Consider the following 144,179-nt stretch of genomic DNA (forward strand, 5'->3'; position numbering starts at 1 on the left):
TATTTGTAGACTGAACCACTTTTGAGTGTTTTTTTTAGAAGTAGTTTTCTAAATGTTGTCTTAAGTCAGGGTGTGTCATTTGTTTTTATTCTGTTTGTTTGGGTTTCTGCTGGAGTACACAAGACCAACCTTGCTGGATTTAAGTGTTGTTAGGAGGTGCAGCCAAAGAGTGTGGTAAATTACTTCAGGATTACATTTTACAGTATAGTTTTAGTAATTTTGTGCTTAGTGTTCGTCGTTTTATGTCTAAAATTTTTGACATGGTCCAATTTGTTCCTGTTGTGTTGTATTGGTTGATTTATTTTGTTTTAACCAGCTTGTGTTATTTTTGTGATGATTTTCTTGTTTTGTTCAATGTTCAATATGGATATTTGTAGTAATAGTTGTTGTTTTGTTTTTTTCTTTTTTTCATTTTATTTGATGGAAAAGACATTTGACGCTGAAGGACTTGTTGAGTTCTCAACTTTGTAAAATTGTATGGCTAAACAATTTTTAAAAAATGTAATCAAGCAGTTACTTTCATTTACTGTGAAAGTCTTAGCTCAGGAAGTCAATGGGAAACTTTATTTAATTTGATTGTGTGTTAATATTTAAGAAATGGCAAAAATAAGATAAGAAGTGTTCAGTGGAGAAAAAAATCTATCATATTGCTTATATGGTAATTAAGATGTTTTTAACTATTTACTTTAAAAATATAATAAAAGGCTGAAAACAAAAACTGTGGCCAATTAGTCTAAGTGTAGATTAGCTAACATTTAAAACCTGTTTGAACACATTTTTAAACATGGTTGACAGCTAAACACATGGTAAACTAATATGGGAGACAAAGAATGCTTTTGATATGAAACATGTTATTTTTTATTTTGAATATAAAACATACATAAAAACTTATACACATATTAAGATTTAATTTAAGGTTATTAACTCAGATTGAGGCAGGAAAACATTTCTGTCATACACAAGGCAAAATACAGTAAGATAAAGGCACCAAATCTTGAACTTTTCAGTCCCAAAGGCAAGGCTGGCTTATCCTATGGGAATTATGGGCACAGGCCCAGGGGCCCAAGCATACCTGGGGCCCATATGGGGCAAACACCAGCAGTTTGGACATGAAACAAAATGTACAGAAAAGCCTAATAGTTACACCACAACCAATAGTGTGTTACTATTGGTACCCAAGAGATGTTAGAAATGTCGTTTTACACTGTATCATTCACAATTTTCACAATGTTGCGCTGCAGAAGGGGGCCCCTGGAACGGTCTGGGCCCAGGGGCCTGTGCACTTTTAATCCAGGCCTGCCCAAAGGGTTACCAATAATAATTACAGATATTAGGCACAGTGAAATCTATATAGACCTGAAAAGAAAGAAAAGAATAAACAATAACATCAATAAATTAATATAAAAAAAAGGGCATTAAAAAACAACAACAACAACAATCATAACGGCCGTTGATTGTTTCAGTCAATTCAGTCACTTCCGGCTTCTGGAAACGCCCGATTTGCTCATTGGTTCCCACCCAAACAAACAAAGCTTAGCTCCTGCTCTGTTCCTACAGAAACGTTGTAATAAGGTGTCTCTTGGCAGCAGGTTCCTGATAACAAACCAGACGTGTTTGTCCAGAGGACTGAGCTTTCTGAGAGTTACCCACCGTGTCAGTAATGGTCGCTGGCTGATGACTTGCTTGTAATTTCAGCCATTGCGCAACAGCAGCACGTCTAGCAGCCAAACACCACCCGGCTCCTCCACACGGCGGGGCGGAGATGACGAGAGAGTGTTCCCCAGAACGAGCTCTTTAAGGCGGGTATCAGCGCCGGTTTGGCCCCCGTTTGGAGCGGATCAGATGTTGAGAGATTTGTTGAGTCAAGCTAGCTACCAGGTGAGTTTCCAGTGTTTATTACGGGTTCTGAAGTTAGCAGGGCTAGCTGGGATCCCAAACCCTGATTGCTTTATCTTAATATGCTGTTTTTTGGCTGTGTCATGTTTGTCCCACAGAGTAAACTGCGTGTCATTTAATCAAACTTCACATTTACAAGTTTATTCAGAAAAAAATCCAACACAGTTATAGCTTAAATAAAGTCTAACGCGGTGTTCACACATTGTATAAGCTGGAAAAACCCAACCAATATTTCAGAGTTATTTTTGCACACAAAATTACTGTAATGTAGTGAGAACTACTGTTTTATACAAATGTCATAAATGCCATGAAGAGGTGAGGGAGACTTGACCCGTTAATGGTAATTAGTAGGGGTTTCCCCCCCCCAGTATATAAATGCAGCCATTCTCCTCCAGTTGTGTGTTACATCAAATTCTTTCAGTTTCTTTTGCTGTTTACTGACTACAATGAATGCACATATTACCTGATGGTACAACCAGGGCCGGATTAAAAGTGCACAGGTCCCTGGGCCCAGAGTGTTCCACGGGCCCCCCTTCCCAGCGCAAAATTGTGAATGATACAGTGTAAAACAACATTTCTAACACCTCTCAGCCAACCTCTAGGAATACACTAGACACTGTGATGTAACTATCTTTTTATGTACATTTCATTTTATTTTATTTCATGTCCAAACTGCTGGTGTTTGGCCTATGTGGGCCCCACTAGTCTCCAAATGGGCCCCAAATGGGTGTGGGCCCCTGGGCCTGTGCCAATAATGTCCATTGGATAATCCAGCCTTTTGTACAACTATCTGGCTGCAAAGTCTAAAGACACAGAAACAGACATTCAAATATAAGAGGAAGTACAAAGATTAGGGTTTTGTAAGAATTGAGAACATTTCTGCAATTATCCTAATCACACTTACTGTTTCTAATGAAATACAGTCATAGATGTGTGCATCCTGTTTTTCCATCATGCAGCACACTAAGCAGCCCGTGGCTGCCCTGTAAATTAGTTCCCTAGCCCGCTTCTGCTCGTGGCCTGGCCGTCTCATCCTGGACTTTTCCAGACGCCGTCACTATGAGTGCCATGCGTGTGGATGCCAAAGTGGTGATGCTGGGAAAGGAGAGTGTGGGCAAGACGAGCCTGGTGGAGAGATATGTTCATCATCGCTTCTTGGTCGGCCCGTACCAGAATGTGAGTGTCAGCTGCTCCTCTCTCTGCTGCCTTTTTTAAAAGTCAGTATTTTCATTTGTCGCCCCGAGGAGATTTTAATTTCACAGGCTTAAGATACTGGTTATTTCTATCACAATGAAGGCTTTGATTGAAAGACGAAGTGCAGTAATACCTCCAGTGTGTTTGCATTAGATGAGCATTTTAGTTTTGATTTTCACACAGAGCCTCTTCCTGATTGCTGACTTGTCTTCCGATTTAAGGTGAAAACCTTTAGACACTGAGCCATTGTGTTAAAAGCTCAGAAAGCTGGGCTTTTTGCAGTTTTCCTTACAAAACTAAGCTCATTTTAACCGTTGGTGACGAAAGCTGAATTTAAATACCTTCATGTTTAGTATGTGATGGTACATTTACCCTTTAAAACCTTTAAACATATAAATCAATTGCAGGTTTTAATCATGTCATACCAAAGCATTGTGAGCTAATTCTGTTAAGAATTTCACGCACAGACATCTGACCCTCCGTATCTGAGCTGCTTTTAGTGTCATCTTCGTGAACGTCCAGACTAAGAGCTGTCTCAGACAAACATTTCTCATCAGTGAGGCTTCGATGTTTAACTGTTTTTTCTCCTCTTGACAGACCATCGGTGCTGCCTTTGTTGCAAAACCAATCCAGGTGGGAGAGAAAGTGATTACGCTGGGAATATGGGTAAGTTGGTTGGAATATGAAATGTGTTGATGAGGTTTCATTTAGACGGACTGCTAAAGGGCGAAACACCATTGCTGTTAAGGGTTGTATATACTGGAATAGTTAAATATATATATACGAGAGAGTTCCACCCTAATGGTGTTTAAAAAAGAGCTTAAAAGATGGCTTAAAACCAATCAAGTCCGTCAACATAGATGGGTTAATATGTTTAATAGGTAATATGTGCAGTATATTGTATGTGGATTTTTTTCTGTGTGTATATAGTAATTTGATATGTTTTATATGTCTTGTCTGTAAATGTCTGAGGACTACGGATGGAAAGTAGTTTCTAGCTAAATCTGGCATATTTACACATTGTATTGAATGTGTACAAAGTGTTCATTAGTGTGCATTGTCCTCATTCAATAAATAATTAAGTCAGAACAGGTAAATTGTTCCAAAAAGCATTTTAAAATGGGAAATAATTATATCTGTAATTAATTTGACCTAAATAAACTACTTAAATGTAATTAATTTAATATGTTGTTATCTGAAGAGCAAACTGTGGATCTTTGTGAAGCTCAGAGAGTTTTCCCCAAAATACTTCGACTTGTTGGGAATCAAACTGGCAACTTTTCTGTTGCTTTTTAGTGCTGCTTTGACATTGGAGCCATGACTGTTCGTCTAAGAAAAATCTCGTTCATTAGTGTATTTTAAGTTTTGTTTTTGAATATCAGTGAATTAAAAGGTTTTGTTTGTACTTCTAGTCCTGCACAGTGGCTGTAAAGTTTTTCCTGATGCCGCATTATGAATAACATCTGTTACAGCTGTTGGGATCACATAAGATGTAACGCTCATCAGGTTTTTTAAGCTGTGTGACATGTTGTGAGAGCTTCAGATGCCCTCCCACAGGCTTCACGCCTAAAGCCTGGTTGCCATGTATGTCGGTTGTATGTGTGCTATCGTTCTTCCTAACCATGTTAAAACGTTTACAGCAGGGATAAACACAACTTGTACCAAACATACCAGCTACCAAAAACAATTTTGGGGTACTTTGCTAACTTCCTTGTTTCAGAAAATTTTAACAAGTTAGATTTTTACTCGCCTCTTAAACCCATAAGAACCCCAGCTGACGTGTGTAATACACACAGTTTTTGAGACATTTTGCATCACTTTATGGTACAAACTTTGTTCAAAATCCTGTGGAAAACAACACTTTTGTCTTCTGCCCCTTAATGAACACCAGAAAGCTGAAGGTTACACTAAAAAAAGTGCTGACTCATCACATGGTATTAAATGGTAAATATACCTAAAAAATATTGGTACATTTTTACTTTACATTTTGTTAAAGGGACAAATAAAAACTTCATATTCAAAGAACTGGACATATTTTTTTATGGGTTGTGTCTTTATGAGTTAAACTGTATTTTGCTTGATAGATATTTTGACAGAGCACAAAACCATTGTTGTGACAGTAATGTCAACTTTACATTGTTTTATACGCAGCCAATTAAAAATTATGTCGGTGGATTCATGTTGAATCCTGGAAGGCAAGATATGAGAAAATCTGAATGTTAGACGACTACTTCCTCATAGCTACTGAGAATAAAAAGTGAATAAAATTTAAGCCCATGTTGCTTATTTGTTAGACGTCTAACTGGGGTTTACATGGTATTTAGTACCTGGACTGTACTTCATTCTCATATCAGATATCAGTCAGACGAAGGTAATGACATAAAAAAAATTACACATAACTATGTACAAGTGAAGTTAACTTGAAGTAGATATCAGTAAGATAATTTCAGTTTTTTCTTATATGTTGTCATCTTTTCCGTGTCTCATTCAGGACACAGCGGGATCGGAGCGCTATGAAGCTATGAGTCGGATCTACTACAGAGGAGCTCGAGCGGCCATAGTGTGCTATGGTAAATCTACATGATTATGATGTGTCTTGAAAGCCGCTGGAGGCATTTATTAACGAACTACTTCACAACCAACATGACTGAACTCGTATGTGTAACAACCAACAAAAGTTCACATGAATTTATTTATTTATTTTCAGCCAGACAACCCAGTTTGTCTTCAGGAGCAAAATACCATCAGACAAATGTAGGGATGGGAATTTAGATGTAATTGTTTTTTATGCTAATAATCAGTTCTGTCCAACAATCTGGTTTAATGCCGTATTGATTCTTGACCCAGTTTTCTAGAAGGAAACAAGTCTACAAGACAGGTGTACATTTCAAACCAAAGTTGACAAAGACATTAAAAGTACCTGTTAATCTTTATAATTTTGTTTGTGTGGAGTTGACAAAGACAAAGACATTTTGATATCCTGAATAAAGTACTTTTAATGTCTTTGTCAACTCCACACAAACAAAATTATAAAGATTGACAATAATGTCAAACATACACAATTAAACCCCCCCCCCCCCCCAGCCGCCACTAAAGGTGCTCTCTGAAAATCTAAATGACTTTCTGTACCATTTGTAGATGTTTCCATGCATTAATTCTACCAATAATGATGCAGACGTTAGTTGCATAGAGAGCAATTCTACTGCTTGTTTTGAGACTTTGACCACATCAGCTCAGCGGTCTGTTCCAGAAAGGAGGTTCAACACACTCGGTCTGCTCAGAAACTCTGGGTTAACTCAGACCATGTACACATATAACCGGGTTTCTGTCAAACCGAACATCTTCCCCCCCCTTCAACCAATGAGGGAAAAAAAAAGTCAACATGGCCTTTTTTGATGACCTCTACATGATGTCACTTCCACTAAACACAGAACATGCCTCTAACATGATCTGGTTAGGTGGCGGAAAATAACTGTCCTTAATCTCGCCCTTCGCCTTTGGTCGTCTATGTGGAGCGGCTGTGACGGCAGTGTAAAAACAAACACAATGGATAACACCAACACAGTTTTGAGGACGTCTATGCTGTTGTAAACAAAGGTCGCACATGTGACGTCGTGCTAATTTTTGTCGCAGACAATGGCGTTTCTAAACCTAAAACCCCGGTTATACACGTCCACGTGCAGACGTGCAAATCTTCACTATGGTCGGAGGTTTTTAAAAGAATAATTTTTTTATTTAAAAAATCTGCGTTTTTTTTTGTGGATGCCAAATAGGAGAAAAATATCTTTGTTTTGTGAGATACCTGCTACGTGTGGACAAGGCCTCTCTCTGAGCTGAGCAACTCTGAGTTTTCAGTTCCTGATCAGCTGATTTAAGTTGCTTCAATCAACTCTGATTATCATTACCCAGAGTTAAGAACCACAGCAAAAAGCCATGATCAATGGAACTCAGATACCTGGATTCACCATGGCAACCACTGATAAAAAGCCAGTCATTTTACCCAACAGATGGGGGAAGTTTTTATGTCAGCAGGAAGCGACATAAAGAGGTGTTTAGTAAGAAAGAGAAACCACTGCTGCTAAGTAGAAGCATCATGGAAGTAAACTGCTGAGTCAAAGTGGAAGTTTGAATCCACTTTTCCACTGATCAGATATTTAACTTTATTAAAAGTGAAACATGTGGGTTGAAACATTGGTGGACTGAATAAAATCTTGATTTAATCTGGAATCATTCCCACAGGGAAAAGCGTCCATGCAGGAAACTAAGAGTTAAGAAATAAATCTTTTAGTAAAGTCATATATGGTACTCGATCATGACTGGACATCTTCTACTTTTATTTCACACTGGTTCATAAATCAAGTATTCAGTGGTAATTTATACAAATCGTATTTTTCTGCCATTCAGTACTAGGGGTGTGTATTGTATCTGGCGATATAATATGTATCACAATATGGGCCAGCAGTACGATATATTGTGATATATCATGATATATCATGATACTATAAGTGAGACGCTATATTGCAATTTTTCTTTACCAGCAGTAAACACTGAACACTGTTCCATGCTTGACATCTTACTGAATAAGAACATAGGATCTACATTTCACTGCAGAGTAATAAAAACACTGATCTTTATGTACAAGATGAAAGAAATGAAAATCTGCCTCATCAGTAATGATTGGTTGTTTGATAAAATTGATAGTGATTTTGTTTTACCTCTGGCGGTTAAAAGTGAAGCCTATGCGGAAGTGCATAAAACTGCAGTTTCCCCTTCATCCGCTAGGGGCTCCAAAAAGAGCAAATTCCCATAGACCCCCATGTTAAAAGACCAACTTCACAGCAGAAAAATAAACATGTTTACAGCCTAGTTCAAAAATCCATTTTCGGTTTAATAGGTCAGGTTTACCTTCATGACAGCTGTGGGGGGGGGAGTGATTTTTTTTCTAACTTACCCGTTTAAAAGTAATTTAATCCCAAAATTTGGCATATTTAGGGGCGTGTCCTTTTGATTGACAGGTACCCGATCTCCCGCTTCAAGTCAGAAGAACGCAGAAAAACGGCGGTTTTTAGCTGGTTAACAACATGACTTAGCTTTAGCCCGCTTACCTCCGTTAGCTGGTTAATTCCTGTTATCTCCGGGTTAGCTCAGTTAGCTCTTAGCCACAGGCTAAGTTCCCTTGATGTCAATCATCCACCGTGACACTCACAGACCCCCTCTCAGCTCCACGCATGCCCCTGCCTAGAGGGCGATGGAACTGCCCCCCGAGCTTCACTTTAGCTCGTCAGAAACCTATGGGTGACGTCACGGAGGCTACGTCCATCTTTTTATATACAGTCTATGGGTAAGATGGTATCTCGCCCTCTGGAACAGAAAAACCCCAGTAAGTTTACCCCAGTAAGAGTTAAAATAACCCGCTTTCTGGAGCAGACCCTCGGTCGTGCTCAAAAACCATAAACGTAGATTCTCTGAATCTGGATTTTTACAGCAAGTCGATTAGTTAAAGTATGGATTGTAGTTTGTAACCTGTCATACATTTTCAAAAACACTGAAGGTTTCACACATCATATATGTTTTAATGAATATCTATTGATTAGAATAGTGAGTTCCATGATGTCTGCTTGATGCAGTAAGCACACACGATGCCCAGAGGCGTATCAGCTGCAGATCAACTTACATTTCCACTGCTGTACTTTCGTAAGAATGTGCAACGAAGGCGTATAGGTCCTGCTTATAAGGGTCAAATGTAAAAGAGGCCACAGTGTCCTTCATTTAAAGTAGTTTCAGGCGTTAAACTGACACAGGACATAATTTGTAGGAAAATGTGTGTGTTTCTAGAAAGAAAAAATGAGCTGTGCCTCCTGTTGTAGCGCAGAACATAGACCCCCTCATTGAAGTGTTGCGACAGCTGGGGAGACTCTTAACTAATCGGATGCCAAAGACGTCTTTTGATGTCTTTTGCGGTTTCTGTATATGGAAAGCCGATTTTGGCCAACCTCCCTTTGCGCACCCCGAAGACGCCCCAACGCACCCACCTGGCCAAATCGGCCCCCCTGCGGTCAGACATGATACTAATTATTCTGAGCGAGGATGAGATAAAGACTTCTGCTGCTTCCAGGATGAGTTTTTTTTTTTACTTCTTTAACACATTTATTCCTCATTGGGGAACTTTTGATCTTGGAAAAAGCAAGTGGCATTTCCCAGTGGATTAGTCACACTCCAGTCATGTTTTATTTAACATCTGTTGCTCATCTTTAACTTCCACCTCTGCAGATTATTCACCTTCGTTGCCAAGCAAGAAAGCTTCAGGTTGTTTGTTTACTGTAAGTAAGTCGGGATGAAAGGTTCTGGTCATGTCTGCTTTTCAGATCTGACTGACAGCAGCAGCTTCCAGCGAGCTCGCTTCTGGGTAAAAGAGCTGCAGAACTGTGAGGAGGTAAGATTTTGTTTGTCTTTATTTCTGACAATTAAGATACTTATAAGTTCATCAGGTACAAAATTCAACTTTTTATTTTTTAAATTTTCTTTTTATACTTTTTCCCAAATAAACTAACGGTGTGTTCAGACCAAACGCGTTTTGAGCGTTTTCGACCCTCAAAACGCTGAACGCTCGACACTGGTCACTAAACTGCCCCTTTTGTGTCCAACGCCCAAAACGCTCCTGCTGCGTCTGCTACTTGTGTCTGGAGCGAGCGGCAAACGGAAAAGAGGGGGGGGAAATGCAGCGCTTTTCTTCCGGTCAGTCTGAATGATGGCAGATTCAGTAGAGAGATGGTATGGTTTTATTTAATAAATAAAGCTAGAGAACGTTGTCGTAGGGCAGTGATAGTCAGTGTTAATGTAACAAGAGCCGCACTCAGCAGAGAGCCACCGCCCCCAAAAAAAGCGTTGCTAGGCAACGTATCCTGCTACGTTGCCAAATCAGAAACATTCAGCTTTTTAGCAAGGAATGGTTATCCTAAATATTGCACGGAGTAATGGCATCTCAGCCCCGTGTCTGGGTTCACCACAGGAATCCTCCAGGAGCTGCGAGCTGATCGCTCTGATTGGTTGACGCCCTGCGTTAAACGGCCAAAATTTAGCTTTGCCCATCTCTGGCTTTTGATGCGCTTTCCGCGCGGAACGCGCGTCGAGCTTAAAACACTTCTTAAATTTTCGGCGCGTTCTGCGCGGAACAGAACACCAACGCCCAAAACGCGACATGAGAAAGCTTGACGCCCCCTTGCCGCGCCTCCCCATAGACATTACATGGAAACCTGCCGCTCTAGACGCTCAAAACGCGTTTGGTCTGAACACACCGTAAAAGGAAAATATCAGATAAAGTGACCTACCAGAATTTGACCAGACACCTCGGACCAAAAGAAAGATGCTTTAAGACTTTACCTTGTTGGGCGATAAATGTTTTTATGTGTTAGTTTTATTATTGTCTGTAAAGCAAACTGAACAGTGAGACAGAGTGTGTTGATCTGCATTGTGTCCTGCAGCACTGTAAGATCTACCTGTGTGGCACGAAGAATGACCTGATTGTAGCCAACCGCAGCCTGCGCCAAATAGACTACCATGATGCTCAGGACTTTGCTGATGGTAACTACAGTACTGCTATTAGCAAGCTGCTATAATGTGTGTGTGTGTGTGTGTGTGTGTGTGTGTGTGTGTGTGTGTGTGTGTGTGTGTGTGTGTGTGTGTGTGTGTGTGTGTGTGTGTGTGTGTGTGTGGAGTACAGAAAGGGTTACAGTTCATATAAACTAAACAATGAGCTGGTGTTTTCTTGCTGATGGAATCGTTTGTTTCATTTACAGTACTGATAAAAGACCATTTGTGTAAATCAAATGATAAACATTTGGCTGGTACTGTGGAAATCAAAAGGAAATTAATTTTTTTTAAAGAAAAGAAAAAACTAAACAAATCAGCAGCTAACAGTGTCATTTTTCCACTTGCACAGTTGGATGTGAAAATCAGTATTAGGAAATCTTCCGCTGCTACCCGTTTGTGTGTGTTTGTGTTAAAATCAGGTATTACAACAAAAACAAAAACCGCTCTTACACAAGCCTGGGTCTGACTTATCTCTACAAACATCCTGTTCGTTTCCGCAGAGATTGGCGCGGAGCATTTTGAGACTTCCAGTAAAACAGGAAACAATGTGGGTAAGTTCCTCCTTCCGCCGTCGCCACATTAAGCCACCGCTGGTTGGCTCTGATTGCAGCTGGATTTATTTAGAGTCTGTTGATGACGGAAATGAACTGTTAGATAGAAAGCCAGACAAGACCAAATGGAAAAGGTTCAGAACATGGAGCTAGTGTTGTATCTAGGGTGGTCAGATGTCACGCTTTGTGCCGGATAGTCCCGAATTTCAATTACTTTTCACACGTCCCACAAAACGGGGCACTGTCCCGCATTGTTACGACCAGTCTTCACTTTTGTGAAAAAACAAAAAAACAAAACAGAACTGGCTTTTACTAATTGTATGTGGCAAAATATCACACCGCCTGCTGATTTGAGTTACACTCATGTCAATCAAACTAGGAGGCGGGACTTAATGCACATCTAGGATGCACCGGTTCACCCACTAACGAAATTAAATAAATACACCGATTGATCATGGAGGACAGGGAGACGACCGCAGTGAAGAAGAAAAGAAAGTGTTGTTACAGCACAGACTGGGAAAGCATATATTCCTGGGTCAAACCTGTTTGAGGAGGCTGTGAGAGGGGCGGCGGGGAATATGACGTGAAATGTCACAAAAAACGCGCTACTCAGAGGGAGGCTTCATAATAACAGATTTGTTATGTTTGGTTAGTAATTTTATTACCAAAGAGCAGAATAGAAAGTTTTTTTTTTTTAAACTTTGTCATGGCAGAGTGGAATCTCACATTGTCCCACATTTTCAGTCTTTGTCCCACATTTGGTGAGAGAAGATCTGGTCACCCTAGTTGTATCAGTTCGGCAAACCGACTGCCAAACCGACTGAACCCCCATCCCATTCAATATTACAAATCGTAAATCTGCCTTAAGAGATGTCTTTCCAGAAGGATTCCCTCCTTCTCAGGGGGCTTTAAAGGAGCTGATATGAAATGCCTGTCGGGTTGGGAGGAATCTGCCATCCCACAGCTCAGCCGAGTTAACACAAAATAGTTCACATGGGTTAGTTGGCAGCATATTGTAATAGCAGAGCGGAATAAAAACAGATGATGGCACATCATGTTCGGTTAAGGAATGGTGGTGTCAAGTCGTTGCCCTCTGGCAGCATTCTTGTGTATCAGAGTGTGAGACGGTTCGAGTTGAGACAGATGGAAACATCACGTTCAGGAAGCAGAAGGATGAAGCGAGAGAGTGATTACTGAAGGCAGCAGGTCAGAAGTTTGGACTTTTTATGTTCTGAGTCGCGTCGTCTTCTTCTTCTTCTTCTTCTGCCACTTGATTCCTTGTTGAACATCAGGCCACAACAACACTCCTCCATCGCACTCGGTTCTGGCTGGTCCTCCTTAGACAGGACCCTTCCTGAAGCAAGAAGGTTTTAGGTTCTGTCGTTGCGGTTTCTGTAACAGGCTTTGTTTTGCAGAATTGGGTTGTTAGTCCTGTTAAAACCCCCAACCTGGAGAACCAGTGAGAGCTCTTAGTCTGGCCTCTACTCTTCAACTGTCTGGCATGGGTGGCCCTACCAGGAGACGAATCTCCAGCCAGCATACCTCTCGGGGTCACTGAGACGCGCAACAAGGTGGCACTCGCTAGGGAGGGTGGCGTCTCAGTTGAGTAAAGTAAAGGGCTTGACAGATAATCAGGTTGTGTACTAAAAGCAGGATGTCCAGCTCCAGTCCTCGAGTGTCACGGTCCTGCAGGGTTTTATACAACCCTGCTCAGACACACCTGACTCAAATTAATTTATCATTGTGCAGAACGTCATAAGCTGTTGGATCTGTAGTGGAAATCAGGCACACAGCATATATTTAATGTGTTACTCCTTCATTAAAGTTCTTTTATGTAGTGCAAAATATACTCTGCATAGTTTAAAGTAGTTCAGAAAGCTTGCCTGAGTAAGTTCATGCAAAAACTGAATGGTCTGTTTCAGTTGTGTCTGTTATCATCCTCTGCTGGTGGTTGTTTTGACTCGTGCTGCCAGGCGAAGGTTATTTGTGTACGCTTAAAGAACACCCGGAGCGCGAGGCAGAGCTCTCGTAGCAACCGTGGGTTGTCAATAAACTGGACTTAACGCGGCTTATTTCTAGATTTATTTTTCATCAGATAAATTCCACGACAGATCCATTTAACTTGAGTCAGGTGCGTTGATCCAGTGGCCCTCGAGGACCAACTTCTGGAACCCCTGCATGAAAGCGACCTTTGCCGTTCCTCAGGTTAAACTTCCTGGGCGAAATGAGCTGCGATTAGCATCAGCACTGGAAGTGTGTTAAGAATGTCACCCTGACTTGTTTAAACTGATGAAAACCAGCGCGCTTCATGCGTCTCTTCTTTCTAGATGAGCTGTTCCAGAAAGTTGCTGAGGATTACAGCAATACTGCTTTCCAGTACTTGACAGGTGAGACTTTAAAAGCCTTGTGTGAACACTCTTTGTAGTTATAAGGAGATTTTATGTTGTGTTGGATTTAATAGACAGCCAGAAGTATTTCGGACCAAAGCCTGGTATCCCTGGGCGACAAAGGCGTTACATTAATATGTGTTTTGTCCCACCAGAGGAAACGGGTGTCGACCTTGGTCAGAAGAAAGACTCTTACTTGTACTCCTGTTGCCATAACAACTGATGCTGAGCACAAAAATCTGAAGGGAAACAGAAACGCCACTTTTCCTGGGCTGGAGTCGAACCTTTCTGTGCTGGAAAAAAGGAATCAAACAATCCTGTTTGTAACCTGTAATATATGTTTATTTCTTTTGTGCCATAAAGAGCTGAGGCCTGGAGGAGGATCTGCTACTCTGAAACTGATGCGAGGGATTTAAAGACTTCACTCATGTTTTTTATTCCAGCTTGGAGTGGTCACTTTGCTGTAGGTCACAGAGAGCAAACCTCCTAAAAACTGCTGAGTTAAGCAGTGTGAAGCTGAAAGCTGCAGCAGTGGGGATGCTGGAACGCTGCTGGGACGACACGTAACTGTCAGAAATCCTGATGGATGCAGATAATTGTTGGACTGAGCACAGCGCGTTCAGGAAGCTGAAAGCTTTGTTTACATTTGTTCATTTTGTTTACCTCTAGTTTTTAATCATATTGGGAAAGTTTGTCTTTGCACATGTTCGAAGGAGGCTGTGCAAGTGAGATGTGGCGTCTTCAACAAACTAAAACACTCTAAAATAACTCTAAAAAAACCACATAAAGCTTGTTTAACACCATGAATGAATCGGTACTAATATCTTAACAGAGGCCTTTATGAGACCAGTACAAATGGTAGGTTTACGAGTGTTAACATTCAGGAGCTGCAACTTTTTGCCACAAGACAGCGGTGGATGTATAACGAGAGCTGATATGTGAATCAGCCATTTTAACAGTCACTAAACTTTTCCACCAAAGACAGAACAACTGGAACTGCAAACAAAATCCTTTTTTTAAATTTTATTAAAAGCATGTTTTCAGATCAGTTTTTCTGTCGGCACAAATGCAAACCAGAGTTTCATGCTGCCTGGGGAAGAGATGGCAGGAGGAGGAGCCCATTAAATTCTGTCATAAGACGATGGAAACGTAAATGTTTAATAGTTTCCATAACCCAAAAACGCCATTTTTAGATGCTTGCCGTCATCCCAGTTTAAACAAGGCAGCACCGCAGGAAAACACTAAGTCGTATTGTGTTGCACAACTAAAGGTAGCACGTTTAATGCATTTTTGATGCATTAACTTTTCCAAAAGGAGCTGAAATTCTTTGAAAAGAAAAAACAGGCTGGTTTTAAGGTGATGGTTACTAAAATCACCTAGATCTCTGTACAGTTACATTGCATGGCCTCAGCTGCCTGATAGAAAACGTGGCTGAAAGTTACTTTTCTCCATTTGATTCTTTTTTTGTAAGTTTTAAATGTGTTCTCCAGAGAATAAAATATGACTCAAGTTCTTTTTGTAATCATTTCGAAGAGGTTTTTAGGAAACATTCAGCTTTACAGACGGATGATCAAATTTTTCCATCCACTGTGAAAAACCCCAACAGGGGTGAATGTTGCGATGTTGTACAAACTGTCATTGTTTGGTGTCTTCAGACCAACATTTACATCGATATTTAACACTTGAGTTGCTATTTTAATGTATTTCAAGTTGTGCTGTGAGATGGACATGAGGGGAAATAAATGGATGTATCAGATTCCTCCTTAATGTTTTGATGTCTTGATGTTCCACATGGTAACATTGTGATGCAGAATACTTTTAATTAAGGCTGTGAAACAGAGACTGATGTCCAGATGTGCAAAATAAAAATGCTTCTTGGATGTTTTGACAAATTAAATAAGACTTTATTGATTGATTGACATTTTCTGCAATATTTTATCATTTTGAGCTTTAAAAATATGAAAGTTGCATTTTAAAAGGGTCCATGCATGATATATGTCTGTAAAAGCTGAATGTAAAACACACCTTTGAATTAAGGCGTCATGACATAATTTTTCCATATGATTTTAATATTAATTTCCAGTTTCAGGTGTCTCCTCTCAACCCACTCAGAAAATAGAAACTTAGCAAAAGAAGCATTTGTCTTGCAAGTGAATGTCACCTAAAGCCTAAAAAATATGCTTCAGATCATAGAAAACTGCTTAAATAAAATAAACTAACCAGTGGTTCCCAAACAGGGGGCCAGGCGACAAGGCTAAATAAAACTTGGGAGATTTTACACTTGATGAATTTATAAAATTACTCATTTGAAAGGATGATAAATGTACAAGAGAGACCTCAAGTAATAAAAAAAAAGAGAACAAACGATGATGGAGCATATCTGTCCCTGCTTGACCAGTAATAGTAATAACCATTGGTGGGTAATAATGAGACCACAGTCTTTTGCATGAACCAAAATATTATCGTGTATCATGAAGTATGAAACCAAACAATTGACAACACCACTTGGGGACTTTTCATCCTGAACACAAAGAAAAGCCTGTGGGTTACTCCAGAAATAAACTATCCAACTTTCATTTATAGCAAAGTTGTTTTACTAAAGCAGCTTCATCTCATAGAAAACTCCACCCATCTAAAGTTGTTTCCAGAGATTCCTGGTTTAAAATGTTTCACACTAAAGCAGAAGAATGGATAATAATACTGACACGGGTTTAATTATAGTTACAGGGACAGCCACTAAAACTAAAGATGCATTTCTTAGTATGTTTCTGTGGTTCATGTGACGGGAAGGGGGGCTGGACATTATTGTCGTCAATGAAAAGAGGGAGAAAAAGTTTGGAAACAACTAACCTAATTTATACGACGGAGTGTTAGGGCCACAATGAGAAAAAAGATTATCAATTTTCCTCTACTTCACTAAAGAATACAGTTGAAATGACAAAAATAAAGTCGAAATACAGTCGAGTCTTTAATATGACTTTGAATAGCTTTACTCTATAAAACACAATGCCTTGTCAATGAGCGAGTGACCTTTTAGCAACAAGGTGATTCTTTCCCTTTTAGCACACAAACAGAGCATTATAATAAGTGTGTGTACTTTGAAGGGACAGTGTCAGAAACTGCAACTTTTCAGGAGGAGAAACCACACCTTTCACTTCAATAAGTTGCACACATGTTTTACCTGGCATGATGCGGTCGCCCTGTCTTTCTTTTTTTCTTTTTCTTTTCATTTATTTTCATTTCGGCTTTACTCTCGAAATTTCAACTGCATTTCCACTTTATTCTTGTCGTTTCAACTTGATTCTCTAGTGAAGAAGAGGGGAAAAAAAATGATATGACATAATTTTCTTTTCTCATTTTGGCCTGAATACTCTGTCGTAAATTTAAGAGGTAAAACATGTAAAGTTATTTAGTTGGAGTAAATCAGTTGAATCTTTCTTGCATTTAGCATGCTAAGCTAACCCAAAATTTCAAATTCCCCATATCTAGATAGTCAAAAACCGTCATCAATAAATGTAACCTGAAACTGAAACATACTGAGGAAGACATGGGTCAACATAAAACTAATGTAATACCTCGACACAAACGTTTGTTTATGTTGTGAGCATCAGATGTAAATTTCTTCACTTTTGTCAGTTGGTGTTTAGAAACATGCTCACCTTTCTGGAAATGAGGTAAGGAAACATAAGGGCTTAATTCAGGGTCTAGAAGATCTTGTGGTTACAAATATAAGCAACAAATGATGATAAAATTATTTTTTTTTAAAGAAATTATTATTAAAAAAAACAGCTTGAGAAATTAAAGTTAGCGAAGATTGAACATCCTGTTCACAGATGCAAAGCAAAATACTCCTACTACTACTATTGTTACTACCACTACCGCTACTACTACGACTACTAATAATAAATGGTGCACATTTGCTCATTGTGACCCTGTCTTCACAGATGCATCTGATTAGATAGTGAAAAATAATCCGTCCAATCAAATAACAGCTTCTTGGTCGTCTTCAGCACAAATGGGGGGGGGGGGGCTTCATAAACATAGACATCATATACATAGACACCGCATCGTAATTTGATACTAACATGTTTGGTTTTTTTTATGCATTTGGATTTATCTATTTATATCTAGTTAAATAAATTATTTTTCAAACTTGTGAGATGTAATTCCACACAATCTGCTTTCAATATTTCGCTGGTTATTGCAACCATATGCTGAACAAAATACGAGAATAGTTGCTGGCTTTCTCTTGACTACGGTTGACTCTTTCTTTTATTTACATTTATTAATCTATGAATACAGAGATACAGTTGTACAAAATCTGAAAATAAAGTATTCTATCAAAACTGTGCAATTCAGAAGTTACCCAGAAAAAGACTCGCAGAGCGTAAACCTCCGCCACGGCCTTTAAAAAGTTCCTGGATCCAAACGGTGAGCCAGACCACAAATAAATAAGTTCTTCCTTTTCACATTTCCAACAAATCCTGAAAATTTAATGAAAATTCGTCCGTAACTTTTTAAGTTATCTTGAACACAAACAGACAAACAGATAAAGCCGGTAAAAACATAACCTCCTTGGCGGTGGTAATTATGCTACAATCTTAAACTTTCATTGTGAAACATCAATATCATATTTTTCCATAAACACATCATTGATGTAATATTTAGAAAATATTACATCATTGATAGAATATGTAGAAAAGTGTTTTGTTTGTGTGTAATATTTATGTATTGTTCCACAGAAAACAGTGTTGTGGGGAAACTACGTTGATTCTAATGTGGAGACCGAGACCCATCCAATACGGCGGCGACGCTGGTTCCCTCTCCAGCGCTCAATGCGGCGTCTATGTATTTACGTCTATGTTCATAAAGGGAAGCAGATCTGCAACATGGATGACAGCCCTTCTTCGTCTGCAGCCCGGGTGCGTTACAGTTCTTGACATAGTGGAAATAAAAGTTCACTTTTAATGTCACGAGTGTATGGAAGCGTTACGCTACTTTACAATAACTTTAACGAAGATGTCGGTGTGGAGCTTGAGGACCTGAGTCGCTGATCTCTGTTGCAGTTTAGTGTCACGTTGATAGATGTCATAATTTAGGAAATGTTTACATGTCTGCTTATTGTTGGGCTTAATATGAGACTTTAAGCCAGATCAAGATGCTGTTTTTCCCTCTAACATGAGTTGGAGTCCATTGACTTCTTGGTGTGTTAATTAGCTTTTTGCTGGTTTGGTTGATTATTTAATCTTTCTGTAACCAGTACACTGGATTAAGGCTGTCAGTTGCACTGACTAGTGCATAAATTCATTATTAATTTAAAAAATATTGATTTGGCTACTTTTTTCAGCTGCTTTATAGTAATTTTTCAGTAAAACATCACATTCTTTCTTTTCCCACCTTCTTAAATGATCATTTTGTTTCAACTAATAGCTGTATCATATTTTTAGATGTATTTAATGGCACGTTCAAGCTGCATGTTGTGTAACTTATGTAATATAAGCAGTTTAATAAACCTGTTTTCTAACTTTTAGGTGGATTTAGGAAAACATGTCCTACAACAACTGCAGAACAGACTGGAACGGGCATGCAAGCAGCAGCCATTGGACCTTGGCCATTTGCAGTTCGTCACCACCAGCACAATGGCTCTAATCACTTCCCTTTCATCTCACGTAAACTTTCCACAATCGGTGGGTTAATTTCTGTCAAGTCTGACATCCCCTGAATATCACAATACATGTATTTCTCTATCAAAATATCAATGTGTGTAAAATTGATATTCCTCCTATTTGTATATAAATGTTTTTTCTAGGTACGAGATGGTCTGGATGAGCTTATCGCCCTGATACAATCTGAAATGGATAAGAGAAAGCCAGCCGTTATAATCGACAGAATAAATGGTGAAGTGGGGCGCCCCAAGTTGAGCATTTGTAAAAACCGCCTTCAAGACCTAATTGACATGGACCTTTCTGTGACCTGTATCTCGAAGATTCTCGGTGTTTCAGTCCAAACAATCAACCGTAGAAAGAGAGAATGGGGCCTGTCAATAAAAGATACCTACACCTCGCTGTCAGACGATCAGCTTGACAGCTTGGTATCAACAATCAAGCAAGAGTCAAGAGATCTGGGTCAGTTTGACTATTCAAGATGTGACTGGTTTTCTTTTCTTTTTTTTTGGAGTCATTGAGTTTAATACAGATTACATTGTATTTATTTATTAATGGGTGAACATGACTGAGGTCTATACTAATCCACTGAAGCTGCAGAAGCAAGTAGATCATTTGATGGGTAACAACAAGATGTTTTTCTCCAAATAGAAGTCAAAGGACTTTTAGATTTAATCTTAAAGTCATTAGATGGACTAACTTAATAGTGAAGTTTCTTCCCACAACAAAGAATTAAGCAGAGTTAACTTTCTAATTTGGCGTAATATGCTTAAATTGGTATTTATACGGTGACAGAGAAGCACTGATCTCAGCATGTCTAGAGCACTGCAGTGTCCGTCAGAGTCTGGGACATCATGCTGAAACAGATCTCTTCCTGTAGGTCACAGACTGGTGAGGGGACGTCTGAGGGAACTGGGCCACAGAGTGCAGTGGAGCAGAGTACGGGACTCCATGCACCGTGTTGACAGAGGAGGATTACTGAAGAGGATGGTAAATCTAGGCTGTGCTATCAGGAGAGCGCACAGTGTTCCTGGTCCTCTGTCGCTCGTACATATCCACACCAGCCGCAAGTTAAACAGGTGAGTTTAACGTAGAGGAGAGGTCAGGAGTTTGAACGCCCCCGCTAGAGCTGCACAATATATTTAAGCATTGCCGTATCGTGGCACATGTGTGCAATAGTCACATTGTATGTCCTGCAAGGTAGGAGTAAATCAAATCAAACTTTATTTCTTGAGCACTTTTCATGCCATGGGCAACACAAAGTGCTTTACAAGATGAAATCAAGTTATAAGGACTAAAACAAACAGTAGATAACAAGACATTTAAAAACAACTGAACGCAGGTTAATAAAACAAATGAAACATTCATTAAGTGATAAAAATTCTGACTTGGTGCTGATGTGAGGAAACGATACCTCAGGATCCATCCACACCTGGAGCAAGCGAATGAACTCAGCCTGTTCATTTGTCCATCTTGACCTGCAGATGGAGGTGGGGAGCCCAACTATATTTTCATTTACAGCTGCTCCAACGCACATGCACAAGAAGAAAGATCCGTGCGGGTTAATTGTCAACAAGATGACAGTCTGCAGCATAACTTAAAGTGCCATTTTATTGAAAAATACTGTATTTTTCCCTGTCACAATATATTTAGCAGAATAACGAAAAACAATTTATGTTTTTTTTTCCACAATATTGTGCAGCCCAACCCCCATGCAGTCCTGTATGACTGTGTGTATGTACTTGATGCATTACAATGGTAGCAGTGCTCTGTGTGTACGTGCTTGTTTCTGTGTCTATTACAGATACGGAATTGTGATGTTTGGTAGTATTGATGTCTTTTCCCGAAAGGTTTGTGTTTCCTATCATTTCTTTGTTCAGAAGTTTCTGTTCAAGTCACTGAAATTTGCAGAAGCAGAAAATTGTTGCACAAGTTAGCTTGTAAACAACTTATCTGACTGGCTGTCTGTGTATATTCATAATGTGCTCTCATAGATCCTGTACCTGAAAGCAGCGAACAACAACAGGGCGTCCACTGCTCTGGACTTCTTCCTAAAAGCTGTAAAGAAATACGGCTGTCCATCTAGGTATGATGCGTTTTTTTTTTAGTTTGTTTTTTTGTTTATTTTGGTTTTTATATTAAAACCAATGAATAAATTAAAGTAAAATGTTAAACATCTTCAGCGTATTCAGCACTTAGATAATTTTTACTCATCTATATTGCTTTCAGGCTCGATGTGTTTTCGGGTCACTTCAGGTGTGCGTGTACCAAACCCACCTGAAGCCCAAAAATTCTTTTTAGGCTTAATATGTCATGTTTACCTTCATGACAACTGTTAGGGAAGGATTTTTTTTATGTAACGGAGTAATTTAATTTCAAAATTTGGCATAATTATGGGCGTGTCGTTTTGATTGACAGGTAGCCGATATCCCACTGCAAGAAGGCAAAATGTGGCATGACCGCTGTTTTTAGCTGGTTAACAGCGTGATTTAGCTTCAGCCCGCCAACCTTTGTTAGCAGGTCTGGTCCCGTTACATCCAGGTTGGCTCAGTTAACTTTTAGCTACAAACAGGTTGTAATTCAATAGACACAACCCCCCTTTCAGCTTTACCTCTTTGCCCATTTTTTTTTTTTATTTCTGGGAGCGATGGCACGGACCTGCCAAAATGGCAATAGTAGGGACAGCCCAATGAGCTTCACTTCAGCTTTTCAAAGACCTACAGGTGACTTCACAGAGGCCCTGTCCATCCTTTATACACAGACTATGACGGGTTTACTCACTTTGATCCTACAAGGTCTGCAATCAAGCAGGTTTTCCGTGTATTCCTCCTGCAACACACCTGAATCAGAGTAAATGGATCTAACAGCTTTTAAGGTTTTGGACAATTACTCAATAATTTGAGTTAGTTGTGTTGGAGCAGGGAGACATGGAAAAACCTGCTGGATTGCAGACCTTGTAGGACCGAATTAAATACCCCCAGTCTACAGTAAAACCTCGTGCGTGCTGGGAAAACATCTTTATGGAGGAAGATGTGTGGGGTTGTTATTGCTCGGACACTCAACCCTTCCGCCTGTTAAACTGTTGTCTCTTAGTCAGGTAGTGAAAACCCATCAGGTTGTAGAGACACCCACCTGTATCTTTGGGAGCTTCTCATGCAGCAGTACAAGCTGAAATGTGTTAAACTACAAGAGCTGAGATCTAAATATCCATTACTTAAGGGCCATTGTCCTGCAGAGTTTTGGTGTTTCCCTGCTCCAACACACCTGAAACGAATAGATGGACCCAACAGCGTGCACAATGACCCATTTCTGGTGCCTAAAATGTCAACCCATATGGCATTAAAGCATGATTAACACATGATAATTCATCATAGCGTGTTTCATAAACTCTCAGATCTCCTTTAAAGCAGGTTTAAATGTTGGTAAAATACTTGCTCAGGTGGACAGACGGTTTTTGCAGGGACTTTTCTACATTTCAGTGTTTTTACTTGAGTTTTTTAGTTAGTTACAGGAGAAGCTCTGCAGGAAATGTCATTGACCTCATTCTGCGGTGCAACACACGTCTACAGCCGCATGCGAAACCTTTTTGTAACACTTTATAATTATGGTACAAATCATAAACGTAAGTAATGTGTAACTCCTGATGAAGTAATGCATTTATTTATGAAGATTTTATCATGAATTCCTGTTGCTCATCATGAACTAATGTCTCAACGTTGATTCATGTGATTACTGCACCTCTAATTAATCATCAGTTAATGAACATTAGTTCACTGTTAATTCATCAATATGTCAACAAATTTGCTGGTTTAGATACAAGTATATCATTTAATTTCCTGCTACTTTTTCATCTATTTTTATTTAAAGCAAGACACACTCAAAGATGTTCACTTAGGTGAACATGGAAATGTAAAAGCACTTAGAGTGATTATTAGGGTTTAAAAATGACTGTATTAATGCGATACATTTAACAAAGATATGACACTGGTATGTATGGAAATGCTTTATATTAAATAGATAGCTGCTTTAGAAACAACAAAACAAAAAATAAATAAACCTACCACCAACCTTGATTAGGAGTCGCCCAAAGTGCTTTTATATCCATGTTCACACAAATGAACTTCTTTGAGTGAGTCTTGAATTAATAAAAATGAAAAGTAAATCAGTAGCAGGGCATCAAATATGTTTCTATTCTATTTGGCAAATATGTCAACATATTGATGAATTAACAGTGAACTAATGTTCCTTAAGTGATGATCAATAAAGAATCAAGTGAACACATGAATCAAGATTGAGCTCATCATTAGTTCATGATGAGCAACAGGAACTTCATTAATAAATGCATTAGTTCATCATGAGTTACATTTTACCTAAGTATATGATTCGTACCATTATTGTAAAGTGTTACCAAACCTTTTCATAAATGTACAAAGGATTAGATTAAAAACAAAAGATATCGTGGATTCTTGGGTTAGAAGAGTTTTCTGTGATGAGTTTTTAAAGATCATTTGTGTTTTTTTCTCTTTTTACTTGTTTCTAGTGTGAGAGGAGACCGAAGACTAGAGAATGTGGACATAGCTCGATACATGTTTGGTGTTCGAGGCGGTAAAAAAGAAAGCTTCATGTCTGGGAAGAGTATCCACAAACGGAGGTAACGCCTCTAAGATGAAGTGAAATGTTTCATCTGCTGCATTTGTTTGTAACAGTGGATTGATCTGAAACTGCATTATTCTTGTAATTCCTTGTTTGAATGAATCAAATATTTACAAATGCTTCAGCTTCCACTGTTTTTCTATCAAATGTAAATTCTTGCTTAAAGAGGCTCTATGATACTGTTTCTAGTTTTCTGAGCGTTCCACGGTGTTATAGTGTTGAATACTCATCAGACATATGAGCTGCACTGGTTTTTATCACGTAAACGCATGTTTGATTTTTCCAGCACTTTTAAATTTTGTTTTCCATGGCGACAGAAATGATTAATGGTTTTAGAGGGTTTTTTTCTCCTTTAAAATTTTAGTGACTGGTCATCTTCTCAAGAAGAAAGCCACGCCCTCCTTCACTGCTCAGTAAAACTACTCCCAGCAGTTGACCAATCAGACGCAGCCGCAGGCAGGACAGAGGGCGGAGCTTTCTCTGTTCGCTTGTTTCTGGCAAAGGCTGACCTGAGAGGATCAATACATAACAAATGAAGGGATCTGTGAGAAATTCTTGATTATTTCTTGCCCTTCTGGACTTACATATTAAAATAAATTAGACTGAAATGTGCATCATAGAGCCACTTTAAATGGTCACGTAAACCAGGTGTGCCCAAGTCCAGTCCTCGAGATCTACCATCCTGCAACCTTTAGATGCAACCCCTGTCCAGCACAGCTGAGTCTAACAGCTGAATTCCTCTTCTGCATGTCATTCATCTTTGCAGAGGCCTGCTAATGAGCCACTTATTTGATTCAGGTGTGTTGGAGAAGGGTTGCACCTAAAAACAGCAGGATGGTAGATCTGGAGGACCGGACTTGGGCACCCCTGACGTAAACGATTTCTTTGTGATTTTCTCGTGTTTTCTGATGACATTGTCTTTCCATGTCCTTCCTTTGTTTTACCTTTAATTGCATTCTTCTTTAAATGTTATTTAATTAACGTAGGCTTGTGTAAAATATCTCAAATTTGGTCTTTATTCTCAGGGTAGAGCAGCTTTGGCGTGATGTGTGGGGTGTCGTTTCAAACATCTACAGCGACGTCCTCCACGCCCTTGAGGAGAACAGACTGCTGGATACATCAAACTGCACAAACCTTTTTTGTGCACAGTATGTGTTTTTACCCCGCATCCAAGCAGATTTGAATGTTTTCACAGAGAACTGGAACAACAATTCGCTACAGACTGAGCAGAACAGCAGCCCAAACCAGCTGTTTGAGACGGAGAAGACTCAGACTCCAGTCGGCCCTCCAGAAAAGCTCAATGTGAGTTTGAATTGTCTCATCTTTGTACAAATGCATTATTGCCATCTTTCTGCTGTAGTTTTTAAATTTTAGTCAAAGCTTTTCACACAGCGTTTTATTTCAGGGTAAGTTTCCGGACGCAGAGTTTGCGGATATGGAACAAGCTGGAATACACATCCCGGAACTGATACCTTCACTGAACAGCGAGGAGTTGGAGATGCTGAGCCGGCTTTTCAATCCCATGGCTCCCTCGTCTTCTTTTGGGGCTGATATTTACAGCTCTGCTGTTCTGTATGTAGAAAATATTGTATCACAAAATTCTTAAGGCATTATAATAAAAACAAAGTACGGTTATGTTGCTCGTATTTTTAGGGTATCGTGAATGAAAGGGGGACAAACGTAAGACAGTCTGTAGTTGTAAATGGTTTAATGTAATAATTTGTCTGCCTGCTGTTTTGCTACTTATAAAATGTTTATAAAATGTATGACTTATTGGCTAGTGTTGCCTTGGTTACCTGCCAACAAAGCAGCAAAGAAAAATGTAAATACTGATCAAATATGTTGATGTATCCCGCCGCAGGGCCGGATTAAAAGTGCACAGGCCACTGGGCACAGAGTGTCCCACAGGCCCCCCTTCCCTAGCGCAACTTTGTGAAAATTGTGAATGATGCACTGTGAAACAACATTTCTAATATCTCTAAGCCGGTGGTACCAATAGCAATACACCAGACACTGTGGTGTAACTAGCTTTTATTTACATTTTGTTTCATGTCCAAACTGCTGGTGTATAGTCTGTGGGCCCACTAGTCTCCAAATGGGCCCTAAGTGGGCGTGGACCCGTGCCCATAATGCCCATTGGGTAATCCAGTCTTGTGTAGCAGACAGAATAATGTGGAGACAGCCGATATTCTCATTGTGTGTGATGAAACCTTCATATCTAGAGCTATAAATGATGTGAAGATTTTTTGAGTCCATGATCTGTTTTATAATAAAACCCATTAAGACACCTGTTAGACTTCAAGGATTGACGAAAGCTTCACTTGGTAAATAATTTCCTCCACATTAGTTATTTTAACATGTCCTTTATTTAATATGCACGATCCAATTGAAATCCAAGATCCCTTCCTCTGGGAGTGCTGGTCATGAACTGCATGGTACAGATGTGTTGCCATCAAACTTTGTGGCCTCGGTTTTTCTCTGTCCACAGCTTTCGGTGTGACCAACAAGTATCTGAAGAGGCATATTCAGTCCGCAACTTATGCAAATGGATTTTGGCATTTGGCTGGACTCTGCAGCATCAAGAGGAAGAGGTGAAGAATCCATTTCTTCATGGAGAGGAACAATGTAAAGTCTGTGCCTCCCATTGCTGGTGGCCATCTTCAGCATCTTAGACGTGTAGCCTTGTGTTCCCTGAGCTACGACTGATAGGTTTCTCTGTCCTTTACCACCTGGGATGTTGGAAAGAGACCCAAGACGTTGTAGAGCATGGTACCCGTAACACATTAAAGCAATAAGTTTGCACTTAATTTCACTTAAAATGTACATCTGAGTAGGAAAACTGAGAATTTCAGTACAATCTACAAAGAATTTGGCTGTTTACCAATGATTACTATGATAGAGCTGTTACCTGCAGCTTTATACAAAAGCCATCCCCCACTTAGGGTCTTCATTTTAGGATATTTCTCATGAAGCACTCTTGTGATCTAGATCAAGATAAAAGAAAAGAATTTGGAAAGACAAATGTGAAATACCAAAGATCTTTCTGCTAAAACTCCAAGAACCAACAGAGGTTAACCAGAGATGAAACTGCCAATAATAAATGAAGAAAATGACCTCTTCATGGTCAGCATCGTCAGCTATGCAAACCGTCCGCCTTGCCAGTCCAGCTGGAAGGAGCTTCAGTTCATCCTTGTGAGTTTTTGTTGTTGAAGCAGGTAGAAGACAGAAACTGAGCCTTATGCGGCGAGCAGCAGGTACGCCAAACTTTGCTGGATAACGCCACTTTCTTCTCTTCTGTCTTCTCTGAAACACTGCTGAAAATGACCTGCCACTTAAAACAAAGAAATCCATCTCATGAGGAATTACAGCAGCCAACAGAGAAACAATTCAGATTCAGAAACTTTATTGTCATTGAACCAGTCGGCACAATAAAATTAATTCCAGTACATCCCGTCCAAGACTTAAACATACAACATACATGTGACATAAACAGGATCAGGCAGGCTGAGGCGCAGCCACGAAAGCGGTGCACATTTCTAATGCAGAATGAGGAAAAGATAACATGAGGAAGGATGGGTGGGTGTTGGAAAAAAAGAAGTACCTCTACACTTTACCTAAAAGGGGAAGGATAAAGATGCAAAAAAAAACTAAATATGAGCACAAATTCAGACAATAGACAACACACAAAAACAAGCCAAACTCATGAAATAAAATTAAAATTCAACATCTACCTTTGTTCTCCCCTGTGTGTGTTCTCGCTGGTGGTCTGCCGGCAGGCGGGTGGATGACACTGTACAGCTGTAGCACCAGTTTCACTCCCCATTTCTAACTGGGCATTTGACAGAACCTTAATAAAGTTACGAATAGCTCTCTCTAAATCAGATTTTGGTTCCTGTGGAAGAAAAACATACATTTTTTAAAAATTAAATTGTGGTATAAAAATACAATGAAACAAAACTTTAAAGAAACAAACTATCTTGGGTAAGGGGAAAGACCCAAACCGGTAAAATCCATAAATCCTGCGTTTATTAAAAGTCCATCTTATTCATTAGTTCAGACTAATATTTGACCTTTTCATGTAGTCGTGTGCTCAGCTCAGCAGCAGTTTCCTGATCAAAACTTAACAGATTTTTATAATCTGTCTTGCAGACAGTGCAGTGATAAACACATCCAGAAAAAAACAGACTTTATTTGAGCAGAAGTAAAAATACTTTGTCTTTACAAAGCGTCAGCTAAAAGGATGGGATGTTAATTAAACAGGTGAGGTGATCCAACCCGAGCATACACGTAGAAAGAGTTACTGGCTGCATATGAAACAAGTACAGCATTAAATGAATTGTGACCAATCTGGAAAATACTTCTGGGGAGAAAATCACTTTCATTGACCAGATTGTTGGGTTGAAATTAACTTCTGCCAGACGTTCAATCACAGCAGTTTTCAGCCAGTCATATTCTTGTAATAAATAAATCTACTTCCACATATTTTTTTTCTTGTTTTAATGCTCAGTTTTCATTATGCTTCAACAAGATGTATTAAATTAATTATTTAATCTTGTACTTTTAAACAATTTTGGCTTCAATAAATACCAAAACACATTTATTTGACATATATATTTATACAAGCAGATAAAAAGATCATATGTTTAGAGTGGAATATTAGGAGAAAATATTTAATTAGCATACAGTTGTGCTCATATTTATTCATACCCTTTCATTAAAGAAGGAAAAAAACACCTGCCTGTAAAATAAACTGAAATTGACTAAAGTAATAGTAAATAAAAATTTTATGAAAATCATTTCCTTTTTTAAAAAAATTCTGGTTCAATAGAAATATTTTTTAAAAAGCAAAGAAATAAGATAATTTATTATATATGACATCACTCATAAACTAATATTTAGTTGAACAATCCTTTAATGTTTCCACTCCAGTCAGGTGTTTTCTGTTCCTCTCAGTCAGACTTCTGCACCTGTTGACAGGTATTTTGTCCCACTGTTCAACAGAAAAGTGCTCTAACTTGTCCAGGACCAATTTGTTTGTTTGTTTGTTTTTTTTTTTCTTTCTTCAACTCAATTAAATAAATGAAAAAAACAGTGTCTTATATTACTAAATTATTATTATTTTTATTTTTTTTTTATAGCAAATTTTTAGTTATTGTTCCTTTTTTAAGTCTCCAGTTATTTGAGTGACTGTTGTAAATTCAGCCTTTAGGGGATGAATACATATGAGCACAACTGTACATTCATTAACATAATATAAACTTACAGATCTCCATTAATGGGTTCATACAGTGGTTTCATGCACAGTCAATGATTAGTAGCTTTTAAATCCATGACAGATTGAGGATCTTGGACCAAACAGGATAAACATCCATGTCTGATACTAAAACAGGCAGAAAGAGCTAAACCTGAACTTTATTCGTGATTCAGCAGTTTACCAGCCTGTGTTATCAATTAAAGCCGTTTCACACTCTTCTCTTGGTAAGGATGTTTATTTCTAGCGTGTTTCCAGACATGTTTTTTAAAATATAGTTTAGGTGAGAGACCTGGAAGTGCAGATGTAAACATCTCTGTTCGGCGACTTTATTTTGCGCGACTGAACATATTAGATACACAGGAACAACTTAAAATAATAACAACAATAATAAGAAAAAGTAAAATAATGGAACGCTCCTATATAGTCTTGACATAAGATGTAATTTCCACAATTTCATAAATTATTACCCACCCCAGATGAGCTGTCGCCATCATCCATGTTGGAAATCTACTTCCTTTAAAGAAGCTGAATGAGCGCTGATTGGAGGAAACCAAGAATATGTCCTCTGATTGGACAGTTTGATTTATCACCAACCAATCAGATGGAGATGTGAATATGGGGCAACTTGCCTGCAGTTTTTTTTAAATTTTTAAAAAATTTTTTTTTTAAATTTTATTTTTTATTAAGTTTTCAAAAAGTTATTGCATGGGTTAGTATTTACAAAGTGTAATAATGAAGATGACCATTAAAAGTAACAACAACAAAGAAATTAAACAGTATAATACAAGGCGAATCAACCAGTGGGGCAGTTTGCACAGATGTACGGTTTTCATATGTTTTAGGTTTGTACAGTTCAATTTTTGATCACATGAAAATAAGTACATAGATCACATTGTTTTGAAGAGAGAAAAAGAGGGCATTTTTTTCAAGTATTTCATTTTATGTATGTGAAACTTTGCTAAAATAATCAGCAAATTGATGATATATGACTCATTTTTTGGTGGAGTTTTAACCTCCTGACTACCAGTAGTTCAAATTTGTCCTCTGTGGAGGACAAAAATGGCCTCCATTGCAACAAGCATGTTTTATGGGAAGAGCAAAAGTGCATAATACTTTTCTTTGTGCTGATTTTTACTTGAAATTTTGTAGCTATATTTTCATTGAATATCTTATAAACACATTAAATCATTTCTTAGATAAATATAACTATATTTTACCACAATATTTAAAAGTTTAAGCAATGTCCTCTGTAGTGAACATTTGTAATTACACATTTTTTTCCTGGTAGTCAGGAGGATACGTAGCAGGTCAGACTCGTTTAAAAGGAAATCCTTACCTAAATATTTCTTAAGATCTAATTGAAAGTCAGACCAGACATTAGATGCAACTTGCCTGCAGTTTTAGAGAGTCAAGTTTTGACTTTGAATTCCTTATTGGAATAATTTTGTGAATCATCTACCATGGAAAAGGGTCTGGCTTTTACCAAACTAGTTTTTGATCATAAATAAAATGAAAGAGATTTCCTTTCAAATTATCCACAGATTTTACCCTGCAAAAAATTTATAAAATGTAGATTTAAGAAAGACATGGACATAAACTGTAGTTTTTGTGACAGCTACCCAGAAACCACTATTCATTTTTTAGATTTGCTCCGTTGTTGTACAGTTTTGGATAAATGTATGTAGATTTATTTCTTGTCATATTGATTCGAACAACGAATTATCCTGGAGGAATGTGTTGTTTGGGTTCCTAGAGAATGACAAAATGTTTGATAATCCTAAAAGATATATTATTATCTTTTTATCATTATGGCAAAATTTCAGATTCATAAAAGTCAATTTGCTGGCAGAAAACCCTCATTTAACGTGTTCCAAAGTGAACTTATTCAATATTTTTGCTCTATTAAACATTCTTTGAACAAAAAAGCTACTAAAACTGTAACTGCTTTATCTATGATCTTCATTGTTTCTTTTATTTGAAAAAGGAATTGCTTTGATGTGTTTACACCCTGTAGTAGTTTTTTTTTCTCTATTATTGTATCATTATCTGTATTATTTAGTTTTGTATTGGCACTCTAAGACCAGAAATGAAAAGAAACGGCATGCTCTTTCGTCTATGGTGTTTTTTTTTTTTTTTTTAAACATTAACAGATTTGTTTCTGTAGTAACTAAAGTTAAATAGTTAGCGGCAAATGGTTGATTCAACATTCAAACATAACCATCTTTAGTTCTTCGTAGCATTATAGTCAAATATGCAATATTTTTCCACAATATCTATGTGCACTAATATAGAATGAATCCTATTCTCAACAGAAGAGTTTTATCTTTTTCCCATTCATATGTGCATGTTATAGGAGGTGGCCTAGTGTTAATGGGACAGGACTATGGCTTTGGAAGTCATAGGTTCAAACTCCACAAGTGACATTTACCCAATATGTCTGCTCGATACAACTTCCCACCTCCTTTCTATTTTTAATATTTAATAAAGCATTCTTCCCTCTGCATTTTTTTCACTTAATGTTTTCATTCTTTTGAGTTATTTTATACTTTTTCATATTGGAAATAATACCTCACATCTGCTAGCTGCTAGAATGGGCAGCTGCAGAGTCCTCTGTCAGAAGGAGACACATCCAGAGATGCTTAATGTATAAGGTGGTTTATTCGCCATGCAATGGTGGTGATAATAAGATTATGCTGAGCTTTCTACATAGCAAAACAATCATATTATAATGAAATTACAATTCTATACCATACCATACCATACCATACCATACCATACCATACCATACCATAGTTTCAATAATGCTCTATGAGCAGTTAAAAAAAAAAAATTAAAAGTGTTCCCTTAAATTGTCACTGGATCAACCTAATACTATCACAACATCATGCCTCTCACTAATCCATGACAAATTCATCTTTGTTTTCACCGCTTAAAAATTACCAGGTTTTTTCACTAACTTCAGTGACATTGTCGGCTTTTTTGCATTTTATGTCAGTAATTAAACATTATCGCATTCACACTAGAATTGTACTGGTATTACATAACAGCACAATTCTAGTTCCCATTGTCCTACATAACTCACTCCTGCCAGATTTCTTCCTGTGCTGCAACATTCTGTTAACTTCACTGGTTTTAATACTGAAAACTGTGACATGCTGCAGTTCCACAAGTGAAAACTCTAGTAGTAGTAAGGATTTTGGTCTTCATAACCAATTTGTAAAATTTGCCTTGTCAATTGTAAAATGGTAAAGTGCAAGAAAGCTCAGGAGCACATCAGGTAGCACCAAGAGGTGTAATTGGAATCTGGCCAAAGTGTATTTATTGTCTGAAATTCTAACATATCGACAACAGTGTAAGACTGCATATTATCCAAACCCTAAACTGATAAATACATGTTGATAAACTGAAATACTTAAAAAAGTTTTAAGTAAAAGGAGATAAAACTTAAAAACTTCAAAAGTGAACCGACAGCTATTTTACTTTAAACAATAAGATGAGGATTGTTTGAAAATCGGTGCAGAAATATTTGTCCAAAACAGACGTAATTAAAAAGATGGTGTACAAGAATTACTGTCATCTAGTGGTAAAGATGGGCATGCCAAGTCCGATTGTGAATGGACAGTGGTCATCAGTGGCCAAACTTCAAGACATAAACATCTGTGAGGGAATCCAACGGTGTCGATTGCAGTGATGACCCACGACAGGTACTTACTTAAAAAACAAGCCAGATTTTTGTCCATGAAGGTTCTTCTTCATTCAGATCATGGTTGAATCAAGTCAGTCAGACTACATCTGGTCTCCTGAGGACATTTCACACTACAGGAACAGTTCTGATGGGGTGTTTTAGAGGGAAACTTCAGGTAAGAAGCAAATAAAAACCACTGATATTTTCAGCCTTCTACCTTTGTTGAGGGTTGTGACGCACCTGAAGTTCTCGTTATTGACAGTGGTTCATAACTTTACTTGGGGACAAATGTGAAAGGTGTTGTCATCCGAATTCACACATCCATTATTTTAACTATCTCCATTTGATAAAATAATGTATTGTAGGTGGATAGACTCTGCCTTAACTCAAACTACATTTTCTGATGTCATAGTGAAATGTCTGGGATCTTGTTTTTTTCTCTTCATTACAAGGCTGACTTTGGACACTACTAGGTAGTGTGTGTCCCATGATAGTCTGAAACAACGTCTCCCATCTGCTCCAGTTTAGGATGAAAATATCTATTTGGATTACAGCGTCATGCTCCAACATCTTCAGTCTTCAGTTTTTATTAACAGTCAATGTTCCTGATAACAATACAAACCATTAAAATGGGGTTTCAGAGTTTTGTCAACCATTTGCTGGTGATATTCTTATCCACCTTTTTTTTATTTTAAAAAGGCCACCAAAACAGAAAAACTACATTTTATTTCTCAACCAGGTTGTTGAACATGAATTATTAGGGAATCTTTACGTACGTTTATATTTATTTAAATAAAATTGCAGTTATTAGTCCGACAAATATGGTATTTGTCTCATTTTATGTTAACCAGCCTGAACATTTAAGCCATGCCAATATTATATATTTTATGTTCACCTTTTTAATTCAGCTTCCTGACTCATTTGACTGGTGGGAAATTCTCCTCAGTAAGTGGTAAAAATAATTGTCTTCCTGACTGATGAATTGGGATTTCCATCCATTTTCTTAACCGCTTGTTCCAATTAAAGGTTGTGGGGAAGCTGGAGCCTATCCCAGTAATCACTGGGTAATGGTACAGTCTGGACAGGTCACCAGTCCATCACAGAACCACACAGAGACAAAAACCCGTTCACTCACTCTTACAGACAATTCAGTGCAGGGGTGCCAAAAGTGGGGCCCGTGGGCCAAAATCGGCCCTCCAGCACTTTGTTTTTGGCCTGCTAGTCATTGTTTATATACCCTATAGAGCTTGAAGAAAAGAAAATACTTTCAGTGTCATGAAATTCAATAAGACCAGACTCAGAGGGACCCTGACTGACTCGCCTCAATGACATCCTCACGTTGTCAGTGAGCCAGGTGCAACCTGACATGGAGAGACTGGCAATGTCCAAAGATCAACTTCATGTGTCCCACTAAGTATCAGCAACTTGCCTTGTTCAACATGCACTGTTTCTTGTTGTTGCTGTTTAGTGGCTATAATTATTGTTTCTTGCCCTTTTAACTATGGCTGTATTGTTCCATTGCTACATTGATTATTTATGCAACATTTTATTTGCCCAGATCTTAAGGAATACACTTTCAGTTATTGGACAATAATTAAAATAACTCCATACATTTACTTGTGTTTCATCCTTAAAGCTGCAGCGTTTGGCTCGTGGCTCACTGGATCATTTTCAGTTTGGCTCTTGGAGGCAAAAAGTTTGGGCATCCCTGATTTAGAGGAACCAATTACTTGTAGATGCGGGTTTGTAGTCTACCTGCTGCCTGACGCACCTCCGCCGGTGCCTTGAGGCAAGTCTGATCCAAACACCTACTTAGGCATACATGGGTCATCAGCTAGGGACCACCAGTCATGGATATTTCTCCTTTAAACCCCAGTAAATCTCCTGGTGGCGGAGCAATGGCAGAAATCTCTCCCTGCCACCCATCTTGATGCCGTAGGTGTTATTTAACCCAACATGTACGTCTTTGGACGGTGGGAGGAAGCCAGAGTACCTCGCCGAGGCTCAAACCAGCGACCTTCTTGCTGTGAGGCCACCTTGCTCCCCGATTTAGTTTCTTCTAACTAAGTATCCACATTGCAGGACTTCTTCTTTGTCTCACTGGTTTTAAATGTAGCTTTATTGTTAGACATGCACATGTGAAAAAGAAGATGCCAGTACAAGGTGCTTATTTATTTCATAACTTCCTCTTCTCATATATTTATATAGCAGTTGATTTAACAGGTCAGTGGTTGAGATCTAACAGGTCATAATTACACTGGAATGAAACTTTGCTTGTAGGGAAACTTTAAAAAAAAAAAAAAAAAAAAAGGCATTTGTAGGGAAATGTGGCTCTCACGCACGAAACCATTCCTTAAAAACGTCTCAGAAGAAGACAGTACAGTCTAAGGCATTGGCAGATAACACACAGACAATATTAAGCTTTCAGACGAAGCGAAACACGTGGCAAGAATGCAAACTGAAGTGCAAGCGTCACAGCAAGAGTCCATCGTTTCAAGCACTGATTTCAAAGACTTTTAGTTTCCCCCTCGACAAGAGGGAGCGTCGACACTTCAGTTCCACCCTGTTGATATTTGTGCGTCACAGAACAGCATATAAGTAATGACCAATAAAGCGCTGCTAACACACTGGAGCCATCTACCCGGTCCTTACACGTTGCCTTTGAGTACATGAAGAGGTTCAAAGTCAAATGTAGAGTTCACAGCCCGACTCGTTGGGGCGGATGAATAATCCATGTGACTGTCCGGCTTGAAATAAACACAACATGTTGCAGTTGCAACTTTAACAAAGAAAAAAAAAATGGATTTGGTGGATGACTTTAACAGTCAAGGCCGACAACGATAATTTCCAGGCAGCCAATCATCTGGCTGGTTTTCACTGATGGTCATAAACTTGAAGCACCAACTGACCACGTGAAGCATCAGGAACAGGTGGAAAGTTTATGGAAACAACAACAACAACAATTCAAGTCCTGGGTGGAAGTAGTGAGTCTGAGCTAAATGGCATTTAGCTTGCAGAACTGTGGAGGGACATTAGAGATTAAACTTTTATGAAGGAAAACAGAAAATCCCAAATGGTTTAATATGACGGACAGATAAAATATCTCTTCACATCCGGCCTCGGTCTGAGCCGATGAGCTGAAGATGGTCAACAAATATGATAAAATGAAATATGTTAAAAGTTTTCAGGGCAGTTTTACATCAGATCTCCCCTGTGAAGGTGCAAATGTGTCATGAGGTCAGGAAGTGATTATTAGGACAAAGAAAAAACTACAAAAGCATAAATAAACTGTGAAATGTTTGGATACACAGTCTGCCAGAGTATTTATAAATCTATATATTATTAATGTTCACAACTTTATTTATAACCTTCACAATTTATTTATGTTTATATGATTTAATGTGCTCCTAAAACCCCTCCATACATCCAACTGATGATTAAATACAAACAGTGACGGACTGTGACTCATTCATCCCTAAGTGCTGTCCCACTGTAGTGACTCTGAGTTGCTTTTCTATATAATAATACTTCTGTGCATCACTCCTCATCGTCTTCCTCCTCTTCATCTTTGAGTTCAAGGTATTCCAGGCTCATGTCCTCCATCACTGCCTCCACATCTTCATCATGAGAGTCTGATTTCTGCCGACTTACGTCACCCACTTCCACCAGGTCATCGTCCCCATCCGCAAGCAGCTCCTCTTCGTCCTCCCCTAAAACGTCTCTCTCATCCTCGTATGAGGAGATGGGGGAATAGTGAGGGAGGTCGAACACGTGTGGGCTGCTGGGAGCGTCGGAGCTGCTGTGGGTAGGTGAGGTGGCAGGAGCAGCAACAGGGATGGTGATGGGTACCGGGATGGAAAAAGAAGGAAATGACTCGGAAGCACACATCCTGCTGCTGTTGCCGACGCTCCTGCTGGTTGGGTTGACGGCGCTGGTAGCGCTGGAGGTAGTGGACGGGATGACGGCCATGCCAAGTCCAGAGGTGAGGGTTCTGCTTTCAGGTGCATACTCCCGGATCTCTCCCGGTTCCAGTGGCTCCAGCCCACAGGGGTCATGCTCACTGCAGGCCAGCTTGCCGTCCAGTTTGGAGACAAAGAGCAGACCCTCACGATGCTGGCGGCAGTAGGAACTGGGACACATCTCGCAGAAGGACGCCGCCTCCTTACCGCATACGTCGCACTGATGCCACGGACATTCCCAGCGACCTGCAAAGGGATAAAACGGCAAACCTTCAAAGTAATAAAACCTTTTTTTTCTAATACAATTCCATGAATAAATAATAAAAAGACACAGATAATGACTGCAACGAAGAGAAACAAAAGCTCAAAGGCAACTGGATTAAATTCAGAAAACACCTTTTACTACCCAGCTGCACATCAACTGTTCCTGTTTCCTGACAAGATGCTGAAGACAGAGATGAAGTATTTAACACAAAATGTAATAATTAAAAAGTTTTACTTATTTATGTTCACATATTCTTGTGGGAAGCCCATTAATCCCACAACTGCTCACCAGGCACTGCAACGTGGCCGTCCACTGCCTTCTAGTAAATGTACTAGAGATGGGGAAAATACAGAGCCCAACCGGGATGAATAATACAAAAAAAAAAAAAAAATTCTATTTTACCTGCTTTATTTCTCCAAATAGCTCAGAGCAGATGAGAGACAGCTGAGCTCCAATACGTTGATCTTTCATAGAAACACTTAAAGACACCTGAGCCTCAAACTTTAGGTGTTCTTGGTTTGAACCACGAGAATTTTGTAAATATATACCTCATTTAGCAATGTCTTCTCATGAATCTTCATAAAGTCTTAAGTTGTTTCTTTGAGTTTGTTTTTAGGAAAACTCTTCACAAGAATCTTTAATGTATTTGTAGAGCATAAAATTGTGTCTTTGCATCTAAGATTTCTGAACACCAGTGTCTTCATAAGCTGAAAGGATGTGACAACTGGCTCGAAATTACACCCAAAAAAGCAGGTAAAACTGAAGAGCACGTGCAGATGCAGAGTTCAGACAGAGATAAGATAAACTAACAAACAAACTACCAAAAGAATGAATTAAAATAAAAAATCATAAAAAAAAAAGTGTAAAGTGACAAAGTGGATATAAATATTTCCACGGCAAAATGCAAACCATATAAAAACAGCTTTCTGAGCAAATGGGCCATTAATTATTCCTGAACTTGGAGTAATTAACTTCTGTATGTAGTCTTGGAGTGAATCAGGATGCACAACCTCGTGGTGTTAACATATCTCTGTCCATGTCTCTTCATGCAGTCCAGATTATTTCATGCACATTTTCAGCTGTATATCTATGCAAACTAAAGTCATCTGATGCCTTTTCAACTTGCAGAAAGATTTGTATTCAACATAGATACGAAAAATTCCACAGTCCATGAACATGTCTCTGAGTCTGATGGAGTGTGACAGAGTGTTTTTGTGAAAAAAAACTCTTCAGTGAAACTTAAGAAGAAATATAAGTGGATTAGTTAGAAGATATTGCTGGACGAAGCCTGAAAATCTCAAACATAGTAGAAAAACTGCAACATAATGACTGAAGAGAAAGAATTATGTTGCAAATGTCTTTTCAAAGACTGAAATCCTCTGGTGGGAAGATGTGCATGAATGAATAACAAGAAACTACAAGAAAGTAAAAATGAGTTGACCAAACCTCCTCCACAACAAACTGAGACTAATGATGTCATAGAGAGAATAATTACTTCAAGATATTGTAGTTAAAGGTGGTTTTATAAACTGCTCAGACAAGAGAAGTACTTATTTTTGGCTTTTTTTTTTCACTGGACAAACCAGATTTTATGACCTGATAAGGACTTGTTTTTATTATTTTAAATAATACAGTTTAAAGATGGTAAACTTTATGCACTGATTTTTCCCCCAACAATATCTTTGTTAATTTTTCAAAGATTCTCAGATACATACATGAATATAAACACATGAATGCCTCCCAACATACAAACACAAAAAACCTCACAAGTAAAAACATAAAAAAAGGAGTTGAAAAGGGGCCAAATCCATACAAAATGAGATTATCATAATGAGCAGGAAGGGGCGTATAAACATGCAGAATATCTCATTTTGATGCGGCTTCACATAGGTGGGCAAATCCACTAACCTGCAGGCCTCTTGGTGAGGTTTAAACAGTCTGCATGGTACACTTTGGGACATCCAGGTCTCTTACAGGAAACCATTTGTCCTCCGTCTCCACAGCTGAAACACTCATCCTCTCTTTCCTTGGTCAACACCACCTTTTTCTTCTTCTTGCCATGACCTCTCCTCTTCAGCTTGCGGCCTTTGTCATCAGATGGCGGGTTGTTCTGGTTGGACATAAGAGAGATCGACAACATTTCAATGTGCGCAAAGTGCTTTACATTGAAAGCAAAAAAGGATAAAAGAGAAAGAAATACTTATCATCTCCCAGTAAATTAAGAATCTATTCAACCAGCAAATACACAACATAGCAAACACATCATTTGTTTCTCTAGAGGTGCTTGTGATTAGTATTTGCTGTTGTTTTTTTAGAAAGATGCTGTACCTTGAACACGTGGCTCACCTTTGGCCTCACGCCCAAGAAGCCGCTGCAGTTTGGCGCCCCGCATTTACACACCGTCTTCCCGTTTCCTAAACACTCCAGGTTGTAGTTGAAGGTGAGTTCAGTGCCTGGACGTCAAACAGAGTTCAACTTATTGGTTGTAAGTTAAAAATGAGAGCAAAGCTCTGATTAACTGGTAGCAAAAGAGGCCTGAAAAGTGAAGCTGGACAATGCATGTAATCTATATGAAGCATCAGACCTGCAGGGATGTCAACGAGGGCAAACAATCCCACCCGGGTGTCTCCGCTCACTGTCCATTTCTGTGTCTCGCAGTTTGGCTGACAGCAGTGGTTCATGAAGCGAGCCTCGTTTCCCTTCGGCCCAGCATCGATTATCCGGTCCTAAACAACACACACACACACACACACACACACACACACACACACACACACACACACACACACACACACAGTCAAATAAAAACATTTATCAGTCTTCAGTTTGTCTTCCTCTTCTGCAGTTGCTCTACTGTACGCGTTGACTTCATTTTCAGACAATACATTTTAGGGCTGCAGATCAAGAAGCAAACTTAGACACAAGGTTTTAAAATGAGCTTCACTCATCAGAGCAAACTTACAGGGTGACAACTTTTGCATAAAGTATTCAACGAGTTTATACGGTGTCCTATCATGCAATGAGCTGCAACAATCAGAAATTTATATGTTATGTTTTTGAATTTTTCTTTATGATTATGAAACAGGATGAAAACAGCTGCGTCATTGTTAATTTCCACTTTTCTAAACTTGAAACTGGTTAAAAATGCTGTCAGGCTCCAGGAAATCTAACACATCAAAGGTTGCGTAATGTGCACAAGCATTAAATGAGTTTGCAGTATTAACTTCATCCCATCTGCTGCAAAGCATGAGTAGTATGTTGTAGGGCGTTTAAAAATCAGCCATGAATTAAGGTCATTGTCACAGTGTTTAAACACCGAGGGTTTCCCTGTAAATGAAGAGTTTTCAGTCTAAACATGTCATGTTGCCATCGTGGATCTCATCGGTCACCTTTGGCCTCATGGTGTCCAAAGATGAACATAAAATTAAAAGGTTTTATTATTATTCTCATTATTTTCAGACATATGAAATAAGCAAATGACCTGATGACGGCTTAGCTTTAGAGGAAATCCATCTCCCAGTGTGCTGTTAAAGCAGTAAAACACCAGGGGAATATTTCTGGGTGTGGAATTCTGCTGCTGCATGTGTACCTTGTCCAGAGTTAACATGTAGAAGTTACAGATGTCGTGCTCTTGTGCATGTCTGATCCTCGACCTGCACTCTTCCTCGTCAATCACCTCCCCAACGTATTCGCTCACAAAGTGACCCTGACAGAGAAACACAAGGCACATTTATTAACAAGCGAAGCATGAGTACCGGCCAGCAACAGGAACAGGACTGTTACCTTCTTGATGTCATGGACGCAGCGGAGCCCCCACCCTCGAGACAGCGTCCTGAAGATCTCAACTTGACTGTACTGGCGTTTGGTAAATGCCTGGTTTAGGCATCGCTCGCCTGCAGGGCAAACCTGCAAGTTCAGAGAGTCATCTTTTATTCACGTTTTCTTTGTTTTGTTATACAGAAGTGTCAAAAACCTTGGCTGTATCACAACACCGAATCTGCAGCTGAGTAGCCACTCCAGATGAGATTTTACGTGGGACCTAGGACATTTTCTCATGTCCTGCTGTTAGATATCAGTTACAGCCAGAGCTCAAATAATGTTTGAAGATTGTTTTCCATTGTCTCACAATGATTCTGCATCCTGTCAACGTGGCCAGTCGGCACCACAACCCGCTGCAACTCTTTAGCTGAGGGGTTTTAGGTATCATGCTGAGCGGACATATTGCTGGGTTCATAGTTAAGGAAATATTAAAGAGTTTATTTACAAGAGGCAGAATTTTCCTCCCACAAACCTTTAACAAGATCACACTGAAATAACATGTGCAACATTGTTCTGGATTGATTATTCTCCGCCGGTTTAATGTGAACTATCCTGTTTTGTGTCCAGTGACATTGATTGAGGATCTTATAACTAAAAAGCTGTTTTTAAATGAGGCTTTTTAAATTTTCTTTTCAAATATTACTTCATTTTTCTTCTTCTATAAGATTATTATGTTCATTCTTTTTCTTCTGTGTGCTTTTTCGGGATTAATCATGTTTTTTTTTTTTAATTTCATTTAATTTTTTTTCATAAGGACCAAAGACAAGCTTTTACAATTCATAAAATAAAAATTAATAAAATATACACCTACCAAGGATAGGAGGATAGTTAGTTAATACCTTGGAACGTTAAAGGCCTCAAAGTCATTAATATCTACATTCATCATAACAAAACTTTAATAAGGTATCAGCACATCTACAGCATCTTAAAATGCAAATAACCTGTTTACAGGAATCACATCTGAAGCCTGGGCATCAAAGTAGATTAAGGAAATCCTGTCATTTTAATAAACAAAAACACACTTTTCACAGCAACTAATATTATCTCAAAAAGAAAAAAATAGATGTATTACAGTTTTTGCTACTCTGTACAACATATGTACTAAAGTACATGGACATGATGTACTAAAGTACATGGACATGATGTACTAAAGTACATGGACGTGCAGGACAGTCACTTCATTAAAAATCTGACCAGTGTCATTACTACCTGATCTGAACCGCAATTATCGCTTCTAGGTGGGGATTTCAACAAATATTATACAAAACCCAACAATTAACTCAGAGAGGCTTCCGACGAGCTTTTCAAGATGGCGGACTAACTTTTTTCCTATCCCAGTCAGAAAGAAATAAAACTCCACCTAATTCAAGAAAATAGTTCTTTCAGTACTTAAATTGGACTGTAATGGGTGGAACTAAGAAAAACAAAAAGCCAGGGGCCGCCAAAGGTGGAAAGGAAGCATTGTAGGAGCCATTTCATATACATATATATATATATATATATATATATATATATATATATAAATAATTAAGGAATGGCTCCTACAATGTCAAAACAAACATTTCATTTATATGCAGATGACAGTCATGTGTTACTGTGAGAAAATGTAGTTGTTTGTACACTAGATAGCGGCACTGCACATTTACGGTCAACCTATTTACCTCAGAACCTTTCTGCAGGAGACAGGTGTTGCTTGTACAAAGGTGAACACAGTTTTTTGACCGTTCGTTTTCATGTATGTTCATTCTCTCCTGACATCGCTTAATATGGACAATATACTGACAATCATCCCTAACAGTTTTGTTTCATGGTACGCACGGTGGACAATAAAAGATAAAAACACATCAGTGTTGGAATTTGACATTATTGGACGCAAGTCACATAGCGATCAAAACGCATCAATTAGATGTTCTTGCAAGCGGCAATTCAGGCGCTTTAAGTTTAGGTTTAGCACCGTTACAGACATATTAACCCAAATTATTTAAACACACTGTAAACAGAAAGGGGACTTAAAATAAAGCATCCAAATCAATCCAATTCTTTTCATTGCTATTCAGTCTAACTGAGTTAATCACTCACAAGTTTTTCCAGAATCTCAGCTAGTAGTCTGCATAATATTTATTTAGAATTTGCTTTAAGTGGTTAAGAATATGGACAAACAAAATATTTTAAGAAGGCTGTGCCTTAAATTTCCTGTGAATATGTTTTCCCAGAACACATGAAAAGAAAGCAGGAGTATGTTTGTGGTTTGTCAGTACCTGCGGGTGGCATTCATATAGCAGCATGCGGTTGATGCACTCAGAGTCCATCCCACATGGACTTTCATCTGTCGCCTTGCAATTACAGCGCGGGATCTCTGATAGGTCAGCAGTAAAGATCTGAACCTTTCCTATTGGCCGATTCACCTGGATGAGTCAGAAAGGAAGGATGGTTAAACTCATAGAAAACTGAAATATGAGGTTTCTTAATTCATTTTAAGATGTTAAAAATATTTCTAATTTCTAATTTAGGCTAAATATGTTTGCCATGGTGATTTTGGGAGTTCAGTACAACATGAGTAATTAAACTGTGTGGTCTCTTTTGATGCTATTCACCAAGAACTAGTATGGCTGGGTTGTCATTAGCATGAGGTATTAGCATAGCGTTAGCATGTCAGGCTAACCAGATTACAACCAACGGTTGTAACACAATGTTGTACTACAGTAGTTCAAGTAAAGTTGCATGTCATTACCTTCATGTATATTTTTCCATTTTAAGTGATCAGATTACGAAAAATATCTAATCTGCATTTTAGATGCTAACAAGCTAAATTTAGAAGATAACCCAACAGCTTCTGGGTCTCTGTTCTTGGGTTTCACCAGCTTTTTGAAAGATATCCAAACAGATCAGAGCTAAGATGGAAAGGTGTATTTGATGCCAAACTTCATTCCTGCTTTCTCTGTTATGTATTATCAAATTTTATACTCAGGAGTGCATATTAAGAAATTTAGAAATACAGAAATTTTTAGTGTCTGTTTTATCCATTTGTTGTCTGATACTAGAAAAGCCCTCAGAGAGCACGAACCTCTGCCAAGCGTAATGTTAAAGAATCCTTTAAAAAATTCCTGGATCCAAATGGTGATCTGGATCATCACAAAGATTTAATCAGTTCCTCCTTTTCTTTAAAGTAAACTTTGAAGTAAACTCCGGGCTGGTGCGCTGACAGTGTGAAAGCAATTTGAGCAAGTGACCAAAGTTACAACAAACCATACATGTTGGAAATCTAGATCCTATCTTTCTGCTCAAGCTGGACAGATTCTTGTGAAAAACTAATCAAGTTTTAACATTAAAGTAAAACAGAAACCCAGAGACCCCAAAAACATATTGTTTCTCCATTGCTAAATGTGGTGAAAAAGCTGCTTTCGGTTCTGGTCAACAAATGAGCTGGATTTTCTTCTTCATTCTTGCTTACTCTTATTTTTGGAGAATACCTCCTCCGAGTGAGCAGGTGTTGTAACTACATAACATGATCGAGAGGCTGTTTGGTCTTAAGTAAATTGAAGTGAAACAGACCAAACCAAATGAAGATGTGACAATTTTCAAAATTCCCCGTCTAATGAAAGAGTTCCCAATGTGCTCAATTATAAAGACCAAAGTTTAGAGCTTTAATAGATGCCACCACACATATAATTAGAGCTCAGAGACGCAAAGGAAAAGTATACGTGTTATCTCTGACCTTAATGTGTTTGTATGGTGGCGGTTTTCTGTCATTCTTCCTGTCTTCTTGTAGCTGCCGAAGCTCTTTCTCTGCCTGCAGCTCACGAAATCGCACAGCTGCCTCCTCCAAAGCTAAAAAAGGTACATCAATGATTCCCAGCATTGTCAGGTCAACATTAAACAACATGAAACCAATTCCAGTAATACTTTTTACATATAACTATTGCACCTTTCTTGTAGGTTGCATCAACACCTTTTCCCATCTTTTCTTTGCTGTTAGCGTCTACGTCCATGTAAGGGAAAACCCTGGCCTGATATGTCCACAAGTAGTCATTGGAGCCGAAAAAGTGAACGGGGAACTCCCCAACATCATGTCTCATCCTCTGAATGTTTTCAGGGATTGTTTTGGGATGGCTGACTTCTGCTGGCCACCACCTTAACAGGAAAAAAAACAGAACACAAAGAATAAAAGACTAAATGAAAACAGTTTATTAAAAATAGATATTTGCTGTGGGGAAGGCAGAACTTTTCCATTTTAATCCACTGGGCAGTCTCTGAGATTGGTCACTGACCTGTAGCGCCCAACCTTCACCCAGAGGATGTCCTTGTAGCGAGGTTTCTTCCCAGCCTTGCAGTCATTGCAGTACCAGCTGCCTTTGGGCATCTCTATGTTCAGACACTCCCGGTGAAACGCAGCAGGACATGACTCGCAGCACAGCAGGCTCCCACCTGAAGCATTAGAAAGGAGGTAAGTTTAGATTTTTTGTCTGAGGTGTTCTCCAGGTGCTTCTTGAAGCTGAATGGATTTTAAGATTGTTTGGAGAGCTGCCAAGCTGAGGGACAGATCTGGGAAAGAAACAAAAAAGCTTCTGCAGACTATTCAGCAGTAAATCTGAAGTGTGTGTGGGGGACACAAGGTACTCAGCTTCAGGATGCATTCACATCAGGATCGTCCGCTAGACTCGGTCCGATTGGGGACTCATAAAGGGGGTGTATCCATTCAGACTGAGATCGCGTTCATTCTACACTTTGGTCAAAAGCGTCAAACATTTATAACAATATATTCATATTCCCACCAAAAATGGCACTCCACTAGTATTTAGCATAAGAGAGGACAAGACCTGCATGAAGAAGAAAACTCTGTTTTCTCCTCTTGAGCGCTAAACATGGAGACAAAACTATTGCTGTTTTGGGTTTTTTATTTTGTCTTTTGCAAGTATACTGCAGAAATACACTGCAACCATGACTGCAGTATGAACAACAGACGAGGCAGAACACCTAACGCAATCGCTATGTATTTACCCACAATGCAACACAGCGTCAAATGCAGGAAGTGACTTTTTTGTAGTTTGCTTTATGTATTTCGTCGGCTTGAAATGGGCCAAGACCTGCGTTTGTAGGCGGACAGGGTTTGCGTCTTTTGTCCAAATCAGAATATGTTTGGCGCATTTACATTTCCCCAAACGAAGCGGACTCACCGAGCAAATGGACTCAGATTCAATTTAAAAAGGCTGATGTGAATGTGCCCTCACTTTATACCACTCCTACAGTCAAACCCAGTTAAAGCAGCACCGTTCTTCCCAGCTTCAGGATCTGACAAATAAGGACAGGGGTCTACAACGTTCACTTCTAAAACTATTTTTACCACCTGCTTTACTAAATTAACATAGTTTAGAGCCACAAAACTAATACTCTTAAAGTAACTTACAATAAACAAACTTTTATCATTTTGTTGATTTTTTTTAATGTATTATGACAAAAAATGCCAATCCCGTACTTTTAGGACAGCACGTCATGCTTTTGATAAATTTGTCAAAATCTTTCAAAAACTCATAAAAGTAAAATAAATAAGCATGTATTTTAATCAGGCACATAGAGGACACCTCACAAGTTGGGTTCAAAAGTCCTTTGACTGAGAGAGGCTGTGTCCGAATGTCCACACTAGTCTCCAAACCCTCATTTACAACCATAGACTGTATATAAAGAGATGGACGTAGTCTCCGTGACGTCACCCATAGGTTTCTGAAGAGCTGAATTGAAGCTCGGTGGGCGGTTCCTACTGTCGCCATGTTGGCAGCGTCATGAGCGTCGTCTCGCACGGAAATTACAAATATGGGCAAAGAGGTGGAGTTGAGAGGGCAGACGTGAGCGTCATGGCGGATGATTGACATCGAGCGAACTCCGAGCTTTTTGTAGCTAAAAGCTAACCAAGCTAACCCCGAGATAACGGGAGCTACCCAGCTAATGGAGGTAAGCGGGCTAAAGCTAAGTCACATTGTTAACCGGCTAAAAACCGTGGTTGTTCTACGTTCTTCAAGCCAGAGATTGGTACCTGTCAATCAAAGGGACACGCCCCTAAATTTGCCAAACTTCAAGATTAAATTGTTTTCAATGTATTGATGGCCTGTATCCTGCTGGTTTTTGTTGTCTCCATGCTCCAACACACCTGACCAAAGTGAATGAATAGTTTGACTAGAAGCTGTTGGATTAATTTGATTTGACTCAGGTGTGTTGGTGTAGGGAAACAACAAAAACCTGCCGGATACCGGCCCTTGAGGACTGGACTTTGACATCCCTGATCTATAGTTTCTTTTAACTTGCTTTGGCATTCGGGTCATTTACGCCATTTTGAGCTCCTCCCTGCAATGCATTGTGGTCTATATTGACCCATCTACTGACCATTGGTGCTCACTGCTTTTCAAGATGCATTGTGGGTAATTTTGACTGCACTACTGTTTTTCCTCTGGACATTCAGATACCCTCAGAAAATGGTGTTACCAATGTAGAGGGCACTATGTAGGGAACAGTGTGTACATTCAGACAGCCAGAGTGATCCAGACCCCCATAGTTGGATTTGGCATCACCCTCCAAACCAAGCTTGTAGTTATGCATTGTTGGCTTTATGACCCTTGGGCACCCTGATATTTTCACAGGCCACCCTATGGCCACCGGTAAAGAAAATCTCTGCATGCATCCCTGGTTTTCTGAGCTGTGATATTTGTCACGTTAACATTTCTCTAATTTTCTGAACTATTTAAGTCCAAGATTACATGCTTTAATATTATATCTTTATTATAAGGAGTGTCTCCATTCATGAAAGGTTTTCTGTTGCCTTATATGTTTCAATTGCAACAAAACCAACAGCAGTGGTTCGGTTTGGAGACTTGATCCAGCTCAGCACTGCTCATCATTTTCAGAGAATGTCTTTAAAATTGACAATTTTTATTATTTCATACCTTTTTGCCACAATTCAAGCAAACAGGTAAGCCAGCATAACTGGCAATGACTATAAATTATTCTGTCTTTACAGACTTTCACTATATGTCCCCCAAAAGCCAGTGCAGGGGGCCAAAAAGCAGCAGAAAAACAGAGAAAGACTGAAACATTTCTGCGCTGCATGGAGACAACATAGTATTTGCAAGCACCCTAATGGCACATGGTCAATCTACCGTGCCCGGATGCACCAGACAGGGAGCGCTTGATTCGGAGTACCTGGTATTTACCAACCACAAACAAAAACCTGATTGTTACAAATACTGTTTTATTCATTCACAGGATCGGTTAGTAGCCTATGAGGCACGTCTGGCAAATGTTTCCCATTTAAACGCATGAGTTCAGCTCAGACAGCCCGACCCAGCATAACTCCAGTCTTTCAGCATATCACAAAGAAAACAGTTCAAGTACTCAAGTGAACCATAAGGGAGACACCTGACAATATCCCTGTCCAATATGTTCAACCATAAATGCTTCTTCCAAGAGGAATATCGTAACATTTTTATTTAATTCCTGAGAACAATAACCAGCTGAAGCTTTTTCCTTTTTTATAACGTGCAATAACAGTTGTGACAACAGGAAGCCAAGCAAGTTAGCATTACAAAGCATTTTTTAATATTCATGAAAGAAGAGAGTTTAAGCAGAAACTACATATTTCTCTAAAAGGATAAAGACAGAGATTCAAAGAATAATAATTAAAGTTAAGATATAATGCAGCCATTGATTGAACTCCATTGACATTTTTAGAATGATTATGTTTAATAAGAGGAAATGGTTGAACTATTTGAATAACTGTTGTGGTTCCTGCCCTGACCTGTGCTGCAGTGGGTGTGCCTGTTTCCCCAGCAACCAAGTCCGCACCAGGTTCTCATCTGGCAATCAGCAGCAGCGAGATAAAAGGCCAGCTCAGTTCTCCAGTCATCGCCTGATTGTTGTTTCATCAGTGGTAACAGCTCTCGGCCATTGCAGCATTACTGCCTAAATAATCATTCGCTTTGTCTAACAATTGTCTGTTCTGTCACCAGTGTGTGATTCTTGCCTGCCTGCCTGTCAGTCAACCTGCCTGCCTGGCAACCTACCATTCTGCCCAGGAAAACAATAAAACCCCTCCTAGAATCTACATCCAATCTGCACTTGGGTCCTTGTTTTGTCCTACACCACAACATAACACATCCGGCTCAACAACCTCCACCTGTTATGTTTTTATAAAAAAAATCTTTAATACATGTAATTTTTTACAGACACTCCCCTTCAGTGTGGGTTCATTAGTACCTTCAGTGCAGACGAAACACCAGCTGACGTTGACGTGTTCGTGGTTCTTGACACCACGGCGTGGGCTGAAATGGTTGGGGCAGATGATGCTGTTGTTGGAAAGAACAACACAACCCGCTGCCATGCACAGGTCTGTTGCGTGATAGGCTACTGGGCAACGCACGCACCTCACCAGACGACCTGCAGGCAGATATGAGAGGGAGTTGACAGTCAGTGCACCACACAGCGAACAGCAGAGCCATTCCTCCTCTGCATCCACCTGTTTACCTTTAGAGATGGATGAGCTGTTGGGATTGGCGATGAAGCAGGTGAGGCAGACATGAATGGAGCAGCGGAAACCACGGTTAACAGGTGCAGTTGGGCCGTAGTTTGCGATACACTCTCCGTGGTAAAACTTCCCACACACCGGAATCATGCAGCGCCGTACATCGTCGCTGCGTTTTTTACACACAAAGCAAGTGTGGATACCTAAATAAAAGAAAAGTATTGGTCATCTGGCTGATATTTGTCAGTCATTTTCTTAACTGCTTGGTCCAATTCAGGGTCACGGGAAACTGGAGCCCATCCCAGCAAGCACTGGGCAAGAGGCAGGGTACACCCTGAATAAGTCGCCAGTCCATTGCAAGGCTGGCATATGTCTTTTTTTCCATAAATTATTTAAAGGTGTCTTTGTGCGCACATTGTGAAAATGGACGTGACCTCTTGTGGCACCAAACACCATTGACTCTGAGTGTCTTACCCACTTCAGATAAAGAAAAAACGCTCCGACTAGACTTATTCACACTTGGACCAGAAAGGGCCCACACACTTTACAGGAATGATCAAATGGCCAAATGCTGGGGAGGTTGTGTGAGAAATGCAGTGGAGTAATAAGATTTTTTTTTATTGCAAATGTATTAGTATGTGGTACATGTTGATATGTGTTTTCTGTCCTCTTCACCCCAACCAGTCGAGGCAGATGGCTGTCCTTCCTGATCCGGGTTCTGCTGGAGGTTTTGCCTTCCTGTCAAAAGGGAGTTTTCCTTCCCACTGTTGCCTCATGCATGCTCAGGACGGGGGATTGGATCAAAGTCAAGATCCGATGCAATCCATTGGTTTCTATTATCTTGGCTATTTATAAGTTGGCTTGAACTGACATGTCTGTAAAGTGCCCTGAGATGACATTGTTGTGAAACGACACTATACAAATAAAGTTGAACTGAATTGCATTCAATTGAATTAGGACATTAAATAAAACATAGTTTAAATCAGTAGCTGGCAACTGGCGGCCAGTGAGCCAAAAAAAAAAAAAAAAACAATTGCAAGACTTATTTGTCAGACGGTGCTGTGTACAATGCTTTGTTAAAAGAACAGCGTGGCCCCTTTAAGAATGGTTGAGCTAGACCAAGAGAGAGAGAGAGAGACACAAAGCACGTCAGCTGCGTTGAAACAGAGAAAGTTAGCTGTGAGAAACGGCATGCTTAGAGGTGAATGTTTTGCTACTGTCACAAGGTTGGTGGAGGTGATGACTCAAATGCAGGAATCAGAGCCAGGAATGCAGAATATAAAGAAGTTTGAATGAACTGAAATGAAGGGACGCAAAGACGGGCGACAAACACAAGCAATGGACCCGCACTGGGAACAGAAACCAAGGAGTATAAATACACAGGAAAACCAAACAAAACCAGGTGTGGTGAATGATCTAAACAAGACCAGGTGTGGTGAATGATCTAAACAAGACCAGGTGTGGTGCATGATCTAAACATGACCAGGTGAATCTAATGAACAGGAACAAAGGCTAAACAAGAAACAAGAGAACTAAACAGGGAAGACCAGAACTAAAGATACAAAACAAGAAACCAATACGAAAAATACAAAACACACATCATGACAACTGTTATTGGCTTAAAACTTGATCTTGTAATACAATAGATTAAGTGTTTAACTGTTTACAATAATAGTTTAAGTGGGAAAAAAAATCTTCCATTACTGGGCTCATTTTTCAGGAAACAACTGAACTGCTTAACATACCTGATTTGCACTCCGGACAGACAAACTTCCCTTTGGGAGCCTCAGCCAGAGAGATGCATGGCAGGTGGAAAGCTCCACAACACTGGCCCTCACAGAGCAGTAGCTCCCCTGTCTTCTCACACACCTGAAACAAAAAACCACGTTACTTTCAAAGATTATAACAAACAAAAAGACACAAGCCTAAGGTCTATGGAATTGTGCAAAACATTATTAACCTAAACTTAAATGAGCCTTAATACACTAACATGACAATATATATATATATATATATATATATAAATATATATATATATATATATATATATATATATATATATATATATATATATATATATATATATTTTTTTTTTTTTTTTCTTTTTTTTTTTCTTTTTCTTTTTTTTTTTCAATTGACGTCTGCAAGGCTTAAATCAAAAAGCTGAGATGAGCATGTTTATCACCGTGTCACATCATCTTTCCTCTTAAAAACACTTAATCAGTGTTTAGGAACTTTGGACACTAATTTTTAGGTGGAATTCTTTCCCATTCCTGCTCGATGTAAAACTTTAGTTGTTCATCAGTTTAGGGTCTCTATTGCAGTATTTTGTGCCTCATAATGTGTCACACATTTTCAATGGGTGACAGGTCTGGACTACATGCAGGCCAGTCTGGTACGTGCACCACGCTGTTGCAGCACATGCACGATGCAGCTCGACATTGTCTTGTTGAAATAAGCTGGAATATCCATTACAAGACTGGATGCAGCATATGTTGCTGCAAAACCTAGATGTACCTTTTAGCTGTGAAGATGCCTCCACAGAGGTGCAATTTACCCATGCCAGGAGAACTAAAACACCCCCATATCATAATGACTCTGCTGGCTTTTCAACTTTGAGCTGATAACAATCCAGATAGTTCTGTTTTTGGCCCAGGCGACATCATGTCCATGATTTCCACTTTTCCACTTTGCATCAAACCATCTGAAATGAGCTCAGGTCCGGCCTGTTCTTCATGTGGAAGATTCCATACAGGTGTTTTTTTTAACTTTCCCAGTCTTGTTGCCCGTCTCAACTCTTTTATAAAGTTTTGCAGGCATTAAATTAATTGAACCTAGGTTAAAAATAATTTAAAACATTATTTTATTTGTTTTAATTTACATTTTACACGACATCCAATCTTCACCGGCATAGTTTTATGCACTTCCACATCGACTTCACTTTTAACCACTGGAAGCTCCGTTCATTTTTCATATACGGTCTATGCTTGCTACTATTTTTTTCTTTTTTTTACTAAATGAAATGTTGCTGTGACAAAGGCTTAACAGCAGTGTGACAACATGCCTCAGGTGAAGTCAACATATTTTTCTCACACTGACGTTCAGTGCTACTGCAGTGCATTTAAATACCTCACTAGCATGACACCTATTGCTACATAAGTTTCAACATGTAGAAACATGATGTTTTCAGCTGCATTTACAGCTATGTTTCATTAAGGAATGTGTGCTTTGAACGCTAATATGAATTGTTATGGTATGGACTGAATAAAACTATGTCATACAACATTGTTTGTAGAATCCATGAAATACAAGAGACTGCTGCAGGAGTTTCCTTACAGACTGACTGGGAAAAACAAGCCCACACTGTCACCAGTGCCCCACAAGAAAAATAACCAGTTAACACATCTGTAAGGGTAATTTTCCATTTGTAAGGTGGAGGAAACTCACCTGACATATGTTCTCCTTCATGGAGGCTGGCCCTCCTCGGTCCCCTATGATCTTCCTCACGGGTAAAATTGTGTCATCGCACGACAACAAGTCTTCTTTCATGGAGGAGAAGCTGTGGTCCAGGCTGGACTGGTCACCCTTAGGACACAAGTTTAAAAAAATCAAGACTTTATTGATAAATTTTGAAAAGATAAAAGAAAAAGTGTCTGACCTCTGACTCTGGAGCCTCCTTTATGTCCACCTGAGTCCTCAGCTCATCAGGCTGAGGTGTGTCTGCGTCTGCTGTTGTCTTGATCTGCCCGAGTTCGGGTTGGAGCGCCTCTGGAGCTGGAGTGGCCAGCCCAGGACTGCTGGGATTGGTCCGAATGGATGGGTTTGGTATGCATGTAATCTCAGAGGTTGGTGAAGAGGAGGATGCTGTAACTGTTTTACTCTTCAGTTTAAAAGTGAGTGGTGCAGAGTCTGGGTGTGAAACAGTAATATAAGAATCAGCCATCACCGACAACATCAGATTAAGAGATAAAAACACCAGTCTTTTAAAGTCAACATTGATTTCTTTCAAAGAGTAAGTCTGTTTGCTTTCATAACCTTACTTGCCTGTTTCCTGTATAATTTTACAGCTAGCTTTCCTGAATAAGAATACCCAAAACATGACTTTTTCTTTTTCAATTTGTCCCTTTTAAAAAATAAAAATAAAAATACTGACTCTAAAAATCTGATCCTAAATAAACATTTAAACAGAAAACATCATTCATGGGAGCTTTCTGTCGTATCACATGCAGAAGATAAGGCATAAATAAAAGAATAAACAAATAAATAAATAAAAATTGCTGTGATAAAGTCATGTTAGTCATATTATGGTGTAGTGCACACTACTAGAGGAAAACTAGACTGACCAAATTGAGGAGCAGTGCTTGAATTACTCTTCATTCCTTTAATCTGCAACAGAGAAAAAACATCATCAGAAACTATTAATCTTTAACTGAGGGGAGCTTTTCCTGTTGACCTCCTGAAACTGGGTGAAACTGACTTCTTGTTTTGCTTTTATATCCTTAAACTTACAATACTACCTTAAAATGTACTCAGAAGTCTTCTCAAGCTGAAATGTCTCCTCTAAAAATAGCTCCAGACTACCTGCGTGCACAGTTGCTCTTAAATAAACACTACACGCATGAGGATGAACCCTGCTTTCATTCCTGAGACACTGGGATACAAGTTTGAAGAAAGAGGAACAAATGTTTATGTGGAAAAATAAATGAAAAGGGATTAATGAGATATTTATGTTCGTCAAGAGAAAATAATTAAATAAAATAATTAAATATATTTATATATTTTTAAAGATTAACAAAATAAAATTATATAGTTAGTAAACTTCTTATGTTAATCTATTGTCTAAAGTTCCAAATTGGTGACGCGTTTCCTGTAAGTTGCACACGCGCAGTTGCTTTTCTACAATACAAAAGATCGGGGATGGTTGGGGCGCCCAAAGCTCAAGAATGTCATTGGATTTAAACACCATCACCCACCACGGTGCGGCAGAGTGAGTTTGAGCACAAGTTGGAGATGGACAGAGGAAGAACGAAGAAGCAAAATGGAGAAACAATTTAAATCAGAAAAGTGCTCTTCTTGAAGAAGAGCAAATGTGAATGCCCTTCTACGCTGAATGATTGATATGCAATAGCATAACCATTTGGAGAAGCAGCACAACTATGCAACTTAATTTATCACAGTAATGCATCAGGATTCGAACCCATGAACATCTGAAAAAGATGTTTGTTTTTTTTACAGTTCGTGCAATGTGTAATCTGCAAAAGAGCTTAAGATTGAAATGTGTAAAGTAGCACACAAGATCTATTAGACATAGATCAGCATAAGGACAAGAATTACAACCATCTGATATGATTAATGAAATTCCAGCATCTGGATTTGAACTCACAACCTTATGAATGAGAGGCAATTCACCTTACCATGGGCATTCACATTAATAATTCAGTAAAAACAATGCCATTTGAGGGGAGAATGTTTCAGGAGAAGCTTGGACCCGATCAGCCAGACATTGCAATCAATCAGCAGTCCAAACACAGGGGGAGACAATACGGACATTTTCCAGGTTCTGGTTCGACAAGAAGGCTTGGCTAACTGCATGTAGCGCACACTGGACATAGATCATCTTCAGAGTGCAGCTACAGAGGTGAGGTAGAAGTGTTGTTGGTCTTTTCTAATGTTTTTAATCTTGGTGATGTATTTATTATTCAGAAAAGTAGGCAACACACCTTCTTATTGGCTATGTATAATATAATGTACTTTTATAGAAGCGCTGTCATAATTTGTGTTGTCATTAAATTAAATGAACAAATAACTGATAAAATAATTAGTTTTCATATATTATTACTATATCATAAATATATATAGTAAAGCTAACTTGTATCCATCTCCATATTGATATAAATGGTTGAATTTATGTTTTAGCTTTGTGACACCATCTTGAGCCATGCAGAAGACAGGTTCTCCTTCACCAGGTATCTCCTCAGTGCTACACTTCTACATGCAGACAGATTCCTAAAGCAGCTCTGCACACCACCATGGAGGTTTACCCCCAGCTGAACCAGAACAAGCTGAAAACTGAACTGGCCTTCAGCTAAAGCAATAGTGAGTTTAAGAGTCGCACTGGTGCTGTGACTCTAGACCAGTTTCTCACGACAACAATCTTCACAACATCTTCTCAGAGCTGTAGCTCTGCTTAAGATCATCATCACAACTCCGGTGACAGATGCTAAATCTGAGAGGTGCTTCTTAACTCTGAGGAGAATAAAGATTTTCGTTAGGAACACAATGACAGAATCGTCTGAATGCACTGGCTTTGAACTCTTTGGAGAAGAAACTTATCAAAAACATTCCTGATTTTAACCAGAGTCATTGAAAATTTTGCTTCTCTGAAAGATAGAAAGGCAAAATTTACGTACAAAAAGTAAAACATGTCAAAGTTCCCGTTATCTTCATCCATCCATTTTCTACCGCTTATCTGGGGTCGTGTCGCGGGAGCAGCAGTCAAAGCAGGGAAGCCCAGACTTCCCTCTCCCCAGCCACATTTGGCAACTCTGCGGGGGGATCACGAGGCGTTCCCAGGCCAGCCGAGAGGTATACCGTAATCCCTCTAGCGTGTCCTGGGTCTTCACCAGGGTCTCCTCCCACAGTTACGTGCCAAGAACACCTCACCAGGGAGGTCCAGGAGGCATCCTGTCCAGATGCCTGAGCCACCTTAACTGGTTCCTCTCGATGCGGAGGAGCAGCGGCTCTACTCTGGGCCCCTCCCGGATGAAAGAGCTTCTCATCCTATCTCTAAGGGAGAGCCCGGTCACCCTTTGAAGCAAATCCATTTCAGCTGCTTGTATACGATATCTAGTTCTCTCAGTCATGACCCACAGCTCATGACCATAGGTGAGGGTAGGAACTGGTACATCGGTAGCTTTGCCTTCTGGCCCAGCTCCTTCTTCACCATGACCAATCGGAACAGAGCCCGCATTACTGCAGACGCCGCACCGATCCGCCTGTTGAGCTCACAAGCTGTTACGTTCATTTAGGTAAATAAATACATTGTTGTTATACTTTAATACATTATGCTTGCTTTTTCATACATGTCCATAATAGCACTCTCTGGGGAAAACTGCACCAGCTGCCACTGGTACAATGTGGTACCAGTTCATCACAAAGACATTGCTGTACCTTCTTTTTGGGCCCTGTCGATGCTTCAGCCTCCAAACAGTATTCCAGGATTTTCTGAGTGGGTTTCCTCTTTCGCTTCTTCTCCAACACAGTAGCAGCTCCTGTCAATCACACAATGGCCACGTTGTTGTGAAACACGAAATGCTTCCATCACATTTTCAACAAAGCATTAAAAAAATTCACAGCAGAATGCGGGAAATCATCAAAATCCATCCACATATTAAAGAGTAGTGTTCTTAACATATCACCCAGCGATTACAGGACATCACCCAGCAGAGGGCCAATTAATATGAAGTAACCTCAGCAACATCTGAAAGAATGCAGTTTCAAAACAACCAGACCGCAAAACGGTCGAAAACAGACACAGATGTACGTTACAAAATCTTGTGTGGGGACACCAGACAGATGAAATCAATGTAGTAGCAGCACAAGGCACAGATGAGGACAGAGTACTGCATCAAGGCCAAAACAAAAATGACCTTGTGTTTCCATGCAGAGTTATCAGTTAAATCTTTCTAATTCAACTGTCTGGCTCTCATTTCGTACTCTTTTGCTTCTCCATCCCATCCTGTTCTTTAGCTCATTACTAGACCAGGAGGGTCTGACTCCTTGTAAGTAAAAGCAATACAACATTTCCATGAGAAATAATAAAGTGTAAAATTCATTCATTCATTTTCCGAACCGCTTATTCCAATTCAGGGTCGCGGGGAAGCTGGAGCCTATCCCAGCAGTCTTTGGGCAAAAGGCAGGGCACACCCTGGACCATTGCATGTCCACACAGAGACAAACAACCACTCACACTCACTCCTAGGGGCAATTTAGAGTACCCAGTTAACCTAACATGCATGTCTTTGGACGGTGGGAGGAAGCCAGAGCACCCGGAGAGAACCCACACATACATGGGGGAAAACATGCAAACTCCACACAGAAAGGCCACTGAGCAAACCTTGCCCCAACCAAGGATTGAACCAGCAACCTTTGTGATGTGAGGCCACAGTGCTAACCACCATGCCAATGTGCAGCCCCAAACTGTAAAATTAATATCTAAAGTTACTTAGACAGCCACGCTTGCATATATCTATCATGAATCGCTGCTTTGATGGGTGAGTCAGTGATTGGTCATCTTCTCCAGGTTAATGAGAAGAAAGCCACACCCACCATCTCCGCTCAGTGTAAGACGGAAGACGGTAAAACTTGTGTGGATGTTTTCCGAGCTAACCATCCGCACAAGAAATGCGTCTTCGGCTGTGAGGGAGAGCAACATTTTTCAAATTTCTTTTTGAAACGAGGACTAGCAATGGATGGAGTTTGTGTTTGGGAACCAGCCACAGAGTTGCAACGTTTTTATTTGTAAACAGCACTTCACTGAAGATTGCTGGGTGATTAAGGGACAGTGTGACAACGACACCTTTTCCTAACACTGCCTTACCATTGTCTTTGATGAGGTTCTCTGACAGCAGGGGGTCCACGTCAGGAGGCGGGGTTAATGTGTCTATAGAAAGCACTGGTGCGTCTTCAGAAGATGTGTTTTCAGAGCTGGGAAGTTGTAGTTCCGATGGCATCGATGCAGCAACATCCTCAGGGGGTGGGGTCTGTATTTCGGGAAGTAAGCTGGGGGGTGTCTGGCTAAGTGGGCTCTTGTCTGACGCCGGAAGTTCAAACGTGGAGGTAATGGGTTGTGTGGCCTGAGAAAACAAACGGTGTGAATATCATCTACGGCTGGATGGATTTACAATTGGCGGTTTAATGACAGCCGGTTCTGCACATTTGTCAACATGCACGAACGATAAAGTCACAAGTTGCAACAGAGCTTACTTTGGATTATTTTTACCTTTCCAATCAACTGGAGAGGCTTTTTGGTTTTCTTCCTCGTGGAGAAAATCTGGTCGTACTCTTCGGTCCATTCAATCAGCCTCTTGCTGGGTTTTCTTATTCGTTTATGTGCTGAGAAACAAATATGATGAGTGAAAATGTACTCATGGTTCTAAACTAAATAGGTCCTGTAACAGTTGCTGCCTGCATTCTCACCTGCGCTACACTGTCTTCACACTATGTTGCCCACCATGCACTGTGCACTCTAGCATAAACTGGCAATGCTGCTCTGCAGTTGCGCTCTGTAGTCGCATGTTGAGGAGAAAGGTAAGAAGCTGCATACTGATTACATGCTGCAAGTGATTACATACGGGAATATTACGAACTTTATGGAGACAATTCCATCTGCAAAGCTATGGAACTGACATTTCTATGCAAGTTATGTCTGCCTACAGTTAAAAACTAAGTTTAGACATCAGCCTCATGGAGTTTTAATTTGAAGAGATGTGGGGTTGAAGCATCTATCCAGTTTGAGAAGATAAATGCAAGTCCTTGCTATTAAAAAAAAAAAAAAAAAAAAAAAAGCCTCCAGGAAAGGGTAAGACCATAGACTGTATAAAAAAGATGGACAGAGCCTCCAGCAGTGAAAAGTGAAGCCTATGCGAAAGTGCATAAAACTTCACAGCAGAAATAAACATGTTTACAGCCTGGTTCAAAAATCCATTTTTGGTTTATAGGTCAGGTTTACCTTCATGACAACTGTGGATGTGGTGAATTTTTTTCTAACTCACTCATTTAAAAGTAGTTGAAGTTCGGCATATTTAGGGGTGTGTCCTTTTGATTGACAGGTACCCGATCTCCTGCTTCAAGTAAGAAGAACATAGAACAACCACGGTTTTTAGCCAGTCAGCAATGTGACTTAGTTTTAGCCAGCTTACCTCCATTAGCTGGTTAGCTCCTGTTATCTCCGGGTTAGCTTGGTTAGCTCTTAGCTACAGAAAGCTCGGAGTTCGCTCGATGTCAATCATCCACCATGATGCTCACAACCCCCCTCAGCTCCACCTCTTTGCCCATATTTGTAGTTTCCGGGTGAGACGACGCGCATACCTCTGCCAAGATGGTGATGGTAGGAACCGCCCACTGAGCTTCAATTCAGCTCTTCAGAAACCTATGGGTGACGTCACGGAGGCTCCGCCCATCTCTATATACAGTCTATGGGTAAGACCCATCCAAGAGCCCCAAATGTCCCAGGTCACAATGGCTGCCACCTTCAGATGTGTGACTTCTCAGCAACTGGTTAGGTGGTTAATTACAGGTTTCTCAAACCCAGTCTTTCATTCTCAGCTCTAACTTACAACAACTGAAATTAACTCAACTTCAACTTGAGCATGAACTTACACAACACGACAGCATGTGTGTGTGTGTGTGGGCAATAATTCCTATGTCTGTCATCTAGTGATGAAAAGAGGTTGCAGGTTTAACTCTCTTGACACCCTGGTCTTTTGTTGCAAAATTGTGACTTTGGTGCTTAAAAGGTTAATAACAGCTTAATTTCACATCTGCACCCATGCATGCAACGTGTGTTGTTGAACATGCACAGAAGTATTAATTTGATCTAACTGAAATACAGATCTCATTAGTACACCTTTTGTTCTGGTGAAAGTTAAAAAGCCGTTGCAACGCTGTAAGTGTTTTTATGATGCAGATAACATAACGTTGATATTGCATTGAGTTTCTCATAATATGCAGCCACAGTTAACACAATTTGTATCATTAAACCAAAAGAATATGTAGCTACATGATTCACCCTTTATTCCTGTTGGGGTGCAAGGTAAATTCAGAATTAGCAGTTTTTAGGGGACAGGTCACTGAGAAAATGCCAAAGTATTGTAGTGAATCTACTGTGTTAACACTTCAGGTCTTACCACCATACCACACAGATCAGCCATTGTGCATATTTGTGAGCTGGACTGTGTATCAATACTTGTCACAGACTCTCTTCTTACCTGCCAAAGCTTTTTCTGCTGCAGCGTTGTGCAACAAGCTTGTCTTCTTCTTAGTGCAGTCTGCAACGAGGCCGTTTGCCTGTTCTAGACAGGGCGTAGTGTCACACTCCCTCTGCTCCAAAGGCACCATGATCTGTATATTCTCCTTTACTCTACTACACCTCACTTTGTCTAACTCCCCAACAACCACTCCTTCACCCACTCCAGCCTGACTCTCCCAGCTGCTGCTCTGTATGTCCAACACTCTTGATGAGCAGTCTGTTTTTGATGAGGACTGTAGTCCTGGAAAACCAGGTCCAGATCTGGCAGGACGACAAGGCACTCTGCAGTTGACTTTCTTTTTCAATCCAGCTGCGCTTCCCTTTCTGTTATAGGGCCTCTTGTGTGTCTGACTTGTGCTGGCTTCATTCTCTGTGACTGTAGTTTTGTCTGGAGTTGAACTTGAATTGCTGAGACTGTACTCACTTTTTTGCTCTTGACCTGCAAGATGAGCTTCCTTTGGCAACATTAAGGGCTCCTCCTTAACATGTGCACTTGGTGGTCCAATCTCCAGCTCTAGTGGTGCCCCCTCTCGCTCTCTAGTATCATGCAAGTCCTTCAACATCATAAGAAAAGTGCTGAACTTGTAGTTTGTGTCTGCCTTGAAAGAGATGGGCTTTCCATCGCTCTCATTTGTCAAGGACTGGAAGGAAAACTCTTCCACATTTTTAAAGGCATCCATGAAGGAAAACGGTGACAGAGGTGATGATGAGGAGTATTTATCTGAGGAGTGAACTTCGTGCTTTGCCTTTACTTTAGAAGTGAGAGGTATGAAATCCATTGGTGGAGTTGAGGATATGGAAAGGTCTTCGTATTCGCTTTTGACATCAGCTTCAAAGTCAGATGAATCAGATAATATCAAAGAAGGGGAGCTGCAACTAGAAAACGTGTCCTGATCACTCTTGCCACTGTCATTTTCAGATTTAAGAGATTTTATTTTATTGCAATTGTCCAATTTTCCCTTTGGATTCCTGACAGGATCCTCCGGATTTCTGAGAGGGTTCAGGAGCCCTTTCAGTTTAGTTTCCTTTTGGCCTTTTTCTTGATTCTTTTGGTCGGCCTCATGCATGGCCTTCAGCGCTCTGGTCATCAACCGATTGCTGGCTGGAAGATGGGCAGGCTGCTCGTGTAGAACTTTATTTGTCTCTGGAACCTGTTTCGATTTCTGAATGGTTTTTTTAGACTTCCCAGTGGACGTGCTTTTAGGGACATCAGATTTTTTACATCCCGATTCTCCATGGTTGTGAGAAGGCAGAGCAGATGCAGCAGAAACTGTGACTGGGAACTTCTTTTGCTCTGAACTGTCTGACTCGTTAGAGGACTTGTTTGTCACGTCAGAAACAGGGGTCTTGTTCCCCTCTAACTGGTCTGCTTGTTTGGACAATGGGTGAGTTACGTTATTTGGACTTAAATTTGGAGGGGGAATCTGCTCTGCTTCTAGTGTATCAGACTTCTCAGGAGACCCACAGCAAACCACAGTTTTATTAATGTCAGATGACTCTGATGAGAGACAAACCATACCACAACCAGCTTTCAACTTTTTGACAGAGACTTTTATGGATTTTAAAATTGCTGCTTGATCGGCGGAAGCATTCAGCTTCCCATCTATCCGATCTGACTGATGAGATTTTTCTGCAGCATCAGTCTCTGGTGTTTTCTCTTTTGTTGCACATACAATTTGGTCAGTGTGACAAACAATTACACTGGAGTTTAGAAACTTTTTATCCTTTATCTCCCTGCGGATTAATTTCACAAACGGTAACCTACACTTAGAGACCAGGCTTGTGTGCGCTTCCAGTCTTGATAATGCATCCGTGGTTTCAGCTTTTAAACAGGGTGTTGAAGTCGCATTGCTTTTTTTCTCCTTGTCAGATGTCTTGTCAGTTATATTAACCTGTTTGGAGGCTATCATGACCGGATTCTCGGTACAGCTGACACTTTTTATAGTCTTTGAAAAGGTGGATTTGCAATTAATATCATCTTTCTTTGGGGGCTTTAAGTCCCTTTTAATAAGTGAACTACTTAATTGTCCAGAACAAGTATCACTAACAGTGGCAGCTGAATTACTGAGTGCCTGTCGACCCTTTGAACATAAACTCTCAACTAATACCAGGGTCTTCTGTTTATCTAATGATCCAGGCTGGTCAGTAGATATGCTAGTTGTATGAAAAGGCTTAATAATGGTCTCTGTGTTTTTGGACTTTAAAGGTCCTGATTGTTCAGGTAACGGATTGGTTTCAGCTGCATTCTGCTTGTCTGATAACGCTGCCTGGTTTGTGGATCCCCCACTGTAAGTGGAGGCAGGAGGGGCCAATGTTTTTTTACTGACAGTGGTTGAGTTCTTTTTCTTGCAGGGACCCTTACTAAAGAGAGAGTGGTCCGGCATTGGGTTGGTTGTTTTAGGTCGCCTGTCTTTCCCTGATTTACTAAACCAAAGACCGCTCTGAATCTCTGGTTGTTTCTTTAGCTCTTTGACAACTGTGACAGACGGCTGGGATGAAACAAGCTTAGTCTGGCGTTCAAGTGCTTTAGGACACAAAATTTTAGGGACTGAGTCAAGGTCAGAGTACGGGCAATCTTCATTGTCTCTATCTGACTGGTCAGGGCTACAGTGCTGAGTCTTTTTTAAGTGTTTACTACCCGTGTCCTTTATAGATCTACTCTGTTTCTTCTTGCTGGAAGATTTCCTTAAAGTGCTTGGCTGCGTGGGAGTTGTAACTGGGGATGAAGTGGATCCATTGGTTATGTGCAACGTCTCAGAAAGGGTGGAGTCGGGTGAAGTGGAAGAGGGAAAGACTCGAGGAGACTTGTTCTCCCTTTCCAGTAGGGATCTACTGGTCAAGTTGTCAATCACGGATGAAGACGAGGAGGGATCCATTTTGGGTCTCCCAGGCAAAATGGACTCGGCTTCTGCCACACTGGCTTTCCAAGAGTCTTGGAAACGCTTCGGAATCTGCAGCACAACAGAAACAAATTGTTTTTGGATGTGATAATCATCCACACAACAGCGATGTGAAAGACCAACATTTTATAAAGACGTGCAAGTAGAAAATAATTACAGTGTATTTGTTATTCTGCTCCCTTTGCTTGCCCTTCCGCCACAGTAGGAGGAGCTGCTCAAATTCAAAGCCTCCATGGAAAGTATGGGTTGATTTATCCTCCACCCACACCATCTCTTCAGGCTCCCCAAAAGTTCTGACATGGTAGAGCCGACAGGGGCGGTCACTGGGATCTGAAATCATAAGTCAGAATTTCATAAAGACTCTCAAAGCAGAATCAAGCACAAGAAAGAGGAATACCTTTCATAATCTACACTCTAATGTCCAAGTGGGTGCCATAATTTTATGTAAAACAGTTTACTTCCTAGAATATTAATAATCTGTGAATAAATAATTTAAAAAGTAAAAAACCTTTAAAAATAATTTGTGAAAAAGAAAACAATCACAATTCTTTTTAATCAGTACCAAACATAACAAGGTTTGGTAAAAGCTGTAGGTACTACTATACAATGCCAGTGTAGGTTTGTAGGTTCATTTTTGAACAGATGAAGCACGACCCTGCAAGTGTCCAATTACTGTCTTTTTGTCACTTCAGCCACTAATTGCACTGTTTTACCAACAGCTTTAACTTTTTTTTTTAATAAATTTGCTCCCATACAGCGTTTTTGTGTGGCAGGCAGATTTCTTTGCTGTAGGTCATAATTTCTTTCCAAAGTCGCCATGCTGTAAACCATACAAAGAGCAAAATCCTGATTCAATAGGGAGTTTCAAAGTTTTTTTCACCTGCTGCCTAATTCCAGTTCCACCCCATGTGCAAAATCCTTGATTGTGCACGCAAATTAGTACTTAATAACTGGGATCTTACTAGATCTGGCCTTTTGTCGCCACATTAAGGGACTTTTCAGATCCCTCCAGTTACACTTCTTTTCCAAAAATTTACCTGCACAAAATCTAGTGACTTTTTGGGATGTCAGGGAGACTTTTGGAGACTGACGTGAAAGGATGTCTCTTTTATATATTTTCAATGAGCAGCTTTGCTGTGCATGCCCCTCCCGCATCTAAAAGCCCTCAGGAGAGCGTTGGTCCTCACACAGCAGCGCCACACATACAGACACGTGAAAATAACTGCAGTGGAGATGAGAGTCAGAAGTTTGACGATGCAACAGCTTCATTCAAATCCTTAGTGTGAGATAATTTCAAATTTGCTTTCCAGACCAACAATAAGGTGGTGAAAAAATTAATAGAAATTTATGTTAGCAATGTTTGCAAATATGTTTTGAAATGTGTCCTGAACACTAAAGGAAACATGAAATTTGTACCAGGGGAAACAACCAGATTTAACGCTTTCTGAACACGATACAGTTGAGCAACCAAACAGATACAGTAACAAAAACGAAACAGAGAATGTTATTGAGCAGAGCTACCAGACAGACCTCTTCAGATAAGATAAGAAAAAAAAGATTTTATACATATTTTATGACTATATACGAGTGCTCAAAGAATAAGAAAGTTTGATCATATTCAGTGTTATATTGTTCATGGAATCAACTTTTGATGAAAATGGAAGTGTGATTTAATTGACAGCTTTGTCAATATCGTCTTATAAATTTGGTAGCTTTGACGTCTCACATAATGAAGACCTTTGAGCGGCTCCTTGTTGGTCGCATGAGAACTCAGGTTGCTGAGGATCTCGACCCTCCCCAGTTTGCCTACCAGAAACTCTTAGGAGTTGAAGATGCAGTTCTTTACATGCTGCACCGGGCATATGCCAGCCTGGAAGTGCCTGGTTCTTATGTCAGGATCATGTTCTTCAACTTCTCCAATGCTTTTAACTCCATCAGGCCTCCCATACTGAAAGATAAACTTGTAGATATGGGGGTGGCCCCCTCCCTGACATCCTGGATTATGGACTATATGTTGGACTATATGGACTATATGTAATATTATGAACATCAAGACCACAACATGTCAGCATGGGGAGAAGTGTTTCTGGAACCCTGGAGTGCAGCACTGGGGCTCCATAGGGGACTGTTTTAGCTCCCTTTCTTTTCATGCTCTACACTTCAGACTGTAGATACAACTCAGAGTCCTGCCACATACAGAAGTATTCAGATGATACAGCTGTTGTAGCATGTGTGAGAGGTGGACAGGAACCTGGTAGAGGCCTTCACAGACTTGACTAACAAGAACCGTCTTCTCCTGAACATTTCCAAGATCAAGGAGCTTGTGGTGGATTTCAGGAGATCTAAATCACACAGAAAGCCAGTCTGTACTGATGAAGAGAAAATAGAGAATGTGAAGACCTACAGGTACTTGGGGGTGGTTCTGGACCAGAGGTTGGAATGGTCAGCCAATTCAGACGTGGCGTACAGGAAGGGACAGAGTCGCCTTTTCTACATCAGGTGGCTCAGGTACTTTGATGTCTGCAGTGATCTATCACACAGTCATCACAAGCGTGATGTTTTACCCTGGTTTCTGCTGGGGGGAGCAGCATTACAAACAAGGACTGCAAACGTCTGGACAAATTGGTCAGGAAGGCTAGTTCTGTCCTCAGCAGAGGTCTGAACCCTGTCAGAGCTGTGGTGGAGCAGAGGATGAGACTGAGAAGTTCAGAAGGTCCTTCATTCCAGCCGCAATTAGACTGTGTAATGTTAATCTTTAATTTAATCCATTTATCTTTGTTTTCAAAGAACTGTTGGATCAACCTAAATTTCCCCCCTGGGGATGGATGGATGGATGGATGGATGGACTAAGTAAGTAAGTAAGTAAGTGAGTGAGTGAGTGAGTGAGTATGTATGTTCTTACTGTGCAATTTTGATTTTACCACCAAAATAAGAATAGAATTTTGGGATTTAAAAAAATGTCCAAAATAGTATCAAAATCAAACCAAAACTGTGGTCCAAAATTTGAGTATGGACCATACTGTGGGCTACCTGTACTGTTGCACCCCTATTTTACAGTCTGTTCCATGTGACAGGAGCAGGATGAAAACAAGCTTTCCTCTGATCTCAGTCCTTCTCTGACCAGGTGTAACGTCAAAGGCTTGACTTGGTAAAAATGATGTAGAACAAGACTTGCTTGTCTATGATACCACTGCTGTAGTTTTTTTTTTTTTTTACCACAATCTCAAATATAACTAAATTAAGATGAAGATTTACTTTATTTATCCCTGTAGGGAAATTGAATTGTAGGAGCAGCATATACATTAAAGATATAAATACAGTATTACTATAGGTCTCATAAACACACACAAATGGCAGCAAGTATATTTACATAGCATAGAAATAAGAGTAAGATTAAATTAAAATTAAAATTAAAAATAAAACTTTAATATAACAATTAATATAACTGGAATGCTAACCATCTCACTTGTAAACCATATTTATCTTGTTTTTCACACCCAGAAACTGTAGCAACTTGGGGAGGTTTTTAGCGCAATCCGTTAAGCGGTCGCTCCATTTACAGAGGCTGCAGGTTCTTTTTTGACACTCTGGTTTGGAGTCCCAGCCCAGCTCCCTTTGCTGCATCATATCCCCCACTCTAGATCATTTTATTTATTATTTACTTATCATTACTCATTGTTTTCTTTCAGAAAAAATAAAAACTGGCAAATCTACTTGAGTTCTCCAATGTACGCCTAGAAATCATCCAGTAACAGGCGTAGTGTACAAGTCTGTGAATAATTGCACTCACAAAAGAGCCAGTTATGAATACAAAGTTGAGAAATAAAATATCCTAGACCTTAGGGTGATCTGGGTCACAATCAGAACTGAGACAAACAACTCACCAGCTGAACACCAAGCATTTATGTGAGGTCCTGTGTTGAACTAACAAGCTCTATATGAAAACGACAATGCTGGTTTGTGATTAAATGTGTCATGTTTATTTTGGTAAAACACAGTGTGAGTATGCTTGATAAAAATTCTCATGCTAATGGTAATGTGACAAACCAAGTTGTTACATTTACACTGTATCTTACTATGTGTAAGACTGAAAAAGGTAAAAACCGCAAGAATAAAACATTGCTGCCAACAGTGAAACATATATTTGAATGAGTTGGTTTTTTTTTAAAAAAAGCCTTGACATCATCTTGTTCATTAGCTGGTTCTTATCATCCAGAAGAGGTTGTCAAGCATCTTAAGACTAAAATAATCTACACTCATCAGCCACTTCATTATGTCCAACCATTCAATAGACACTTAGCTCGTAATTACCATTGGAGACCAATTGAACTCAATTCAAATTAACATCCTGAGCAAGCACACTGGCGACAGTGGGAAGGAAAAAACTCCCTTTTACCTATAGCAGCAGGTTTGTCAGCTGCACATCCATGAGGAGTTCCTGTCCCTTCTGCTGCTACCAGAAGAGGTGTTTTAAACTTTAGGCAGAATTGCTTACATAGAAGCAGATTTAAAGAAGTTTCTTGAAGAAGCCATCTAAAACTTCTATAATCGCAATTCTCTTGGCTAAACCAGTCCACCTTACCAGCAAAAAATAATTGCGGTGCCGTGAAAAAGGGAGACAGATCTAGTCTTGGCTGTCTTCAAGGGGAATTTAAAGATCCTTCTTTGGGATTTCAAACAATGAACGATGACAATCTCCATGCTGTGCCTACCTTCACATTTCTACAACTATACACCTATTCCGTTGTAATGACCAGGTGATCGAAACCTTGAAGGCTTTCGAATTGTCAAATCACCTCAGTGGGGGATGTCAGAGACCTACAGCTCTCTTCCATAAGTAGCCTTGGCTTTCTGATGTCAACAGAGGAAAAATCTGTGTCTATATCTCTGGTGTGGACTGAGGAAAATACTCATTTATTTGTCTTGTACTGATAAAAGCTTATTCCCTATTTACGTGGGGTTTACGTCACTCCTGTCAGATAATAACAGAAAGGAAATTGACGCTACAATCCACACAGACAGTTAGTCAGTTTCAGCTTCTAGGGTCAGAATTTAGTGGAAACAACATAAAGGCATGGATCCATCCTGCCTGGTATTTACAGTTCAGGCTGCCAGTAGTGTAATATAGTAGGAGATATTTTCTTGGCACACTTTGTGTCCCTTAGTACCTACATTACACATTTTTAACACCACAGCCTACCTGAGTGGCTACTTTCAGCAGGATAATGCACCATGTACAACATGTAAATGAGTTCACTGTACTCCAACAGCCTCCACAACCATCAGATCTCAGTCCAACAGAGCAGCTTTGGGACATGGTAGAACAGGAAATCTTCATGGATGTGCAGCGGACAAACCTGCTGCTACTGTGTGATGCTATCAAGTCAAAAGAGAATGGGAGCCCCCAAAACCTTATGGGGCAAGTGGCCATGTTGGCATCTGTTGCAATTTAAACACCAGTTTATTCCATTCATTCATAGTGAGTTAGGACATATAGTGCTGCTACAGAAAACATGCTGAAATGCCTTAAAGCACAGGTGTCAAACTCCAGTTCTTGAGGGCCGGTATCCTGCAGGTTTTTGTTGTTTCCATGCTCCAACACACCTGATCAAAATTAATAGTTAACGAGAGGCTGCTAGATCCATTTGATTTGAACCAGGTGTTGGTTGAGGGAAACTACAAACACCTGCTGGATATCGGCCCTAGAGGACTGGAGTTTGACACCCCTGCCTTAAAGGAAAGAGGATTTACAGGGACACGCCAACAAACAAGGTCAGAGAACACAATCTCCAGAAAATGGCATGATAAGTAACGTGGGCTCTTATTTAATTGAAACCAAGACATGGAGGAAAAACATGGATAAAATACCACTGGTTTGCCATGTGAATGTGAGTACCGGCCCAGCAGGTCAGTTTAGAAACTATAAATCCTTGGAAGCTTATGTCCCATTTACAAACAGATGGCGCAGGTCCTTCAACGCGGAAATAACAACAACACGGTGACTTTCACTCAGGTATGTCAAAATAAACTTGGAGGAGCTAGCTGTAGCTAGCCCACATCGGGTGTAGCGGACGTTGTTGTTTCTAATCCGATGCTTTGATCTTAACTGCCAAGGGGGATCAATTTTACCACCACTTGCAGTAACAGCAGCAGCTATGCAAAGATGAAGTGTAGTGGATAATTTTCGCTAGTTTTAAATGTAAACACATACAACAAAACTGTCAAAAATCATATTTAAAATGTCCTGCTTATAAAAGTGACTCCCTTGTTGGTTTCAGTATTTAACTTTAGATTAGTTACATGAAGTACTATTCAGACATTAAACAGGTGTAGACGTTTTTGTCACAAGTATATTCAGCTAAACTTGAAAGTCTTAGATTTCAGAGTTACATTAGCTGCTGATATTTGCTGACCTTCTCGCCTCCTCCAAACAGGAAAGCAATGGGGAAAAAAATTACACCAGGTCTCTTCTTCCCTTTTCTATTATCCAAAGTGCTGGAGCACCCAAAAATACAGCAACACAAAATCATTCTTTGGTCTAAATTGTCACCAAAACAAACACTTGAACCAATTGCAGTAGGATCATGGACACACAAAATGTCACAAGTTACCGTAGATGCCAACATGTAATACCCCATAATCCACTGCAGATTATGTGAAATCCCCTCTATGGAGAAAAATCTCGAAGGAATGTTTCCAACATCTTAATGACTTCATGCCAGGGGTGTCCAAAGTCGGTCCTCGAGGGCTGCTGTCCTGCAGGATTTCCATGTATCCCTGCTCCAACAGACTTGCATTAAATGGATCTAACAGCCTATGAAGTTCTGCACAGTGACTCATTAATTTGAGTCAGATGTGTTGCAGTAGGAACACATGGAAAACTTTTAAGAATTGTGTCCCTTGAAGACCAGAGCTGGACACCCCTGTTCTTTGCAATGAATAAAGCTTGTTACATACTCCACGAGAAACGAGAACTTTTTTCTTGTTCTCAAGGCTCCGGAAGAAAATGACGTTATTTTGTTCTCGCGGACGTATTTGAAGACAGTTCTCGACACATCGGCTGGCAGAACTTTTTTCTTGCGGGGCTGCGAGAAGTATCCTGTGATTGGTCGGACATTTGAGGTGGGCGTGGTTAACACAGAGAAAGCATGAAGTGAGTTGCTGTTTCTGTGTTTTTGCTGTTGCCGGCAAAACTGATTTTTTTGATAAAATAGCTGATTGAGGTGGTGAGAAAGTACCAACATTTTTACAAGCGGAAAGTGGAAAACCTCCACCAAGCACAATGTTAAAGAATCCTTTTAAAAAATTCTTGGATCCAAACGGTGATCCGGATCACCACCAGAATTTAATTAGTTCTTCATTTTTATATTTGCAACAACTCTTGAAATTTTTATGAAATCCGCCCGTAACCTTTTAAGTTATCCCAAGCACAAAGAAACCGGGAAAAACATAACCTGGCGGAGGTAACAACCGGGTTCATTGCACATGAAAGCAGACATCGCCCCCCGCAGTGATCCCTCCCCACTGCAGACGTGCTTCTCGTGGAGTATGTAAGGACCTGACGAACAAGACGTTTTTTCTTGTTTTTGCAGCCTCGAGAACAAGAACTCAGTTCTTGCTTCTCGTGGAGTATGTGACAAGCCTAATTAAGGCAGTTCTAAAGCGCAAAAAAAAGTCTAACTAGCAAAGAGGACCTAATAAAAATGACCAGCGGGTGTTTCGTCCCTTTTACAATGTCTGGGTCTCAGTCATTACTAGTAAACAATGTTTAACACCCACCTTTTACTCTGTGATAGACTCCCTGTACAGGGTCCACAATGACCTCACAGGGCCACCACGGTCTCCGGTTGAACTTTGCCCAAACAATTTCACCCTCAACAAGCTTCACAGGTGGCGAAGACTTTTTCCTCTGGCTGTTTTGCTGCTGCAGGACAATGAAGAGTGTAGAGAAAGAAACAGTAAGAAAAGAGGGCCGACTACCTTTTCTGTTCAGTTCACACAGGCTAAAAGGTTTCAGTTTCTGATTTGTGGCTTTTCTAATTTTAGGTTGTCATCTATTTTTTGCAAACAACACAGCACAAAAACATTCCAAGTGGCACTCGAAGCTACCATATCTTTTGTGGGGTGGTTGAGTAGGTACATGAGCTGGCCTTGGTTATTCATGACTGGCATATATCACTAACTGACCTGAGGGATGCTGCTAGCTAATGCTAACATGTCACCAGCAATGAGGCACTTTAAATGAATTCTTAATTTAGATTTTGTGAAATACACCTAATCACTTTACAGTAAGGGGTAATATTCTGAAAAAAGTCTTAACTGGTAGTTTCTTTGATGTAGATGATTTTTACTGTAAGCTTAGCTTTCCATGTGCTAGCTTACTGAGTCGTAAGCTAACACATGGAAATTCCTACCAAATGCTAGTAATTGCTTGCTGTTCTACATCTACATAAGGCCACCTGCTAAGTCTCCAAAGTTGTCTTTTCAAAGCAGAAACATCACACATGTACGAGATAAAACTAATAACGGTTGCTTATTTGGGTGTTGGTATTGTTCTTACAAGCTAACTGTCACACTCGCAGGACTTCCTGGGACTGAAATGAGTTCACTTTGATGTTCTGACCAATGCCTGTTCATAAAGTCAAAATAAGTACCACGTTTACTGTGCTCACACTAACTTACCACAGACCTGAATCAGCTACTCTCAAAAGTCACCCAGACAGCCACAAAGTCCTGTTTAACTCTGCTAAGCTCATATGACTAGATGCTCTCACTTGTGTGTTTCCTTTGACAAAAGATAATTAGGTCATGGATTTTCTAGAAATACAGAAGTAGTAGATGTCCACTTATGTAGCACTGTATGTAGCACAACATCCGAGATGCCATTGAAATTTGTTAAGTGTTTAAATGTTTTAGAACCTGTAATTTAGCTGAGAAAGACAGCTTTAGATCCTTACTTTAACTGATATTTGTTTACATTTATTGAGCTAAATCACATTAAAATTATGCCAGAATACATTTTAGAAGCTCTGTTTTGCAAATAATGCCATGATAATTACCATTTACTGACTGATCACCGACCAAAACACAAAGGTGAGTTTTTAAAAAGCGTCTTTTTCTGTGCAGACTTATGTTAAACGGATGGAATAATGACGAAGAAGATGCGTGCCATTTCTGGTGTAAATTGCTTTTTAAGTAGCTAATCACTGCAGCCGCCTCCACAGCCAGCATGTCACAGCCTCTGCTGCAGCTGAAAGAGCAGATCCTCTAGATAAGCAAGCAAAATCAGTTTTGCCATGAGCATATGTAGCTCCTTTTATTTGATGTAGAAAGTGCCAATTTGTTCGTTCCACATCTTTTAGCTCTACTTAGTGGTGCAACAGGACGTGTTTAAACCTTTTTAAAATACCAAACTAATAGATTTGCTTTGGGTAAAGAGGTAAAACTTGCCATTGAATGCCTTAAAGTACTGTCTTCAAACAGGAAGAACTCTGAATCACTCTCCCACTCATCTTCCGAGCCATCCCAGTATCTCCTGCGCTGGCCTGAGGACTGGGAGCGAGTGACCACCTTGGCTGATGACAGTGGAGCATCCTTGGAATCGAAAGTGGATTTTTTGGGAGAAGACTCAATAACATTGACCAAGCTTTCCTGTTTGACCCGCGTTCCTCTGATGATTGACGCAGTCCCTCGCTCTTCATCGTTGTCTTCATCCTCGAACAGAGAAGACTCGAAGTGGAGTAAGCCATTTGCAAAGGGGCTGTTGCTATCCAGAGAGAAGGCTGGACTGGGTGGTCCAGAGAAACAACCGTCTACCTTTTTCTTTGGACCAGCAGAATCATTACAACTCACAGGATGCGAGTCTCTACTTCCACTTTGGACTTCTTGGTGCTTCTGTCCAAAAGTTGTGGGAGCAAAAGTCTCCTCTCTGTTTGTAATCTGGGAGCCAGAATAATCCTTACAATCAGCCCAGGGGTCCCTCTCCACCTTCCTCCTCTCTTTCTTGTGTGCCCCCCATTCCCAGCTCTTTTCAGGTTCCCTCACTGGCAGCACCAGGTCAGGTTGGCTCACCATGGTGGTGAGATGCTGCAACCTCCTGAGAGGACTGTAAGAGGAAGATGAGGACGTTGGAGAGGAGTGGTCCCTTTGTGTGAACCCATAGACAGATGCATGTTTGAGAGAGGAAGTGGCAGACATGCTTTGGCTGATCTTGTGGTCTTGCCGTCGGGAGATGTCAGAGTAGGTGGATAGGTCACGGGCTGGGGTCAAAGGGCAGTTAGACTGATGAGTTTTCCTTGCAGGGCCCATGTAAGGCCCACTCATGCTGGCATGGTTCCTCTCTGAAATGAAGAGACAAAATAATCAGTGCAAGTAAAAAAACAAACAAACAAAAAAAAAAAACTATATCATGAAGGTTTATGAGACACTTCTCATACTACATTTGGCAACAGAGCCTGTCAGGATTCCTGTAAGAACTAAAATTGCAATTTTGCCAAATATTCCAGTAAAAATCACTCATTCAGTAAGATGTCATAACAGTGCTACGGTAATATCAGGATGCCGTTAACAGGATCTTTTCCAAAACGACAGAAAAATATCTGATCAGACATCAGATCCCTACAGACAGAACAACCTTCCTCATATGATGTCAAAATTGACCCAAAAAAATATATCATAAATAGGCTCAATGACGTCGCGTGGATCGTCTAAAGGCGATCATACATTGGCCGAAAACACCGCAGCTCAGATGGAAACCCTTTCTCAAACGCTAACGCGATATGATGGGGAAAAAAGACAAACACGATAAGGTCAGCCTGTAAACTCACTCGCATGGACGCTATGTAAACACTCCAAAAAGCCAGCCGCACAATTACAACGCCGTCGTGTTGCAATCGCCCCCCCACACTAAAAACACACCGGCACGGAGTGCGCGAACTGGGATTAAAATGGACCCTCTCGTGCGCGTGCGTGTCGCAGCCGTGCGCGTGCGTGAGAGCGTACATAGGTGTATGAAGAGCCACTGTGTGCGTATGTGTGTTATCTATGAGTGGCATGCAATAGCTACCATGATTTGCACAAGGCAGACATACAAACGCCACACACATGGCGTGCAAAGGCGACGACACACAACAAGTTCATGTACAGACACTGACAGACACGCACACTGTCACACACACACACACACACTTCCACAGGCTTCCCTCTCGGACAGATCCAGGCTATGTGCATCAAACAACAAAAATCACGGAGAAAACGGCACATGACGCGGGATATGTCGCGGGAATCTTACCATTCCTGTGTCGCCTACCGCAAAAATGACCCTTAAACTGCGCATTTTGGCCTTTAAATGTGCCAAATTCCAATTTTTTGAAAGCGGATGAATAGAGTCCCAGCGGCAATACTACTAGGCCTGGATCCTGTGAAACGTACTCACTCTCTCTAACCCCCCCTTCACCACTTCCCTCCTCCTCCTCCTCCTCCCTCCCCCTCTCTACATGCGCTAAAAGCCTGGCTGGTCCAGCGGCCCTGGAATAAAATTTAAAAAAAAAAAAAAAAATCAGCCGTGTCCCTCTACTCCAACGACACTCCCCCTTTTTGCTTGTGATAACTACAAGTTTCTAATTCCCCGTGTTTTTTGGATGGATACAAGCACGGCTGACTGTTTCCTGCCTGCAGACTCAGCCTGCCCCTTAAAAGTCAGTCTCTCTGCTGTGCGCACTGCCAGTCGTCACCACTGCCTCCCTCCCCAGCCGGTTTTCTGCGAGGAGCAGAAGGGGCCGTAAATCTCTAAAAGAAAAAGAAAAACTATATAAGCTGTCAGTTGCCTAAAAACACAACGGAAGACCACTTGTCACCTCTAAACAAAACAAAACACCCCACCTCTTTCCTTAATTACGAGCATCAATTATTAACCTAAACCAGGTTGCCATCACCAATGACATGACATCTGCAAAACTTGTGGCAACAACTGGCATCCTCTACCTCACCACAACCAACACCCCAGACGCACACATGCGCCTTCAGATAAAACGAGAGAATCAAATAAATGAGATTATTCAGACATGTCCTCTATCACCACCTCGCCTGAGAAGCAGTGAAATGGTGCAGTAGTCTACCCGGAAAAAACAGATGGTTTCCTTTCATGAGGCGAGTTGCTGTGTATGCTCTAGCTGCACACCCGGTCTCTTCAAAATGGAGTCCTCCAGCCTAGAGAGGAGAAAAGAAAAAAAAAAAAAGAAGAAAGAAAACAGGCCACAAAGTGTTAATATATGTGCGATATAAAGTTCACCCAACCACGGAGACACAGAATCACAAAGCGCACCTCTATTCTGCTCTGGAGCAGTTTCTGGAAGCTGCTTTGAGTCTAGCCACGACAGGAACATTTTCTTTACATGTTATGCCTCCCAAAGTCACTGTCTTATGAGCGTTGTGCCACGACAGGGGGGGACTGAGGCACACTTATCCTGGTCTCTCTCTCTGTGTGTGTGTACAAAACGCAAGCCTGACAGCAAAACCCACAACATTTAATGGCACTTTAACCGTCGACCGAACTGGTTTGGTTCCAGTTTTTGTGCACGTGAAGGGAGACACGGTCAGCTTTTCTTCTCTGACACGGAAAGCTGAAAACAAACTGCAGTTCTCGGCCGGTGAAACTGAGCTGAGAAAGATATATGCTTTGGTCTGTTTTGTTATCAGGGAGACGAAAAAATCTCCAGCTTGGGGTTTTCGACACGATAAGGCATTGAGACGGAGCGGGTGGGCGCGAGGGGGGTGTTTCAGGTGTAAAAATACCCCCCATACACACACTCACATACGCCAATCCAGTCACCGGGTGGCGATGTGAGAAAAGGCGTTGAGAACCGACATGGCCGCAAAAGAGTGAAGCATCTTCTCCTGCGGGAAACATTGGAGGGATTTATTCATGAATTCTACTCAAAAGCGCCATAGAGCTCGATTGGGTCACTGATGATCCATCAGGAGGCTACATAACAATCGTGCATATTTTACGTTTGATCCGGTCACACACACACTCGCTCAGCAGCTCCCGGGTTTCCCTTTTCAGGAGGAATCTCAAAGGATTTGTGGGTTTGATTTTCAGCCTCGATAACAGCAGGAGGAGTTTGACGGGGGGAAATTTTTTAAAGAAATTTCTGCAGACAGACAGGACGTGGAGAGAGACAGACAGTCAGGACAGACAGGGCCTGCTGTTGGTTTGCACAGCGCAGAACAGCGCCTCGTTTCGGCAGCGTTGTGCAACCTTTCCGCCAACCACCATCGTCGTGTTCTCGCATGGTTTCATTTTAGAGCCGACTCTCTGCTGCATTGAAGTGGTCTTTTCTCACCAGAGTGCTTCATCTACGGATGCACGGCGGCTTGAATTAGAATTAACAATCTAAAAGTAATATATCATTCACATATCTCAATGACGTGGCTAAAAATGCACTATCCAGATCCAGTTATCATTCAATGAAGTCAAATTTAATCGGTATATATATATATATATATATATATATATATATATATATATATATATATATATATATATATATATATATATATATATATATTCTTTTGGTGTGAAATCTTTTAACTGAAATAACTATTAAACTGTTATTCTCTTAATGAGCCATTTATACAACTTGCCACGTGTCTCGTGTATGGAAGCTGCCATATTTGTGCCACAATTATAACATTAGAGTACATTAAAATACCATAGTAGAACATAGTACACATGTACACAGTTTTTAAGTAGTTACCTGTAGTATAGTCATCACTGTATTTGAGGTCACTGGATCCACTCAGATGAAAACATGGTTATGGCTGGAAGAATTTTGGCCACTAATGGACACCGTCTATTTACGACTTGGATTTTAAAGTAATTTCTATGCCCGTCTTTACCACTAGATGTCAGTTATTACTACACATGGTACCTTTTAGGCAGTGGTCACCAATTCCAGTCCTCAAGATCTACCAATCTGTAGGTTTTAGTGTTTCCCTGGTGCAACAGACCTGATTCAAATGAAAATGTTCTCCATCAACTTGATGTCAACTTCTGCACCTTTCTGTTAACGAGCCATTGATGTGAATCAGGTGTGTGGCAGCAGGGAAACAGTGGATACAGGCACATGATGTTTTTTTTTATTTGGAATTCATAATTCAGAATTAAATCAAATCAAATCAAACTTTATTTGTATAGCACTTTTCGTGCTTAAAAACAATGCAAAGTGCTTTACATAATAAAACAATTTACATCAAAATAGACACACACACATACACCCATAGTCCCATTTGACCCACCCACAACCACCCTCACCCATGCCCTATTAGCCCCTATAACAGTTAAAAGAAAATGAAGGGCCAGGTACATGAGTACCAGATGTGCACCAGATAAGGAAACGATATCCTCAGGGAGCCTCTACACAAAGGGCTACACCCAACCACAACCACCCAGGCCATCACCATGGGGGCCACCCGGGTCCGGGCAGACAGAACCCATGCCACAACTGTAAGGCTGCAGCGCTGGAACCCGACCCACCAGACACGGACAGCCCCCACAGCAACACCCAGGCAGCTTGAAGCTTGAGGTTTTTTTTTTTTTTTCTTTGTCTATTTTTTTGGAGTAGTTTCTTAAAGTAAAAAAGGAAAAAAAATGTGCTTGGTTGGCAAAAAAGAAAGAAAAAACAGTGATGCATGTTGACGTAACTAAGCTTGGATGTGTTTGTACAACAAGCTTTTAGCTTGCAGGGGCAGCCCTCGGTGAAGAGGACCCCAATGAGGAGAGAACTAGAGTGATAACTACACAAAAGTAAAATTCATACAAAAAATAATAATAACATTTATACTAATATGTAAATAAATATATAAAATATATAAACAAATCAAATAAACTGAAAAGAAGAATAAATATGGGCTAATATAGGAATGTTAAAACTTAGTTAAAAGCTAAACTAAAAAGGTAGGTCTTGAGCTTTTTTTTTAAAAAAAACATCAACAGTCTCTGCAGCCCTCAGGTAGGCTGTTCCATAGGCGAGGCTGGTAATACTGAAATGTGGCCTCGCCATATGTTTGGGTACAAACTTTAGGAAGAACTAAAAGGCCGGTACTTGAGGACCTCAGGGTCCGCGAGGGCTCATACTTTAAAAGCAGGTCAGATAAATAAGAAGGCCCAAGACCATTAAGACATTTATAAACCACTAAAAGAACCTTAAAATCAATCCTGAAATGCACAGGGAGCCAATGCAGCGACTTTAATACAGGTGTAATGTGTTCCTGCCCCCTGGTCCTCGTCAGAACTCGTGCCGCCGAGTTCTGAAGTAGTTGTAAACTAGAAATACTCTTTTTGGGAAGACCAGAGAGCAGGGCATTACAGTAGTCTAGTCTACTAGAAATAAAAGCATGCATTAGTAAATGTAAATCATTCTGAAAGAACAGTATTGTCCTACAAGTTTTCATGGAAATAATAATTCTGAATTGAGGTTTATATGGAAAAAAACACGTCCTTACCTAAGCCTGCTTTAGACCAGTGGGTTGGGATCAGTTCTGATTGGATAGGAGCGGGCATGACGTACTTTGGTCTACCAGAAGTAAACAGAGTTTCCTTCCTGCTTCTTGTCTTTCCGGTGGTGACACGGAAAACTATATAATAAGAACCAGTTTCACTGTTATTTTGATGATCATTTTAGAGCATCTGCTCCACATGAGCATACTACTTCACTTTTTTTTCAGAAGCTGAGAAGGAGAATGAAGATAGACTGCCTAACACGAGAGGCAAAACAACGTGCGGAGTATGTGTGTCATTGGGACAGGACATGGTTACGAAAATGTGCAGAACGATCAGAATTAACTTAGAGCCACAATAAGGTTTACATGATAGAGGAATTAATCAGTTCGGATTTAAAATGCGTATAAACCAGCCACGGCCGTGTAAACGTGGAAAGTTGCTATGTTTACATGGGAGTTTTAATTCTTTTTTTTTTAATTCCAAAAAAAATTTATTTCTGGTTTAAATAGATAAAAAATGACCATGCAAATACATAATTCTTAATGCAAAAGTCTATTTGGAAGTAAACTTAATTCCAAAGTAAGTGACTGGTTTATTCACATTTTAATTCCAAACTGATTAATTCCTCTTACATGTAAACCTTCATTACGCTCTAAGTTAATTCAGTCGTTCTGCACATGCTCGCTACCTTATCCAGTCCTGATGACGCACATACTCCGCACATTGTTTTGCCTCCCGTCTTTGGTGGTCTATCTTCCTTCTCCTTCTCAGCTGCTGAAAAAAGTGAAGTAGCATGCTCGTGTCAAGCTCGTGCCTCAAAATTATTATCAAAATAGAGGCAAAACTGGTACACAATATGTAGTTTTCCAAGTAACGACCGAAAAGACAAGAAGCACAGAGCGAACTTTGATTATTTCTGGTTCATCATGTGCCTCCTCTGTCCAATCAGAACCCTTCCGAATTAACCCGCTGCTTTAAAGCTGAATTAAGTAAGGACATGTTTCATATAAACTTTCATTTGGAATTATAATCTCCATGTAAACTTGTAGGAAAATACTGTTAAATTGGTATTATTTAATTTCAAATTATTAATTCCAAAATAAAAATCATCATGTAACCGTACCCAATAAAACCTGAAGGATCATTTGTTGCATTCACAGCTGCCCAAATAAAGTGGACTTTCAAAGCAAATGGACTAGAATTTATATCAAATAGGCTTATGTGAATGTGCTCTAAAACCAGCTTCAAATCTCATTAAGATCATTCAGTTTTAATTGTCAGAATAATGTTGGTAATTAGGGGTTGAATGGCTAAACTCTGCTTGATGTTGTGGTGGTTAGGCCCACTGTCAAGAAGGTCACTGGTTTGAGCCTTCATTGGGCAGGGGTTCAAACGGGGGCCTTTCTGTGGGAGTTTGTATGTTCTCACTGCAAACCGGTTGTTTCCAGGTACTTTGGCATCCACCCACCATCCAAAGACGAGCATGTTACATGTTGGTAACTTGCAAATTTTGCTTTGCTAAACTAACTTAATTTTCCCTCGGTGTGAGTAGTTGTTTGTCTCTCCATGTTGGCCCTGTAACACGCTAAAACGCATTCCTGAAAGTTTTGCTGTTTGTAATGGTGTGATCTTTCATTTGGCTTGAACTCTAACTTATAAAATTGTATAATTTCCATGGAGATAGTAGTCTCTACAGAGCGATCACGTAGTACTGGGAAATAAATATCACTGGTTGCTGACATGCCATTGCTGTTTGAAAATTAGCAAATTGTGGAATTCTGCTTCTTTTCAGATGACAGTGGTTTACCAAAATCTCTTTGAGGCACTTTGTTTGACCAGTTGATGCCTGTCAGCTGCCTCTGGTGTCCCAGAAGCTACCCTAGCCCAGTAGAGCCAACAATATATTTGCGGTCAAACCAACAATACAAACATTTCAGGTTCTCCTGGCACATTGATATTCATTTTGCACAATCCTGGAGACACTGTTGCCTCGTAGCTCCTCAATGTTGAAAACCTGCATTTGTGCCCTTAAAATACCAGTGAGGTAGTGGACTTCATCATTCTTGGCAGTTGTTGCTGGTGATGTTATAGTAGTGGTTATGAGTACCAAGTATGTCTAATATACCATGCCAAGCCATAAGTGTCATTCCCTTACAGACTGTTTGATAGTCTCTTGCACTAGTAGTGGTTCTTCTGTGGCATAGCAGCCATCATATCTACACAAGAAGGTACTGGATTTAATCTCCAGTAGAACCAGTGATCTACATAAAGATTTCTTTTAATGATTTGCTATCAGGGAAGTGTTGACTGCAGAAGTCTGTGCTGGTATTCCAAGCAAGCAAGTGCATGAGGAGGTAGTTGGCACCAACAACATAAAATGTCAAGCACAGTCTCTTATCTATGGTGGCCTTGAAGTGCAATCCGCAAATACAAATAAAAAACAATGAGAAATTAAAAAGCATGACAACAAATTGAAAATGAAAACGAAAAATAAAGTAATTTAAAAAACACAACAAATAAAAAAACATGACCTATAAAAATTAAAAAAACAACAAACTGAAAATGACATTGATTATCATCACTAAATGGAGATATCAGATGTGTGACATTACAGAAAAGCCTAAACACACACAACACGACAGTCTTGGATTTGAATTAAAAAGTCTGATGTGAATGTGCCCTAAGAAACTGAGAGATGAATATCTACCTTGTAGATTTAACATCACGGTTAGTGATCAGAATGCTCATTCTGATAGATTTTTCATTGCAGTGAAAGAGTGCACACAAAATAGGTAGAAAGAAAAAAGAAATTTCTCACAAAACAATCTCACCTCTGTCAATCTTTTAATTTTATAGTGTAGTGGTTAGATTCCTCAGCCATACAGTAACATACAGTGCAAAACCATTGATCACTTATTTACTAGCTGGAGCCTTCAGAAGTGGTTCTATGGTGTAGTGGTCATCATGTCTGCTTTACACGCAGAAGGTCCTGGGTTCAACTCCCAGTAGAACCAACAAAGCAGAGTTGTTCTGTTGGTGGAAACTTATCTGGGTACCTGTGTTGAAGTGTTTCTACAGGTACAGAGGTTTCCAACTAAGTCCTATGAAGACCACAGTTTGGCAGGTTTTTCAAGTGTCCTTTATGCAACACAGCTGATTCAAGTTATTTATTGTTCATGCAGAACCTGTTAGGCTGTTAGATCCACTTAATTTGATTCAGGTGTGCTGAAGCAGCTGAATACATGTGTTGAATACGTGGGAAATCTGCTGGATTCCAGCCCTCGTAGGACTGAGTTGGAGACCTCTGTTCTATTGTGTAGCGCTGTGCCTATTATATGTAGAAACTCTTGTTTCCAACCCCAAGTAGACACATAACATTTGACCCTGAAAAGGGTGAAAAAATATTCACTTTAATTGCAACATTCATCGAATACAAAGTTAGGTATACAACCTGAAGTCCATTCAGAAAGTTCTAGCTCCTCTGTATTGAACCTTCTTGGCTTCCCTGGGCAGAGGTGTAAAAAGTAGAAGTAGAAAGTAGAAGTCTTTTCCGGCAGCTCTTTCCAGTCACTAAACCAGGTGAATGTAATCAGTTTAGCTCCACTGCAAGATAGATGAGCCCATTAGTGAAAAAAACCTGTTCTAAATGCATTGGTAGATCCAAAAACATGGCAGGAGTTCTACTTTTACTTCTACTTCTTCTTTATACACCTCTGTCCCTGGGGGATTTGTTGCCTCTGTAATCCAGCACATAAACACATAAATGCTACAAGTAAACTCTGGAACAGATTAGGTTTGATATCAAACTAACAAGGTAGGTTTCAGAAATCTTTATGACATGAAAAAAAAAGAAAAAAGGCTGACCCAGCAGACTTTGTTAATTTGTTAGTTTCACCTCTTTGACACAATATATCGGATATTGTTCTTGCAGGGAAATTTGCCATTGTGTCACTGCTGTTCATACTAACGCCTTCTGTTACAACAACACCTCAGTATCATACAGGCAACATAACACAGAATAAGTACTCATATAGACATATGCATTTGAAACGTGCTTTGTTTATAGATATTGTCCCACTCCCTACACATACAACACACACCCCAAAATAATAAAAATACTTACAATAGTTATTTTTTATTGATTCTATTTGTATGGATACCCAATAGCCTGCAGGAGCTAGCTCCAGCTATAAAATAACAACATAACAACTACTGAAGTCATAAAACACCACGAATGTACTGCATTCTGAAGTCTGACTGAATGTGGCAAAAAAGAGCCTTTACAGAGATTTAGTTTTACCACAGGGTACTCTATATCATCTGGTGATTGGCAAAAAGTCATATTCTTATGGGTTGGTCTAGAATCTGAACTTGTCTAAGAAGCTAATAGACTTAATCTTCTTTCGCACGTTACTTATGGTTTCATGGTGTTGGTCTTCCTTCTAGGTCTATTAAACTGTATATCCTAAATCTACTTCTATGGTATAGTGGTCATCCTGTGTGCTTTATACAGAAGGTCCTGTTTCCAATGGAAACAGAGTCCACAATTAAATAAGCCTTACGACCTACCTTTATTTAACTCTCATAGGAGAGTGATGTTAATGCCATCTTAGTAGACACTTGTTAGCACATGCTTATTTAGTTTTCTTTTTGAGCATATAAGTGAATGAGTAGAGTAACATATATGAGCGATGCAAAGTTTTTAGATTTTAGATGTGAGTGGGATTATGTCAGTTTAACTTTAGGATCCATTTTAAGCTGCTTTTATTTGTTTTTAAGTGTTTGAATGGTACTACCCCGCTGTACCTCTCTGAGTTCCTCCATCCCTACACACCCTCTCAGTCTCTAAGGTCAGCTGACCAACTACTTCTGTCTGTACCAAGCGGCAACCTCCGGCGGTTAAAAGTGAAGCCTATGCAGAAGTGCATAAAACTGCAGTTCCCCCTTCATCCGCTAGGGGCTCCAAAACAGAGCAAATCCCCATAGACTCCCATGTTAAAAAGGCCAACTTCACAGCAGAAATAAACATGTTTACAGCCTGGTTCAAAAATCTATTTTCGGTTTATAGGTCAGGTTTACCTTCATGACAACTGCGGGGGGAGTGAATTTTTTTCTAACTCGTCCGTTGAAAAGTAATTTAATCTCGAAGTTTGGCAAATTTAGGGCCGTGTCCTTTTGATTAACAGGTACCAATCTCTGGCTTCAAGTAAGAAGAACGTAGAACAACCGTGGTTTTTAGCTGGTTAACAATGTGACTTAGCTTTAGCCCGCTTACCTCCGTTAGCTGGGTAGCTCCCGTTATCTCAGGGTTAGCTTGGTTAGCTTTGAGCTACAGAAAGCTCGGAGTTTGCTCGATGTCAATCATCCGCCATGACGCTCATGGCTGCCCTCTTAGCACCACCTCTTTGCCCATATTTGTATTTTCCGGGCGAGACGACACGCATGACGCAGCCAACATGGCGACGGTAGGAACCGCCCACCGGGTTTCAATTCAGCTCTTCAGAAACCTATGGGTGACATCACGGAGACTCCGTCCATCTCTTTATATTCAGTCTATGGTTTGTACCGAGGATGAAACCGAAGCTTGGAGGGGACCGGGCCTTGGCAGTGGAATGAGCTTCCTTTACACATTAGACAGGCCTCCTCTGTATCTGCTTTTTAATCTTTACTGAAAACCCATTTGTTTAAGCTGGCTTTTTCTTCTGCACAATAAGTTGACTTTTTAGATTTGATTAGTTTTCCTGTTTCTCTTTCTTATTATTCTTTATTCTTTCGGTTTCCGCCCTTGCGCTCTATCTTCTTGGCTTTAACTCTGTCCAAGAATGAGAGAGCTGAGACCTATAGATTTTGAGCTACGGCCCTCCAAGCGACCAAAAGTCTGCATTTTTCCTGTTTAAAGTCCCATTGGAACACGGCAACATGGTCTCTTAGCTCTTAGTTTTTAACTCGTCATATAAATTCAGTTCACTCTAGGATAAAATAATTTACATCCCTGTGTTCCTCAAAGCCTTCTGCTGCCATGGTGAAAGAATTTTTTTGATATCTGTTACGGTTTTTGTGTAGCGTTGAGGAGTTCGGAGGGCTAGCAGGGGCTGAGCGCAGCAAAAAGTCTCCTCTCCTGATCGTCAGTTGCTTTGGAATGTTCGCTGGGCCTGTTGTCATGACAGCTAATGACTGACAGCTGACAGCTGACCTTTCACCTGATTACTGCAGAACTTAGGTTTTAAATCATTCTCCTGTCTTTTCTGTCCTCTCATCCTATATGTTTTTTCCTGCTGTCTTTATATCCTGTCCTTACAAGTTAACCATATTTAAACACCACTTTCACCTATAAATGACACAGCAAATATCTTTACCCTAATGATAAGTTCCACTGAGGCTTTAACAAGCAGATATTAGCTATCTTTATCTGTCTTACACTCATTTAAGTTCAACTTTCAACCCTCTTTACTCCTTTTAAACACCAACTGTGACCTTTAGTTTTTCAGATACATTGCTCTAAATGAGACCATTGTCCACACTTCTCAGCCATTAATGGTGGTAATGACATCTCAACAGACACATATATTTATCCTGTTGCCATTTTAATTGCTTTAACATTACAGAAATAAATAAGGCATTGCTGTGATCCTCTGACCCTTCTGTCACTCACTGTGAAATCATTTCTCTGATTTGTCTCATTGTTTTCTATCAGTAGACAGGAGTTCGGGAACTCACACAGTATAAATCAGGCAGGCGAGTTGCTCACCAGGCTGTTTTTAACCATTCAGGGTGATATGAAACAACCTAATTACATGCTTATATCTTTTATTTCCCAGATACATGTTACACATCAAATTGTAGCTCTGTGTCTTGGCTTTCACCAATGGTTGTCATCAAGAAGCTGTGACTTTTAGTTTTTCAGCTACAATGCTCCAAATGAAACCATTGCCCACAGCACTCAGCCATTAATGGTGGTAATGACATCTCAACAGACACATACATTTATTCTATTTCCATTTAAATTGCTTCAACATTACAGTAATAAATAAGACATTGCTGTGATCCTATGACCCTTCCGTCACTCACTGTGAAATCATTTCTTTGATTTCTCTCATTGTTTTCTGTCAGTAGACAGGAGTTCGGGAACCCACGCAGTCTAAATCCATCAGCCGGTTTCTCAACAGGCTGTTTTTAACCATTCAGGGTGATATGAAACAACCTAATGACACGCAAACAGCTTTATTTTCCAGATACATGTTATATACCAAATTGTAGCTTTGTGTCTTGGCTTTCACCAATGGTTGTTGTTATGTTTTGATTAAAACATAAAAAATTAGACGGGGGTCTCTGCTTAAGCCGTTTATTGAACTCTCCAGAAAACTCCCTACTTCCAGACAACCCGTTGCAGCCTTTTTCTACTACATTAAAAAAATGTAGGCTTTACACATGACAGCCCCCTAGCGGTCTAGCTGTATTAATGCTAAATACTTTTAATCAACACAGTTGTCATCAAGAAGCTGTAACTTTTAGATTTTGAACAATGCCCCTCCAAGTGGAAGCGTCGTTAGCTCTCAGCATATTTGATTGTAGTGACTTCAAGGCAGTCCAGTATATTTCACCACTATTTAAACTCTGTCCACTCACCATTATCTTCAGGTACTTCTGTTCAGACTTTAGTAGTAGATTTAAACTACTTTTTTTAAATCCAATCTTCTGCTTTTTCCTCACCTTTCAATTATCCCACTCATTATTGACATTGACCTTTGACCTTGCTGCGCAACTGTTCAGCCAAAATATATCCTGCATTTCTGTTTCCAATTCAGCTCTTTCCAAATACTTTAACTTTAAATTCAGCTTTATAATAACTTCAGTTGTGTGTTCATTAAGTTCACTTCAACCATCTTTGATTGTCCTTTGCTCATTTCTGTTCAACTTTCAAACCTTTTTACTACATTTACACACCATTTTTACACATTTTTACACCATTTTTACACACTTTCAGGACCCATTACAGTTTGCATATCGTAATGGATTTGGGGTTGAAGATGCCATCATATACCTGCTTCAAAGAGCACACTCTCATCTGGACCATTCAGGCAGCACTCTGAGGGTCATGTTCTTTCATTTCTCAAGTGCTTTAATACCATTCAGCCTGCTTTGTTATGTGAGAAGCTCCATAAATTCCAGGTGGATTCCTCCACAACCACCTGGATCTATGACTACCTCACAAGGAGACCACAGTTTGTGAGACTGAAAGGTTGTGTGTCTGAGATGAAGGTCAGCAGCACTGGTGCACCACAAGGAACTGTACTCTGGCCATTCCTATTCACTCTGTACACCTCAGACTTCCAGTACAACTCTGAGTCCTGTCATCTGCAGAAATACTCTGATGACTCTGCAATTGTGGGGTGTATCAGGGGTGGACAAGAAGCAGAGTACAGAGAACTGGTCAGTCAGTTTGTTAAATGGTGCGGTGAAAATCATCTCATATTAAATACCAGCAAAACAAAAGAGATGATTGTTGACTTCAGGAGGAACAAGAATAAACAAAGCACTGTTTCCATCCTGGGAGAGGAGGTGGAGGTGGTGGAGGAACACAAGTATCTTGGAGTTCAGCTGGACAACAAACTGGACTGGAAATGCAACACTGACTACATCTACAAGAAAGGTCAGAGCAGACTCTACTTCTTAAGGAAGATGAGATGGTTTAACGTCTGCACCAAGATGTTGCATATCTTCTATAAGTCTGTTGTGGAGAGTGCAATCAGCTTTGCAGCCATCTGCTGGGTAAGTAGCATCAGAACCAGAGACTGATTGTCCAAAGAAGAATGCTGCATAAGCTGATGAAGATGATGGAGGATTCTTCACACCCTCTCCACAACACAGTGATGAAACAACAAAGTGTGTTCAGTGAGAGGCTTCTTCAGGTCTGATACAAGACTGAAAGATACAGAAGATCATTCCTGCCATCAGCCTTCAGCCTCCGGAACAAGACCTCCTCAAATTAATTATTATCTACTACAATATTGAATTTCCCTTTGGGGATTAATAAAGTATTTTTCATTTAATTTAATTTTCATTTAATTTAATTTAATTTCAGGCTTCAACACTTGTACTACTTCCTTCAGCTTTGTAGAAACTTCAGCTAAAGGCTTCAACAAGGATACTTCAAACATGTTTAACTGTCTCTCACTCATTTTACAACTTTCAACCATTTCAACACTTTGAAACACCATTTGGAGCTTTAAATCTTTCTACTGTTGATCTCATCTGTACAACTTCTTCATCTGATCCTTCCACAGCCAAATTTTAGCCATCTTCATACATATTCAACTTATTTCAGCTCAGCTTTCAGCTATTTTAACTCTGTTTAAACATCAGTTCTTGCTTTCAACACTTTCTGAAGCTTCTTTTCATGTCAGCCTTCTTCAACATTACAGTTCAAACTTCCTTTAGCATTTCAGTTTAGCATTACAGTTCAAACGTTTCAGCATGAAAGCATTCACATTGCTGTTCTGCAAGAACAGCAAATTTTCTAGTTTTAATTGTTTTAATTTCATTCCTTTTATTTTTGATTGTTTTTTGCTGACTATAATTTTTCAATTGTCCTTGTGTATGTTATTTATTCTGTTTTTAGCTTTTTTTTTTAACCCCCCACAATGTGTCACTTTGGTCAACATTGTTGTTTTTAAAGTGTGTTATAAATAAAGTTGTATTGGACTGTATAACTCTGGGTACCTGTGATGGACTGGCGACCTGTCCAGGCTATAACCTGCCTCTCACTCAATGTTTGCTGGGATATGCTCCAGCTTTCCCATGACCATTAATTGAACTAAGTGGTTATTAATGTATGAATTAGCTCTGGCTATTCAGACTCAAGAAGGTGGCCCACTTCTTCTTGGTGACTCAAAAATTCTTTATTTTGTTAACTCAATCTCTGTGTAATAGTTACAAAGCACCACCTTTAACTCTAATTTATGTACAATTAAACAAGTATGTTCAGACTTAAATGTGTGTTTACTCTTGGTTTTATTCAACCTTGTTTTGTTGGGCAGCTATCTTTACCACTAAACTCAAGGTGGATGGGACTGCTCGCCTTTTTTCAAGTTGGATTTCTGCAATGAATACATTGCAACAACATAAACCTGTGATTACATGGATCTCCACTAACATGAGGAAATACTTTATATTATAAAGAGCCATATGTACAATACTAGGTATTATGTAACTGATTAACCTTAAAGAAAATGTCTGTGTGTAGAGTGTGTAACATTGAACTTTACATAAATAACACCTGTGTCACTTCACCTGCAAGCAGTCAGAGGGGAGGAGTGGGATGACACATTCATATTATCTATACCGTGGTCACTGATAGCTGGGTAAGTTCAATTACTGTCTTATCATTCCGTTATGGGCGTTACTATAGCAACACGTTAATAAGCTGGTTCAGATCAGCTGATTTTTGACAGGTGAATGAGAGAAACACGCTGCTTAACAACAGTTGTTGGCATAAAGACTATAGAGGCCAACATAAAAAAAGTTCCTACAGCCTACTTTAGCATATTTAGCAAGTTTTGTAATAAAAAAAAAAGAAAGAAAAAAAAAAAAAAGAAACAGAAATAAACATTTGTTATGAAATATTTACTGTTTGGATGCATGGTGATGACGCCATACACCGTGTCGTGCCGTGAAATGCAGCTCCTCGTTGTTTAATCTTACATATTGGACCGTATTTGTTTGCTGCCTGCTTCATGACTTGAAGGAAAGGCATGTCATAACAGTTTAACAACACTAAAAGACTAATTTATCGAATGATCACTTACCACAGATTCCTTAAAAATAAACTTTAAAACATAAAGCTCTAAACATTTTAATGTTTGAAATGCAAACACCCGTTTTGCTAGAGTATATGTGTATTTGAGTGTATTTATTAACTTTTCATCCATTGAAAAGACGTTTTTAATGGGTATATATGGTATTTATATTGGCCCACACGGCATATAAATAAATGATCATGCTCTCCTGATGCCGTTAGATGTCGGACAGACCACCGCGCGCGACTAAACAGTCGCTGTCACGTTGTACAATTTGACTTAGAAACATCAGCACTGACGCTGCAGCCGCATCTCTTCACGTCTGTTTCACATGCGCTTTTTATTTTCAGCAGCTACAGTACCAGGTGGGCTACAGGAGACACTTTTAAAAGGCGCGGGTCTTCTGAGGAGCGTGCGTGAGTCATGTCTGTCTCTAGGCAACCGCGACTGTCCAGCATCCAGGCGCAGAGGGGAGGAGGCTGCACCTGCGCAGATTCTGCACGACAACAACATCTTTCTTGGTTGTTGGCTTTTTATTTACTTCATTATGTTTAGATTGAGTGTTGATGTGTGTGACTGACACGTGTAGGCTGCTGGAAAGTGATGAAAATACAGAACAAAGTGCGTCCCGTGTTGGTTCACTCCGCCCCGCAACGTGTTTCTGTCAATTAAAGGATGATTCCGAATTTTACGGGACGGGTGGCAACCTTAAGTCTGGTTCTGCAGTTCATTCTACCTTACAGGAAATGTTAAATAACCCAACAGCCCCACTAAGTAATAGCCAGAAATCATCTCAGAAAAATAGCAGTGTAAAAACTTTTGCTTAGAAATAACTGCCAGGATGCTGTCGGTTAGGGTTAGGGTTAGGGACACACTACTGAGAGTTTGACTAAACTAGGGAACTCTGGGAAGCCTGGCATGATTGTGGCTAAATTGCCAAAAGAAAATATTTTGAGAGACAGAATTCTGGCTAAATTGAACCCCTTACAGGTAACCTGTAAAACATGGAAAAACATGCCATGATTCCTCAAAACTTTTCGGTGGTCATTATGATCTAGTGCACACCCCCCTAAATCTATGACATACAGCCCAAAATACTAATAATACTTCGAAAAATTAAACAAATAAAATGATATAACACCATTAACTTATTCCTAATGAATCAATCTTATATCACAGTGATATTTCAAAGTCTACTATAAGATGGTACACATTAGTTTTATAGCGGTTCAGTTTACAGTAGACGACTCTGTATCATCTGTCGGTTGGCAAAAGCTCAATCAGTATGGCTTTTCCTACTTGTACTTTTCATAAATTCCAGATAATCATTTTATGTTTACTGAGGCTATACTTGGTTAGGAGTCACCAGCCCCAGTCCACAAGGGCAATCATCCTGCAGGTTTTTAATGTTTCCCTGCTTGAACACAACTGACTAAAATTTATGACTCATTGTGCAGAATTTATAGGATGTTTAATTTATTTAAGTCAGGTGTGTCGAAACTGGTCAACATTGAAAATCTGCAGGATGGTTGCCCTTGAGGACCAACTTTTGACACTTCTGTCTAACAGCTGCAGCTACTGCAGCTCCAATGAGCCATTGATTTGAATCAGGTGTGTTGCAGCAGGGAAACATAAAAAACCTATGGAGTAAATCTGGAGGACTGACGTTTTAGTGGGGTGTATTGAAAATATTCCTAATATTTATTTTTAATAGAGAAGCTCATTTAAAGAGCAACTTCATGTTAGTGCTGGGTCTAATATATTTATACTTCATACATCTGTCTTTTTTATTTTTTTATTTTGAGTATTTATGTTAGTTTACCCACAACTGAAAGTGCTTATTTAACAGGACTTTTTAGGTCAAGATATTGGGTGGTGAGACCTGCATGTTCTTATGTGTAATTATCACTTTCAAAGCAAACACAAATTTTTTCTTTATTTTCTTCATGTGAAAACTTTAAATAGCCACAAGGGGGCAGCAGAACAACAGACAAAATGAATGGATGCCCAACATGAGCCTGAAGTTGCTGTGTATTAAATGTGTCTACAGCTCGACTAAAATAATCCACAGCCCTGACTGTCAGTGGGCGCAAAGACAGATATTACCTAAATGTTTGGAGTGTTTCCCTTTGGATTTGTTTAAATCTGCTACGTGCCTTATATTACAACAATTCTACATTGCCTTATATTTATACAATTGCCTTATATTACAACACAGTAAAGAAACAACGTGTGTTCAGTGAGAGGATTCTTCAGGTCTGCTGTAAGACTGAAAGATACAGACGATCATTCCTGCCAGCAGCCATTTGGCCTCCAGAACAAGGCCTCCTCTAGTTATTTATTATCTACTACAATATTGAATTTGCCTTGAGGGATTAATAAAACATTTTTCATTTCATATTTTACCTTTTAATATGTGTTTTAAACTCATCCTGCAAACAACATATACAGTAAATAATATAAACCAAAGAAGAAATAACCAACCTAATTTGTGCCAATATCTATTACAGATCTGTGCTCTAAACACACACATTTATGTTTTAAATACTAAAATAGACACTGAACATTTTTATTGTTTAAATTTAATTTGTCTTTATTACCACATTTACAAATTTGAGGTATAAATACAACACACTCTGAAAGCAACAATAATTTATGCTTTTATTCATTATAAAACAAATTAATGCAGTAACATTTTTCTGTTATTTTCATATGTTTGTAGCCCATAAATAGCAACAATTTTTATATCATGACATCTGTTTTGCAATCCTGTTTTAGATACAGAAGTACTGTAGGTGCAGCACACTCTGCAAGAAGAGGTTATCAATAGAAACAACCAAAAACTGTACAAAAATATGGAAAATGAAAATAAATAACATGTGCTTGCAACATTCTGAACACAGAGCTGGAAAATGGGACCTCATAAACCAGTTTGTCACTTTCTGGTTGCAATGCACCTTTTTACATTTTATCTTTGATTAACATGATGAGTAATTCTGACTTTGTTCTTGTTCTTCGCTGTGAAGCAAATTCCAGAGATAATGAACATTATTCCAGCTGATATGCAAATTATCTTTCAACTGAGGTATCTTTGTCAGATTCTGAGCATGTGCACTTGAAAAGGGTATTTGATCTGTATTTCCATGCTTCTCACACAATTCCCTACTTGAGTTATGATAAAGTAATCATTCCTCTGAAACAGGAGAAATATATTTAGATTGGATTTATTCCCTTCAGGGCTCTTTGAGCATGCAGCTGAAACTTTTCCTGGAAATGGACTTTTAATTCAAGGTGTTTTTTCTTGCAGACTACATCTTTCAGACACTGAGCATATATTGCATTTTTGTTGAGAGCCCAAAGATGTGAGTGCACAGATTATTTTCTGCTACTGTAGACAGACTTCAAATGGGTGGCAAAAATAGTCACACACTGTAGAGGGGGGACCATTGACAGCATGAAGCCTAAGATTATGTATTCAGCACAAGTTATGATGGTGATTTCCGAAACAAAATACTGCCGTTTATGTGTCATGAAAAACTCTGTGAGACTTTTTGTGTGAGACACCAGTTACATGTCAGCTGTGCTGTGTAGTGACATCTGCTGGCAGTGCAACATGCAACCAGTTCAACACAGTGTGACTCAGGAATTAACTAAGACAAGAGTATCATGGCTGAAGATCTAGATCATAAATGATTCTTTTCCTGTGAAAATTCCCCAGGTCAATCCATTTGTTAGTGAAGCAAAATGTTTATTGTTTGTATTATACTCACACTTAGAGAAGACACTAAATCAGGGTTTTTATTGTGATGAGTCAGCTTCACGCCCTGCGATGGACTGGCGAGCTGTCCAGGGTGTACCCTGCCTTTCGCCCAAAGACTGCTGGGATAGGCTCCAGTTTCCCCGCAACCCTTCATCAGACTAAGCGGTTAGGATAATGAATGAGTCAACTTCACAAGTGAAGGCTTGGAATAAACAATAAGATGTTTAATTCCTGTGATTTAAAACAATGATTTACAAACCAATTTGTGCCTTTATAGTGACATTTTGCATAATATAAAACCCTCGTACTGTGAAAAAAAAGTTATATAATGCAATTTTTTCTTCAAGTATTCCTCTTTTCCATATTTATAACCCATTTTAATTTGCTCCTGACTGAAGACAGCAGCTTAATGTAATTTGCTGCAGAGTAAAAACTCAAAATCAGGCATGAATACCCCACTCACATGGATACGCAGGACAGAACCAAATATTTTCTATTGTTTAGGAATCTTTCTGAGTGAAAAGACCTGTAAGAATCTGTTATTCAAATCCTCCTAATGTTAAAAAATGGGACTCCAATAATTCATTATGTCCTTCAGTTTAGCAACATCATTAATGAAAGAAAGAAGATAATTCCACCTCAAAACCATTTTTGACGGCTATCCAGTTGTTCGAGCTGTGATTTGTGTAAATAAATATGACAAAAAAACAACAAAATCCCTTTTTGTCTTTCTTAATTGTGAACCTTGATAATACAGTATCTAAAGAAAAGACATAGAATAGATATCTAGTCTGTTTGTATGAGTTGTTTGTTGTTCTTTTTTTTTTATTTTGTAAAGCATCTTTGAGTTCTTGAAATGCATTTTATGAAAAATGTATTGTTTTTTGAACGAATGTAGTTTAAGTGCTGCAGACCTGCATCACAATGTAGTGTCAGTTTGGTCTGATTCTCATGCAATGGCATCATCTTTTCCCACGTTCTTCCAAAGAATCAACCTTTCCTAACCCCCCAGTTTTCCAACAAGTTAAAAAAAAAAGGAAAAAGTTTTTGAGAAAAGCCAGTTGGAGGTAATCTTCCTGACCATTGGCCAATACCCTTACAGACAAGATGAAGAGCAAACACTGTGCTGATGGAGACGATTGTTTTGTAGATGTAGCGAGTGCAAAGAAATCCTAAATCTGTTAAGTGAACTCATCTGGGGTGAAACTTAACTGTGTTTCACTTCCTTATAATACAATGCGGTAAATATGGCATTTTTATCCAAACGCAGAACCCAGTTACAAAAGATGCAGGAAAACAAACCATTACTGGGATCTCTTTACACAAGTAATGGATGTTTTTCTTTTTTGTCCCCATAATGTGGCCATGTAAAGTGTGTTAAGTCCACTCAGTGAAAGCTGCCGGATGACACATGAAATTCTAGCCAACTGTCACATGACAAAAAAAAAAAAAAAGATCCGGAGGCCCAGGCCTGCTGCCTCTGCCCGGAAGTGTCTGTGTGTGTGTCTGTATATGTGTGTGAGAGTCTTCCTGTTGTTTTAGATTCCACTTCACTCCCCCACTGCTGCCAATCCACGACCTCTGACCTCAGCTGAACCCAGCTGTCAGCTGTCCTGGCCCGGACAGGACAGCTCTCTCTCCCTCTCTGTCCATCTGAAGCGTCCAGTATGAGAGATGGACACAGCCACAGTTAATTTGTCAGTGGTCACTCACAAGTTTATTAAAGTTTTTATTTGCTGTCACTGTGTCATGCTTAAAACATTTATTTCTCATAGAAAAAGCACAGCAGTTTTATTCAAATATCACCAAAGAAGAATTTTTCCAGAAAATAATAAAGCAAGGACATCAATAAACGTTCTTCATTGAAAATATCGAGGACATGTGAGGACACACCACCAGAGTGAATCAAATTTCTGCACCTGGAGCTGAGTCGTCGCTGACCAACAACCCCAAAAGCTGAATCATCTTTTCCAACCGCAGAGGCAGATTTCATCCCCGTAAGGTCACCCCACACTTTCCCATCTGATCCTCACAAGCTCACTGGGAGCAAAGAGGCCATACGGAGCTTCTCTCTGGCCGGACATGCTGAGAGAGTCGAGGTAATGAGTGTTCGAAGATCATTCCAACTCCTCCCAGTGGACTCACAAACACTCACAGCTGATAGATGAACTGCACTGACCGGAGCAGCTTCTCACTCATGTCCGACATAACACATGTGGACTCGTAATTCATAGTCATATCTGGTGGACTTGTGTGGGGAAAAGGATGGAACAGTGACCAAAACTATGCAATGCATTTAGTGGACAACATGAAAGAATGATTCTCTTCATTGACAACTGAGTGATAAATAAAAAAAAGGAAGCAAATTAATGAAAATAAATAGTGAGAAAAAACCCATACATGATGAAAAATGGCTAATTTTTAATAAAATACTTCTGAATACAAAGTAGGTATGAGGCAAAGCAAATATACAATAGTACTTTTTACACACAAGGCAACCAGGGAAGGGAATACCTCACTGTATGATTACATTTAATATATATATATATATATACATATATATATATATGTATATAGACCTTGGAGAATGGGAAAAATATCAGTTTGCATATGTTTGATGAAAAAGGTGAAATTTGAAGCGGTCTAATGACACAGTGACTATATATAGATACGTATATCTATATATATCTATGTAGTTTACACCCTTCTTAAGCACAGGAACAAATGTGAGATTATTCCCAGGATAAGAATGGGCATAAGTATTGAAGACTTGAGGATGACATGATGATGTACGTTATATAAGAATTTCAAGTCTATCGATGTTAGGTTAGCTGATACTACTGGCTTTACCTGTACAGGTCTGGATATAAGCCATGTCTGGCACACTTGCAGGCTTTTTCAGCAGATCTTTCTGCTGCAGCTCATTCTGTTCTTTATTTGTATTGCTGACAAAGTCTGTAACAGCAGCTTTTCTTCCACACAGCCGGAGGTGAAATCTCTTACAGAAAAACCAAAGACATAAACTCAGTGGTGTCTCTCATCATCTTATTTGTGCCCTTATTATATTTAAAAAAACATCACAGCAAATCCAGTCTATTAATCTGAAATCCTCAGTCTCAAATATATGAAATGACTCAACAACAACAGAAGTCATGAGCTGATGCTGCCAAATCCTGCCTCACTGAAATGTTTTGAAATCTTACACTAAATATCCTCTCTACTCTCATCCAAACTCATTACCTCTCCTCATATACATAATCTTCATTAATCCTACTTGTACTCACAAATGTGTGAAAACGAGTGAAAGGAAATCTCTTTGAAATGAGAGTTTGCTTCATTCCTGCTTTGGTGCCACTGGACAAAAATATCTCAGGAGACCATTAAAAAATGTCAAATTCAATTATGCCTTTCTCTCTTTTGAGAAGCCACACACACACTCTCTCTCTCTCTCTCTCTCACACACACACACACACACACACACACACACACTTATCTGAAAACTGAGTGAAAAGAAGAGGAAGTCCTGAGGGCTTTGAAAGCATGATTGGGAGAAAGCTCTTGTGCTGTTGAGAAAGGGAAAGGTGAATAACAAGCTCTGGTAGCCGGCAGCCAGCACAAAGTAGAGTGGAGAGCTCCATTCTCCATGCCAGAGAGGGAGACCCCTCACGGGGGGTGGGTGAGGGCCCAGAGGGCTCTCGGCAGACTGGGACCTATGCTTAATGAGAAATTCCTGGGGATTTAGTGGGGCGCAGAGGTCTTCATTTTCTCACTGTGCCCACGGGCCCCCGGTAGCCGGGTGGTGAGGGTTCTCTTTCAGCCCTGAAACGTCCCCAGAGGAAGGGAGAATCCCTCCATTCAACAAGAGCAGGGGCTCGCCTGCCTGCTGGATTATGTATATGAGATGTGGGTTGTAGGATCACAACCTGCCACCTTCTGCACACTGCAAAAAATGTCAACAAGTCATTTAAAGCTGCACCTGCCCCTCACAATCGGAATCCAAACTAATTAGGATGCTGTACTTTCATAATGATGGTCAGACGATTACACCAGAAAAACTCGTTCACACGCTCACAAAGTTTAGAGAAAAAAAATTGCAAGACTTTGGAAAAAAAACATTCACTTCTGATTGACAAAATCAGTTATTAAAGATGGGCAACATCTGTAAATAAGAATATTTTTCAGACTGATATAAAGTATTTTATACCACCAACCCTTACGTAGCTTTGATATGGAGCTTTATATATCTTTACCAGCTTACACCGGCTATGAAACACAAGAGGGTTCAATAACTTGTCCAAGGATCCTTTGACTCCCTTGACAGGCAGTAGTTCTTGATGTTGCCTGACAACGGAGGCTGTAGGATGATGCAACTGATGGGAGAGGAAGCACACTTACAATAGAAAGTGAAAGTTTTTACTGAGGTTAAACTGCACTGTAAGTGTGTCTCCTGTTTTTCATTTGTCTTTTCTTAAAGTTCAACATTCATTGTGCTTGTTTAATTGATCAAAAACCAGACAATCAATATAGTCAATAAAGCTTAACATGAAAAATTATAATAACGTCAACAAAAACTTCTCAGAAAAAAACTGTCAGTGATTCAGAAAGGTGGAAGAAATTTGTTTCTGTAATTTCAGATTTTTTTCTGCTAAAATTTGTCATGGCCCGCGCGGAAGGCTGTGACAAGGGAAGGCCACGCTGTTTATACACAAATATATATTCATTAAAGAAAAGAACAAAAAATAAGTGGATACAGCGTTTAAAAGTGGAAATCAGTGGTGTAAAGAGGTTGCAAGTCAGTGTCTGAACAAACCACAAACAAACCTGCCAGCTGAGAGAGTGTGTGCGAGCAGAAAGCCACAGCATTCTAGGCAGATGCGCTACAGCCAGGTGCACCAATGTATGGAACAGCCCACAGCACACCTACCTACATGTAAAGACAATGATTAAGGCCAGGCTGTCACAAAATTGCATTACAAAAAGATTCTGTAAAATCTGACCTGCTTGTAGCTAAGAGCTAACCAAGCTAACCGAGCTAACTGAGCTAACACAAGCTAATGGGAGCTAACGACAGCTAACAGCAGCTAACAGGAGCTAATGGGAGCTAACTGAGGTAACAGGAGCCAATGGGAACTAACAGGAGCTAACAGGAGCTAATGGGAGCTAACGGGAGCTAACTGGAGCTAACTGAGCTAACAGGAGCCAATGGGAGCTAACAGGAGCTAACAGGAACTAATGGGAGCTAACGAGAGCTAACGGGAGCTAATGGGAGCTTATCGAGCTAGCACGGGCTGCACTTAAATCACATTGTTAACTGGCTAAATTAAAAACTGTGGTTGTTCTACATTCCTCCATCTTACACCCCTAAATATGCTGAATTTTTACATTAAATTACTTCTAACTACGAGTTTTTTTTTTCTTTTGTACAAAATCACCCCCCCCCCCCCCACACAGTTGACATGAGGGTAAACTATGAAATCTGAAAGGATTTTTGTAGCCAGGCTATGTTCCGCTGTGAAGTTGGGAGTCTGTAGATTTGCTCTGATTAGGAGCTCCTAGTGGATTGCAGCTTTTGGCAACAATAGGCTTCACTTTTACCACCAGAGGTTGGACGTTATCAGGGTTGTTTTTAACTGGACAACAAGCAGTTTGAGAAACCATTTATTTGACTCGGGTGTGTTGCAGCAGGGAAACATCTAAAACCTGCAAGACATTGGGCCATGAAATCCAGGACTGGTGACCCCTCCTTTAGCTGTACCTTATGTATCTTGGGAAGAGCAGTCGGGCCTGGAGTTGTATCATTTGACAGAGTGTGACTGCTCAGATGTCCACTGCTAGTCAGCCTTATGAATTATACAGTGCCAGATAACCACAGGTGCTCAAATTTCCAATTTAAAGGCACTAAACTAGTCTCCTCAAATTGGGAAGTACATGTAAAGGTTAATACTGAGCTTGCATCAAGCGGTGTTAAACACCACGACAGACAGCTCACCACATGTTCACAGGGGTCATTGTTTTCTTTCACCTGAGTGAGATCATCCTTCTGTTTTGATTTTTACACTGAAAACACACAACAGATCACTAATAAGATGTTCCATTCACTAGTACTTTCAGATACAGAAGTCAAAAGACACAAGATGGAGACTACACATCATCTTAGAATGACAGATTTATGAATGTGACTAATACAAACATTACAGTTGTGTGAAAGTTGAAAAAGCACAACATATCAAACTGTGAACTTATTAGTAGAAGTGAACAGATACTGGTAAAGATTAAGGTTTTTACCAGGAGGTATAGTATTACTTTACTTATTGATTTTATTATTATAAACTGCTAACATAATAATAATAATGATAATAATAATATATAAAAAATAATAAGAATAAAATGTTGTACCTGATTTCCAGCTCTTTAGGTAGTAAAGTAAACTATGGATGAATACAGGATGAGTTCAGAAGTCTCCTGACTTTGTAAAATCACCTGCAAAGTGGCAGACAACATAACAACTAGATAAGTTCTGTAAGTTTTAAGGAAAAGAGCTTTAATACCTTTCCTTTCCTTTTCATTCATTGATTGATATATCTTTATTTCAAACCAAAAATTATACAAATGAATCTGCAGATGAAAGAAAAAGTAACAGTCCAGAAAGGAGCTTACTTTTTCTTGCCTCTCTTTTGTACAAAAAGACTGGAGCATCCTTGTAAAAGGAAAAGATATTAGTTTTCCTGACAAAATTTCCCCATGGGGATGAACAAATTATTCTTGATTGATTGACTGATTGAAAAAATTGTTTTTGAAAAAGGACTATTGTTGTTGTACTAAATAAACCAAAGTACAGGCTTTAAATTGTTTTAATAGTTTCTTCTGTGTAAAAGAAACAACTATATTTGCTGGCTGCCCCACATTAGACTAGTATAACCAGACAATAGAACAAATGAAAAATCCCTGAGTAATTTCCATATGATAAATCCAGTAACTGACCTGTGCTGCTTTAAAAATGAACTAAATCAGCAGCAGAACATTTATCATGGTAAAAACTGAAGTGAAAATAATCTGGAAAAACAAACGTACATCATGTCTGCTCCTGTCCACTCTGACTCGGACATGCAGGAGTTAATTCTCCAAATGTCTAATTAGAAGAATGAGCAGGGTGTTTGGGCTGGGGATGGGGGGAGGGTTTGAGATGCAGCTGTCCCTGTCACAGCCTCTCAGCACCGGACCTTTGGACCTGCTTTGGGCCCCGGCCCCCTGGCTGAGCTGCTATTACAGCAGGCCCCTCGCCTGGGCTTCAGAGACGCAGGGTTGAGGCGCTGGAAATTATGTGGAGAGAGCTCGTGCTGTGGTTCGGCTCAATTGACGACATCAAACCCCAGTTAGCCGCTTGATAACTTCACAGGTATCGAGTCGGCGTCCCCTCTGTGGGACTCATCTCCTCAGGAAGCCGCTATTCATGAGGGACTGTCATGGGGAGGAGCAGCTTCTCCTCTCACAACTACACTCAGATGTGTGGGGTTTTCCACAGCCATGTCCACAGCTTCTTACAGTACCGCAGCTAACCTGATGTGTACAGACTTAGTTTGAACTTTCAGACTGCATTAAGCCACTGATGCTTAAAGAATATGTAAAAATGCTCATCTCCTCATCAATTTCTTCTGAAAATAAATCCACATTTTTTCTTCAAAAATAAATGTCATCAAGCATATTTGTCAGGAAAAATGATTATATTTTAAGACTGCATCATATATACACATAATAAATAATAATAAATGAACATATAATAAAATTAATGTGGATCATAGTGAATTTTCTTGCATTGATTGTGCCTTTAAAGTGTCCTGAGATAACTTAGCTGTAAATTGCGGCTGTATGCATAAACCTGATTTAAACTAAAATATAAACTTCTTCACAATAAATCCCCATATAGTGACAAGATTATGTGCCTTTTTAATGTGCGTTTGATGTGCAGTTCAATGACATCTCCCAAACAATGTTTCATAGGAATGTCTGTCGCAGCAAGTCGTCTCTTGGTCTTTGGGAGAAGAAAATTATCTTTAATCAATGCTCAATATATCAGTGTTGATAAAGGTGATCAATAAGATAAAATACTGATGGTGTTTGCTTTATTTTAGACCAAATCTCTTATTTTAATTACTCTGTTTGAAAGAAATAATAACTTTGTTTTCCCTTTTGTTGTCACTCCAAGATTATGGTGTCCTGTTTAGGTGTGAAAGGGCAGCTGGTGCTCAGGAGGAAGTCGCTCACCAACTAAAAGTAAGTAATTGATTCTGAAGCCAACACTGAGCACTATGAGTACATTGGGTACGGTTACATGTTTTTTTTAATATTCGTGCTTCTTGTCTTTTCGGTCGTAACTTGCAAAAACTACAAAATAAGTACCAGTTTTGCCACTTTTTTGATTATATTTTTGAAGTACCAGCTCAACACAGCCATACTACTTCACTTTTTTTTAGCAGCTGAGAAAGAGAAGGAAGATAGACCACCAAACACGGGAGGCAAAACAACGCGCGTCATCGGGACAGGACAAGGTAACGAGCATGCTCAGAACGATGGGAATTAATCAGGTCGGATTTAAAATGCAAATAAACCAGCCACTTACTTCAGAATGAAGTTTGCTTCATTCAGAATTAAGTGTTTACATGGCCATTTTTCACCAGTTTAACACTCTGGGGACGCTGGCATCGTCGGCGATGCCAGGGACCATGTTGTGTTTAATCGAGCATAGCTGTTGAACCATAAAAGATAGAAACTTCCTCCAAACAGTGTCAATCCCTTTGCATCGGTGTCATTAGCACTCGGATAGCTGCCTTCGGTATTTACAAGGCCGATAAATTATGAAAACAACAGTTTTTATGCACGCATACCATGCGTAATTGCTCAAACAAACATTTGCATTACTCAAGTAGTTTATTTCAACATAAAAGACACGACGGCGTCGTAACAGATGTATAACTTGGTAACAGATAGTGTGTGCAGCTGACAGTGATTTCGGAAAGCTGCGGTGCTTCAGTCCCCTTTAGTACCTTTAGTCATGCTGTGAAATTATTATACTTTATAATTATAATAAGCAAAGGAGCCTCATTTACATAGCAGTTTATGATATTTCAATTCAAAATAAACAAACAACAACAACAAAAAAAAAAACAAGGTATAGGACATTATGGGGCATTGAAAGGTGGTGTTTCTTAGCATTTAAACTAAAAAAAGTCAGGCGAGGTTTATTTCTCTAAAATACCCTTGGTCCTCAGAGGGTTAAATCAAAATTGAACTTCTATTCGGAATCAAAGAGGAATTAAAACTCGTTGCCTCTTGATGTGTTCCTCCAGGTGTGAATGCTGCATGGTAAAACAGTTAAGTCCTGTTAACAGCACAATGCGGAGACGATTAATCATTATGGTCAGGTTGCATTCTGGACTTTTGGTTTACACGGAAACAGATTTTTGGGCGGATAAAACCATAAAGATTAGACAACGGCCTCCATAGTGAAACTTTCTTTCAAAGCAATTCCTGTTGGTGTCAACCAGAATTACAATCTTTGGTCAACATTGTGCATTTACGCACTCAGACACTGCTAAACCCACCAAAAGTGCAACAACAATAGCAGACCACCGTGACATGTTTGTCCTGCTGCATCTTTTTAAAAAAGCAGAACCTGTTTTGGGTAGAGTATTTATGCCAACACCAAACCCAGAGGACACATGTGCCAGATAAGTGGTTGGCAATCAAGACTCCTCTTGCTTTTTGTGTGTGTCATATTCTTCTTAAAATTTCTTTAATTTTAATCAGATACACAAAATTTCTTTCACTTTAACCAGATACACAAAAGAAAAAGTTTTGAGTTTGGCATGGCACCATTGTGGTGTAAACAAGGTACAGAAGTGTAAATGTGGATGCCATCGTGTGACCTGTAATGTAAAAGTTCTATATCAATACAGTCTTTCATTTCCTTACAATGAACTTAATCAACACACTAAATTCTACTTTTAGGTAAGTTGATCGTAACTAAGGCGACTTTTCATTGCTTGTAAAAAGATAAAATCCTTTATTTTCAGATTTTGTGTATAATTACTGATATGACTCAGGCTATATGAATGTTCTTTGGATGTCTTGTGAAAAAATGTGAACATCTCTGATTTTTTAAAAACGAATTATGTTTATCCTGTAAAACTTGGATTTTAATCAGCTTTCTGCCATGCATCTTTCATCCAGTAAAATTCACTGCTGCTTACAAAACAACCACAGATGATTCATGAAGCATCAATATTTGATGCTAAATTAAAAAAAACTTCTTGATAACTATTCAAAAACCAACATAGATGTGAGATCACACATGCTTGACTTTAAGCTGGATAGTGTTGGTCAGCACCATTTCTGAGCCAAACAACCCTCCTCTCTAAAGCCAGAGCACAGCTGGAGGCTTTGGCAGGAAAAATGATCTCCACTCAGCCTCACAGCGTGAGCTGAGACCGTCTGTGGACATGGCTGCAGAGCAGCTTGGGATCACTTTACTTCCTGACGTTGTTATATTTCAGTATTTTGATCAAAACTGAAGAGTTTAAGAGTTAAACTTTCAGAAAAAAACCAAACAACAAAAGAAAAACATTATTTCAAGACAATTACAATGTTTGTAGTCACAACACAAAGAATAATTACAAGAATAATAACAAACATCTATACGTCTGTGTTTTTATTCTAATTTAATTAAATTTTAATAAAGTATAGTAAATAATAAGTAAGTCAGTAATTTAGTAATAAGTAATATAATAAAGTAGTTTTCATTTCATTATCAGGTTAAATGTAAGGCAAAATAATGAAGCTAAAGGAAGATTTGAGCACAACATTACAATAACGACTCAATGTCTGAGGTTGATCACTGGTACAGACATCAAAACTGCATCTTCCTGGGTAAATTACTTGGAGATCCTTGAGGGAGAAATTAAGTTTCCCAAAAGAGGGAAAACTTCCAGAAGAAGTTCTGTTTTTTTCCTCCGGCTAAAAATTCAACATCTGAGAATCTGGTTTTCTCTTTTTAGCAGGAGTGTAAAGAAGTCGTATTTGCTGGAGAAATGTCCAGCTAATTGGTTTGTTAAGATGAGAGTGTGTGAGAGGAGGGACAGAGGGAGAAATCTCCCCCTTTCTTTCATTCCACACAGGTTAAATGTGCAGTTAGGCTTGAACAATGAAGCCATCTTTTCACATGCAAACATGAGGTATATGAAGCGAGCCAGGTTTTGTGGCTGGTATAGAGACTTCAATTCAGAGGCAGCAAAGCGTAACGGTATCCCCTCCCCTTCATGCCTCCCACTTTCCCTCCTTTCTTTTTCTTCCTTCCCTACATTATATGTTTTGCTGTCTGTGTGCTTCCGTTTAGTTCCCTTCCATCGCTCCGACTCTGCTTTTGTTCAGTTCGGTGCCACCAAAGACTCATATCCGCGGCCAATGTTGTTCCTCTACATTTAGCACCAAACGTGGTGGAGAGATGTGCAGCATGTTTGACATTGAGAGGGTTTCCTGATCATTTACTCTTATAATTGTCCAACTCTTGCAGATGGTGAAGCGATCTAAGTTTTAATCTAAATATTGAATCCAAATGAAGCAAGATGAGTTTAGTTGATGAACACCAAAACTTACAATAGATTCCTGCTAAAAAGTCACCAAAATGTGCATTTCTGTTGTCTTGTCAATCTTAATCAAATCAAATGTGATAATATTCTTTTTTATTTTACTGGCATGACATAATTATTCATCACATTTAGTATTTTTAAATTACTATTCCTCCTATAAATAACTTATTATACCTTTTATGCAAAAGTTGATTACTTTGTCTTGATTTTTTTTTTTGCAAAAGGAGAATGTTTTTACCTGGAAAATAGAAGTGAATTCAGCCACGTCTTTGGCTCTAAATTAAAGGGTGCTTCAATTCAGTAGGTTTAACTGATAATGGGGGGACTGGAGCGTTTACTTCAAGCCTGAAGCAGAACAACAGAGGGAGGACAGTGGTAAGACAGGAAGGACTTGTAGAAAGAAAGAAAGAAAGCGAGAGAGAAAAAGTGAGTTTAGGGGGTGTAGCTGGGGGTATATTGTGTGGTGTAGAGGGTTTATCATACAAAGACTGAAGCCGTGAAATGGTGCTTGTAAAAGCCCGGCGCTAACCACCTCATTGAGTTGTCAATCTACCCGGCAGGTCCGCTGTATGATGTGACCTGTCAGAGAGCCTCAGACAGAGAGCAGGAGGGGAGGGAATGACCTAATGCTAAATCAGCATCCCCCTTTTTCTCCTCTAAGAGCTTTGAGGGACACCCCCACTGCTCTGTAATGCCACCCCTGTGGCGTGGTGACAGCAGACGGTCTGGACAAATCAGGACTGGACAGCGGTGAGGAAAAAACCGCTGGAGGAAAATCAAGAAAAACATTTGGTGGAACAATATAAAACCCCTCTATCATAGAAGAACACATACGACAGAAACTGTCAAAGATCTGAGTCTAAGATTTCAGTCCTGAGCTGAGAGGTTTTCCCCATCTGAGACAAGGCTTTCTGCACATGCCATGCTGTTAAACTTTTTTGTTTTGTCAATCAACCTTCATTTACAGTTTTAGTTGACATTTGGTTGAGAAAAACAGTTATGAATTGTATGGTAAGGTAATTATCATAGCATGTCATTAAACAGTGTCGTAACATGCTGCATAAAAAAACTCCTGTTTCTTGCTGACTGGGAGATAAATCCATCATCAATACCCAAAAAAAACTTCCAACTAAAATACCCTTTTGTAGGAAAAAAAAAATTTTTTTAAAAGAAAACAAACAAAATCTTTGTCTGTTAGCATATGAGATGAGTCCATCTCTTCAGACAACACGCCTCTCTTCGCCCAACAAAACATAACGCAGAGTCCAAGCGTTTGCAGACAACCAGCGGACATGCAGAGTTAGTTGTTACGCGAATAAATATGTTTCCCATTCTTCAAATATAAAAGAATTTGAATAAAAACATGAAATTAGCCCACATTTGACCAAACAGATTTCTTAAGCTGTACCATGTTTTAGTCTTATACAAACAGATCAACATCATCTGCAAAAAAGCAAAGACTGCCAAACCTAACCTAGCCGGACTTTGTTGTAAAGATCCTGACTGGAAAGACTGGAAAATTGTAAATGAGGAAACAATGGAAACACGACAGCTTCACTCATTTGGTCTTTAGTTCTTTCCCTCTCTCAGCTCCTTCCGACCATCACGCCATCTCTTTGTCTGTCTGTCTTCTGGAGATCAGCTCTGGACCTGACGCTTTGTGCTCTTTGACAACTTGACATCTCTGTCTCTCAGGGATGCAGACAGAGACATTCGCACACACATAATAACACACACAGGACTGCCTCCAGTTGCAGTCTGGCGTCTTGACAGTTTCTCTTTAAAAGGTTACATGTCAATCTAATTTGACAACCGTGACAAACACTTTCAGTCGAAATACAGCCCACCATTATTAAATGTTGAATTGTTTCATACAAACCAGCTGCTCAGTGTCATAAGAATCCTGATAACTACATGAAATTATCACAAGTATACGAGTCCATTCCAGAGCAAATACAAAAATGAAAAAACATATGCTGAACATCAGTTCAAAATTAACAATCATCCTACTGAGTATAGTCTTGGACTTTACGGGGAGTACTCTGAGAAAACCCCTGCTAGTTAAAGGAAAGCATGAAAATTTCACAGAGGAAGACTCAAACTGAGACACGAACCATGACTCATCCTGATGTGAAACAGCACCATCAGCTTAACACCACTGTGCAACTTGTTTTTAATTTAATAATAATACACTCTGATCAAACATCTACAACCAGATTCGTTGCAACATTGCAGCAGTTACATGAGCTGAGATTCTTTGGAAGTGAAGTAACTTTTTAGAATAAGGATTGCAACAGGACATCTTAGGACAGGGGTGCCCAAAGTCGGTCCTCAAGGGCCGCTGTCCTGCAGGTTTTCCATGTATCCCTGCTCCAACCTACCAAGTTTAGTAGCCCTGATGTAGATTCTAAATAAATGAATAGAAGATAATGCTTTACATGATGTTGCAAATAGATAAAGATCAACCAGCAGGATTGCAGGAAAAGCTCTGTAACTAGTGAGAAGATGGTGGAGTAGTATATAAACTGTGGTCTTTCTCAGATGTTTCACTAACAAAATGGTGCAGGAAACATTAAGGTTGTCAGTATAAACCATAGACTATATATAAAAATATGGACGGAGCCTCCGCGACGTCACCCATAGGTTTATAAAAAGCTGAACTGAAGCTCGGTGGGCGGTTCCTATGCCATCCTTGCAGGGTCATGCGTGTCGTCTCGCCTGGAAAATACAAATATGAGCAAAGAAGTAGAGCTGAGAGGGGGCCTGTGAGCGTCATGGTGGATGATTAACATCGAACAAACTCCAAGCTGCCTGTAGCTAAGAGCTAACCGAGCTAACCTGGCGATAACAGGAGCTAACCAGCTAACGGAGGTAAACGGGCTAAAGCTAAGTAATGTTGTTAACCAGCTAAAAACTGCAGGCGTTCTGTATTTCTCTTACTTGAAGTGGGAGACCAGGTACCAGTCAATCAAAACGAGATGAAATTACTTCTAAACGGGAAAGTTAGAAAATCATGAAGGTAAACCTGACCTAATTAACCGAAAATGGATTTTTGAACCAGGCTGTAAACATGTTTATTTCTACTGTGAAGTTGGTCTTTTTAACATGAGAGTCTATGGGGATTTGCTCTATTTTAAAGCCCCTGGCGGATCAGTTTTTGGCACTTCCGCATAGGCTTGTTGGAGCAGGGATACATGGAAAACCTGCAGGACAATGGCCCTCAAGGACCAGAGCTGGGCATGCCTGTCTCAAAGTCTCAGAGTTCAAATGAGGGTAAATTGAGGAAATTTTGATTGGGAGCTGGACAGAAAAGGATGCAGAGTCAAAGATATTTTCATTTCATGTTTTACTTCTTATGCAGAACTGAGTTGAAACTCAAACCAAAGCTTTATAATTACAAAATAAAGACCTGACATTATTTGACAATATTTGACTTCAAATACTAGAACATAAATTTAGTGAAATATAAATGCAGATGGGAGCAAGTTTTAATGTTTTGTTATTTAGGACTTCAAAGAAAACAGCATCCTAAAAGCAAAATGTACCCATATTTGATCAACTGATTGATAATTTTTCTGTGCAAAAAAAAAAAGGAAACAGAAAAAAGAACACAGTTTTAAATGGATTAAATGAATTCCAGCGTACAACTGCATCAGTAATCAAAAGAAGATTTTAATGCATCACCTGCTTAAAATAATGGTCCACGTAAATTTTTTTAAGGTTTTTCTAGAAACTCAAAAATTCAACCAGATATCTACAAATACATTAATATTTTGCTTTAAAAAACTTGAAAAAAATGAGGCTGACAATATTCAGCCAACCTTTCCTACTTTGTAGCTATTGATCTCCTGTACCTTTCCTGTTTACGTTGGCTCTCATGTAAGTACCTGAATTTGTTTAACATGTAAAGGTCAGTCCATACATTTGGCATTCAAAGCCAGTTGAAGAAAGCTAATGGAAAGACAGAGGAAGGATGCTTTGCATGGGGCAGGGTAAAGTTTGTACAGTGAAACAAAGTCAACAGCAATGTGTTTCACTTGTCGCAGTCAACAAACACCAATGGGAGGATACAATGAGAGCAATGAGCAGTTCTTTTCTCCCTTCTCATTCGTAGATCAGAAAGTATGATGTCACATACAAAGTTAAAGATCCAGCTTCATGTCATTTCTGCTGTTGAGGGTTTTTGCACCTGAACTGGGAGAAATGAAGATAACAAATCTTTAACATGTAGAATCCTGTTTTTATGCGTTTTCTATACAATGTTATGATAGGTCAGCATGTTATTTAGCAAAAATCAAAACATTAATCTGTGAGAACATCACAAGTGTCACAAGCAGAGGTGTAAAATCCAGGTGGCATGAAGTAAAAGTCCTGTCCAGCAGCTGTTCCAACCTCACCAAACCTGTTGGATTTAATTAACTCAGCTTCACTACAAGGTAGATGAGCCTGTTATGACAACACCTGTACTAAATGCACAGGTTGATCCAAAAACATGGCAGGACTTTTACTTTATGGATTATACTACTCTGGTCAAAAGAAAAAACTTGAATAAAAAATATACACTTAAACACAACTCACAGTGTCTTAACATGATGTGATGGGCAGAAAAAAGGCTGAGGGTACTTGCTATTTTTAATTTGCTTCAATATACTTTTGAAACATTAAGACTTAGTTATGATCCAGAAAAATCCCACACAAATCTGCCAGCATTCAACTAAACTCATGACCTAATGTGTTGTGATCCTCTGCCTAACACTATGGGAAGTTAGATACCTTAGATTAACCCTGTAACTTTTACACGAATAAAAAGGCCAGAGAAAAATGTTTTTCTGTTGATTTGGACAAGAATAAACAGAATAAATGTTTTTTAGCAAGTGGTTTTTATGTTTAAAGAAATTAGTAAGAGTCTAACAACAGGGAAATGGTTGAAATGTGAAACAGTATGTAAATGTAAAGTATGCGTGTAAATATGAATGTAAAACCCAAACACTTACTTTGGGTTTTACATACCCAAACCAACTGGTTGAGATGGCTCAGGCAGGTTTTAAGAAATTTACCAAAGTCACTGGAAATTTGCCTCTGCCAAATGGTAGACCAGGACTATAAAGGGTTAATGTCATTTACTGCTTTTTATGCTTCAGAAACATGGTAAGTAAATTAAAAAGTCTGTTGCTGACAGTTTAAATTACACTGCAGCACATTTATGTTGACAGGAACAGAAACGATTCATTGTGACAAGGTGCTGATGTGCAGCAACAGAAGCTTGTGCCGCATGATGTGGAATAACTTTGTTTTTGTCTGAAACGGCTTCTTGTAACTGGAGTTAAAAATGGACAGACTATATTTTAGGAGTGTCAGAGGTGTGTGGTTTGTCCCGGCTTGGCTTGGAACAACTCGGGAGGCCCTCTTACACAGGTCTTGTTTATTTGGACATCAGGCAGTAATGTGGTGAGTGGCAGCCCAGGAGACTGACGAGGAATGTGGCTGAAGGTCTCATCTGGCCTCTTCAAAAGACAACCATGAGCCTTGGCTGTCTTCTTTGTCTACTGTCAACAAAAGTAACTGCTGAACATACCAGTCCGGACACCATTGCACTGATCCTAGTCCCTTTTCTGCTAAAAGCAACAAGATGTTTTACATGTACATATGTTTTACTGCACCTAAAGCTTTATTCTTCCACAGGCGTCAGATCTGGACCAGTTCTTCTACAATTTAGTTTGTCAAATTATACTTTTGATTTCACATAATAAAGAAACACCTGACTTTACATGGCTGGTTGGTGTATTTTTTATTTTTTGCCTATTTTCCAAATGCACTGCAAGCACTGGTTCCTGTCATTTTGCAACCTACATGCGTTATTAAATCAATAAAAATAATCACTTTGGAATAAGGCAAGGCAAGTTTATTTGTATAGCACCTGTCATGTACAAGACCATTCAAAGTGCTTTACATGAAACATTAAAAGCATTACAGAAAAAAAGCATAAAAGAAAATACAAATAGCAAAAATAGCAAAATCCCAATAAAATCATAAATTATATTTAAATAATTAAAAGCAGAATTAATTAAAAGTTACAGTGCAGATGTCATGGATAGGCGCATGAGAAAAGAAACATTTTTAACTTGGATTTAAAAGTTTCTACATTTGGTGAAAGTTTAATCAGTTTAATATTTAAGTTATAAAAATAACTCATAGATATTGGTGTTCTCAATTTTTTTCAAATTAGGATTTTTTTGGGTGCCGATTTGATTTAAATTGGGATTCTCACAATTCATCGATATTGCTGATTTTTGTAGATTAAAAACAAACAAAAAATGTACAAAACTTTTTTTTGCTAGTGATTTTTCTTGATTTAAATAAGGAAAAAACAGCACAGTAACCATATAGATCTAATTCCATATAACCAGACCATCATTCTCTTGCTATAATGCAAGAAGACAAGTAAAAAGATCAATAAAAACAACAAAATTGACCAAAATGTTAAAATGGATTATTTTTATTTATCTAAAAAAAGATTTTTCTTACAAAAAAAAAAAGATTTTAAAATATTTCCGATATGTTAAAATATTTTTGATATATTTGATTTTTCAATCAGATTTTCCCACCCCTATTAGCAACAGATGTAAACATGCTAAATTACAGCTAACAATCCAATTTGTATCATGCCCTGCCTTCATGGCTCCACTTGCCCTCACTTGGTTTGTCCTCCCTCAGCTCCACCTTATCAATTAAATGATCACACACTTGCCCACAGTCATCACCATCCCTTTAAAGCCAGCTCACTCCTCCATAGCAGTTACCAGTCTGTCGTCTAATTCCAGTTCCTGATTCCACCTGGTTATATTGTTAATGAAATCGTTGGACTCTTATTCATCCTTTTTCTTCTTCATCTTCAAAACCATGAAAATCGGCATCCATAATCCCTGAATCCCTAAATGAAACAATTACATTTTTGGAAAATAAAAAAATAATAAAACATCAAATTTGAGATTAAGATTTTAAAGACAAACTTTTGTCTTTAGTCAGCATTGGAGTTGTATTTTAGATTTGTTCCAGAAAGTGTGTTTGACCAAAGACAGTTTTTCTGTGGGAATCAACTCCAATTCAAAAGTATTTGCTACGTAAATTGTTTTTGTGTAAAATATAAATTAAAAAAAGCATTATTTGCAAGTCCCATAACTCCATATTTTAAACCAATAGATCATAAACAAGACTTCCAGGAATCATTGTCTTTCAAACACAGTTCAATGGGCAAGCTACAAAAAACTGTTCTGTGGTCAGATGACTCAAAAATTGAAGTTTGCATTTGGAAAACATTGATGTCATGTCCTGCAGACTAAATGGAGAAGGACCATCCAGTTTGTTTCATGCATAGTTTAAAAGTCTGCATCTCTGATGGTATTGGGGTTGTTATGGTGTCAATGGTGTGAAGCTCCATCCATTCTAAAAAGTACATAAAGCTTTAGAACAACGTCTATTTCAGGGAAGGTCTCGCAAATTTCAACATGACAATGTGAAACCACATACTGCATCCACCACAAGAGCATGGCTGGAAAGGAAAAGAGTCCCAGTGTTGTACTGGCCTGCCTGCAGTCCAGACTTTTCACCGACAAAACATTTGAAGCATCGTGAAACCAATCCTGCAGCAGTGCAGATCCAGGACTGTAGAGCATCTAAAGTCCTGCACCCAGCCAGAATGGGACAATGTTCCTCTTCTAAAACTTCATCTACTGGTCTTCTCACCTTCTAGACAGTAGTTAAAAGAAGAGAAGATGCTAATAATGCTAAGCGTCATCCTGTTCCAACTTTTTACAGCTATAATGACGTCAAATGAAAAATGAGCAAACATGTTCCATGAAATGGTAAAATGTTTCAGTTTCAACATCTAATGTGGTGTTTGTGTTCTACTGGGGATAGAACATGAGTTTATTAGATTTGTAACTCACGACAATCTGTTTTAATTTACGTTTTATACAGTGTCCTGACTTTTTTTTGGAATTGGGGTTGTTTCCCACCTCCAAGGCTTCAAGTTTTACACAAAAGAATTAAACATAACTAATGGTGAAAACAGAATATTACAGTAAAGCCAGTGTTTTGGGGGCATTCCAGGCAGCTTTCCGCTAGGCTCCTGACATCCTGCTCTTCCTCTCGTCTCACCTTTTAATTGGTGAGAGTGGCCACTGGCCTGTCAGGACATCCTGGCGCTGCATGACGCCTGCGTTTCCTCCCTTGCAGCTCAGACAGAAAGGCCTCTGTCTGCCTTACTTTCCGTGTAGAGCAACATTGAGGTGGAGCTTACCTTTTCTGCGCACTTCTATTGTGAATTATGAGTTCATAAATGTGGGCGCCAGCCAAAAATGTCTAATTTTTAAAGACAGAGAAAAAGTGTGAAAAAGTTTTAAGCCATTTTCTCCAAGTTGCTTTCCTGTCTGTAAGAGCAACAGGATTTAGGAAAGGCTATCACATTATCTAAAGATGTAATGTTGTGTTTCTGAAAAGGACTTTTTTTAAAACCAGGAGACACAAATAACTTGATCTTAGAGAGTGATTTGAAGACAGGAATTTGTATGCAGAAGAACAAGTGACAAATTCATTCCCCATACTATGTAAAATGCCAAAGATTCGAACTACAACTGTACAAAATATAAAGTTCATCATCATACAACAAAGCTTGTGTTATTTATAGATAATCAGACTAGGTGTGCCGTGATCGGCTCAGCAGGTGAAATCTGTGGACCGATTCAGATGTTTTTACTGTCTGTTCTGTGAATAGGAAGCAAATATGGAAGGAATGAACCTTACTGTTGCTGATAGCAGCCACTGTGTTTTTCAGCCCAGTTTCTTTGTCTCTGGATCATTAACGTCTTCTGCAGGAGACCCTGGTCGCTATTTCCCTGCCTGTCTCTGTGTAGACTGACCCGTAGCTGTTTTGTCAGACGTTGGTCACGGTTTGAGCCTCCCGGTCACCGGGGCTCTCGCCAGACTGTCTCTCACCCCACAGTGTTCGCCTGAGCTTGGAGACAGACTGGTCTCTGCTGCTTATGTTTAGATGGGCTCAATTTAAAAGATAAAACTGTGGTTTTCATGGCATGTTTGTCTATTAGCGTGTGAACAATTGTGTTGCTTAACACAGTTACAACTTGTGACGCACCTACTCATGTTCATGTGACTGGTATGTGGCCTTACAGACTCCAAATACAATCAGGTCTGATAGGCAACCCCCCTTCTCCCCCCTAGTCTGTCTCACTTTTGCATGAAGTCTGAAAATAATTAATGTCTGATAAGGGAAAACACATCCAAAATGAAATTGAAGGAAAAAAAAGTGTGCAAAAGGTCAGACTGAGTTGTGTTCTTCCACTGATGAAGCATTTAGGCTAAAATCTGCAGTCACATGAAGGTTTCCAGCTGAATTTACTCTCTGAAGGCTGTCATACTGGCAAACATGGCAAAGGTTGCTGTGAAGGCAGAACATAAAAAAAAGTAAAACTTTGTTAGGTGGTTTAATGGTACTACAGAGAAAGAATCAGGTAAATAAAGACCACAGTCAGCATCCAGTTTGGGTCCCTAATGGATGAGTAAATATGAACCATTTCATGCATGAATTAATAAAAAACAATGCAACATTCATACTATATATAAATATAGTAGTTTATCTTTACAGACATGTGCAATGATACTTTTTTGTTTATGATATTTAGAATTTGTTATTATTTATTATAATGTATTCCATAAAATATTTATAAAATCATAAATGATCATTATTATATTTTGTAAATCTTCTATAAAATATACCTGATTTTCTTTTCCTATTTATTGCAAAGACAAATTTCTGTAATCACATTATGCTAAGATATATTATATATTTATATATCCTCCAGTAAGTGGAAACATATTGGATGGCCCACTAACATCCACTGAAGTGGTTTATTTACAAAACTACCATCCTTTTTCATGAATATGCAAGACAAAACTTGTAAACAGCAGTCCACTATATGGTAACTCTGCATGAAAGAGATAAACAGCTCATGTCAGTGGTCTTGGTAACATTTCTAAACCACTTTACAGGAAGGTCAAAGGATTGGGGTGCTCTCAAACATACCAGGATTTCATCATGTATGAAACACTTTGTACTTTGTTGCAGAATATTCCAAGCCTGTTTTTTTTTGTGCTCTGTGGAGCTGAGATTGAGTCCACCTGAACTGAAAAGAGATCTCATGCTGTCACTTTGCAGTTTGTTGCGAAAAGGATCTCTATCTAGAGAAACATTTGTGGAGCACTTGAGGAACGAGGCCGGACAGTTCAAGAAGGTCTTTGGAAGATTAGCAAGGCCATTTTTTTAAATAAATATATAGTGAATATATATTAGAAGACTGCAACCTCTTCTGGGACAACAATGCACTAGTAGCTGCTGGAATAGGCTCAAGTCTCCCAATGACCCTGCATTGGAATAAGTGTGTATAGAAATGGATGTCTGGATGGATTAGAAGATGATATTTTGATAAAGACTTAGTATGTGTTTGAAGGAAGAGAGCAACTTCCCAGCAAAAATTAGGTAACTTACCAGTTGTTGTATCTTCTACTTCTTTCATAAAACAATGTAATATTCTCGTTATTGCTGGAGATTGAAGTAATTTCTGAAAGGTCTTAATTTTCCTCTTCTGAATATCACATTGTTAATAAGATTTGTTAGCAAAACTTATTTGTTTTGCTAAATTATAACCATGAGCATCATATCCAACACTGTCATCTGCAAGATTCATTGCAGCCTCGTTTGCCAGCTTCAAATTAGTTAACAGAGATTATAAAAAGATTTGGTTGGTTTTCATTGGTGCAGCTAAATATATATATATTTATATATATATATATATATATATATATATATATATATATATATATATATATATATATATATATATATATATATATATATATATATATATATATATATGTATGTATGTATGTATGTATGGGTGATTAGCAACCAAACATGCCCTCCCAGGTGACCCATGAGGTTTGTAGGAGGTCACTTCATCTGCTCTCTTCCTCTCTTCCTCTCCTTCCTCCTACAGTCGGAACAGCTGGTCCTTGTCTTATGTGGAGGTTTCTTGATGAAAACCAAATAAAGTCAGACAAACAAATGGATTTGTCATCAAACATGGCAATCACTGACATACCAGTGATCAGACCCAAGATAGATGTGACGTTATCTCAACTTGTTACTTATATTGATGATTTTACTCACGTTCTCCCTCTATTTCTTTAACCCTCTGTGATCTGATGTTTCTCTAACACCTTCCACAGAGTAGCCTTTCTGTTCATGACATCCCTAGTGACTAACATCAGTAATCACACTTGTAAATAAACAAACTCAAATGTTGGAAATAGTATTTAATGCTTTCAGGCAAAAAAAGGTTTTATTTATTAATTATTTAGAAATTAAAAGTATCTTTCTTTGTAAAAAACTGATGATGAATTATTAATAAACAAAGCTAACTTTTAGCATTTGTTAGCCTGTTTTTATTTGGGGTTTTTCATCTTTCAGTGTTAGCTTGCTGTTAGCAACAGGTGTCTGATACTGAAATTAGCAAATGGCAGTTAGCTTAGTTAGTAGCAGTTAGTTTGTTTGGAAAAATGAACACAATCACCATTGTAATTGATAGCTTATAGCTAGACTGTAGCAATAAGCTAGATTTAACCTAAAATCTGAATGAATCAAACTAAAAGCAGATGGTTTCATTTATTTTTTTTATAGTCTACTAAATAACCATACAATATGCATCACTGAAATGTGTGAACTTTGGAAGTGATGACAGGTCGGTTTGATTTGCATTTCACACAGACACAATGATACTTTGGCTATTTTGTCAAACTAAAAAATGAGTCACTTGCAGTTACCTTGCATGTTTTTTTTTTTGGCACAAGTTTGGATGAGACCTTATTAGTGGCCAGTTGGTTAAGTTTAATTGATTTTTGAAGCCATTTCTTTTAACTTACATTGTAAAATAAAACAGTGCTGCTGCTTTTTAAATTGATCTCCCACCTTAACTCTACTTGTGAATGAAGAAGATTTTACAGATGGACACATCCAGATCCTTCCTCTACATACATTATGCACAATAATCCACAAATCAGGTCTGAAACACATACAGGATTCAATCTACAGTTCCATGATGTCTCCATTAGGTCTTTGTGGGATTAGAGACTCCAGGTGGAGGCCTTATCTCCTGGACCCTGGAGGGAAGGTGATAGTCTTACATTATGTTTGACTAACTGGGGGCATGTAAACAAAATGTTGATTTGAATTCTCTTAGTTCGACAGTGGTAGTTGTTGACTTTACATGTTTGTTTCTCTAGCAAAGAAAGCCTCTGAAGTTTCCTATAAGGTGTGCAAAGGCAGGTCCTCCATTTGTGATGTGTGGTCTACACACCAGCCAGTTCAATCAGGCAGTTTTGCCTTAATTTCCCTGTTAAAAGAAATTCTCCCAGGCGTTGGCTTTGTAATTTTTAGTTTAAGACCACTATGGACTTTATTTACAGCCTGAGTGGATTTAATGTGTCTATCAATAGACCAACGTTCATGTGGCGTGAATTGCAGGTGTTTTTTTTTTTTAACAACCTGTGCCCTTCTGTCAGTGATCTGCCAATCTGGACAGGAAAACCACGCGTGTCTTGTTAAAGGAAATCCCATCCAGCAAGCTCAGAAATCACCAATCTCTGACTTGTCTTACTTACCAAAACGGTTATGATAAAAACTACACTTAGTAGAAGACAGGCCTGGCAAAAGGATGTGTTTGCCATGTACTCAGGAAATTTAAGATTATTCAGCAGTTAGACTGAATCTTTCAGTGTTTTTAGCTGATTTTCTTTTTTTTTTTTTTTTTTTTTTTGCAACACAGTAGTTTCAGTGAAGTACCCCCTAACCACTGCAAAGTATTTTTGTTTAAGAAAAAACATGAAATACAGCACTTTGACATTTGTGTTTGGTTTATTAAACTTTAAACGTGCAAAACAATAGCAATTGTTTGACACATCTTTACCACGCTTCAACCAGGACTCCATTGTTTGTGTTGTCAAGGCGACAGTGACTGATAGATATGAATTGGCCCGTAATGAATGGGGTTCAATTCAAGTCAGAATGTGGGATTTTTAGGAGGAATGAAATTGTGTAAATGTACATTCACTTTATGAATGTACATTTACATTGACTGAAATATATTTAGTATTTATATATTATTTTATTTATGTTATTTTATTCAAAGATGTTATAAAGAAAATATAAAAAGAAATATGTTTTCAAAAAATTTCACATACCCCCTGGAATGCTTTGAAGTACCCCCGGGGCAACGCGTACCCACTTTTGAGAAACAGTGCACTATGCAACCAAAAACACAGTTATAAAATTGTATTCGGTCTTTGTGTTTTGTTCATTTTGTTTTTTCTTTTTATGCCTATGTGTTAACTCTGTTTTGGAAGTGACTTTTAAGAATCCAAAGTAAACATAAAAACTGGATCAGAAGGAGTTGTTGGAAATGATTTTATTAAAACACAACAATCACAGAAGCCCAACAAATTCCCAAACTACAGGTGAGTATTTTAATGCATGATGGCCTTTTTAAATGATGTATTTTATGGTTAAACGCCACAGTAATTTAATCAAACTTGAATTTTTGAAATGAAACATTTTAGATCAACATTTAGGTTTTAGATTGTTTAACTTGACCACAATCCCCAACAATTCTATCTCTGATTAGAGATATCACCCGCTGAATTAAAAAAGAAAAAAAGTGGTGCCTGGGAAGCGTGACTGGTGAACTGGGGTGCCTGGCTATCGGTGGGGGTCCTGGCTGGATGTCCTGGCCTTCACCGCTCTGGGCCCGCTGGAGCCTGTTTCCCCTGACTGGGTGGGTACATGGGGGGGTCAGGATCTGCGCTTGGAGGTGGCTGCCGGTTGGCGGGTCTCGGGGTTCTCCTGGCCTGCCTCTTGCTTTTGTGTGGATGGGATCACATTAGCATGATGGCTCTTCTCTGAACACGTTTCACTCGGTATGTTCTGCATGTGACACAGTCTGAGTCGTCCTGCAGGTTTATCCACTAACGCAGCTAGTTTTCTTTGTGTTTCTAATTTATATTTAACTTTAACTCTGTGGTTGGCTTATGCGTATATGTGTGTGCATGTATGTATATGCGTATTTATATGCATATACATGTATGTTTTTTTTTTCTCTCTCTTTCTACGAGGTGTTTTCTCTTCCTTTTCAGTTCTCTTTCTATCCTGTTTCTATCCTCTCGGGTCAGGCCCAGCAGTATTATGCAAACTCTGTAACACAAACAATAATGCAAAATCTGTATTTGTAATGCTCCCCTTGGCAAAGTAAAATTGCTCAGCAGAACACAGCATCCAGACCATCTTTCTGCTTGCTTAAATGCTGAAAAAAAAGAATGAATGAAAGTTATACAATAATTTAAAAGCTTTTATCTGTCCATCACAAGTATAGATTTACATGTTGTCACCATCTTAAATTAATGGCCCAAGTAATTTTTGTCCAAACTTTTTCTTAAGAAAAAAAAAAAGATATTCAGAAGAAATCAGTCTTTTGTATTTTTAGAAAAACACTAAATAAAATGACTCATTATTTTTAGAGGGTAAAGATGTGCTGTTCCAGCCTGGGTGAGTCTGACACTTGAAATATAGCTAAACATAGCTGCGTGAGATTTCCCACAATGTCAGAGCTTAAAATTTGTCTCATCTGTTTTCACAATTACAGCAGATTGTTGTTGAATGTTAGAGTGAAAATAAAAAGTGGATTTTGATTGTTGTGGGAGACAGAGGGACGAGGCATTCACGGTTGTGTGACTCCTTGATGGCACAGTTGTTTTTGAAAAGAAAAAAAAAAAGTCCCCCTGACAAAGCATGCTGCTCAGCAGAGAGTCAGAGGTGTCTGTTCATGAACTGGCGAGTATGTGTGTGTGTGAAAAAGATTTTAAGGCGGCTGAGAAAACAAACACTCACACATTCACAGAGGAAGGAGGAGAATATAAACAGGAGGAGGAGGGCCTCTCTTCCGGACTGATAATTACATATTTCACTGATGAAAGATGAATAGCGGGGTGATGACAGCCTCATTCTTCTGCTTTGTTTTTCCCTCACATTCTTACTAACTTTTCCATGTGCTGCACATGCCCACAGAGACTCATCGTCTTAAAGAGGCATATTGTTCACACAGTAACTCTTCTTAACTGTCCTGGCTTTCACTGCAGCCAATGAAAACCATTCAAGGTCTGATTGTTATGTACTGGTTCAGTGTCAAGTCTTGATGAGCCCTTTTGTCTTTGTTAGATGTTAAATTAACTTTACACAGTAATCACATGTTGTATTTTGCCAGTTGTCTCTTGAGTTTCTATAAGTCACAATACAAATCATTTCTAAATCTAATTTAACTATGCTGAAGGACGTTGGAACAAATTGACTGAGAACCATATCTTTTCCCACTGTTACATATAATTAAACACATGGGCAAGGCTGTGTGAGGTGCACGAGAAAAAGAAGAAGTTCTGGTAAAATGGAGAGCCTCCATTATAGTTAAATATCCCTCAAGTCTTAATATTAGTGGAACTTTAAGGTTTTTAGAAAGTGAATTATGCAAAATTCACTTTCTAAAAGCTTTCATATGTGTCCACGGAGCCTGCATATGAGGCCCAAAAATAAAAAAAATTCAGTTTCATCTCTTACTTGCCTACCCCACTTTTTTAGCAAATAGGTGCCCAAACGGGCGAGTCTGAGATCTTTCCCTTTATGACCTCAAGAAGGGAAATAACCACTCCCCCAGTCATGGATCCTGTCAATGACCAACCCCCCTGGCGAGCCAAGTCTGCCCTCTAAAATCACCAAGCAGGTGCTGGAAAACCATTTTCTCTCTCTGCGTGGGGCGTAGAGTTGGCTTGGACAGGCACCACTCATGAACATTTAAAGGTTCAGTCACAAAGATTTCACTCAGTACAGTTCACTGGAACGACTTTTGGAATTGAAATAGGGTAGTGGTCTTTCTAGAGTATGCATATGTCAATTCTCTCCCAGTACTCCAGTTTCCGCATACCATCCAAAGACATACATGCCAAGGTTAATTGTCCCTAGGAGAGAGTGTGAGTGTGCATGGTTGTTTGTCTTTCTGTGATGGACTGGCGATCTGTCCTGGACTTTCCCTGCCACTCACTCAATTATTGCCAGGGTAGGCTTCAGCTTCCCCGGCAATAATTGGGTGACCCTAAATTGGACTAAGCGGTTAAGAAAATGAAAGGATGGAGTTTCTTAGTACTAAAAACAATAGGAGAGCTGTGATAGTTGTCTGGTGGTTGATAGTAGTTGCCAATACTATGTTGCCTTTGAATTTGCTTTCTAACTCAGTGACTTGATAGTTAATAGCAGGGGCAGCTGCAAAAATATTAGAATTACAAGCATCCCTAGTTTTAGTAGTAATTTCTGTAGCTAAATGCAAACTTCTTTTGAGCAAAATGCTGTTGGCATTTCAGCTAAATTCAATTAGCATTTAGCTCTCATAACTACTGAGCCTCACAGAGCTGCAGTGTTATTCATGATGGTCCTGATGTAAAGATGAAAATACTGCTGTCATGTTATTTTTCTCGGGGAACACAGATACAGCTTTTAAGAGATACAGCAGCTGTTGGATTTAGATAACAAACACATAGTACCACTGTTTGGTGTTTGCTGTTTTCTGTTTTTGCTGTAAAACTCACCAATAAAACAATCCTGCAAAATATTAGCAAATCCAGCGCTTTTTATCTGTCTTTGTTCACTGTCAATTCAGACATACAGTGAAAGCTTTTATAGCCAGGTACTTCAACTGAGTTTCCAACAACAATTCCAGGATTGTTGAGCCACTTTTTGGATTTGGGACAGAAGTGTGTGGAAAGATTTCTAAAAAGTTATTATTACTTAACACAGCAGAGTTAATGCCCTCTGGCAGAACAGACATTTAATTAAACTAACCATTTCACATTTTAAATGGCTTTTTTTTAAATTTGTTTTTCTGTAAAGCATTTAAAGAGTTATCTGATCATTTGTGTTTGGAGCCAAACAGTTTTCTGGTCTACAGAAGTCATTGCTCGAGGTGAGACGTTGGGTCAGACTGTGAGAACTTTTACATGCACCACAGTACTTAACAGCATGTATGAAATCGGTCGCCATCATCTGCCTGAAAATCATGTAACTACTCTGGTTCTCACTGAGGCAAAGAGTTTTGCTGAGATTTAAAATGAAAAGTACGCTTAAATAACCAGAGGTGCATGGAGCCAACTCCCCTTATTAAAAAAAAAAAGGTTTAATCTACCCTCAGTGTCTTAGATAAAATCATTTGCTAACTTGGGAAACTTGTGTTTTTTAACTCAGTGACTTGATAAAACTTTCTAATGTCCAGTCTTAGACCAAGAAATCATACACAAGTCATTTTATTAGATACTCATATTAAATCCCTTAGAATAATCATATGACATGCCATTAATTCAATGCATTTTGGGCATGTAGACATGGTCAAGATTACCTGAATGAACAATTGGGTAGAAAAGGGATTTAAATTACTTTGAATGTTGCATGGTTGTTGTTGCAACTTCCCAGACAGGTTACATATTACGTGAGCAGCAGCAACCTGGACCAAAATGTATTGTTGGATGTACATGCTCCTACACTGTCTAGATGCTAATTACCACGAAGCCGATTTGCATTGCAATATGCTGCCAGCAATACATTAATGATACAGTGATCATTAATACAATCTAAGATGATACCCCCCTGTTCCCAGTGCAATACATTAATCATTTTATAATGATCTGACTTTATATATTGCAAGTCATTTCAATACATCATGATGCAAATTAAAATGATTCAGAAGTCTCTTTGTTGACTGAGGGGATCATGTACAATAACAAGGAAGGTTTGCTCCATTCGATGGTGCGAATTAATCATTTATTGTGAAGAGTCTTTCTTTAAAGGGGTCCTATTATGGTATTTGGAGTTTTCTAAGCTTTCTACAGCGTTACATGTTGAATCCTCATCAGACATGTGAATGACACTGTTTTTTATCACCTAAACGCATGTTTGAGTTTGAGTTTGAGTTCCAGCACTCTCTCCGTTTGGTTTCCATGACGACGAAAAACGCGTCGTTTTAGAGAGTTTTTTCTACTTGGATATCCTTGTGATAAGGTTCGGTGATTGGTTACCTTCTACTGGTTAACAAGGGCATGTACAAATACATCAGGCGGGTGGAAAACGTCGGATAAAGTTATTTCCAATGATGGCTGGTGAGTTTACCAAAGAGAGACATCCTGCTGCATTCGTTGCTGTTTTCCACTTCGTTTTCAGGGTTTGATTCAGGTTCCAACATGTAGGGCTGTATGCTATGTGTTGACGTTGTATTTTGTTTTTTGATCGAGTTCATATTAGCCTAATCCTTCTGTTACAATGACGGCAAAAGCAGTTGCGGTGCGCGCTCCCGATGTAGCGCAGTGGCGGGAGGCGGGGCTTAATGTGGAAGCATCTCAATCCAACCGTTTTGCCCACAAGCTGATCTGACAGCCTACGGAGAGGGTCGGTCTGAAGTAAATAAAGCGATTTGTGACAATAATGATCGAGTGATCAATCCAAGCCCTTCTGGTCTCAGAAATAAAAATAAATTAGCCTGAAATGCACATAATAGTTTCACTTTAAGTTGCAGATCAAACTCATTAACCACATCACACACACACACACAATTACACTTAGTATCAGTGCACGGTACTGTATGTTGCAGTAGCTTAAGTAACAACTTATGCTAAGTTAGCAAAACTTTAGCAATGCAACGTAAGTGAAAAGCTCTCACTCATCATTACACATAGCAAAGAAAGTTAAAATGAAGCAAAGACATGTTGAGGAATTTACCTGTCCGCAAGCTCCGCTCAGCCCCACAATGTTGTCTAAATGTAGCTTTACTCTTTTACACTAAACATGGAGGATTGGGGATTGAAAGAAGTCAGAGAACTCCATCTATTGGAGAAAAACCATTTGTAAATCCTTCTGCGCATCCGACCCTTAAAAGCATTTCCTGCTTTATGGGGAAAAATTAATAAATCTGCGTTTAATTGGCAAAACTCCGGACGACAATGATTATTTTGAAAAGTTTTATAATTTACCGGCTAATAAATTTAGCTAGGTAACTTAGCTCAAATGCTAGCCTTAATGTCCAATCCAAATCCTCAAAACCCACTGCCCTGCATGTCTTAGATGTGTTCATACTCCAACACACCTGATTTAGATAAATGAACTTCCTCTTCAAATTCTTTGCAGCCTGTTAATGAGCCTACTTTAACGAACCTAACCTACTTTAAGACCTTCAGGTGTGTTAAAGTAGGCTACCTCTGAAACAAGCAGGGAAATTGGTTCTGAGGACCAGGATTGAGAAACACTGCTGTGATGGATTGGCAACCTGTCAAAAATGTTTGTTTATTTATTTAAGATCCACATTAGCTTTTGCGTAGCAGCAGCTATTCTTCCTGAGGTCCTGATATAACTTACAATGTAATAATACAGGAAATATACATTAACATGACTCAACAAATACACATAATTCATCATAACATACTCGACATCAATACCTACGTATACACACATGTGAAACACATTTATTTGTTTGTCTTTATTCAGTTTTAGATCTAGGGGTTGGGAATGGTTCTGATTGGACAGAAGGTGGATGAGACATACTAACGTCTACCTGAAATGAACAAACTCCACTTCCTATTTCTTGTTTTTTTTTACTACATCATGGAAAACAACATAATAAGAATAATTACCTCTGTTAAGGAGGTTATGTTTTACCCTATGTTTATCTGTTTGTTTGTCTGTTTGTGTTCAAAATAACTTAAAAAGTTCTGGACGGATTTTCATGATTTGTTCAGGAGTTGTTGGAAATTTGAAAAGGAAGACCTGATTTCATTTTGGTGGTAATCCAGATCCATGAACTTTTTAAAGGCGGAGGTTTGCGCTCTCTGAGTGCTTTTCTTGTTTTTGCTTTGATTTTGATTATAATTTTGAAGCACCAGCCTTACATAAGCATACTGCTTTACTTTTTCAGCAGCTGAGCGAGAGATAGAAGATAAAGTGCAGGAGATTGGATGCAGAACACCATCTGGAATATGTGCGTCAGTATGACAGGACAAGATAATGAGCATGCACAGAACAACTAGAATTAACGTAGAGCGAAGTGAACATTTAAATGATGGAGGAATCAATCAATGAGACTTAAAATAGGAACAAAGCAACCACTTACTTCAGAAATAAGTTCAATTTTGAATTAACATTTTCATTTGAAATTAGGTATTTACACAGTCATTTTTCATCTGTTTAAAGCTGATTTAACTTTAATTTAGAATTAAAGAAGAATTAAATCTCTCATGTAAACGTGGCCAATGTGACCAAGTAAATAATTAAATGAACACGGACAAAGGATACTCAGTTTTTTCCTTCAAGGGCTGCAGTCCTGCAGGTTTTCAATGTTTCCCTGCTCCAACCTACCAAGTTTAGTAGCCCTGATGTAGATTCTAAATAAATGAATAGAAGATAATGCTTTACGTGATGTTGCAAATAGATAAAGATCAACCAGCAGGATTGCAGGAAAAGCTCTGTAACTAGTGAGAAGATGGTGGAGTAGTATATAAACTGTGGTCTTTCTCAGATGTTTCACTAACAAAATGGTGCAGGAAACATTAAGGTTGTCAGTATAAACCATAGACTATATATAAAAATATGGACGGAGCCTCCGCGACGTCACCCATAGGTTTATAAAAAGCTGAACTGAAGCTCGGTGGGCGGTTCCTATGCCATCCTTGCAGGGTCATGCGTGTCGTCTCGCCCGGAAAATACAAATATGAGCAAAGAAGTAGAGCTGAGAGGGGGCCTGTGAGCGTCATGGTGGATGATTAACATCGAACAAACTCCGAGCTGCCTGTAGCTAAGAGCTAACCGAGCTAACCTGGCGATAACAGGAGCTAACCAGCTAACGGAGGTAAACGGGCTAAAGCTAAGTAATGTTGTTAACCAGCTAAAAACTGCAGGCGTTCTGTATTTCTCTTACTTGAAGTGGGAGACCAGGTACCAGTCAATCAAAACGAGATGAAATTACTTCTAAACGGGAAAGTTAGAAAATCATGAAGGTAAACCTGACCTAATTAACCGAAAATGGATTTTTGAACCAGGCTGTAAACATGTTTATTTCTACTGTGAAGTTGGTCTTTTTAACATGAGAGTCTATGGGGATTTGCTCTATTTTAAAGCCCCTGGCGGATCAGTTTTTGGCACTTCGGCATAGGCTTCACTTTTAAACTTCAGAGGCTGCTGCTTGGTATAGACGTGACCTACTCCACCAGAAATAAACTTAAACAAATACACTTCAACTTGTTACTGTATGGACATGGCTTTAATTTTAACTGTCAGGCTCTGTACTGTCAAAACCTTAGAGACTGCCTGGACCCTTTGGGGACCCCCCTTGGGGGGTCAGAGACCACAGAATAGGATCCGCTGCTTTGACCTAGTATCCCAAAGCTGGAGAGCATGGAGTCCTTTTACAGTTAGTCTGTAAGTGAGTGGGTGCATGTGTACTTACAGTAGGAAGTATTTAAATCTTAACAAGCTTAAATTGCTACCTGGATGTTCTGGGCCATTAGCAGGCCTCTAAAAAGAAAGTATAGGCTTCAAAAAATAGTTTGTAGTATGCTCAGCTCATGTCTATTGACGCAAACGCAACTTAATGACATCCAAGCAGTCACATGTGGGACCCCATTCATGAACAATTACAGGCCTGCTTGGCAGCAGTGGATTGTATTTGTTCACATCAGCCAAATAAAAATCCTGACAACCTGCTTTCAAGTCAGTTTGGAATATCATCTTACTATTATCTTGATTCTTTGTACAGTCGTTGTGAACCATTTGTTCATGCACACTGATTCAGTTCCCATGAAGTTAAGATTATTTTATGTACATAGAAGAGAAGACAACTATACTATAATATGAATACAAAAAATTCAAACACATCATCCGGACCAAAAGCAACACTGTTGCCGCAGCAACAGCCAGGAATGGAGAAAAACTGGCAGAAAACTGCTGACTCTGTTCATGTGTAAACTTGTGAGATTATACAATATAAACATCAATGCAGTAGTGGTGATGACCCAAAGGCAGGCTGAAGTGGCAGGAGGCAGATGAAATGCTGGAATAACGTGCTCACAAGAAACACAAGTAAGGAACACAACTCAGGAAACAGCACAAGACACAAGAGTCAACTGGCAAGGATAAATGAAAGCATGGGGTGTACGCACAAGTGAACTAATCGTGAGCAGGTAAAGCAAATGAGAAAATCAGGGTGTACTTATTAACAAGAAGCAAAACGCTGAAGAGAATACACACGGGGATAAACAACATACAGAACAACAAAAGTACTATACACCAAGACCACAATACAAAAACACGCATTATGACAACACCTCCCTTTCCCCAACCTTCACCTAAAAAACGAAAAAAAAACAAAAAAAAAAAAAACCCAAATAGAAAAAAAAAAGTCCAAAGCTGGGTGGGCGAAGAAGGAGGGACCAGGAGAAAAGAAACAACAAATTATCCTTCCAGGTAGCAGGGTTATGGAGAGCTGCGGTGAAGATGTGTAAACATGTGACTGAGATCTGGAGGTTGGCCTGGCGGCCGGAAGAGGAGTGACCTCCTCGGAGACAGACACTACAGGAGAAAGAGGAGTGACCTCCTCGGAGACAGACACTACAGGAGAAAGAGGAGTGACCTCCTCGGAGACAGACACTACAGGAGAAAGAGGAGTGACCTCCTCGGAGACAGACACTACAGGAGAAAGAGGAGTGACCTCCTCGGAGACAGACACTACAGGAGAAAGAGGAGTGACCTCCTCGGTGCAATCGCCAGAAGAAGAGGATTCTCCTAGGATGCATGAAACAAGGGTGGAGGAGGAGTGACCTTCCCAAATGCAGGAACTAAGAATGGAAGAGCTCCTCATCCAGTTTGAAGTCCTTTCTCCTCTGAGACAGGAACTCAATCTGGATGAGGAGCTTCCCCTCCTGGGACAGGAACTCGAACTGGATGAGGAGCTTCCCCTCCTGGGACAGGAACTCGAACTGGATTGCCTTTTGGGACCCCCTCAGAAACAGGAGCAGGTGCAAGACTTGGTGTGGGTGATCTTAGTGGCATGGAGTGGGACGCAGGTGGCATGGACTCTTTCTTTTCTAGTGCTTCTCTTAAGATCTACACACCGTCGACAGAATGGGCAGGCCATTTTCTAAGGGAACCGATAGGTTGAGAGGTGATGCTTTTATACTCGATCTCTTATTCAGAACATAAGCTGCTCCAGAGCACGTTAGCTGCTCAGCTTAAGTTACCATGGTGAGTTACAGTAATAAGAAGCGAACCATGGTTGTAGGACAGAAAGCCCAGGGTTAAGTTACGATATCTCAATAAGAGAAAATCCAGTTTTGTAGGACAGGCTTCTGAAAACCTACAAACAGAGCACAAAAATAAATCTAAAATGAACTAAACCAAGAACAGCACCGAGACCAACATATCATGCAGCACGTTAGCTGAAAAAAGTAACCTATGGGACAGCAAGAGTTACAGAACACAGATATGTTCTCTTTATAATCTGTGAGATCTGCTGCTTTGTTTGCACATTGTCTCACCTGCAGAGATTTTTATGCTAAAAAAAACAAAACAAACAAACAAAAGAAACAAGCCTCATGTGTTAACCATTTCCTATTTCTTTAAAAGCTCCAGACTATATCGTGCATTAAGCAACTTCAGATTTTTTTAAGGTGCTGGAAAATGTAGAACTAATTTAAGATAATGCTGCAGTATTGAGACTGGAGAGATGTCAAACCAGTGCTGGTGATGAAGGTTCTGCTAATCCCTGTTGACAATGTGGCAAATGAAACAAACATCCGTTCCTTTTTTTTTTTTTTGTTTTTTAACAGAGTTTCCTCTTAGCTTGTTTTTGGCGCATGTGGTTGCCTTGGAGAAAGTGGTAATAGTTGTTGAAAGTGAATGTTTGTGCTGCATCTCTAAAAAGTGATTTATGAGACCTCTAGGTTCCTCTTTTGTCCTTCCAGCTGCGGTTTCCTCTCGTCTGAACATCTCTTAGTCACCACACTCTTAAAATGCCTGTGTCTTTTGTGCGTCTGTCCTTGAAAGTTGCTGATTTGTGTCTGTTGTTGCAGGCTAAAGTAGCTGGGTAACACATCCTGCCACCTGCTACTCATACTGTTCATCCTTACATAATATATTATAATATTTTTTAGTTCAGTTCAGTTCAGAAAAATCCTGAACTGTGAATAACAATAAACAAATAGTATAATTAGATCATTTTATACTTCGATTTCTGAGCAGACTTAGTTTTTATTTGGTTAAAAACAATAACATATTCAGTAGGTCCCAGTAAAGTTTTTGACATTTGTGACTACATGATAACATGTTAAATACAAACATTTTATCTCTAAAAAAAAAAAAGAAAAAAAAAAAGGGGCCAAATTACAAAATTGGAGTGTTTCTTACAAGAGGCAAAATGTTCATACTGAATAATTTAATAAGAAATTCCACACATTTTGATTACGTTTAATTCATTATCTGTTTCCTTCCATGACTTTCATTGTCCAGCATCTGCCAACAACTGCCCTTCAAAAGCAATTTAGAGTCTGGCTTGGAGTTAAACAACCAAGTCTTTTACCTCCTCAGACTCTAGATCCAGTTCTGGACCCAAAGGAAAGTCTGCAGGGAGTTACGGCTCCTAAGATAGAAGGGGGACTCACCTGTGCCCTGGTGAGGAATTGTGTTGTAACAGAAAAGCACCTGAAGCAAGCAGGAAGCCCAGTCCTATTTTTTGTGATGATGGCAGTGAACGTGGTTCTTGATAGCATCGGCGAATCACATTCATTCCCAGGAGTCCTGGGACGGAAGACACAGAACCAGGTGGATTTTTAATCACAGGAATCCCACGGTGAGCCATCACTTTGCCAAACAGTTCAACATCTGCCTCTAGATAGCTGATATGTAGACTTGTGAGGTCATTAGCCACTTATAGCTGTAGCCAATGACAATGATCACGGCCCCAAGGTGTGAACTGCTCTGAAACTAGCTTTCCTTGACAGTGGACACCATAGAACCAGTGTCTATTAGGCAGGAAACAGTAACTACACCAATCAGAACATCAATGGTTGCACATGGAACAATTAATTTGGCTACTGCTCCTTCTTGTTAGCCTATGGACTTCTCACCTGAGCTGTGGCTCGACAGCTCAGTGGATATGAGTATTCTGGCAGGTGAGGGGAAAGAGGAAGACTAACATTACTGGCGATCAAGCTAGGAACAAAATTAGCACGGTGATGTGGAGGAGGAACATGTTCACCATCACATTCATGTTCAAAAGGAAAACTGCATAGTCTCTCCCTCAAGTTGATGAAAAAAACAACGCCTTCTGTCATGTCTCATAAGAATGAACACAGCCATATAGCTCCTGTAAGATAGGAAGAATGCACAATCACACACAGCAGTGTGTGATGCAATGTAACATCATCACTATATATGGCCACAACAGTAACTAAAGGTCCACTTTCAAGATGTTTTACTGTCATGGAACAAGAGATAAATTTTCCAATTATTTGTTCATTTCTATATTGAACAGCAAATGGCAGCAAAAAGTAAATACTGTTTCACAGAATGTAGAAATATTCCTCAGAGATATGGGGAAAATAATCAGCAAATCCTAGTTTTTAAATATGATTTAAGAGACCTTTTCATTTTCATATCAAATAATTGGTTTGGACTTGCTTTAAAAAATCAGTAAACTTGTGTTCAGGAAATGGACAGAAAGAGGAGCAAAGGCCTCAAAACAAGAAGATATAACTACCAACAATGCCCCGTAATTAACTGAGTTTTTTTCCCCACTAAATCCTGAGTAACAGAGAGGGAATTTTATTGCTCCCCTATGGGGAGTCTAGTGTGTCTGACATGAGTTATCGCCACAGGCAAAGGACATAAATCTGCTCTGACATAACCACCATGTCAACCAGGAAACAAGTCGATAAGTCAGAACCCAGTGAGTCAACTGAGCCTTTGCAAAGCAGACGAGTTGGCCAGCTCAGCAGCCAGATTACCAGGATTCAGGATGCTTGCTGGTCAGTTAATGGTGTCATGAGTCAGATAAAAACAAATTAACCAATCAATCAGGAGGCCCTCACCCTGACAAATACAACTGTAAACTGTAACGAAATCTAGTTTAATGTCTGTGGGGGCATGGAGAAATCGGTCGTCGTTTACAACAAATATGCCCTAATACTGACCAATGTTTCTTGAAATAAAAGCATTTCAATAGAAAATAAAGTAAGGCCCCATAGTTTTTATTATTTAAAATGAACTCAGGATTAACATGTGAAAGAAAATTGGCTAACTGAGCTCTTTTATCAAAGATTAAATGATAGAAAGCTTTAAAAGTGATCCCTAAAGTCTTAAAAAGAAGAATAAAATGCAGCCAGGGTAATGATGCTGAAATGGATCCAGTAAAACCAGGCTGCAGAATTCCTACCGGTCTGAAATCTGTTCAGGAAACTTATGAAAAAACAGCCGGCAGTTAAATTAAGTGCTGAGGTGTCTTGAAATGAGCTTAATGATGCATGTAATTTTTAATTTATTAGATGAGCACTCAGTTTTAAAAGTGTTCCTGTCAGAGATGGAGCCAAAGAAGCCCAAAGAGGCACAAGAAATATTGGAAAAATAAGATGTCTACATTTATTTTACAAAAAATATCAAAATAAATCTCTTGCTGACAATAACTTTGGGCCCATTAAAGAGGTCACAGAAAATAAACTTCCACATAGACATTAACATAACTAACTGAAACACTAGAAGACCAACCAAACGGACTCACGAGAGACACGTTATGCACTGGCTGATCGGGCCATTTTGACACACAGGGGGAACAATACAATACTCCAAACAAACTACAACATAAACCTAACTAATCAGTAAACTTAACCTTTAGTGTTAAAGGTAACCTATTAAGAAAGTAATCTAATCGGTCTGAAATTTTCAAATAATGAAAAACAAGTGACAAAAACAACAATCAAATAGAAAATCCTAAACCCATCCTACACTTCCCTTCTAAACAAATGGCTGAGCCCAATTAGGCCTCCGCCTGATTTAAGGAACTCCAGTGCAGCTGGAAATCTTTTCTTTGGCAGGCTGGGCAAATCCAACACAGGAACTGGCAACTCAAAAATTAAAGTATATTAATGGAAAGCAAACGAAATTAACAAGGAAACAACATAAGTTAACTAAATGTATGCACCCAGTCAGTTAACCCTCAGTCAACCCAGATAATAAAAATATGACATCTAGAAAAATGAGAGTATATTTAAAAATGTTTGAATAACTGAAAAAACAAGAAAGTTACCACACCTTTGTTGGTGTGGAAGCTCATGCTGCCATCACACACTCCCTGTTTCAACACACCTGATTAAAAAAAGATGAGTCATTGAGCAAAAGTTGATAAGTTATTGGAGCTATTTCAATCAATTTGTACTAAAGCAGGGGAAGCTCTAAAACCTTTAGCACTGGAGATCACAAGGACCAGTGTTGCCTACACCTGGTCTAACCATTACTATACAACTGCCGATGCCTAACCTCAACAATTATACTTAAAGCACAACCTTAAAAGTATGGCCTACCAAAATCAAAGACCAGTGAAAATTTGAATATGCCATTAAAAGCTGTGATTTTATTGGTCCCTTTTTTACTATGAGGTTTCTGAAAGACTAACAACTCTGAAGATGTGAAGCTCTCACTTCACACAGAGCTTCAAAACTGCATTACTGGCTTTATCTTAAAGGTGCCGGACCACCGTTTGGGATAACGGTTTGGGATAAGTAATATCCTAAAAGGCACAAAAGAGAAAACATTCATCGATGCAAACATGGTTATGTCTAGAATAATTTAGGCCTCTGGCGACCACAGACTACCCTTAATTAAATTGTTTCTTATCTGTAACACCAACACAGGTAGTAAGAGACATGCCAAATGACCAATGATGACATGACAATGTCATTCAGCAATGTTGGATAATAAACACAAAATGAGTACTGTATGTAGGGGAGAATGATAGACACGCAACTCCCAAGTAGAACACTACTGTGAGAATCCAACCTTGATAGAATCTTTCTGATGTTATTTTTTTCCCATCTTAATTTTGACTTAGTTTTTAATTTAGATTTTATTTATTCTACTACTTTATTAGTAGCCATGAAAAGGACTCTGCTATGGCTAGAAAAACAGGTTTTAACATATACTTCACAACAACATATTGTGGAATTCTTTTGTTCTACTTTAATGACTTTACATTTAAATGGTACCAGCTCAACCCTGTGCGTCCTAGAATGACACTTGTAATGTTGAAAGACATCAAGCGTCAGGATGTGCTGGCTGGGAATGAAAAATATTTTGCAAAAAAACCAGTAAAACACCAATGTAATGCAAAGTACTGTAACCTAATAATGATCAGCTCAGACTTTAACTTGACTCCTTAGCCTTCAGGTTGACTTTTATATGTGCAGTGCCTCTTTCTTCCATTCTAACATCTAGACACAAAGCGTTCTATTTGTGAAACATGATTTAATCAGTTTTGGACTATTTGTTGAAAAATAGACTTTGCATTCCTTTGTGGAGTCAATTTAAGTCCAGTATTGAGGAAACAAAATCTGTAAACAGCTGAAACAACATATCTCTCACTGTTTCACTAAAACTTTCTGATGAGAATGACCTTACATGCATGGCCATTTTTCACTAGTCTTTCAGTGCACGAGTGGATGTGCAGCAACTCCGGACTTTGGGCTCTATGTTTGAATATGAAGATGAAAAGAAGATAACCTTGGAAAATCTCTAAATGTATGATGCCTGCAGGGGAATCTTCCAGATTACTTACTGTCAGTAAAAGTGTATGTTGATGACGTTTGCTTCTTTTGATCTTTGACTGCTCTATGGTTTTCTTTAAATTTCTTAAATTGCAGATACAGATGTTAAAAAGACCTTTGCAGTGGATAGCACTGCAGCTTGAAGTCTTGTCTGTTGCAGAATGTGAAAAAGGGGGACTGTGGACATGACACTGGAGACATTCTGTTATATTAATGTTTAAATGCCACGTAATAATGTATTGTTTAAAACGGAGAAGCCTGCCCCATTTAACCTTTATTCCTACTGTGAATACTGCTCTTGATTTTCATTATAACTACTGGGTCTTTGTACTTTCATGCTGCTTTTTAAAAAATTTTTTAATTTTTATTTTTTTTATTTTAACTTTGATATGAAACATAAAAACATATAAACAAAAGCAAACACACATGCAAAAAAACAAAACAAATAAATAAAAAAGCTTGTTTTTCCTCATTTTATTTCCTAAACCAAAATGAAAATTGGGATAATGAACCATTATCCATTTTAGAATTAGGGCTCAGTACTAACATGGAAAATAATGGATAATGAGTGGCTAGATGTTTTTTCCCCTTTTATACAAGACAAGTTATGTGACCTGGAAGTTATCTCTGTACGCTGTGTTGATCTCATTTCATCTTCATCATAAATACAGAGTGGAAGACTGATTGTATTGAAACCAGTTGGACTAAAACTATGACTGTGGTGCAATAAACAACATGTTGAAGGTTTTCTTCGTATTGAATCTTTCTCTGTTTGGAAAACATGTTCTCTTTGCGACCCGGCTGAAGCCAAACTAAAATGAGGTCAACTTCATATCGTTTCCACATTTGATGTATCTTTGGGCTCTGGTCTTGTTGGTGTAATTGGGAAAGACTGCCAGATAAGATCAATATCACTGTGTTTTGAGCTTTATTATATGCCAGTCTTAGTGATCTATATCTGTAATTTGAGAAGATAGATGGGCCATTTATTTTTGTAAACTCAAAGAAACAACTTAAACCTCCCTCAACAATTTTTACCAATCAAATCAAATAAAAAGTAACCCGACGAGATATTGTTGAAAGACAAAGCCTAAAAATAAATGCATATCAACTTCATAGCTGAAAACAAATTAATTCCTTATTAAAGATTGTAGTTTTGAGATAAGGGAGAAAAAAGGCCTTTCTATTTTCTCCCATTAAGACTGGACAGGGGATAAATCTGTGAGTGTTTGTATGCTGAAGCTAGAAGTGCCTCCATAAATTACACAGTCGTGCAAGTCAGTGAATAACTAACTGTCTCATTGGTCAACCTCTTCCCTCGCTGTCTGGCTGAAAGGGCAGTCAGGTGATTACAAGGACGCCATTGGGTTTTATAGCAGAATAATATGGCCACTGTTCATTCTCTTTCCTTTCCGTCTCCTCCCATGAGGATATAGACAGGGCCAACAGGGGAGTGATTAAGATTTTAGGGAGCTGCCTGACTGGTTCAGGGGTTAGAGGGTAAAGAGTGGGGATTTATTAGAGCCATAAATTAGACCCAGACATTTTCCCCTCAACCCTCTTTCCTCTATGCACTCTTTATTCAAAATCCCTTCCTTTTGTATTCATCACCTCTTAACACTCAGCCTTTCATAGATAGATAGGTTCATCTAACTATGAGAGGCTGGAAAAACAACCAGTTACCTCACCGTGAAAGCCTCACAGTGAGGCTTTCAGGTCCAACCTACAAATTTTCCTTCAACGTTTGTGAACATATCAGCTCCACAGTGGGTCCACTGTACTCAGGTTTGTCCTTAAAGACCCCGACACCTCTGAGTTTGTTTTAGGAGGAAACAGAGATATTCAGTCACAACTGAAATCCTCCTTCAGCTAAGGGATGAAGTTTAAATATAAGTTTTTATCTTCTGAAAGTGACAGAATACTGAGTAATTTTAAATTATGATGTCTCCAAAGATTTATCCAAACCATTATCTTTTCCTAAATGTAACCAGGAAGTTTAAAACAGTACTTAATGGGACCCCTGGCATCTCTGTAAAAAGTTATAGTCCCAGTCCCATCAAACCTGGTTTCACTACTGAAGTAATCACAGTCACTCAAAATTGTGTTTTAATTATATCAAACACACATTTAACTAAAAAAAATTATGTTGAGTTATGATGGAGGCCTGTAAAAATGTTAATATTTAAAGAACACTTACCAGCCACTTGTTTTAGCTGTTCAATTGCTTGAAAGGACAATCACAGAGCTAATTATTAAATTATAACCCAGTGAATACATTTAGTCATGTTGACATGGACAAGATCACTTGTCGAAGTTTAAAAATCAGTATTAGAGTGACGCTGGTTTGAGTATTTCAGAAACCCCTGATATACTGGCACTTTCACACAAAATGGTATGAAGGAGATAAAATATCCAGTGAGCAGTTGTCTGGACCAAAGTGCGTTGTCATCATTGATGTCGGAGGTCATAAAGAATGAGCAGACTGGTTGAAGGTAATAGAAAGGTAACAGGAACTCAAATAACCACTGGTTCCAACATCCAAGATTGAAGCAGAAGGACGACAGAAGCAGGGGACCACACCATGTGCCATTCCTGTCAAAATCCTGTCAGCTAAGAACAGGAAACTGAAGCTACAGGAAAAATGTTGCTTGGATTGATAAGTCTCCATTTTACCTGCTGCATTCAGATGTTAGATAAATTTGGCGTAAAGAACATGAAAAAAAAAATAGCAGGAGAAAAAAGGATTGAACACCCATACACGTTTTCCTTACCTTAGGAGTGAATCCCCTGTCTGTCGAGAAGTGAAGGTAAAGGAGTGACTCAATTGACTGAAAGTCTGGTGCACAACGCTCATGATCAACCATCATTATGTGATGATTTGAGAATTACATGTTTATTGGACTCCATCAGTTGAAAAATATTCAGATGAATTAAGAGATCAAACTGATGAAACACGAATGTTTTTCGAGGTCAGACCAAGTGGCAACCTTGGTTAAAAGTTAAGACTATGCGGAAGTGCATAAAACTGCAGTTCCCCCTTCATCCACTAGGGGCTCCAAAACAGAGCAAATCCCCATAGAGGCCAACTTCACGGCAGAAATAAACATGTTTACAACCTTGTTCAAAAATCCATTTTCGTATGTGTGTATATGTATGTGTATGTATGCGTGTGTATGTTTGTGTATATGTACATGTGTGTATGTATGTGTGTATATGTATACATCTGTAGGTTGTTTTTTTCTTTTTGTTTTTGGGTTATTTTTTAGGTTTTTTTTCTCTCCCTTTCCTCTCCCTTTATCTCTTTCACTTTTCTTATGAGGTGGTGTTTTTCTCCTTTCTCTTTCTGTCTTTTGTCTGTCCTCTCTGGTCCAGCAGTACAAACTCTACAATTCAAACAATAATACAAAATAAATATAGAAATAAAATAAAAATTCAGAAAGTCAAGGGGATCATTATATTTATAAAGCTTCCCTTGGCAGAGAAAATTTGCTCAGCAGAACACAGCATCAAGACCATCATTCTGCTTGCCTAAATGCTGGACAAGACAAAAAAAAAAAAAAAAAATAAAAATCCATTTTCGGTTTATAGGTCAGGTTTACCTTCATGACAACTGTGGGGGGAGTGAATTTTTTTCTAACTCACCCGTTTTAAAGTAATTTAATCTCGAAGTTTGGCAAATTTAGGGGCGTGTCCTTTTGATTGACAGGTACCAATCTCTGACTTCAGTGAAAAAAACAAACAGTATTGAAATGTTACATAAAATCCAGACAGTGAATAAAGAGTGACCATCTCAAATTTGTAGTTTAGTTCCAAACTTTTAAAAGGAAAAAGTAAAACAGCAGTAGTGTTTCCTGGAGATTGTTTATGACTGACTGAGATGGGACTTTCAGGCACAATAATTTATTTGTTTTAATAAATAGATCAACAAATCTGAGACGTATGTATTCATGGTATATAAAATATAGGAGACACTGTTCCTGTTTATCGGTGTTACCAAGTCACTTCTCTTTCTGTTTACAGACAGCATGCTGACCTCCTTCCTTGCCTCGGTCACCCCCAGTAAGCGGTCCATTGACGTACTAAGGGCTTCTTTCAGCATGTCTTCAGGTCTGTGGCTCTTTTTTTAAGCAGCCTGCGTCTCCAGTGAGTTTGGCCTGACAGGACGTTTTCAAACCAGCTCTGACAGTGATGAAATGCCTCCGGTGGAGTCCAGGAGCCACAGTTAAACACACAGTAGTGAGAGTGTTGACTGAGACTACAAGTCTGCGCCCATGTATGTGTGTGTGTGTGTGTCCCTGTGGTAATGATTAAGTCACTTTCTTAAAGTCAATTGACGAACAGAGGCTGATTTGATGTGTGAAACATTGGATTTGCAATAGTTTGTGAAGAAAACTTCTTTCCTGGTGGCACTTGGATTTTGTACGGTGAGACACATTTTGAAAAATAGTCTGATTGGACAATAATGTGCGGATGTTTTCTTATTTGAAATGCTTCAAATCTGTCTTCATGTTTTCTTTCATTTTGAGTAAAAAGTATGACTGCAAGTTTATTGTGTTTATGCATTTTGTCCAACCTCATCTTTTATGCTTGTAGTTTCAAAATGATATTTTCTCCCTTTTTTTTTTTAATAAATCACCCTTTCTTTCCATTTGTTATGCTAAAATAAGCTGATGGCAGCTGAAGCTGTAACTGTTCATGCTGCAGCAAATTTTTGCTGGTAATGAAAATAATATACAGAAGAGTGTTGATACCAATAAGTGACCTGTTTAGACATCTGAAAAGGAAGAAGAAAAAAGTTGAATAATTTTTTTCATCCTTCGCTTTCCTTTGAATGTTCTGAAAAAAGAAACTATAAAATTAGTACCTTTTGACCATGAAACAATGTAGAATGTGTCTTGGAATTGTCTTGCTTAAATAAGCAAGAGACGTCAGACATAGCTCCGATTGGAGCATACTTTCAGCATGTGGCGAGATTAAATTACTAATGTATAATGGTTGCTGGTGTGATCCTCGGCTGGGGCGAGGCTTTCTGTGTGGAGTTTGCACGTTCTATATCCTCCTGACTACCAGTAGTTCAATTTGTCCTCTGTGGAGGACCTTTGTAAACCGAAATATTTTCATCTCCCTGAATGCTACTGAACTAACACCTTTTGGTCTTTAAAGAGGACATTTAGTGCTTTTAAATGGTACCTCATTTGTGGGGGGTGGGGCTTTGTGAACTTTCTTTCTCTCTTCAAGAAAAATGGCCTCCATTGCAACAAGCATGTTTTATGGGAAGAGCAAAAGTGCAAAATACTTTTCTTTGTGCTGATTTTTACTTGAAATTTTGTAGTTATATTTTCAGTGAATATCTTATAAACAAATTAAATAATTTCTTAGATAAATCTAACCATATTTTACCACAATATTTAAAAGTTTAAGCAATGTCCTCCGTAGCGGACATTTGTAGTTACACTTTTTTTTCCTGGTAGACAAGGAGGGTATGCGTGGGTTCACTCTGGGCACTCTAGCTTCTGTCCGCAATCCAAAGACATGCATGTTCGGTCAATTGGTTACTCTAAATTGCCCATAGGAGTGAGTGTGAGCTTGAGTGATTGTCTCTGTCTGGCCTTGCGATGGACTGGCAAACTGTCCAGGGTGTACCCTTCCTTTCGTCAAAGGACTGTGAGGATAAACTCCAGCTTCACTGCGACCCTTTATCGGACTAAGCGGTTAGGATAATGAATGAATGAAAGATTCTAAATTGACATATTTTGTTTGGATTAAACCTGCATGACACTTTTGTCAGCCAGTCAGGACAGTTAGCTTTAAGCTACAGGAAATTTGGAATGGGAAAGATGTGAATAAAATGCCCCCATGCTAAAAGCCCCTCTTACAACTTTAACTCTACTAAATTTTGTATTTACGGGATGAATGGCTAGAGTGCCTTTGCCAAAATGGCAATGGACAGAACAGCCCGTCAAGGTTCAATCCTGGAAAAAAGTAGACATATGATGTTCACTGAAAAGTAAAAAATGTACAAGTCATATATTAATGGCACAGCTAAATAATGGAAAGGCAGGGGTAGGCAACTCCGGTCCTCGAGTGCCACAGTCCTGCAAGTGTTAGGAGTTTCTCGGCTGCAACACATCTGGCACACATCAGACCTAATTAAAAGACTTGTGCAGAGCTTAACATGAAACTCCGCACAAGTCTTCTAATTACCCATTGACTTGGCGTAGACAAACGCTTGGCCCGTGGAACGAGCGCATGCAATGCAGACGATGCTCGAGATTGATAAAAGTCTTAGTTTTGGTGAATGTGAGCAAGTGGAAATGATCCAATCCTGGAAACCCTGGAAAGACATCTATTGCCAGCAGATCATGGGGAAAGCCATTTTGGAGAGCTGAAGATCTAGCATAGAGCAAGGTCAGAGTGAACGAGTTAGTCAATGGGAAAGCGCTGGACTCCTCTTAAATGAGCTAATAGTTGTGCGATGGCCGGGAATCGAACCCGGGTCAACTGCTTGGAAGGGAGCTATGCTAGCCACTATACCACCATCGCCTGAAAAGCTGTCTGGAGGCTGCTCAGTGCTCAGTTCAACTCCTGTGAAAAGTGCTGCGCGGCATCGGTCGGAAATACAGAAATGCAGAATTATCCTCGACGTTAATTTCTGAAACAACTTTCAGGAACGAAAGGACAATCCAATAACGCCATTTGCTAATGCCAGAAAAGCTTCCAGAATGTACAGTTGTTTAAAACTTAAAGGACCCTTGATTAATTATCAGCTTTTAGATGTCAGGAGTAAAGGAAAAGGGAACGAGAAAGTTGGATCCTTACCAACGTTTACGTATAAAATCAATACATCCTGAGATGAGCAATTACATATCAGATGTCACAGCCTGGCTTTATTCATTTTGCAAAACCAAACAAAAGAGACAACTTTCATTGTCCATGAATGTGCTAGAGTCTAAAAGGTTGTTTGGGTCAGCTGCTTGGGCTACAGTGATGCTCCCCACTCGATCACTATTATCCAATTTATCACTACAACCTTAAAAAGCAAGTTAAATGTATTTACAAGGGCAATTTATTCAATATGGCCCTACAACATTTTTTTCAGAAAATTGGTATGATAAATAATATAGACCTTTATTTGTTTAAAACAAAGACATGAAGTGACAACATGAGAACACACAGGTTACCATAGTGACGTGTTTGCCTACCATTTCTGTGGTGTGAGTCCAACACAGGACATTCATTCATTCATTATCCATACCTTTAAGTCCAAATAAGGTTTGTGGTGGTCCTGTAGCCTATCTCAGTAGTCTTTTACTGAGAGGCAGAGAACATCCTGGACAGGTTGCCAGTCTACCACAGGGCTACATCAGTTTTAAAAAATATAAATCCTTTTAGCTATTTCTACTCATGACTTAAGTGTACATTTACTATTGTATTTTGTATTTTTTGAACAAGTATTTAGTGTATTTTTTCTATTCAGCTGTGATTCAGAAAGTTTCAGAATACTAGATTAATAAAAATTTTAAACATATAAGTGTGTTTTTAAGTTTTGATATGAACCAAAATCACATCAATCTTTAACCACAGCTTTACAACGTTCTTCAGTCAACAAGCCAATAATGCATTAATTAATTAATTCATTCATTCATTCTCCAAAATGCTTCATCCAATAAAGGGTCGCCAGGAAGCTGGAGCCTATCCCAGCAGTCTTTGGGGGAAAGGCAGGGTACACCCTGGACAGCTCACCAGGCCATTGCAGAGCACCAATAATGCAACAGTGCCCAAAGACATTCAATAACTGATGACACAAACAGACAAAAAAAAAAAAAAAAATCAGGAAAGTTTTCTTTGAAGGACAATCCAAAATAAACAAAAACAACAAAAAAGGGATTTTAGCAACATTAAAGTCAGTTTGTATATCTGGCTTAGCATCCATTTGTAAATTTAAAGTAAAAGAATTTGACTTAGGTTTCAACAATAGTCTTTTCTCAAGAAAGCTCTTGATTGCACAACACAGCAGTGTTGTGTTTTCTGTATCTCTTGATAGGACAAGTAAAAAATGAGTCAGTTCATAGAATGATGAACCTTCAGAGTTGGCCATCATTCTCAATATACCAGCTGTGTAATTGTTCCTGAGGTGTAAAACTAAGAACACAGAAGAATGAGCAGGGAGGCAAAAACAGAAGAGAAAGGTGGTTTTGGGGTTTGTTGATGGAATTTTGGAGGAGATGGACTAAAAGTGGAGGTGGTTGTTTTACTGGAACAGGTCCTATTACAAGCTCAGGAAGAACACAAAGCAACAGGAAGCGAGATGCTTGGTGTCTTGCTCTGCCCTGCTGCATGCCTTTTACTGCTCTGTTATGGTCTGCTCTGTCTCAGTGTGTGTGTTTGTGTGTGTTTGTGTGTATAAGAGATAGAGAATAACAGACTGGCAAAGAGAATTTTGTTTTAAGGTGAGTATGGAATAGTGTAATATCCACACTGTAAGGCAATTCATCACAGCACTTAATCACAAGTCTAAATATGCGATTGGTCCTCACAGAGGTGGACATGTATGTTTTCACACACTCACACACGTGTATAGTAGGACCAGATCAGTAGTTTCCTGGTTGTGGAAGTGAATGTAACTATTACTCAAGGTTTAATGTCTCCAGATTGCAAACCTTGTTCCTGCCCCCGCATCCGCCGGCACTCCTCTATCCACAACCGTAAAATTGGGACCATGTGTTCCTGTTGCTGCACTCCTTCTCCTCTTCTTCCACTCGCTCTCTCTCCCATCCTCTCAAACTGGTCAAAAATGTGTTTTCCTTCATCCTTTCTACTGTCAATCTCATTGTTTCTCCATCACTTTGTCAACTCTCTAATCGAGACATTTTATTCGACATCTTACAGCAACGGCTGTGAAAAGTTTTGTCTGCCCATTTATGCTCATTCTGAAAGCCAGGTGTTAAGCTTGTGGTTGCAAGTTCCTTCCAGCTGCACTGCAATATCTTTTTAACTGTACAAATAACAGGGATAAAGGAGAATGAAATGACAGCGTAGTCATACATCACAGTGCGGCATCAGGACTGCAGCTCTAGCAATGAATGTGCTGTGGTGGTGCTCAGTCTGCAGCAGACATAAAAAGGCCAAAAGATGAAGGAGTTTGATATTTAACTGACAGGTCATGAAAACTAATACCAAAATTCTGTGATCCATCTGACGTTACATATCAATGTCAACTGATCATGTATCTATCATGATTGGAAAACTTGTCTGTGTTTATATGTGTTTACATTTGTCTTAAAGTATTAAAAGACAGAAAGTTGAAGGTCACAAAAATAAAAAAAAGATTATACAAGGTTACATAAAAGCCAAAGGATCAGAATGGAAATGTACTGACTTTCTTTCAACTTATATAACATCAAATTTCATTTAGTAATTAGTCAAGTGGCTCCTACCTTAGTCAGCATGGACATAAGCACTCTGATTCATTCAGCTCATATGTCTCACTTTTACTGCCTTATTCTTCCTCTAGCTTTAAACTTTCCTTTAACATTCATGACTAATTTTGCTCACATGACTTGTAAAAAGGTTAAACATGTCATTTTTACCTGAGAAATTCAAGGCAAATATCCCAAAGGGTTGTAGGAATGCTGACATGTCTGTGTTACCGTGTGCTCGTTTATTTGTGTGTTTAGGAGTTGCTGAGGTGGGGAAGTTCTTTTCAAGCTTCAAGGTTAAGTTTATTTTTCCTGCCTAAAGGAGATACAAAAAGGAAGGAAAGATTGGAGGTATAACTGGCAGAGATGAGGAATAAAATAGATCTTTTATGTAAGTGAGACAATGCATACCAACCAGAGGAGGTGATCTCAGTACCAGCAGAGGAAACATAGCCACAACATGAGCTGGACCATCAGCATTAATAGCAAAAGGCTTTTACTTAGCAGCTTGAAGGAAATATAGCAAGTTCTGCATCCGCAGTTAGTCTTTTATGACTTAAACACGCTCTCCAGTGGTGAAAAGTTAATCCTCAATAAGCATTGTGTCCAATGTGCTTCAGATTCACTGGATAGTGTTTGGTGCTAATCACTGCATTGTGAAGGTCACAGAGAATATTAGATCTTGGGAATCTATATAAGGAAACC

General features: G+C 39.2%; 4 protein-coding genes across 5 annotated transcripts; 2 read left to right on the top strand and 2 right to left on the bottom strand.

The window, feature by feature from the left end:
• The first annotated feature begins 1,599 nt into the window (after positions 1-1,599).
• On the top strand, positions 1,600-15,456 carry rab24 (RAB24, member RAS oncogene family). 2 transcript variants are annotated; one of them, XM_079247247.1, is made up of 9 exons: positions 1,600-1,878; positions 2,856-3,072; positions 3,688-3,756; positions 5,582-5,660; positions 9,456-9,523; positions 10,572-10,671; positions 11,181-11,231; positions 13,559-13,618; positions 13,774-15,456. In XM_079247247.1, the coding sequence occupies exons 2-9, from the start codon at positions 2,956-2,958 to the stop codon at positions 13,839-13,841; spliced, it is 612 nt and encodes a 203-aa protein (XP_079103373.1). In that variant the 5' UTR covers positions 1,600-1,878; positions 2,856-2,955; the 3' UTR covers positions 13,842-15,456. The 2 variants fall into 2 exon arrangements, with proteins under 2 accessions (XP_079103373.1, XP_079103374.1); XM_079247248.1 differs by having other exon boundaries at positions 2,945-3,072.
• A 3,045-nt stretch (positions 15,457-18,501) lies between these two features.
• LOC306761710 (uncharacterized protein) lies at positions 18,502-25,540 on the top strand (the record flags this gene model as incomplete). The annotated part of the gene is made up of 9 exons (XM_079247980.1): positions 18,502-18,540; positions 19,150-19,305; positions 19,428-19,743; positions 20,162-20,360; positions 21,086-21,131; positions 21,276-21,367; positions 23,822-23,932; positions 24,960-25,236; positions 25,340-25,540. The coding sequence occupies exons 1-9, from the start codon at positions 18,508-18,510 to the stop codon at positions 25,538-25,540; spliced, it is 1,431 nt and encodes a 476-aa protein (XP_079104106.1). The 5' UTR covers positions 18,502-18,507.
• An 815-nt stretch (positions 25,541-26,355) lies between these two features.
• Positions 26,356-29,687, bottom strand: LOC306761711 (uncharacterized protein; the record flags this gene model as incomplete). The annotated part of the gene is made up of 5 exons (XM_079247981.1): positions 29,660-29,687; positions 27,666-27,826; positions 27,049-27,265; positions 26,843-26,918; positions 26,356-26,663 (listed from the first exon to the last, which is right to left on the bottom strand). Exons 1-5 carry the CDS (start codon positions 29,684-29,686, stop codon positions 26,356-26,358), a joined length of 789 nt encoding a protein of 262 aa, XP_079104107.1. The 5' UTR covers position 29,687.
• A 5,417-nt stretch (positions 29,688-35,104) lies between these two features.
• On the bottom strand, positions 35,105-74,765 carry nsd1b (nuclear receptor binding SET domain protein 1b). The gene is made up of 24 exons (XM_079247531.1): positions 74,642-74,765; positions 72,802-73,691; positions 71,131-71,275; positions 63,509-63,681; positions 60,411-63,402; positions 58,424-58,536; positions 58,022-58,277; positions 56,593-56,693; positions 53,766-53,808; positions 53,081-53,331; positions 52,870-53,007; positions 51,168-51,291; positions 49,425-49,625; positions 49,158-49,337; positions 45,185-45,341; positions 44,842-45,047; positions 44,632-44,744; positions 43,175-43,321; positions 40,881-41,003; positions 40,687-40,803; positions 39,682-39,823; positions 39,444-39,550; positions 39,006-39,207; positions 35,105-37,078 (listed from the first exon to the last, which is right to left on the bottom strand). Exons 2-24 carry the CDS (start codon positions 73,672-73,674, stop codon positions 36,411-36,413), a joined length of 7,572 nt encoding a protein of 2,523 aa, XP_079103657.1. The 5' UTR covers positions 73,675-73,691; positions 74,642-74,765; the 3' UTR covers positions 35,105-36,410.
• Positions 74,766-144,179: the final 69,414 nt, after the last annotated feature.

The sequence above is a fragment of the Telmatherina bonti genome (genome assembly GCF_933228915.1).
Source record: "Telmatherina bonti genome assembly, chromosome: 10".
NCBI classification, from domain to species: domain Eukaryota; kingdom Metazoa; phylum Chordata; class Actinopteri; order Atheriniformes; family Telmatherinidae; genus Telmatherina; species Telmatherina bonti.

Excerpts from the sequence above, each read along its gene's own strand:
- rab24 (XM_079247247.1), top strand. The coding sequence starts at position 2,956 with ATGAGTGCCATGCGTGTGGATGCCAAAGTGGTGATGCTGGGAAAGGAG. Across the intron at positions 3,073-3,687 it reads TGGTCGGCCCGTACCAGAAT|ACCATCGGTGCTGCCTTTGT; the intron begins GTGAGTGTCAGC and ends TCCTCTTGACAG. Across the intron at positions 11,232-13,558 it reads TAAAACAGGAAACAATGTGG|ATGAGCTGTTCCAGAAAGTT; the intron begins GTAAGTTCCTCC and ends TCTTCTTTCTAG.
- nsd1b (XM_079247531.1), bottom strand. The coding sequence starts at position 73,674 with ATGAGTGGGCCTTACATGGGCCCTGCAAGGAAAACTCATCAGTCTAAC. Across the intron at positions 63,403-63,508 it reads AGCAGAATAACAAATACACT|ATTCCGAAGCGTTTCCAAGA; the intron begins GTAATTATTTTC and ends GTTGTGCTGCAG. Across the intron at positions 43,322-44,631 it reads CACCATACAAACACATTAAG|GTGAATCGGCCAATAGGAAA; the intron begins GTCAGAGATAAC and ends TGACTCATCCAG.